Raw genomic sequence first — 106,371 nt, 5'->3', positions numbered from 1 at the left:
GGTTATTAAGATGGAAGCAAGGTCAAACCTGTAAGTGGTGCACAACTGACACATTGACACACTTAATAGTCTCAGAGTTAGGTAGGTTTTTGTTTTGTTTTGTTTTCAGAATTCAGTGTGTATCAGCTTTGTTTTTCAGTGATTCTCTCAAGCCAAATGGGTTCATGTTTAGTATTACATGAGATTGGATTATTTTCTAAATCCAATCTGGTCCTCTCTAGACAATCTTGTTATCTGGCTTTTGCTATCTTTCCTTTGACTGATATTCTCCAACATAAAGTCTTCTGCATTGAATTATTCTAAAGAATTCCCTTTCTTCCCTTTTACAATACCTGCAGGAATTGATGTACTCTTACATTCTGTCTTCAGAATACATCTTCACAGATTTGTTCCTAATTAGACTTTCTGTTAGAATTGAATTAAGTCTATTCACTTAATTTGAGAAGAACTGACATCTTCATAATTTTTCCTCTTTTCATTCAGAACCATGGTAAACCTCTCCATTATTTCAAGTCTAATTTTATTCCACTCGGATATGAGTCTGTATAGTTCTGTAGTTTCCTTTATATAGATTCTGCATATTTCTTATTAGTGTTATTCCTACCTGCTTCATGGTTTTTTGTTGTTGTTGCTATTGTGAATGGAACCTTTTTTTTTTTTCCATTCAAAAGCGAACCCGTAGAGCGATAGGATCTCTACCACCGCTCTCAGCTGTGAGACTCTATGGTTCCTTGGCTATATAGGAACATTCAGCTCGCCCCAACATTATCCGAACCGGAAGGAAGGTGGCAACCGAGAGTCGCCAAGCAAAGGGCCGCTCTATCTTGCCTTTGTTCTCCTCTCGGTGGCTACTGCGCAGGCGTAATCGCCCCGGTACCGTCCCCACCTTCCCGGTCGCGGGCGCAGCTCGGTAGCGCCGGCGCACTGGCGCGCTCCGTTTACACGCTCCGGGGCCTGTAGGCGCCGCGAGTTCCGGCTGTCGCCGTCGCCGCCGCAGCTCCTGGAGGTCGGTTGCGACGCGTAACGACGCCGGGACGAGCGCTGCGCCTTCTTCTCCGATATGTACCCGAATTGGGGCCGGTATGGCGGGAGCAGCCACTATCCGCCGCCGCCGGTCCCGCCGCCACCGCCGGTGGCGCTTCCTGAGGCCTCGCCGGGGCCCGGGTACTCGAGCTCGACGACTCCCGCGGCCCCCTCCTCTTCTGGCTTCATGAGCTTCCGCGAGCAGCACCTGGCGCAGCTCCAGCAGCTGCAGCAGATGCACCAGAAGCAAATGCAGTGCGTGCTCCAGCCCCATCACCTTCCTCCGCCCCCCCTGCCGCCCCCGCCGGTGATGCCGGGGGGCGGCTACGGGGACTGGCAGCCCCCGCCGCCGCCGATGCCCCCGCCACCTGGGCCGGCTCTCAGCTATCAGAAGCAGCAGCAGTACAAACACCAGATGCTCCACCACCAACGAGACGGGCCTCCTGGTTTGGTTCCCATGGAGCTGGATTCTCCCCCTGAATCTCCCCCAGTACCGCCAGGGTCTTACATGCCCCCGTCTCAATCTTACATGCCTCCACCTCAGCCACCACCCTCGTACTACCCCCCGGCCTCGTCTCAGCCCTACCTGCCTCCCGCTCAGCCGTCCCCTTCTCAGTCCCCACCTTCCCAGTCCTACCTGGCGCCCACCCCATCTTATTCTTCCTCTTCCTCCTCCTCGCAGTCCTATTTGAGCCATTCCCAGTCCTACTTGCCCTCTTCTCAGACATCTCCTTCCCGCCCCTCCCAAGGCCATTCTAAATCCCAGCTGCTAGCTCCGCCACCGCCGTCCGCCCCTTCTGGGAATAAGACAACTGTCCAGCAAGAGCCTTTGGAGAGCGGGTCCAAGAACAAGAGTGCTGAACAGCAGCAAGCTGCCCCTGAGCCAGATCCCTCTACGATGACTCCACAGGTAAGAAAACATCTGCCCAAGCTGCGTCTCTCACCTATAGGGCCCTAAGTGAGCAGGCCTGGGGGCTTTACCCAGTGCTTAGCCTAATTCCAACACACGATAACTGGCTAATTTACACTCCAGAGTATTCCATAAAAGTCAAAGGTCTGACATCCCAGCTTTTCAATTAGCTAAATGTGGATTATTAAAAGAACAGTGTTTGAAGATATTTCTAGACACCAGAGTGATGGGGTGGCTCAAGAGTTACTTCTCAGATATATTCCTTGGTTTCCTTTGATCATGCTTCTAGATTTTATTGCTGTTGCAAAGGGCTTTTTTGTTGTTTAATTGTAACTTAAACTAAAATTCTATTTTAGAGGCAGCATAAAAAAGAAGCTTCTCAAAGGGCTGACACCTGAAATGCATATGAATCTTATGACCAGTTAGTTTCTTTAAAAGAAAATTAAGGGCCACTGATAGCTGTCAGCTTCCTGAATTAAGAAGTCTGAGCAAATGAAGGGTGGAAATCTTGTTCTAATCAGGAACATCCTAATTATGTTTATAGATATATATGCAATACCTAGGGAAGTCTACATATTTGACCTTTTTGGGAATCTGTTGGTCATTTAAGGAACTGACCCATACATCCTGTTCTCACATCACTTAAAGATAGTTTTGAGACATGACCAATTTGCTGCATTGCATTGTTGTTACCATTTACTCCACAGTAACAGCCTTGGAATTCGGCCAAGTTTAAAAAAAATGGTGGTGACATCTCTTCATTCATGAGAGAGCCAATCTTCTAAACTTCTCTTGCAAGTGATGCTTCCCTGTCAAAGATTGATAGGGTAGCAATAATAAATGAATTCCTGTCTTCAGAAAGAAGATAAAATTAAAGTGGAAGAAATAATTTGTTTTGGTTTCTTAAAATAGGCACTTTTAGCAATTAGTAATCTACCTAGATTCCCTCATGAAAAAAGAGAATCTTTTAATCTACAAGCTCAGATTTACATATAAAGATTTCCAAAAGATATTATTCTAATTTTACAGTGGTTTGGCATTAGAAATTAAGAAGAGAAACAGGTTGTTTTATTTTGGTTTTTTTGCATCTTTATTGGAGTATAATTGCTTTACAATGGTGTGCTAGTTTCTGCTTTATAACAAAGTGAATCAGTTATACATATACATATGTTCCCATATCTCTTCCCTCTTGCGTCTCCCTCCCTCCCACCCTCCCTATCCCACTCCTCTAGGTGGTCACAAAGCACCAAGCTGAAAACAGGTTGTTTTAAGTAAGCAAGATGTGGTGCTTGGCACATCATCAGGAGAAAACACTTGAGATGCTGGGGTAAAACAGTAGAATGAGAGATTCTGTTAGCTTACACCAAATTAGTACTATCCCATCAGGTTATTTCTCCAGATTCCTCCATTATAATAGAGATGGAATTTTTGCCCCCTTTACCACCCCACTCTGAGATTTCCAGTGCTTTTGTTGTCCAGCACTCTCAGAGTTAGTCCAAGCCAAAATATGACATTTATATCCTCATCTCTCCTGGACTTTTTCTGGCCTCTTAGACAAATGAATTGTTTTTTGGTAGTGGGGGATGGGGGGCGGGAATCAGACCGGTCCTTAATATGAATATTTAGCACGAACAGTGTTTTTGTTTTTCTGCCTTTGTACCCTTGTCTATAGTGAACTTCTTTTAGTGCTTTGACTATTCAGTGCCTCAAATTCTTTGATGAGAGCTGTAAAGAAAGTGGTGGAAGATGAGATTTGAGAGGTGGGAATGGGCCACCTCTCAGGGTGGCCCTCAAGAAGGCCCTTGCTAAGCCTTTTTAGGTTTTTTTTTACCTCTCTCTAGAATTCATCCCAACTTCCTCAACCCTCTCTCCCCCCTTACAGTTGTATTGCTTTCGAGGCACATCTCAAATATCAGCGTCTCTATGAAGCCGTGCTTCAGCTTACCTGTGTGGTTTGGTTCTGTTCTTCAAATCTTAAGTCCCTTGCAGACGGGGACTGCCTCACTTACCTTTTTATCCCCTGTAGCACCTAGGCCAGTGTCTTGCCAATTTGTCAGCTCTCCACAAAGTTTTGTTGAATAAGATACAAGCGTTGTCGTGTTCTAGACTTAGGATACTTTGGTGTATTAGGTGGTAAACATTTTCTTCATGCCAGTGCCAGTCTCGGACAATTAACCCTTCTTTGTTGATTCATATTTTATTTTTGGAATATTTCATTAAAAATTTTTTTATGGTGAAAGATTTTAAATGCACAAAAGTAGAGAAAATGGTATGATTCTCCCCGTATAACCATCACTCAGATTCAACAGCTATCAAGAATTTGCCATGTATGCTTCACCTAGGCCTTTACTGTTGTTCTTTTTGTTTGTTTGTTTGTTTTGTTTTGTTTTGTTTTTTGTGGTACGCGGGCCTCTCACTGTTGTGGCTTCTACCGTTGCGCAGCACAGGCTCCGGACGCGCAGGCTCAGCGGCCATGGCTCGCGGGCCCAGCTGCTCCACGGCATGTGGGATCTTCCCGGACCGGGGCACGAACCCGTGTCCCCTGCATCGGCAGGCGGACTCTCAACCATTGCGCCACCAGGGAAGCCCCTTTACTGTTGTTCTTGCTGAAATATTTTTAAATGAATCTTAGATCTCACATCATTTCCTTCCTACATTCTTAGACATTTTTTTTTAAAGGACTTTTTCTAAGGTAAACACGTTATAACACCTAACAAAATTAACAAGTTTCTATCATCTAATACCAGATCTGTTCAGATTTCCCCTATTGTCTCATCATACTAATAAAAATAATTCCTTGATATTATCCATGTTAAAATTCCCCCATGGACTTAATAAAGTTTTGATGGTTTGTTCAAATTGGGGTTCAATATAAACATTTTGGGGCAGAATAATTCTGTTTTGCGGCTGTCTTGTGCATTGTAGGATGTTTAGCAGCAACTCTGGCCTCTACCTGCTAGATACCAGTAGCAGCCCCCAGTTGTGACTACCAAAAATGTTTCCAGATATTGCCAAATATCCCCTGTGGGGCAAAATCACTCTCACTTGAGAATCCCTGATTTAGGTCAGTCTCTCCTATTCTGTTTCTCTACCCTTGCCATTGAGCTTGTTGAAAAATCTGTGTTAGTTATCCTGTAGAATGTCCCACGTCCTGGATTTGTCTGCTGTCTCGCTGGTGTCATTTGACTTGTTCCTCTCTCTCCCATGTTTTTTTTTGTAAACTGGGCATTAACTGTGCAACCTTCTTAGATTTAAGTTCACCTTTCTTTTGGCAAGTGTACTTCGTAACCTAGGTAGTGCTGTGTACTTCATTTGCATCCCATCGGGAGTCACTCAATGCCTGGTTGTCCCATAGTTAGCGGTGCCAAGATTGATCAAGGGGGGGTGACTGGTTTCTCTGCTGTAAAGCTTCCCATCAGTCTTGCATCTAATATATCATCTAGTGGTTCATCCGTTGATGGTCTTTGCTTGAGTAAATTATTTTGTTGTTAGAGGTTGCAATATGGTGATTTTTTTTTCTGCTGTTTCTTCTATATTTACCATAAGGAATTCTGTAAAGAAAAACTTTCACTCATGAACTAGGGCTGTTTGATTGGACATACAGTTAGCATAGAAAAGACAGGATAAGTGCTTGATATTCTTCGATTTAATTTCTAGTTTTCAGAGTAAAGTGATGATATAATGGAATGTGTCTTTTTTGAAGAATTAACTCTTCTGTGTGTTTTAAAGGACTGGCTAGTTAAAATGCATACTGGTCTTTTTTTTAATGAACTGTGATTTATTCTTTTTTTTTTTTTTTTTTTGCGGTACGCGGGCCTCTCACTGTTGTGGCCTCTCCCGTTGCGGAGCACAGGCTCCGGACGCGCAGGCTCAGCGGCCATGGCTCACGGGCCCAGCCGCTCCGCGGCATGTGGGATCTTCCCGGATCGGGGCACGAACCCGTGTTCCCTGCATCGGCAGGCGGACTCTCAACCACTGCGCCACCAGGGAAGCCCCAATTCTTTTATTCTTAAAACTTATTTAGGTAAAGCTGTTGACTTTGATTAGAGTTTTTAGTCACTATCTAATACTTAAATATATATTGAGTAACAACTGTGTGCCAAGAACTGTGCTTAGTACTGGAGATGAAATGGTGAACAAAATAGACAAGGTACCTGCCCTCATTCACTTGTTCCAATGCGGGGAAAAGACATTTAAAAAGTAATTGAAGACGTGTAAGGTGCTGTGGAATTATAAAATAGAAAATATCACTAGACCATTCCATAAGGATTAGGAAAAGGTGAGCTTTTTTAAGCTCACCATTATATTCACAGGGCCTTGCTCAGGGTCTAGCACATAGTAGGTGAAGAATAAATATTTTTCAAATGATTGAATATAGCTGGGAGCTCTAACCTAATTGAAGAGACCTCCCTTTGCAAGTAATATTTAAATGAAACCTGAAGAATGGGTAGGAAATAACCAGATACGAGTTCAAAGAATTAAGTTCAGTAGGGCTTACTGAAGGTACAAACCAGGCCAGGGAGGATCTATGAAGACTTTATCCTAAGAGCAGTAGGAAGCCATTGAAGGATTTTATATAGGCAAATGTGACAGATTGGCTTGTTTGAAAGTTCACACTGCTTTGGGGAGAGTGGAATCGAAAGGAGCAAGAGTGATTTAAAGAGAATAGTGAATAGAGTGATCCAGGCAAGAGTTAGTGGTGGCTTGGCCTTGGATAGTGATGGAGGAGATGGAGAGAAGTGGAAAGACTGGAGAAATATTTTGGTGCTAGAATCCAGTTGGAGATTGAGTAGTAGTGGAGAGGGAGGCATCAAGGACGATTCCTGGGTTTCTGGGATAGGAAACTGGGTGGATGGTGGTTCCATATACTAATAACCTACAGGAGGGGGAAGAACAGGTCTGGGGAGGAAGGGAAAATGATGAGTTAAGTTTTAGACTTACTGAGTTTAAGATCCTTGAGACATAAGATTCTAAATGGAGATGTCCAGTTCGAAGTTAGATACAGGTCTGGAGTCTAGAAGTGAGATCTGGGAGACATAGACTTGTGAGTCATCAGCATAAAAATGGTATTTGAAGGCACAGAAATAGATGAGGTCTCCTGAGGAGTGTGTGTAGAGTAAGAATAAAGTTTAAAGGACATTGAGCCTAGCCCTGCAGAACCACAGTACCTAAGGGAACCAATGGGAAGAAAGGCCAAATAGGTAGATGGAAAATCAGGACAGTGCAGTGCCACAGAAGTGAAGGGAAGACTGTTTCTAGGAGGAGGGTGTAGTCAGCTGTGTTACTGCTGAGAGGTCAAGCAAGATGAAGACTGTGAGTTATCTTGTGCATTTACTGACATGTAGATTATTGTTGACCTTGGCAGGAGCAGTTTCATAGTGACTGAAGCCATATTGCATTGATTTGAGGAGTGATGGAAGGTGAGGAAATGGGGATGGTGAGTATAGACAACTCTTTTAAGAAGTTTGACTGAAGGAGAGAGAGAGAGAGTATGTGGGCAGGAGCTGGAGGAAGAGGCGCAGTAAAGGAGTTTTTTTTTTTTAAGATGGGACCTTAATTCCTGGAATAGAGTGTGAACTTCAAAAATGTTGAAAATAAATATATTTTAAATAAATTAAAAAAATGGAAATCCATTTCATTATTTTACCAAGTCCCCCCTCCCCTTCCCACTTGCTTTAGGATATGACATTGAACATTTAATGTTACAGGCATTTATCCTAATCAACCTGGACAGGAAAGGCAACCTTTCAAAATTAATCTTTAAAGCATCACACATATAGACGCATGTGTTCATTCAGTCATTCATCCATTCATTCATTCATCCTCTCTCTCTCTCTCCCTGTCCCTCCTTCTTTATATTTCCCTACTTGGAGAATCTTTTAGTACCTAGTTCCTTACTGTACTGGTAGCAAGTGGTCAGTAAATACTCGCTGAATTAATTAGCATCTTTTTTGGTATTTATGACAGATACATCCTTACTTTTTAACTCTATTCAATCTCTCTCTTTTTTTTTTTTTTGTGGTACACGGGCCTCTCACCGTTGTGGCCTCTCCCGTTGCGGAGCACAGGCTCCGGACGTGCAGGCTCAGTGGCCATGGCTCACGGGCCCAGCCGCTCCGCGGCATGTGGGATCCTCCCGGACCGGGGCACGAACCCGTGTCTCCTGCATTGGCAGGCGGACTCTCAACCACTGTGCCACCAGGGAAGCCCTATTCAATCTCTTTTTGAGTGTGACATTTACTGTGATTTTCCTCTACCTATGAACTAACATCCCATGTGAGATGGAGTTGTCTGATATAACGGGACATTCAGAAGAACTGGCTACTATTTCAACTTCATTAGCAAGTCCAGGCAGGTTTTATTCCTTTTTAAAATAGAGATAAAGCAACCTTCTCTGGGGTCACTGAGGACATTTCTGAATGATTTCATCATTATTCATTTGCAGAGCTTTAAAAATGTGCCAAAGCCTCGTCCTAGGATTGAACTAGATCTGGTTTCTGCTTATTGGGTTCATATTAAATAGAAATTGATCTACAGTGCAGACTGTTAGTAAATCAACAAGTACCTGAGCTCCTAACAAGGTTCTTAACCTTAGACTAGGTCTAAGACAAAGATAGAAAGCACAAGAATAAGGTGGGTATAAATTGATAAGGAATCTAGACCTGAATAATCTTCCTGTCTATAGCCACTGGCTTCTAGTTTATGAAAGATAGTTTGCATCTTTGTATGTTTTGGTGATGCTTTCAAAGTAACTTAAAAAAAAAGGAAACTTTTAACTTCTACTTGAAAGAGTTTATTAATGTTTTAAAGCTAAAAAACAAGCCTGTTGCTGTTTTCAGTATTTTCATGCAATAATGGAAGAAAGTTGAAAATGTTCTAATACCACATAATTGTTGACTATCATGAACAGTGTGTTGGTTTTTTTTCTTTTTTTTTCGTGTTGAATAGTAAAAGTAATTATATTTCAGGAACTGATGATTATGTGTATGATAATAAAAACGAGAAAAACCCAGTCATGACCCAAACTTCAGGATGGAGTTAGTGAGATGGAATTTACTCTTCCAAAGGGATGTAGCAAGTTTCAGGTCATAGAAATTAGTAGCCTAGAAGGGAAGTCTTTAGCTGATCAGCAACTATTTATTGACACTCTACTGTGTGTTCCAGCACTATGCTTAAGCACCAGACAGGATATGAGAAAAGCATGAAACACCTCTCTCCCAAGACAGTTACTTTCTGCAAATGAGAAAACAGATAACAAGACAGTATGTTTCATGAGAAAAGAGTATCATGTATATTTGTATGTGGAAAATTGGAGAGGATGTACAGTAAAATAGTAACAATATAGGAAATCCTGGTTATCCAGAGGCAATGAATCTCAGTGAATGCAAGTAAAATGAATCCATTTAACACAAGGACCAAAAGTTTATTGTAAAAAGTAAAAAATTTAATTTGGGACACAATCTTGAAAAATAAAGCTCAAAAATCATAAAGAACAGCTGAGTCTTAGCGTTTATAAAGAATAAAGTGTAGATTAGGTTTCTGTACTATAATTTTTGTGACAAAATTGTGTGACAACACTATATTATCATCATTTATTTCATTTTTAAATATGTTGAAAAAATATTTTAGGGATTTATACATTTTTCCAAGGGCTGTTTTTCAACATTTGATATTCATGTCATTCTCTTTTGCAGTTCCTATTATAAAAATTATTTTTGGTTGTTAACTGGTAGTACTTCTGCTAGATCCTGCATCTTTATAATTGTAGTAGAAGTGTATGCTATTGTTTTTGTTTATATGCTGTTGTTAATTATAGAAGTATATAGGGCAGTTCATCAGTGAATATTTTAGTGTTATGACAACTTTTTTTTCCTTGTGCCACCTTGTAACCATGGGGAATTATATAGTGAACACTGGGATAATGAAGATCCTGTAGTTACTTCTGAGTGGTGAGATTTTTTTAAAATTGATTTTAATTATTGCTTATTTGTAGTCGAGTCTCTTTATTTGAGGTATTTATATTTTATAAAGTTGTCGAGAACACTGAATTAGTGAATACTGAATGATTGCTCCTGAGGGAAGTGCAGGGTTAGGTTCCTGTGGGCCTTCGGTCACATTTTCTTCAACCAATCAATACATAACCTTGTTTTATATGTGTTTCTGTTTAAAAACAAATTATTTAATGTATATTGTTGATTCATTAACATTGAACTCACAGCCAACAGCACTATAACACATGCCTGAAAGAAGCTTATCCAACACAAGTATTTTCTTCTTAAGGCACATCATAGCGTTCTCGCACTTAGGAATACTAGACAGCACTTCAGCACAATGCTTGGGGCCATTTTAAACAGCAAAATCTTCAACCAAAAAGTACAGAAATGTGAAAAATGTGGCCCTAAATAGACCTTGAAAAGAACACTTATTTACAATATAAGAGCTAAACAAAAAGGCAGAGCATGGCCGTGTTCTGCCTCAGACAGGAACGTGCAAGTCAGATAACTAATTTTTTGCCCATCTACGCGTGTCCACAAATCACTGTGAAAGTTCTCTGAGTGTTGATTTTGGAGTTAGAAATAAATTTTAGCAAGTTGGCAAATTCACAAATACAGAATCCATGAATAATCAGGATAGGCTGTATCTTCTAATTTTTTTCCACATTAAACTTATTACTGTGGTAATTTTTAGAAAGTGGAAGCACAAAATAAGCTTCCAGAAAATCAAATTACAGTATAACTTGGAAGACAAAGTGAAACTTTTAAAATAAATAGAAAGCATTCTAAAACACAATGTATTTTCATTTATGTATATATACCTGGGTATGGCAAGATTAATGATACAGCAGGTGTTTAAAAGAGGGAAGGATACTGCAGAAGAGAAGACAGAGAGAAGAGGTAGGACTGTTTATTATATTCATTAATCACGAGACCCCCGTGGATAAAACTGAACCAACTAAAGGCAAGTTAAAAACAATAGCTATGAATACTGAAAAGATTTACTCTGATCTTTTATCAGAAAGACTACTCTCACCTCCAAAAGCATGTTTTTTTAATGAGAATAGAGAAGTATGTTGAATTAACATGTATGGTTTAATTTAAATATATAAATTTGGGGGAGGAATTGAAAGATCATGTTTATTTATTTGCCTTTCTCAGTTCAGGTTTGCCTTTTCTTATATATAAATACATGAACACAGACGCAAGTGTAGCTCCCTGTCAAAACCAAGTTGCAGATATACAGGGTTGTCAATTAAAATTCTTTTTTTAAAAAATTTTTAAATTTAATTTAATTTATTTTTTTATACTGCAGGTTCTTACTAGTCATCCATTTTATACACATCAGTGTATACATGTCAATCCCAATCTCCCAATTCATCACACCACCACCACCACCCCCGCCACTTTCCCCCCTTGGTGTACATACGTTTGTTCTCTACATCTGTGTCTCTGTTTCTGCCCTGCAAACCGGTTCATCTGTACCATTTTTCTAGGTTCCACATATATGCGTTAATATAAGATATTTGTTTTTCTCTTTCTGACTTAAAAATGGTTTCTGTTGTAGGAACAGCAGCAGTACTGGTATCGACAGCACCTGCTTAGTTTGCAGCAGAGGACAAAAGTGCATTTGCCGGGACACAAAAAAGGTCCTGTTGTAGCAAAGGATGCAGCTGAGCCAGTAAAGGAAGAAGTTACTGTACCTGCCACCAGCCAAGTACCAGAACCCCCTCCATCGGAGGAGCCCCCATTACCACCCCCTAATGAGGACGTACCACCTCCTCTCCCACCTGAGGAACCCCAGGTAACCATGAAGTTAATTACTTGGTATTTATTAAGTTGTTCCGTTTTTTTCTGATTCATATATATATGTACTTTTGTTATATATAAATGGATATATATTTTCATGTTTTTTTTTTAAGTGCATGTAAAATTTCATTTGTGGAATAGTCAGATGTGTGCCATATCGGGTTTAGAAAAGGCATTTTTTCATCGTTTAAGTGAGAGTGAAGAATTAGACACTCTTCTGAATTGAGTGTCTCTAAGCACTAAAGGGATGCAAGGGTGGGTGTTTTCATATTGGCAGCACAGGGCAATAATTAAGAGATTGAGCTTTTATTGTCAAACTGCCCGGGCTGTAGTCCAGGCATTGCTACTTGCTGGTGGTGACTCTGAGCAAGTTAGTTAACCATTCTATGCTTCAATTTCCTCATCTACAAAATGGGCATATTCAAATAGTAGCTTTCTTATTGAGCTATTAAAGCATTAAATGTGATACTCCTTGTTGCTTAGCATACTGACTGGCACATGGAAAGTTCTCACGTTGGTCCAAAGGTCATTGTTCTCCCAAGAGCCTTATATGGAAACATTAATGAAACATGATGATTATACTGTAGGCAGCTGGTGAAAAGTGACTAAGGTGAAAAAAGAGATTTCTCATATAGTGAAAAGGATAGTAACTGTGGATTGACTTTCTGCTGGGGAAATGGTTATCCTATTTAGGAACAGTGAGGTGATTATTCTCGTAAAGACTGTGAGATTTATAAATTCCTTTGTATTAGTATCCATGATCACAGTATAGATAGAACTAGGTATTTTATCTAGGATAGAATAGCTTTTCTCACAGTTGCAGGGATTCTGGACTTTATAACACAATACTATTACAACATAATACTTTATAAAGTATTCAGGTTTCTTATTAATTTGGTTGCTGTTTATGACTTAGAAAAAGAAAAAAACTGTACCCTCTCTTTTATCTTTAGTCTGAGGACCCAGAAGAAGACGCCAGGTTAAAACAGTTGCAGGCTGCAGCAGCACACTGGCAGCAGCACCAGCAGCATCGAGTTGGCTTCCAGTATCAGGGAATAATGCAGAAGCACACTCAGTTACAGCAGATCCTACAACAGTACCAGCAGATTATACAGCATCCACCACATATACAGGTGAGTGCTTCCTCAGTTGCCACATGGGAAATTGCCCCAGGATGTTAAAGGGATTTGTTTCTCGTGAAAGAGATTTAAGTATGAAGAAGGAAAGCTATCAGATGTTTCGCCTGGAGTGCCCAAGTAGTTATTTGTCACATTACTGGGGGCTTGGAAATGTGGTATTGTGAAAATGCTCTTGGGGAAGGGCAGGTATAGTGGAATCTTCTGATCATGTTAACCCAGGCAGATGTTAGAGTACCGTTGCTAAGGGATTTAAGAACCAGGGCTTCTTACAGACTCACAGACATAGAAACAAACTTATGGTTATCAAAGGGGAAAGCAGGGGGAGGGATAAATTAGGAGTTTGGGGTTAACAGATACACACTACTATATATAAAATAGATAAACAACAAGGACTTAACTGTATAGCACAGGGAGCTATATTCACTCTCTTATAATAACCTATAATGGAAAAGAATCTGAAAAAGAATGTGTGTGTGTGTGTGTGTGTGTGTGTGTATATATATATATGTGGTTTTTGTTTTTTTTTTTTGCTGTACACCTGAAACTAACACAATATTGTAAATCAACTATACTTCAATTTAAAAAAAAAAAAAGGAATTCCCTGGTGGTCCAGTGGTTAGGACTCTGTGCTTTCACTGCTGAGGGCGCGGGGGTTCAATCCCTGGTCGGGGAACTAAGGTCCTGTAAGCCGCGCAGAGTGGCCAAAAAAAAAAAGAAGAAGAACCAGGGCTTCTTATGTCACTTCAAGGTAACCTGTGTTTTTGCCTGAAAAGCACTGCAGTAACAAGCAGAAATCCACCAGCAAGATCAAAGCAACCACCACAAAAAACCTAAGCAAATGCACCACAAAAGATGAAGTGACTTAGATACTTGTTTGTCTTGTATCTGTGAGGTATAAACTTATGTCTATATGTCTATAACAGATCATTTTCAATAGTAATATTTAAAATTACTGAGACAGCTATTTGCTTTAGTGTTTGGTAGATTTTTTCCAACTCAGTGATAACATATAAATAAGTCAAAGGGAGAAAGGCGAATGATCATCATGGAAAGGATTTAACAAGCTTATCCTTAGCCTCCCAAAGTCTTGTGTTCTAATTTCCTAAGGCTGCAAATGCCCTTGGTTCATTAATATTTTAACTTATGATTAATTTTCTTATATGAATGTCTTGAAATAATTTTTATCCCTTTATTTGTAGACCATGTCTGTAGATATGCAGATGCGGCATTATGAGATGCAGCAGCAGCAGTTTCAACATCTCTACCAAGAATGGGAGCGAGAGTTCCAGCTGTGGGAGGAACAGCTTCATTCCTATCCTCACAAAGATCAGCTTCAGGAGTATGAGAAGCAATGGAAAACATGGCAGGGACATATGAAAGCCACTCAGACCTATCTCCAGGAGAAAGTCACTTCATTTCAGAACATGAAGAACCAGTATATGGGGAACATGTCCATGCCGCCACCTTTTGTCCCATATTCTCAGATGCCTCCACCTCTACCAACAATGCCTCCTCCGGTATTGCCTCCATCATTGCCACCACCAGTGATGCCCCCTGCCCTGCCTACTTCAGTGCCACCACCTGGCATGCCCCCACCTGTGATGCCACCTTCTCTACCAACCTCTGTGCCCCCACCTGTGATGCCTCCATCTCTCTCTTCTGCAGGGCCACCACCAGTTCTGCCCCCGCCTTCCCTCTCTTCTGCAGGGCCGCCACCAGTTCTTCCCCCACCGTCTCTCTCTTCAACAGCGCCTCCACCTGTTATGCCCCTCCCACCATTATCTTCAGCCACACCTCCTCCAGGAATACCTCCCCCTGGAGTTCCACAAGGGATACCTCCTCAGTTAACAACAGCCCCAGTTCCACCAGCCTCCAGTTCTCAGAACTCACAAGTTCCAGAGAAACCTAGACCAGCACTGCTTCCCACTCCTGTGTCTTTTGGTTCAGCCCCACCCTCAACTTACCATCCTCCATTGCAATCAGCCATTGGCCCATCTGAACAAGTGAATTCTAAAGCTCCACTGAGCAAGTCTGCTCTGCCGTACAGTTCATTCTCATCTGAGCAAGGACTTGGGGAGTCTTCAGCTGCTCCGTCTCAGCCAATCACTGCAGTCAAGGACATGCCAGGGAGGTCAGGTGGATTGCTTCCAGATCCTCCTAGAAGCAGTTACTTGGAAGGTCCAAGAGGCCCAAGGTAGGTCTGCCTTTTTTTTGGGAGTGGGTGGGGAGTGGGGGTGTGGTGGTTTTGCTGCTTTGCTGATACAGGCTGAGTAGGCTTTTATGTTCTCTTTGTACTTTTATATACATTCCTGGTTTACAGTTAATAATGTTAGTGTTGTTCACTTATTAGACATGACATAATGAAATCTAGAAATGGCAACATGCCCTCCTTTCTTTGATGTCATTGCTTTTATCCTGTATGTAGCGATTTTAGTCCAGGATGAATGTAGTGGTTTAGAGTAATGCTTATCAATTCCTTAGCTTCAGAAGCAATTTTTATTAAATTTATTGATCTTTTTTGCTTTTTGTTTATGTAACAAATAACTGGATTGGTAACTTTCTGTGACATGATATGCCAGCTGTTGGAGATAAAAATGAATAAGCATCTAGTGAAATAAGGTGATGGAATTTAGTGTAAGCGTAAATAGGACTTTTATTTTATCCATTTGTTCAGCAAATATTTGTTAATATTTGTGCCTCCAGCAGTGAATGTAACATAACAGACACAATCCCTGCCCCCATGGAACTTTTATCCTTTATATTTTCCTCAGTTTAGGAGATGTTTTTCTTTTGTTTGAACCACATTTTTTAGAAAAGGACACAAAACATTTACTAGTAGTTTCTAAATTTTTTCTTTTACCTTTTAAAAGGTGTTAAATTTATTTTTCCAAGTTCGTAAAAATATTTTTTCCCCAAGTTGGCCTAAATGGTAATTTTCTTATAGAAAAACATTTTCAATCAGATTTTTTTCCAATTGGAAATTGTACTGGAAATACTCCTTATACAAAATTTAGACAGGACAGGAAAGTATTGAAAAAATGTAAAAGTCACCTAATTCTACTAACTGGAGGTAATGATTTTTAAACATATGTCATAAAAAATTGAAGCAGGGCTTCCCTGGTGGTGCAGTGGTTGATAGTCCACCTGCCGATGCAGGGGACATGGGTTCGTGCCCCGGTCCGGGAGGATCCCACATGCCGCGGAGCGGCTAGGTCCGTGAGCCATGGCCGCTGAGCCTGCGTGTCCAGAGCCTGTGCTCCGCAACGGGAGAGGCCACAACAGTGAGAGGCCTGTGTACCGCAAAAAAAAAAAAAAAAAAAATGGAAGCATACTAAGTGTATTATTTTGTAACTTGGTTTTTCCACTTGTCAGCATTGGTTAGTTTTCCATCTCAGTGTTGATGGATCTACATCCTCATTTTAAATTTTAACCTAATTTCAATATTTGAAAACAAAATATATTTTTTATTTGTTCTCCAAGTTTATATTCAGAAAACAGAACTCCATCCAAAAATGAAAGCTAATTAAAGGCAATTAACGTGAATTCCGCTGAGTACCAGAAGCCTTGTCGGAAGCTTTACATACATTATCCCATGGAGTCTTCTCCACAACCTGTGAACTTGGCAGTTTCATACCCTACATTTACCCTTTACAAACTGGGGCTGAGAGGATTGGATAACTTGCTCAGGATCATGTAGGTGGGAGAGTAGAGCCTAAGTCCACATAGTGGGAGCTGAGTCCAGAGGGTCCCCAGAGCAAGAGCACTAGTTAAGCACTGTGTTTAATGCCGTGGTTCAGTGATGTTCATCCTGTCAGTGATTACAAGTGCATTTGTAGTCCTGATTTATTTGGCATGTGTTTCATCTTGATTTGAATTCCTACTTATCTCCTGGATTGAGTATTACCTTTTAGATATGGTAACTGATTTGCTATATGAGAAGTACGTTCTTATAACCTCATAAAACATAGATTTCCTGCTCCCTTTTTTCTGTCATAATAATGTATCCTCTCTTTTGCCTACCAGATCTTGACTTTGTAAATTTAGGACCTACTTTAACTTTTTTTCTTTTGCCTCAGGGTACAGTTAATAATTTCAGTGCTAGGAGGATCTTAGCAGTTACCTAGTGCAACTTGCCCTCTATATAGCAACTCACCTTTGTGTTGCATTTTGTCATCCTAGGTCTTGCACATATTATCTCATTTATTCCTCTCAGTGATCTCATGAAGTAAATGGATAAAGGGAGCTGAGATTTGGAGAGGTTATAAATAAATTGCCCCGGATGACACGGCAAATAAATGGTTGAGGTGGGGTTAGAATCCAGGGCCTTCTGACCCACTCTTAAGTCCACTGTGCTTCCTGTGACAAGCAGCTGATGAGCTCTGCTTGAGCGTTGGCACTGTGATAAGGAACACTGCCCCACGAGGTGCTGACAGTTTTACAGAAATTGTATTTCTTACATTGAACATAAATGTGTTGCCTTGACTTCTCCCTGTTGATTCTAGATCTGCCTGTGTGGTGCAACACATAGTGATTTACCCTGTCCCTCTTCTACAGTGTATCCTGCCATTGTTTAAAGACCATCCTCTTGTCTCCCTCCACCCACCTTAACCATTCTGCTGTGCCATCACATAAACTGAAGTTCTCTTCATATTAACATCGGTGCTAGCTTTGTCCTGCTATATTGTTCACTGTCCTTTTTTTAAAAAAAAATTTATTTATTGATTATTTGGCTGCGCTGGGTCTTAGTTGCAGCACTCAGGATCTTCGTTGTGGCGTGCAGGATCTTTTTAGTTGTGGCATGTGGAATCTAGCTCTCTGACCAGGGATCGAACCTGGGTCCCCTGCATTGGGAGCATGGAGTTTTAACTGCTGGACCACCAGGGAAGTCCCTGTTCACTGTCCTTTGAAGGGCCTTTGGTTTGTCAGTCTCCTTCAGAATGAACACTTACTTCAGATGGAGAAAGACCATAGGCCTATTACTAACTTTGTTATAAAAATGTACTTATATAGCTGAACAAATTGCTTTTTTTTGGGTGGGGGGGTCAGTACTCTCACAGTGTTGACTCATGTTGAGCTTAACATCAATTTGGCCTGCCAGGTCTTTTTCACCTTACTGTTATTAAGCCAGTTCTCTGTCACCCTGAACTTGTACAGTTTTTTGTCTTGTGTTCTTTTTTTTTCTAAGACTTTACATTTCGTCTAGTTAGGTTTGGGCCTGCATTCTAGTCTGCTGAATCTTCACGAATGGAGATTACACTGTTTTTAGATATGAGATATCCCTTCCTGGCTTTTTCCACCTGCAGCTTTGATAAGGATGGCATATTTTGTCCTTGAATTGTATCCTGCTCACATTTCTACCTTGGTTTTTTTTTTTCCTACCTTGTTTTAAAAACCTTTCCCTGATCTAGCTGTGTCATTGCCATTTCTATTACCCTTCTACTTCTTTTGTTCACTTAGCCCATGTAAAGTATAGTTTGTGACCGTTGCCCAGGCATGGTTGTTTTTTTTTTTTTTTTTTAACCTTTGTTACGTGGGAGAAAAAGAGATCAGTGGGAAGCCGGTCAGTGAGTAAAAGAGACTGAGGTAGGAATAATCCACACTATTAAGAAAACTTGTGAATTTCCTTTATTAGTTGAATTCAGCGTTTGCTATATATATAACATACGGTAAGCCACTCTAGTTTGTGTGTGTGTGTGTGTGTGTGTGTGTGTGTGTGTCTCTTAAACAAAGCTGGGTAGAAAAACAAGAACTGAGAATACGGTTAACTGATTTACCAATTACGCACTGTTAAATAAAGTACTGGAAATTACTTTGAGTTTTTTGAAAAATCCAGATTTAGGCTGCTTTCTAAAAACTGAAGGTTTTCAAAAAGTCAAGTGACATAAATGCATCATATGTAAGTAGCACACCACATTGTTGAGCATCTGGGGCAGCTTTTTGAAACTGTTTATATGTGTATGTGTCATTGGATTCATCAAGTCTTGTAGAAGACTACCACAGCTCCAATAAACTGTCATGTTAGTAGATGTTGGTTTCCAAGAATCTTTTATTTTCAATAATAAAACTTACTTATTGAAGAGGAACATACAGAGATGTGCACAATCATAAGTGTACAGCTTAGTAAATTTTCACAGATACACCTGTGTTACCACGACTCAGATTAAGAAACAAATTAACAGTGTCTGAGAAGTGCCACTCATGCCCCTTCCCATTTTTCCTCATCCCAAAGATAGCCACTATTCCAACTTTTTACACAAGAGATTAGTTTTGCCTATTTTTGAACTTTATATAAATGGACTCATGCTGTATGTACTCTTGAGTCTGGCTTCTTTCACTTAACATTATATTATTGTGAGATTCAGCCATGTGTGTAGCTGTAGTTTGTTTCATTCTCATTTCTTTACAGTATTTTATTGTATGAATATACCACAATCTGTTTATCCATTCTAATATTGATGGTCATTTAAGTTTTTGGTGGTTATTATGAAAAACACCGCTTTGTGTCTTTGGTGCTATATATGTCCCTTTAGGGGTGTGTGTGTGTGTGTGTGTGTGTGTGTGTGTGTGTGTGTGTGTGTTTGTATTTAATTTTGTTTAGATATATGCCAAGGATGGGAATTGCTTGGTCATAAGAGTACGAATATGTTCTGCTTTGATAGATATTGTCAAACAGTTTTCCAAAGTGGTTGTGTCAGTTTACACTCTCACCACCAGTGTTTCTGTATTCCATTTTTTTTGTATCCTCATTAGTACTTGGTGTTATTAAACTTTAAAATTTTAGCAATCTTGGTGTATGTCTAGTGGTATTGTAATATGGCTTTAATTTATATTTCCCTGATGACGAATGAGATTGACTTCCATTCCATTTGATTTTCGTTCAGTTGGATTGCCTCTTTTATGAAATGCTGATTCAAGTCTTTTCCCTGTTTTACTGTTGGGTTATGTTTTTTTCTTATTGGTTTGTAGGAGTCCTTTATATATACTAGATATCAGTTCATATGTCTAGATTGTCTTGACTATTTCTCACTCTGCAGCACATTTTGCATTCTTACCCTTCAGTATACTAAAAAAGTAGTCTTCACTTTACCATCTAGATGGTGCATTGGAACCTTTTTAAAAAATATTTATTTAGGGGCTTCCCTGGTGGCGCAGCGGTTGAGAGTCCACCTGCCGATGCAGGGGACACGGGTTTGTGACCCGGTCCGGGAGGATTCCACATGCCGCGGAGCGGCTGGGCCCGTGAGCCATGGCCGCTGAGCCTGTGCATCCGGAGCCTGTGCTCCGCAACGGGAGAGGCCACAGCAGTGAGAGGCCCGTGTACCGCAAAAAAAACAAAAAAAGACAAATCTATATATTTATTTATTTATTTATTTATTTACATTTTGGCTGCACCGGGTTTTACTTGCAGCATGCACAATCTTTAGTTGGAGCATGCTGACTGTTAGTTGCGGCATGCAGGCTTCTTAGTTGCAGTTGTGGACTCTTAGTTACGGCATGCGAACTCTTAATTGCGGCATGCATGCGGGATCTAGTTTCCCAACTCAGGATTGAACCCAGGCCCCTTGCATTGGGAACGTGGAGTCTTACCCACTGGACCACCAGGGAAGTCCTGGAACCTTTTTATTTTTTTAATTTAAAAGTAATTTTACAAATAATTTACAGAATTAAGAATAAAGGCATAATAAAAACAACTTACTAGAAATTTTAATTAAATTTTTTTAATTAATTTAATTTTGTCTGCGTTGGGTCTTCGTTGCTGCGCGCAGGTTTTCTCTAGTTGTGGCGAGTGGGGGCTACTCTTCATTGAGTTGCGCGGGCTTCTCATTGCAGTGGCTTCTCTTGTTGAGGAGCATGGGCTCTAGGTGTGTGGGCTTCAGTAGTTGTGGCACGCATGCTCAGTAGTTGTGGCTTGCGGGCTGTAGAGCGCAGGCTCAGTAGTTGTGACACACGGGCTTAGTTGCTCCGCGGCATGTGGGATCTTCCTGGACCAGGGCTCAAACCCATGTCCCCTGCATTGGCAGGAGGATTCTTAACCACTGCGCCACCAGGGAAGCCCCTAAAAATTTTAAAAGAGGGCTTCCGTGGTGACGCAGTGGTTGAGAGTCCGCCTGCCGATCCAGGGGCCGCAGGTTCGTGCCCCGGTCTGGGAAGATACCACATGCCGCGGAGTGGCTGGGCCCGTGATCCATGGCCGCTGAGCCTGCGCGTCCGGAGCCTGTGCTCCGCAGCGAGAGAGACCACAACAGTGAGAGGCCCGCGTACCGCAAAAAAAAAAAAAAAAAAAAAAAAATTTAAAAGAATAAAACTCTTTGCATCAAGTAAATTTTGACACACAAACATTATAGAAGATGAAATAATTCTGTCACATATTCTTTTAGCAAAGCAGAATGGTCCAGGTTCTTGCCAAAAATATATGATGAAGTCTTCCCTGTTTAATAACTAACTGGATGACGATACCACATTTCCTTTCTGTCCTTAGAAATATATTGTTCACTCATCCTATCTTGAGTTTGAGAGTATTCATCTAGGATATTGTCATCCGAGGACTCATAGAAATTTTGCTTGTATGATTAATTTCACATCATTATTAGGACCTAGAGCGTAGCTGTCTCTGCATTTATCTTTTGATTCATTTAATAATTTTTTTTCTTTTGCGGTATGCGGGCCTCTCACTGTTGTGGCCCCTCCCGTTGCGGAGCACAGGCTCCGGATGCACAGGCTCAGTGGCCATGGCTCACGGGCCCAGCCGCTCCGCGGCACGTGGGATCTTCCCGGACCGGGGCACGAACCCGTGTCCCCTGCATTGGCAGGCGGAGTCTCAACCACTGCGCCACCAGGGAAGCCCTAATAATTTTTTTTTAATAAATTTATTTCATTTATTTTATTTTTGGCTGTGTTGGGTCTTCGTTGCTGTGTGCAGGCTTTCTCTAGTCGTGGAGAGTGGGGGCTACTCTTCATTGCAGTGCGCGGGCTTATTGTGGTGGCTTCTCTTGTTATGGAGCATGGGCTTTAGGCACGCGGGCTTCAGTAGTTGTGGCTCGTGGGCTCTAGAGTGTGGGCTCAGTAGTAGTGGCGCACGGGTTTAGTTGCTCCGCAGCATGTGGGATCTTCCCGGACCAGGGCTTGAACCTGTGTTCCCTGCCTTGGTGGGTGGATTCTTAACCACTGCGCCACCAGGGAAGGCCCATCTAATAATTTTGACACAACTTTCTCTGTCACTTTTCTTTGTCAGGAAATGAAAATTTCTGAATTCTCACTTGTGCTCAATGAACCCTAAATGCAAGCTGCAGTATTTTGGGCAATGCAAGGAGGGGTGACAGCTTATTTTACAATTCCATCATTCTTTTGTTGTCTTCGTATTTTGATCTTTAGCATAGTTGGGAATAATTGATAAGGAATGATGAGTAATAATGAATTCTTGGATAAGAAGATAACATAATGTTTCAATATATAGGAAGAAGATCCCATAATGTATCTTAGGTTTATGAAAGAAGTCAGTGGACCTATATGGTAATTGCAAGATAATGTAAACTTCATTCTGTTTTTCAAAAAGTAAATTTTCTCTTTGTTCTTAGGAAAGCCTGTAGGAAAAAAAAAAGTCATGAAATATCAATCCTTACAAATAGAACTGTTTTTAAAAAACTGAAAAACTATAATTGAATCCAGTGAACCCAAATGAACCCCAAGGGTTAATGGTATCTTTTTTTTTTTTGCGGTACGCGGTTGTGGCCTCTCACGGTTGTGGCCTCCCATTGCGGAGCACAGGCTCTGGACGCACAGGCTCAGCAGCCATGGCTCACGGACCTAGCCACTCCACGGCATGTGGGATCTTCCCGGACCGGGGCATGAACCCGTGTCCCCTGCATTTGCAGGCAGACTCTAAACCACTGCACCACCAGGGAAGCCCAATGGTATCTTTTGATTAATAGAAATTCTTGATTTTTTTAATTTAGTAGTCTAACTTATTGATCTTTTCTTTATGGTTAGTGCCTTTTCATGTGCTGTTTAAGAAATCTTTGCTTACTCCAAGCCCATAAATACATTATTGTATTTGTTTTCTTTTATTGTTTTACCTTTCTATTTTAAAATCAACAATCCATATAGAATTGATTTTTTTGTTAATGTATAGTATGAGGTAGGGTAAAGTTCATTGTTTTCTATATGGCTATAAAGTTGACCCCAGTACCATTTATTGAAAAGGTCATCCTTTTCTTACTACTTTAGTGTCTCCATCATAACTCAAGTGACTATATATGTGGATATGTCTGTGGATTCTATTACTTTGGTTTATTTGTCTATCCTTGCACCAGTGTCAAATAGTTTTTTTTTTCTTTTTTTTTTAAATTAATTAATTTTATTTATTTTTGCCGTGTTGGGTCTTCGTTTCTGTGCGAGGGCTTTCTCTAGTTGTGTCAAGTAGGGGCCACTCTTCATCTTGGTGCGCGGGCCTCTCTTGTTGTGGAGCACAGGCTCCAGATGCACAGGCTCAGTAGTTGTGGCTCATGGGCCTAGTTGCTCCGCGGCATGTGGGATCCTCCCAGACCAGGGCTCAAACCCGTGTCCCCTGCATTAGCAGGCAGATTCTCAACCACTGCGCCACCAGGGAAGCCCGTCAAATAGTTTTAATTACTGTAGCTTCATAATAAATCTTGATATCTCTTAGTGTAAGTCCTCCAATTCTGTGTTTCTAGATCAGGGATTTTCTGTGAAGGCTGAATTGTAAATACTTTTAGGCTTTGTGGGCCATGTTTGGTCTCTGTCAAATATTTTTCTTTCTTCCTTTTTTTCTTTCTTTCTTTTTTTAACCTATAAAAATATTTTAAAAATCAGTCTTAACTGGGTTTGGCCCTGGGCCGTAGTTTGCTGACCCCTGATCTAGATTGTCTTGACCATTCTTGGTCCTTTCTGTTTCCCATATAATGCTTAGAAGCAGCTTGTCAGTTTTCAAAAATACGCTGGAATTTTGCTGAACATTGCATAGACTCTATTGACCATGTTGAGGAAGAACTGACATTTTAATAATATCAAGGCTTCTGAACAGTTATACCTATTTTTGATTAGTTTTAGGATTGGAATTGTGACCTCTTCCATTCTGTAGCTGTCTTACTAGGTTTAACAAGGGACTACGAACACCATAATTTTTCTTAATGCTTCCATTTGCCATGGCTTTTCCTGTTTATAGTGATTATTTCTCTTTGGAATTTTGATTTTAGGATCTTGGTTATACATATTAGAAAATGGCATTATTTCACATGAAAACTAAAAGGGCAGGAATTTGATTCCAGAATTTAAAATCTTGTAATTACCGTGGTCTACTTATGTGAATGTGTTTATATATTGTGATAATCAGACATTATCTTGTTTAAGGGTATTTGTATTTCTGCATCCCTCTTAAGTTTTTGTACCCAATTTGGAGTATATTTTTTGTATCAAGTTTTGAAATTTTTATACCTAGTTCTAATGGTTTCATACCTAGTTTTAGGGGTTTTATTTTTTAGAAGTTTATGAAATACCTAACTGTACAAGCAAAAATTTTCAAAATATTTAAACACCAGATGTTTGTCTTTTTTTCTTTTCATCTAACCAATGTACAATGCATGTGTTTTTGTGTGATTGTATTTAGTGGATGTATACTACGTTTGTACTTTATTTCCAGTACATTTTTATATGTTAAAAAGGTCATAGTAGTTCATTCTGTTGATGTAAAGATGGCTTATTTTCGTACATATGTTTAATATGAGTATCTCTTAATATATTTATTCCAAAGGCCTAAAAGCTCTTTACTTTTATAAATCAATAATAGTCTGACATTTTTAATATCCTTGAACTTTGAAAAATTTGAAGTGCAGTATTGATAACTAATTTCCATTTATATGTAGTGTTGAAAGTATATTTCAATTGGTTTAACATATTCTGACTCCCCAAATAAAAATAAAATGATGACCCTTGGCTCCTGGTCAACAATTAAATCTAAAAGCAAAGCACCCTACCTTTTCATAAACACTGCATATTATATATGCAGGCATGAGGCTTACAGAAGTGAGTTCATTACGTTTTACAACTTTTCCGCCATGTTCACTTCTTCTATATCTTTACACCTTTTAGTGCCTTCTGCTTCCTTTATCCTTTCCTCTGGCCTTTGCCTATGCTCTTTTCCTTGTTTGGAATCCCCTTTCTGTCATTTTTTGCTTTATCAATTCCTACTTTTCCTGCCCTGGGGATGGCACTTCTGTAATTATGTGTCGAGATCTTTCAGTGAGTCAGACATTGGGGATACTTAAGTGAGCAAGACCAACATGCCCCATATTTATCAAATTCTGTTCTAACTGTTGATTTACTTGTTTCATTCTTCTTATGGAGTGTGAACTCCTTGAGGTTAGGTATCAGTTTATTTCCAGCACTAACACAGTACACGACAATTAGTAGGTGTTCAATAAATGTTGCTTACGCCAGAATGTCTTAGTTATGGGTAAAATTCTCAAGGCATTCACAGTTTAGTTAAAAAGCAGTTCATTCATATTCAGAATTTGATTATAACACTAGCTAACATGTTGAAAAGTGTTCTTATACTGAATTGTGTATTATATATAGTCTTCTCTTATCACTTATATGAACTAATAATTGCTGAATTCAGTACAAAACAGATGACTTTACATATCTTTAATGACCTAAGGTGTTATTTCAGACACTTTGAATTAATAAATGTAACTTCAAGAAAAGGAACCAAATCATCACAAAACCTGAAATGGCATACTTTTCCTTCATAAATATGTGGTCTTTATCTTTAGCATTGCAACGTACCTTTTTTTTGGGGGGGGGGGGCTGCATCACGCAGCTTGTGGGATCTTAGTTCCCTGAACAGGGATCGAAGTGGAAGCTCGGAGTCCTAACCGGGAGTTCCCTGTGACATGGTTTTGACAAGCACCTGGTCAGCTCCTTTCCTCTTTGTCCAACAGTAGCTGTGTCAAGCCTTCACTATTTTGCATAGACCATCTGTGCTAATGCTGCTTTCTCTGTCTTAGCAAACATTATTATTTCTCTTTGTATCTTTCATTTAGCTTCCTGCTTCACAGAGATAATCAAGGCTTTCAGGCCCAATGAAACTCATTTCCCAGCCTTACCATTACTTAAGTTGCCATCTTAATCTTTCTTGTACTCTCAGAAGAAGCCCTTTTCCTGGTTAGGGCTAACACTCTCTGTGTGTCTTTTAAAGAAATACATTTTACATTTTTATCAAAGTGATACACACACATAGTTTTTTAAAAATCAAGAGAAACAACCACCCACTGCCCCAAACCACCCTAGATGTATTTCCTAATGACATCTTTTAATTCTTTAGCTGTTTTCTTTTGGTAGTTACCTTCATATCACTAAATAATGTGTTGCTACTTTCTTGACTTACACATGTATACTTACACATTAGATACTACATGTTTACTTCCTATTCTGATAGATAAAGGTTTAGTTCTTATACTGTTCTCTAACTCCATCTGCCCAATATATTTATTTCATTCAGTAAATAATGTTCATAGAGGTAAGCAGTGTACTGTGATTACATTTCCTTTAGCATAATAACTTTTTTAGAATTTCCAGTTGCCTTTCTTCTTGCAACATCTTTTTTAAAAAAATATTTTATTTATTTATTCGGCTGCATTGGGTCTTAGTTGTGGCACGTGGGATCTTTTTGTTGCAGTGCATGGGCTCTTAGTTGTGGCACACAGGCTTCTCTAGTTGTGGCACACAGACTTCTCTCTAGCTGTGGCATGCGGGCTCTCTAGTTGTGATGCGTGGGCTCCGTAGTTGTGGCACGCGGGCTTAACCCCTGGACCACCAGGTAAGTCCCTCTTCTTGCAACATCTTTAAAATAATCCTCCAACTCCAGACTCAAAAGCAACATCTCTTTTTCTCTTGAGATCTCTCCCCCAGATTCATGCATTCTCTTGCTTTTGCCTGGGCTGGTTGGCTGGTTTGCTGCTTTCAAGATCTGTCATATGGCTGTTACTCCAGCATTTCCCTTGACTCTCCTTCTAGATTGGATTCACTGTTTACTGAATCTCATGGCTTCCGGTTTGTGGTTTAGTGCCTCCTTTTCCTGAAGTGCATGCTCAACTAAGAAATTGTGGGTTGGAGTTTCCTGAGCCCTTGCATGCCTGAAAATATTTTAATCTAACCTCACACTTGATTAGTAATTTGGATATATAATTTGAGGTTGAATATATTTTTATTATAATTTATGTAAACTAAAAAACAAAAGAAAACAAAAAGTTTACCCATTTTTCCCACCTCTACACCCTGCCTCTGGCAACCATCAGTCTGTTCTCCATATCTATGAGCTTGGTTTTTTATTTAATTAAAATTTTTTTAAGATTCCAAATATAAGAGAGATCATATAGTATGTCTTCCTCTGACTTAATTCACTTAGCATAATGCTCTGCAGGTCCATTTATATTGTTGCAAACGAAAAGATTTCATTCTTTTTTGTGGCTGAATAATATTCCATTGAATGTATATACCACATCTTCGTTATCCATTCATCCATCAACAACATAGGTTGTTTCCATACCTCGGCTATTGTAAATAATGCTGCAGTGAACACGGGGTGGGGGGGAGGTGCATATATCTTTTTGAGTTAGTTTTTTCATTTTCTTCCAATAAATACCCAGAAGTGGAATTGTTGGGTCATATGATAGTTCTATGTTTAATATTTTGAAGAGCCTTCATACTGTTTTCCATAGTGGGCTTCACCAGTTTACATTCCCACCAGTGGTACACAAGGGTTCCCTTTTCTCTGTATCCTTGCCAACACTTGTTATTTCTAGTCTTTTTGATAATAGCCTTTCTAACAAATGTAAAGTGCTATCTCATTGTGGTTTTGATTTGCATTTCCCTGATGATTAGTGATGTAGGGCATCTTTTCATGATGTCTTCTTTGGAGAGACATCTCTGTATCTTCTTTGGAAAAATGTCATTTGTCTGTTGGAAAAGTATCTATGATCTTTTGCTCATTTTAAAATCATATTGTTTCTTTTTTTGCTGTTGAGTTGTATGAGTTCTTTATGTATTTTGGAATTAGCCCCTTATCAGATACATGATTTGCAAATATTTTCTCCCATTCAGTAGGCTGCCTTTTCATTTTATTGATGGTTTGCTTTGCTGTGCAGAAGCTTTTTAGTTTGATGTAGTCCCACTTTATTTTTGCTTTTGTTGTTTTGCTTTTTTTTTTTAAGTAAGCTTTTTTAAAAGCTTTTATTTACTTTATTTATTTTTGGCTGCATTGGGTCTTCACTCCTGCACTCAGGCTTTTCTCTAGTTGTGGCGACCGGGGTCTACTGTTCGTTGAGTTGCGCGGGCTTCTCATTGTGGTGGCTTGTTGCATAGCACGGGCTCTAGGTGCTTGAGCTTCAGTAGTTGTGGCACACGGGCTCAGTAGTTATGGCTTGCAGGCTCAGTAGTTGTGACGTGTGGGCTTAGTTGCTCCGCGGCATGTGGGATCTTCCCAGACCAGGGCTCAAACCCGTGTTCCCTGCATTGGCAGGCAGATTGTTAACCACTGCACCACCAGGGAAGTCCCTGTTGCTTTGCTTTTGATGTCAGAATCAAAAAGTCATTGCCGATGGGGCTCCCACTCTTCTTTTCATTTGGGAGACATTTCTCAAATATATTGTGATCTCTGGTTGTCCATTTATGTTTAAGAGTGGGAGACACTGAAGCTGATTGGGAGCTCTGTGTATATGTGGGGGGCTAACCAATTGTCAGACTTTGCTTTAAGTGATAGGGCAAAAAACTGCTAACTCTACGGGACCCTCAAATTCAGGCATTTAGAGACATTCAAGACCAGAGAAAGGCTGATCAGTGGTTCTGAATATAGATTTTAATTTACATAATTTTAGCCCCAAGTCTTACTTGTCTTTCCCCAGCATCCCTGGATTCTGAGAATCCTGATCCTCTCTGGGTTTCTGTGGGCAGGCCAGCCCCATTTTGATTGTAGCCTTCTCTGCTACCAGCACTCTAAACTGCGGCTTCTTCCTGTTCCATATGTTACCACTCATGTTTGTTCTTTGTCTTCCAGAATTTAAAAACAAAATCCTCATCTACTGGTAGCCCCTTCTCTCTGTTTATAGTGAGTTTATGTATTTTTATTTTTATTTATTTATTTTTTAAATGTTATTTATTTATTTATTTCTGCATTGGGTCTTCGTTGCTGCACGTGGGCTTTCTCTAGTTGTCGCGAGCGGGGGCTACTCTTCGTTGCAGTGCTCAGGCTTCTTATTGCGGTGGCTTCTCTTGTTGCGGAGCACCAGCTCTAGGCACGCAGGCTTCAGTAGTTGTGGCTCTTTGGCTCTAGAGCGCAGGCTCAGTAGTTGTGGCGCACGGGCCTAGTCGCTCCACAGCATGAGTTTATGTATTTTTTAATTTCTTGCGACGACTATATAGTGTCAACTTGGCTGGGCTGAAGTACATTTTCCAGCCGTGTTTCTTTCTTTCTTCTATGTTTCTTATTAGGGTGGGTCACAGGGGAGATTTTTGTGTCTAACATGAAACATTTATCCCTGGTCAACCAGAAATTTTCTAACCCTTTCCCCAGAAAAGATTATAAAGCCCCTTTTTTGTCTTTGGGGAAATCGTCATTCTCCCTAGCTGGTTTACATCCCCTCTTTGATATTCTGTAACTTAAATTCTGAGATATAAAGCTATCTAGTACTAATACATCTTATGTTAGATGATAAGGAAGAAAAATCAATCAAAAATATTTGACTAATAAATATATATTTAAACATTTAATATCAAACGTTAAGGAAGAAATATTCATAACTATCACAGCCCGTATTTCAGCAACTGGTCATGTAATTACAGTTGGTATTTATAACTTGCCTTTTTCCTCTACTTAATCCATATTCCCTTTAGTCTCAGTGAGCACCGCAGCTGGTCTTGGTTCCTTGTCTGGTGGAGTGACCCAGACCTTCATTTTTGAAAGGTCTGAGCTATTCTCAACCCTGCCTGAATTGAGTTATTTTAGTTTTCTGTTGACTTTAATCACAGGACATGGAAGTACTAAGGGGTGTCCTAGAGGATCTCCTCCATTCCAGACATACTCCTCACCCTCACTGTGTAGAAATAACCCAATTTCCCCTTGAACGACAGGATTAATCCCCCCAGCCAGTACAGTAACTCCCTTTTTTGCTTGTTGATTCAGAACCCAAAGTGGCCAGATGGCAGTCTGAACTGGAGTTTAATAGAATCATTGTTGTGTCCCCTGATAGAAGCATTCTCCCTTTGAAACTAAGACTTCTAGATCACCAAAGACTGATGTCACAGGGATGGGAAGTTAATATTTTGCTGAAACTGAATTTATTACTCTCATTTATTTCCCTAACAAATGAAAGAAAAACCCTTCTATTTCTCATTAGAGGCATGAAAGGCATCACCATCACCGAAGCCAAAAACCTTGGAACCATCCTAAATTTTTCCTTTTCCATTATTTTAATCCCACCTGTTAGAAAATTTATCAGCTTTACTTTCCTTCACATCTCTCTTTTATCTCCTCCTTTACATCCTCATATCAATCACTGCCTTAGAACAGACTTCACCTTCACTTACTCAAATTGTAGAGACAATCTACAATTAGCTTTTCCCACTTATCCATTTACTACTTTTCTGCTAGAGAAATCTTTTAAAAATCACGTCATATTTAGTGGCTCTACGTGCTTAAGGTAATTTCCAACTCCTTACCCAGCTGAATTAATTCATCTGTTGTAACAGAGATCCAAAGTCACATGGCTTTAACAAGTTAGAAGTTTATTCTCTCTCGGGACTTATATGGTGGCTCTACAGTGTTAAGAATCCAGGTTCCTTCTGATTTGTTACTTTACCATCTCTTAGTATGTTGGCCTTATCTACGTGGTTCAGGATGCCTCACCACCATGTCAGAGCCAGCATGAAAAAGAAAATGGTGAAGAGAAGGATGTGTTCTTCCCTTTAAGTTTACAACCTGGAAGGATGTGTAAATCATTTTCACTCTCAGCTCATTGGCCAGAACATGGCTAAACGTTCCAGCTGCAAGAGAGTTTGGGAAAAGGAGTTTTTAGTCTGGCTATCCTTATGTCTAGCTAATAATGGAGAGGCTCAATTACTGTAGAAAAAGGGGGAATGAATATTGGAGGTGTACCAGTAGTCCATGCCACTGAGGTATACGAGGTCTTCTGGAGATTGACCCTTGCCTGCCTCTTTACCTTATCTCTTAGTGTGCTGCTTTTCCACTCCTTCTCCTTTCCTAGGTGTCCTAGATTTTGTTTCCTTTTTCTTTCAGCCATGCTAAACTGTTTGCCAAACATGCTATGCTGGTATGTGTTTCTCTGCCTTTCCTCAAAATGCTTCCTTAGCCTGAGATGTCCTTGCCACCCACTGCCATCATCTCCAATACTCTCTGTTAACCTGATCTCTGAGAATTTGTTTTTCAAGAGTTAACTTAAGCATCTTCTATGATATAAAGCCTTTATTGGAGAGCACCACCTTCACCCTGGTAGAACTAACCATTCTCTCCTCTGTTGCCCTTACTATATGCAGATAGACTTTAGTCATTGTACCTTTTGGCAGTTATTTACACTTAGATTCTTTCTTTTCCATTGTAAACCCTTTGAGGGTAAAGAAGACATTTTATTCATGTATCCCTTGGATGTAGCATAGTGCCTGACAGAGGATACACACTAAATATTTACCAAATATGCAAGTGGGTCCATAGCAAAAATATCTCTGTCCAGATTTTTAAATGTCAGGGCATGCTCTTAAGACATAGCTGGCTGCTGTTTTCTCAACTTTTTGCCAATTAGTCAAGATGATAATGTTAGCTCCAACAATATCTGTAATCATCCTATATTATCTTGTTAATTGTTTCATATTTAGTTTTCAGTTATAATTTAACTCTAAAAGTACTTTCAGAATTAGCTACGGGACTTTTTTTTCTGTTTGAAATGAGTGGCCTTTTCTGTCTACTAAGGCGCAATATTTATAATTGCTTTTTAACAATTCAGTGTATCAGTGACTTGCTGCAGGAGATTTGTCCTGAGACCTTCTGAGCTCTGCCACCTTAACATACTGGTTCTAAGATATAGATATCTCAGGGTTTGTTTAATGACTAAGAGTCATTTTTGTAAACAGATACTAAGGCAAGAGTGCCTTAAATATTTTTACATGGAGAATTTTTTTTTTCTGCTTTACTGTCTTGAGTAATATCTTTTGTTTTACTTGTAGATTTGATGGTCCTCGAAGATTTGAGGATTTAGGGTCAAGGTGTGAAGGACCGAGACCCAAAGGGCCTCGTTTTGAAGGAAATCGCCCCGATGGGCCAAGACCCAGATATGAAGGTCACCCAACAGAGGGCGCTAAAAGCAAATGGGGAATGATTCCCCGGGGGCCAGCATCTCAGTTCTATATTACCCCCAATACATCCCTCAGTCCTCGACAGAGTGGACCACAGTGGAAAGGCCCCAAACCAGCTTTTGGACAGCAACATCAGCAGCAACCTAAGTCACAAGCAGAACCAGGAAACAAAGAACCATTAGCAGACACCAGTAGTAACCAGCAGAAGAATTTTAAAATGCAATCAGCTGCATTTTCCATTGCTGCAGATGTAAAGGATGCCAAGGCGGCTCAGTCAAATGAGAATCTAAGCGACTCTCAACAAGAGCCACCTAAAAGCGAAGTCTCGGAAGGGCCCATAGAGCCTTCTAATTGGGACCAGAATTCTCAAAGTATGGAGACTCAAATGGACAAAGCCCAAGCTGTTACTCAGCCTGTACCCCTTGCAAATAAACCTGTACCTTCTCAATCTACTTTTCCCTCAAAAACAGGGGGGATGGAGGGAGGAACAGCAGTAGCAACATCATCATCACTAACTGCCGATAATGATTTTAAACCTTTGGGTATTGGTCTTCCCCATTCAGAAAACAACCAAGATAAAGGGCTGCCTCGGCCAGATAACAGAGATAATAGGTTAGAAGGCAATCGAGGCAGCAGCTCATCTTACAGAGGTCCTGGGCAAAGCAGAATGGAAGACACACGGGATAAAGGACTAGTAAATAGAGGTCGAGGCCAGCCAATCAGCCGTGGCCCAGGGCTGGTCAAGCAAGAAGACTTTCGTGATAAAATGATGGGTAGAAGAGAAGACAGTCGAGAGAAGATGAGTAGAGGAGAAGGCAGCCGGGACAGAGGGTTGGTGAGGCCAGGAAGCAGTCGGGAGAAAATGCCAGGTGGTCTGCAAGGCAGCCAGGAGAGGGGTAGAGCTGGCAGCCGAGAAAGGGGACCACCTCGGAGGGCTGGCAGTCAGGAGAGAGGACCCCCTCGAAGACCTGGGAGTAGAGAGAGAGTACCACCCCGAAGAGCCGGGAGCAGGGAGACGGGACCACCTCGAGGGCCTGGCAGTCGGGAAAGGGGTCTGGGAAGACCAGAGTTTGGTCGTGACAGAGGTCCATTTAGACCAGAACCAGGAGATGGTGGGGAAAAAATGTATTCGTATCACCGAGATGAGCCTCCTAGGACAACGTGGAACCATGGAGAAGAGAGAGGGCATGAAGAGTTCCCATTAGATGGTAGAAATGCTCCAGTGGAACGAGAAAGACTTGATGATTGGGATAGAGAGAGATACTGGAGAGAATGTGAACATGACTATCAAGATGATACACTAGATTCCTATAACAGAGAGGACAGGTTTCCGGCACCATCTCGATCTCACGATGGAGATAGACGAGGCCCTTGGTGGGATGATTGGGAGAGAGATCAGGATATGGATGAGGACTACAACAGGGAGATGGACAGGGACTTGGACAGGGATGTGGATCGGATTGGAAGACCTATGGATATGTATGATAGAAATTTGGATAATGAGTGGGACAGAGATTATGGGAGACCACTGGATGAACAAGAATCACAGTTCCGTGAACGAGATATTCCATCTCTTCCACCTTTACCACCCCTCCCACCTCTTCCACCTGTGGATAGATATCGGGATGATAGATGGAGAGAAGAAAGAAATCGAGACCATGGGTATGATCGAGATTTCCGTGATAGGGGTGAGTTGAGGATCCGAGAGTACCCAGAAAGAGGAGATACGTGGCGGGAAAAGCGAGATTATATTCCTGACAGAATGGACTGGGAAAGAGAACGATTGTCAGACAGATGGTACCCATCTGATGTGGATAGACATTCCCCCATGGCGGAACATATGCCCTCCTCACATCATTCTTCTGAAATGATGGGGTCGGATGCAAACTTAGACTCTGACCAAGGCCTTGGAGGGGTAATGGTTCTCAGTCAGAGGCAGCATGAAATCATTTTGAAAGCTGCACAAGAACTGAAAATGCTTCGGTAAGTTAACTACTTAAGATCATTTCTTTTAGTCAAAACCGCATTCAGATTGCTCTTTTTAAAATGATGTGTTATATTTGAATGGAATCATTTTTTTTCAAGTTCTTATTACCACATGATTTTAATTTTAATTTCTAGTCACTGAGTGCTGTTTTAGGGTAGGATGGATATTTAGGAACTGTATTAATTATAAACGTATGTCCTGAAATATGAAAATTTGATAGCCATTCTTGACTTTTGTAGCTATGTTGCCGACGTGCCATGCCTGTGATTGTTTCAAGTTCAAACTTCAACTTTCCAGTGCTCTGGATTTCACAGAGCTCATACGTAAAATCCCCTTTTTCCCCTGAGGCAGTTTGCTCTTTGGTATTAGATCTGATAGACTTCATATTCACTAATCTTTGGTATAACTTTGGAAAGCGCTGGAAGGATTTATATTTTTCTCTGTTGAAGCTAAGAATGGTTTACCTGGAAGCAGCCTCAGATTGATCTAACTATTGATTCTTTCTTTTTGGGATGTTTTATCTTTCATTATAACTAGAAGCAGGTATCTCTACTTGAGGATGTTACTTGTTTCTACATAATCAAATATTTTCTTTGTGAGATGGAGAATAGAATTTGGATTTCTTGATTTACAATCACCCAACTATCTATAGGTATCTACATAATGCTTCCCATTAGTGGCAGTAATAATAAAAGCTAACATTTATTGCACACTTACTATGTACCAGGAACTGTACTAAGTGCTTTGTATGTATTAATTCATGTAATCCTTATACCAACTATATCCTGAGATGAGAATTTAGGAGTCACTGACAGATTGCAATGCGAAATTACTTTTTGAGTAATTTCTTAGGAATTAGCAGTGTTTTGTGAAAATAAATTAATGGTTAGTTGTTTGTTTGTTTGTTTTTTAATGGTTAGTTTTTGATATATTCCAATGTATTGGTTTTTTTTCATTTTTCAATTCTGGTCTACATTTGTGGATTATGCTGATTGAAATTATAACTGAAGCTTTATGACTAAAAAAGTATAATGAGGAAAAATACCTGTAAGTAAAGATGAAAGATCAGGTGCCTCAGGAAACAAAACAGATTTCTGTGGTCTATAGAAGATACACTCTTAAGAGATTTGACTTTTCCAGATTACTCCTGAAGAAAGTAGTAAATGTGGAAAGTATGCTATAGAACATTTAGCTATTCTCTGTTCACTTTTAAATTATGGACACCTTTAATTTAACACCTACTGTGTGCTGGCACTGTGCTGATAATTTAGCATGTATTATCTCAATCCTCCTGTCTCAAATCCCTATCTCAAAGGCCTGCAAAGATAAGCAGTAGTATTCCCACTTCACCAAAGACACTAAGGCTCAGAGAGTACCACTTGGCTACCGGAATTGGTAAACCTAGAATTTGAACCCAGTCTCTAAAATCTATGTTGTTTATGGAGAACACCAAGCTGATTGGTGTTACTAAGCTGCCAAGGTTTCTTTCCTTTCCTTTTTGAAATCTCCTTTTCACCCGTTATTGCTTTGTATAGAAATGCTGGATACAAGGTGCCTCATCATCCTTTTTTTAAAGCTCTTTCTAGGCCACATAATAAAACAAAATATATGAAGTGATGGGTAAGAGTGGTCATAGTTGAATACAAGTCAGTCACGTTGTATTGGGAAAGTCATAGTATGATTTTCATGAGGCAGAAAATAATCTTTTTTTATACTTGACCCTTACTTTGTGTCCATTTGGGTCATTACACTTTACAAAATGGTAGGGAGAAAATTGGAAAAGGTCTGAAGAGGTTGTGGTAGATGTTGTATGTGTTTACTGTTGGCATTGTAAGGAAAAGTGAAGGGAATTTGACCAGTGATTTAAAGAAAAACTGGAAGAGTTAACATAATTACTCTTTAGGAGTATGAAGTGTTGTTTTTAAAGGTTTAGACTGACAACTGTTCTCACTGTATGCAGCAGGGGCTGTAAACTAAAATGCCCACAAGAACCAGACAGGTAACTAAAACGAGTGAAAGCGGGCCAGTGTAACTCTGCTGGGTTTGGTGAGGACTGTGGCAAACTGCTTCATCTAAAGCGGTCAGCCACTACTCCACTGAGCTGATTGTTGGCATGTGGGAATGTAGGCCCAGTGTCTGCAGATCTCTTTAAAATTTGAATTTATATGGAAAAATATATTATTTTGCTTTGTAAGTAATGGCAGCTAGCTCAGATTTTAAAACTAATATGGAAGCTAAATTTCAAAAAACCTTTTTATATATTCATATATATCCAAATACATTGATATTTGGCCCATGGCCACCATTTTGCAACCTCTTATCTAAAGACTATTGAACAAAAAAAATAGCAAGAGAGATTTTTGTTGGATGAAAGAAAAACATGACAAGTAGGTGAGATATTAAAATAGACTAAAGAGGCAGGTTCTAGAATCGGTCCTTGAAGATGTTCAATAATTTATCATTATTTTATAGGTCGTAGATGACTGATCAGTTAGCTCATAAAGGCAAGAGAGTATTACCCTGGAGATGTTTTATGGGCACTGTAGAGGGTTTGAAAAAAGGTTTTAGTTTCCTTTTTTGTTCTTCAATATTAATTATAGTTATTTAGGAATGGAGAACACATGCCTTATGTACAATGGCAATTTTATTTGTTTACAGAGAACAGAAAGAACAGCTTCAAAAGATGAAAGACTATGGATCTGAGCCACAGATGCCTGACCATCTACCACCCCAGGATTCGAGATTGCAGAATACATCTTCAAGACCTGGAATGTATCCGGTATGGAAAAATATGTGCCCAGAAAATGAAATGGTTCTTACTTTGTATGTTTCTATGTCATCTGATTTTTTTTTTTTTGTATTACAATAAGTATAAATTTCCTCTATAAAAAATGTAAATTTTGGAAAAGTAAAAAGCTAATGGTAATGGACCTTTGAAAATATTATGAGTATGGTCAAAAGTGTGACAGAAATGCTTTTTCCCCCAGGGTTTGATAAGTACACCAAGTACACCTGAACTATATATATGGCTTTGTGTTCACAAAATTGTAGAATTTTCCTGGTAATCCTTTTTGTTCAAATAGTCCTGTTTTCCATTTGGACAGTGTAGGGACTCCCTGTGAGCCCTGCTCATGTGAGCTTCGTAGTCTCCCTGCCTCTTCAGGCTACTAGCCTTTAGCTAGGGAAGGGGTTGAACATCATGCCCCAGTTCAGGCAGTGAAGCTACGTTAAAGACTTGTGTGATTAAGCTCTCCCCTTGTTGTTGCTGTTGTCGTTTTACCTTTAAGCCAGTGATGGGCTTTAAAAACGTTATCATGCAAATATAAGTGAGAGAGAGAAAAAAACACTGCTGAACCATTTCATCAGATTAACTCTTCATTTCTCAATGTTCCCTTCCATCCTAATCTAACACACAACACTCGGATGTAATTGTTGATGTCAGCAACCACCATGATGTTGACTCCCCAGATCATATCTCTTGGCCTGTGTATGCATCCATCTGCCTACAGGGTTTCTCTCTGGGTGTGTCTCCTGCCAAACTCAACATATTTAAAATGGAGCTCATTACCATCCTCCATGAAAACTTGTTCTTTCTCCTCATTATCACCTAGTCACCTGAACTTGAAACCTGAAGCCAGCCCTAACTCTTTTCTCTGTTCTAACCTTCTGTGTTCAGTCATTCTGTTGATTAATTTTACTATCTTTTTAATATTGTTCAAGTATTCTATCCTCCACTTCCCTACAACCTCAGTTCTAGCCTTTGTCAGTTCTTGCCTAGATTATTTCAGAAACATCCTAATTCATCTCTCTCCATCTCATTCGCCTCTGATCCATTCTTCATTCTGCTTCCAGAGTGATTATTTTTAAAATATTTTTTGAATCAAATTTTGAGTTATAATTTACATATGTTTTAAGCCCACAGTTTGAGTTTCGACAAATGTATACCAAAAGATAAAAAAAATTTCCATTGCCCCCAAAAGTTCTCTCATGCCACTTTGTAGTTAGGACTACCCTACACTCTACTTTAGGCAGCACTGATGTGACTACTGGCCAAAATAGACATTTTATGTCTTTTTCTTTTTTTTTTTTTTTTTTTGCCTGCATTGGGTCTTCGTTGCTGTGCACGGGCTTTTTCTAGTTGTGGCGAGTGGGGGCTACTCTTCGTTGCGGTGCACGGGCTTCTCACTGCGGTGGCTTCTCCTGTTGCGGAACACAGGCTGTAGTCATGCAGGCTTCAGTAGTTGCAGCACGTGGGCTCAGTAGTTGCGGTACGTGGGCTTCAGTAGTTGTGACATGTGGGCTCAGTAGCTGTGGCGTCGGGTCCTAGGGCACATGGGCCCTAGGGCACAGGCTCAGTAGTTGTGGCTCATGGACTTAGTTGCTCCGTGGCATGTGGGATCTTCCCAGACCAGGGGTTGAACCCACGTCCCCTGCATTGGCAGGTGGATTTTTAACCACTGCACCACCAGGGAAGTCTCCAAAATGGACATTTTAAAACATAAATCTTACCATGTTGTACCTTGGCTTTAGAACGCTTCAGTATTCTTGTGTTCATTTCAGGATAAAATCTAGATTCTTTTGCCTGGCCTTTTATGTTCTTCCTGAGCTGGCCCAAGCTCTGCTTACCATTACTTGCTACTCCCTCTCTTTACTTTCCCTCCACATGGAGCTTCTGACAACTCTATGAGTGTGACTGGCTCTTACTTCATGCCTTTGCATATGCATGTTGTTCTCTAAACCTAGAGTTTCTTTTTTTTTCTCTTCCTATCCTCTCCTCCAACTAGTTAATTGTTTATTTTTTAGAACTCATCTCTGTATCTTCTCTTCCACTTGTGTAAGACAATTGCCCTTGCATGTACGCCTGTAACATCTTATGGGCCTCTGTCAGAACCCTTATCATACTGTATTTGGATTGTCTGTCTTCTTGTCTGTCTTGCCTTCTGTCTTGTCTTGCCTCCTCTCTTATCTTGCCTGTCCTTCATAAGGATAGGAACTACATCTTTTATCTTTGACTCTCTTAGCAAATAGTAGAAGCTGTAGATTATAGATCCATATTTCTGCTTTATTCACTTGATAAATCAATCATAAACATTTTAACATATTGCTACAAGCTTTATATTTTTGATGCACAATTTATTAAAACTATTCCATTTAACAAAGTTAAACCTTTGTTTCTAATCTTTTATTAATACAATGTTAATAAATGTCTTTGTATCAAATTCTTATTTTTTTTTAGTTTTAATATTTTTTATTGAAGTATAGTTGGTTTACAATGTTGTGTTAATTTCTGCTGTACAGCAAAGTGATTCAGTTATACATATATACACATTTTGAATATTCTTTTCCATTGTGGTTTATCCCAGGATATTGAATGCAGTTCTTTGTGCTATATAGTAGGACCTTGTTGTTTACCCATTCTATAGATAAAAGCTTACATCTGCATTCTTTATTTTCTACAAACCACTACCCATTATGCTTCAAATTCTTGTTTTAGATAACTTCTTAAAAGTACTTTTAAAGTCCTATAGTGGTATACTTTAGTTAAAGAACGAGGACATTTTTAATGATTCCTATAATATAGCCAACAGCTCTCTAAAATAGTTATATAACAACTATACTATAGCCTTGCAAGCATCAGCTACTTAATATTTTTGGAAGATATAATATTTTAATAAAATGTTTTAAAATGTTTGGTAGTGGGGCTTCCCTGGTGGTCCAGTGGTTAAGACTCTGCACTCCCAATGCAGGGGGCCCAGGTTTGATCCTTGGTTAGGGAACTAGATCCCTCATGCTGCAACTAAAGATCCCGCACACAGCAACGAAGATCCTGCGTGCCGCAACTAAGACCTGGTGCGGCCAAATAAATATTAAAAAAAATAATAAAATGTTTGGTAGTTTTGATAATTAGTGAACATGAATATTTTCTGATAATTGTTAATTACATTTCTTATAAAAATTCTATTTTATCTATTTGACTCTTAAGGTTTTTCTTACTAATTTATGTTATCCTTAGTATGGTACAGATATTAATCCTTTCTCATGTAAATACTGTAGGAGGTGTTCTGTTTTTCACAAATGTATATATTGCTTTCACTATGTAATATGAAGAAAACACTTTTTATTTGTAGACACAGTCCAGAATTCTTATGACATTTAAAGCATGTCTGATTAGCTGTGCTCCAGATGCAGTAGCTTTGTCATGTATGGGCATTCCCTTAATAAAGTTTAAAGTGCCATAACCTACAGTTTACCTTACATCATTTACCTAATAGTCATTTGTCTTTAACTCCAGCCTATAGTGGCCTCTTGTTAAATAATATTTCTTACGTATTAGCCACAATGTAATTTTGTTACTGAAAAAGTTTAACACGCAGCCTGTGTATAAATAAATATATAAGTAATGTGTATTGTTGGCTTTCCAAGGTCTAAAGCAGCTGTCAATTTGTCTGTCAATAGAACAAACCAGAAACATAGAACTAAGAGAAATGGGTAAAGAGTGTTCGAATCAGAGATTAAAATTATCTCTGATTGCAAAGATTAAAATAAAATTTAACGATTGGGTTTCAGTATTAAGTAAATAGAACCTATCTGCCAAGAGATTCTACTGTTTCCTTAATATACATTCCTGTTGACATTTGGTGGCTGTCAGAGAGATTACTAAATGTCCCATTTGGTTTCTTTGTTTTGTTGTTTCCCGGTTCTGATGTTGTGTGTTGGTACCAGCCTTGCCACAAACTACTATTGTCAGTCAGACAATTAGGTAGAAGTGAGGGAGCTAGCTAGAGTTTGTTTCTCTCACTGGAAATTCACTATTTTTGTGGAAGAGATAGGTTACCATAGTGGGGAGATAGTTTATAGCAGAGATTCTTAACCAGGTGGTGAACATCAGAATTACAGAAGTTTTGTTTATTTTAAACTAATGCCAGAACCTCACTCACAGAAATTCAGTAGGTTTGAGGTGGGCCTGGGATACTTGTTTCAAATTGGCTAGCACCCTAATTTTTCTGGAAGGAGAAGAAAAAGAGGGTGGTTCATTGCAGGTTCATTGCAGGGAAGAGGAGGTGATAGTGTTGAGGGCTTTTTTTTTTTTTCCTTTTTTAAACCAACCTAATTGAGGTATAATTTACATAATCTAATTTGCCCATTTTCAGTTTGTAATTCAGTGATTTTTAGTAAATTTACTGAGTTGTCCAACCATCACCATAATCCAGTTGTAGAACATTTTCATCACCCCAGTAAGATCCCTTGTGCCAATTTGCAGTTAATCCTCATTCCTACCCAAGTCCCAGGCAACAGCTAATCTACTTTCTGTCCCTATAGATTTGCCTTTTTGGGCATTTAATTTAAGTGGAATCATACAATATGTGGTCTTTTGTGTCTGGCTTCTTTCACTTAGCATAATATTTTCAAGGTTCATCCATGTTATAGCGTGAATCAGTACTTCATTTCTTTTTATTGCTAAGTAACAATCTATTGTATGGCTATACCATATTTTGTTTGTCCATTCACCAGTTGATGGACACTTGGGTTATCGAATAATGCTGTTGCGAATATTTGTGTGCAGGTCTTTGGGGGGGCATGTTTTTCTTGGTTAGAGACCTAGGAATGGAACTGCTGAATTATTTGGTAAATTGAGGTTTAACTTTTTGACAAATTGTTAGACCATTTCCCAAAGTGGAAATTTTACATTCTTACTAGCAGTCTAAGAGTCTTTGTGTTTCTCTACATCCTTGCCATCATTTGTTATTGTCTATTTTATCAATTATAGCCATTCTACTGGATATGAAATGGTACCTCATTGTGGTTTTAATTTTCATTTCCCTCATGACTAATGATGTCGAGTATATTTTCATGGGCTTATTGGCTATTCATATATCTTCTTCGGAAAAATATATGCAAATCTTTTGCCCATATTTTTTTGACTATTTGTCTTATAAGAGATTTTTATATTCTGAATACAAGTCCATTATCAGATAGGTGATATGCACATATTTTCTCCCTAATGGTGTATTTTAAAGTACAAAAAGTTTTGAATTTTGAGTAAGTTCAATATATCAAATTTTTCTTCTGTGGATTGAGAACCAGATTTTAATTTCTACTGATATGTGAAAACATGATGGTATGCTCATTCGTTAAGCCATTTACTCTGTTCTCCAGCCTCCAGGATCCTATAGACCACCCCCTCCTATGGGTAAACCACCAGGTTCAATTGTAAGACCCTCTGCTCCACCAGCAAGATCATCTGTTCCTGTGACCAGGCCGCCTATCCCAATACCGCCACCGCCACCCCCTCCTCCTCCGCCGCCACCTCCTCCTCCAGTGATAAAGCCACAGACTTCAGCTATGGAACAAGAACGCTGGGATGAAGATTCTTTCTATGGCCTCTGGGATACAAATGATGAACAAGGACTGAATTCGGAATTTAAACCTGAAGCTGCAACGATTCCATCTGCTCCAGTGTTACCACCCCCACCTGTTCACCCTTCCATCCCTCCTCCTGGCCCGGTGCCTATGGGTATGCCACCAATGTCCAAACCACCACCAGTGCAGCAGACTGTCGATTATGGCCATGGCCGAGGTGAGTGAAAGTGGCAAATTTGTATTTGGGATTCTAAAGGAATTGTTAGCTTCAGCTTTGGCTTCCTTAAGCTTCACTCTTACAGTGTTTTTATCCCTGATTTTGTTTACCAGACATATCCACTAATAAAGTTGAGCAGATACCCTATGGAGAAAGAATAACTCTGCGTCCAGATCCACTACCTGAAAGATCAACTTTTGAAACAGGTAGGAGTCCCAGAGAGATCAGTATTTTTAAACCTTTTAGGACCCAATTATTATATGATTTCCCTTTTGGTAAGGTTATCTGGGCCTCCCTTTTTTTTTTTTTAAATTTATTTATTTATTTTTGGCTGCATTGTGTCTTCATTGCTGTGTGTGGGCTTTCTCTAGTTGTGGCGAACAGGGGCTACTCTTCGTTGTGGTGCGCGGGCTTCTTACTGCATTGGCTTCTCTTGTTGCGGAGCACAGGCTCTAGTCACACGGGCTTCAGTAGCTGTGGCACGCAGGCTCAGTAGTTGTAGCTCATGAGCTCTAGAGCACAGGCTCAGTAGTTGTGGTGCACAGGCTTAGTTGCTGTGCGGCATGTGGGATCATCCCGGACCAGGGCTCGAACCCGTGTCCCCTGCATTGGTGGGGAGATTCTTAACCACTGTGCCACCAGGGAATTCCCAGAAATAAAGTTTTAATGGAACATAGACACACTCCCATTAGCTATTGTTTACAGCTGCTTTTATGCTGACAAACCAGAGCTGGGGTAGTTGCGACAAAGACTGTATGTCCTATAAAACATTTACCGTCTGTCCCTTTACAGAAAAAGTTTGCTAATCCCTGTTCTAGACACTGGGAATTCAACAAGAGAAAAAAGTTTCTGTGCTTGTGAAATTACATTCTAATGGGAAAACAAACAAAAAGAATAAATGAACAAGATCGTTTCAGACCTTTGAATGTATTATAAAGACAATGAAACATTTGATGTGATGGATAGTGAAGGTGGTTAATTTAGACAGAGTGGTCAGAGGAGGCCCCTATGACAGTGAAGCTGAGAGCTGAATGACAAGGAGTCAACCATGAAGCATCTGCAAACCGACGGTCCCAGTCAGAGGGAACAGCAGGTGGTAGGTCTCAGGAACGGGAAAGTGTGGTTGCATCACAAAGAGATGGGGAAGGTAGTAGGAGGTGAGATCAGAGAGGGAACCAGGGTTAGGCAGGGGCCAGCTCACAGAAGGCCTCTTAGCATGTGGGCCTCCCTTTAATATAGCTAAAAGATTTATTTACAAGTTGAATTTAGGGCAACAGTTTATGCTAGTTCTAAATTTAGATTTGTACATTTCTGCTTTTATTTCAGAAAAAAGGGATATAGTTCTTATTTTATATTGTTTTTATAGAGCATGTAGGCCAACGAGATCGTTATGATAGAGACAGAGATCGTGAGCCTTATTTTGATCGTCAAAGTAATGTCATGGCAGATCATCGAGATTTCAAAAGGGATCGGGAGACACATAGAGATCGAGACCGGGATCGGGGTGTTATTGACTATGACCGGGATCGATTTGACAGAGAACGCCGACCTCGAGATGATAGGTATGCTATGAGCAATATCTTTGCCAGGTGTGCAACTTACCATATACTTAAGTTCAGCAAATGTCAGTGTAGTTAAAGGAACTTTAGTAAATGATGTATTTTTCTCATGCATGTGTGTGTAATCTGGAGAGGGAAGAGTACCAGTTTTCAGGAAACTAGGTGGTTGAGTTTTGTGAGCTTGAATTCCAGAGAGTTAAATGGGAGCTGGAGATAGCCAGAAAGGAAAGGAAAGAGTATTGTTGACAAAGTTGTAGTCATTGCTTAATTAATAGGCAAACAATTTATTTTTGCAATTTGTGAGTTCTGTGGATGTGTGTATGCACGGCAGATCTAAATGGGAAAGCAAAATGAAAATATAAGTATTGACTATGTATAATAAGTACCCATAGAAAAAATTGGGCAGATAATGGTGTTGCATTATAAGAGACCTCCATATGTTTTTCATTTACCAAAGCACTTCCTGTTAAACCTTCTAGGACTCAGTCATATCGAGACAAAAAAGACCATTCCTCATCCAGAAGAGGGGGATTTGATAGGCCATCCTATGATCGGAAGTCTGACCGACCAGCCTATGAAGGACCGTCCATGTTTGGAGGTAGATTAGTGCCTTGTTAACTATAAAGATGCTGAGAACTGAAAGCAACGTGAGATGCTTTCCATTGTAGTTATGGATTTAAACTTTCAGAGTAAAATACACTCACAGATTTCTCAGAGGTGACAACGTTATCACCAAAAATAGCCATGTAATTGATGAAATAAAATGTAAATTGCTTTTTTTACATTTTTAAAGAAATTTTGGAAGCTAGAAACAAAATCGCTTATAATCCCACCACCTACCATACTACAACTATTGTAATTTTGTATATTTCCTGTCATTCTCTCTTCACACACATTTTAATGAAGTTGTAATCAAAGTATAAATACAGTTTCTTTGTTGTGCTTGTTCCCATTGATATTGTGTACTATATACATTTTTCCATACATAAACCTATTATATTAATGGCTCTATGATAGTCCATCAAGTGGATGAGATATATGACTCTTATTTTTGGACATTTAGGTTGCTTTTAGTTTTTCACTGTTCTAAATTACACTTAAACTAGAAATTCACACCTACTTATACAAACAAGCTTTCCTAAGCTGATGACTTGTTCTCAATATTGTAAAGCAGAAGTTACATACAGACGGACTATAAATCACACTCAGGACTATTCAGGAGTACATGTTACTCTTCTGTGTTCTGTTAACTTTTTTCCTAAGTTTAATACAAACAAGGATGAATTCAGTATTTTTCAGAACATTCTTTTTGCCTGAAATCATACCTAAATCTTCTCATTTTCTTGATTTCAATAAATTTACATTATCTTAAACTATCTCTAATTAAGGATAAAAGTAGCCCCCGAATCACCATAAGTTATATTACCTTAGGAGGAGTGGAGAGAGTTAAAATTTTAAATAATTACTGTATAAATAGTAATTTGTTCAACTGCTGGAATCCTAGGAGAACGAAGAACTTACCCAGAGGAGCGAATGCCCCTGCCAGCTCCTTCACTAAGCCACCAGCCACCTCCAGCTCCGCGGGTTGAGAAGAAACCTGAATCTAAGAATGTGGATGATATTTTGAAACCACCTGGCCGAGAGAGCAGACCTGAGAGAGTAAGTCCTACGTAAATGACTAGCTTTCTTGCAAATTAGAAGCTGATAAGAAATCTTTTTAGTATCCTGAACAGAATTTCTGTACTTTTCAGTTACGTAGTATTTTTTTTAATTTTTAAGAAAATTTTATTTTATTTTATTAAAGTATAGTTGATTTGCAATGTTGTGTTAATTTCTACTATATAGCAAAGTGATTCAGCTACACAGATATATACATTCTTTTTCATTTTGGTTTAATCACAGGATATTGAATATATATAGTTCCCTGTGCTATACAGTAGGACCTTGTTGTTTATCCATTCTGTATATAATAATTTGCATGTGCTAATCCCAAACTCCCAGTCCATCCCCCCCCACCCTCCCCCTTGGCAACCACAAATCTGTTCTCTGTGTCTGTGAGTCTGTTTCTGTGTCGTAGTTAAGTTCATTTGTGCCATACTTTAGATTCCACATATAAGTGATATCATGGTATTTGTCTTTCTCTTTCTGACTTACTTCACTTAGTGTGATAATCTCTAGGTCCATCCATGTTGCTGCAAATGGCATTATTTCATTCTTTTTATGGCTGAGTAGTATTCCATTGTGTATATGTACCACATCTTCTTTATCCATTCATCTGTTGATGGACATTTAGGTTGTTTCCACTTGTGACATAGTATTAATATCAGATTAAAGGCATCTCCAAAAAATCATAAAATCTCATAAACTGCCTACCCTATAGAATCTAAGAAATTAGAGCTTAATTGCTTGACAGAAAAAAATGTTGAAAATTTTAGAAAATAATTCATAAGAACTCAATTAATTGCAATTTGTAGAAGGGAAAAGAGGATTTGGTTTTATGGTATGTGGAACTAAAAGAGGGAGAATTAGGAGACTTGATTAGTTTAGACCTATTTTCCTCCATATGTATACATTCTTAAATTTATCTTATATTGCAAAATAATTAGATTCCATTTAAATAAAATGGTTCCGTTTAAATAAAACGGGAGATTTCCATTAGAAGTTTGACTCTGTATATGTATGTATGTCACTGTTTTAAAGTCTGTTTCATCTATTATTAGTATAGTTACTCCAGCTTTCCTGTGGCTGTTGATATATCATTTTCCATCCTTTTAATTTCAATCTATTTGTGTCTTTCAGTAACACAAATAAAGTATGTTTCCTATAGACAGCATATAGTTGGATCATGTTTTTTTATGTGGTCTGATAATTTTTGCTTTTTAATTGGATTGTTTAAATCCATTCATGTGTAATGTTATTATTGATATAGATGGCTTAGGTTCCCTGGTGGTCTAGTGGTTGGGATTCTGTGCTTTGACTGCTGTGGCCCGAGTTCAATCCCTTGTCGGGGAACTGAGATCCCGGAAGCCACACTGTGCTGCCAAAAAAAAAAAAAGGAAGATATAGATGGCTTAATTCCATTCTTGGATTGTTCAGTTGTATTGAAATACAATTGATTTTTTCATATTGATTGTATATCCTTCAACATTGCTGAACTCATGTATTGGTTCAATAGATTTCTCGTGGATTCCTTAGGGTTTTTCCTATCTATAAGATCATGTAACCTGCAGATGGAGATGGTGTTACTTCTTACTTTACAATGTGTATGCCTTTTTTCTTTTTTTTTGCCTCATTGCTCTGGCTAGACCTCCAGTACAGTGTTGAATAGATGTGGTGAGAGTGGACATCCTTGTTTTATTCCTGATCTTAGAAAGAAAACTTTCAGTCTTTCACCATTAAGTACTATGTTAGTTGTGGGTTTTCATTAGATGTCCTTTATCAAGTTCAGGAGGTTCCCTTCCATTCCTAGTTTGTTGAATGTTTTTTTTTTTTTTTTCTGCGGTACGTGGGCCTCTCACCATTGTGGCCTCTCCCGTTGCGGAGCACAGGCTCTGGACGCGCAGGCTCAGCGGCCATGGCGCACGGGCCCAGTCGCTCCGCGGCATGTGGGATCCTCCAGACCGGGGCACGAACCCGCGTCCCCTGCATCGGCAGGCGGACTCTCAACCATTGCGCCACCAGGGAAGCCCCTGTTGAATGTTTTTATCATGAAAGGATGTTGGATTTTGTTAAATGCTTTTTCTGCGTTGAGATTTTTTTGTTTTTTATTGTATTGATACAATGTATTACATTAACTTATTTTCAGATATTAATTTGAATCTCTGGGGTAAACCCTACTTGGTCATGTTGTGTACTTCTTTTTATATGTTGCTAGATTCAATATGGTAGTATTTTGTTGAAAATTTTTGTATCCATAATCCTAAGAGATATCTGTAATTTTCTTGTGATGTCTTTGTCTGGTTTGGTATCAGATTATATGCTTGATTTGAAATGCTGGCCTCATAAAATAAGTTGGGAATTGTTCCTTCCTCTTCTGTTTTTTGGACGAGTTTGTGAAGAGTTGGTATTCTTCTTTGAAGGTTTGTTAGGATTCGGTGAAGAAGCCATCTGGGCCTGGGCTTTTCTTTTTTGGCAGTTTTTTGACTACTAATTAAATCTCTTCACTTGTCATAGGTCTATTCAGGTTATCTATTTCTTCTTGAGTCAGTTTCAGTAGGCTGTGTCTTTCTAGGAATTTGTCCATTTCATTTATCTAATTTGTTGGTATACAGTTGTTCATAGTATTCCTTTATAACCCTTTTAAAATTTCTGTAACGTTGGCAGTCATGTCCCCCCTTTTTTTCTGATTCTAGTAATTCGAATTTTCTCTCTTTTTTCTTAGTCTAGCTAAAGGTTTGTCAATTTTGTTGCTCTTTTCAAAGAGCTAGCTTTTGGTTCCATTGATTTTTCTTTGTTTTTCGGTTCTCTATTTTATTAACTTCTGGTCTAATATTACTATTTCCTTCCTTCTGCTTGCTTTCGGTTTAGTTTGTTCTTCCACTGTCTTATGTTGTGTCTTCATTTTTGTTTATCTCAAAGTATTTTCTGATTTTTCTTTTGACTTCTTCTTTGACCCACTGGTTATTTAGGAGTATGGTGTTTACTTTCTACATACTTGTGAATTTCCCAAATTTTTAATTTTACTCCATTGTGGTCAGAGACATGCTTTGTATTATTCCTATGCTCTCAAATGTATTAAGGTTTGTTTCATGGCCTATCATATGGTCTGTCCTGGAGAATGATAGGTCATTGTTAACTCTAAGATCTCACTGTGAAATAAAATCTTCCCTGGGTGATTTTGTTTTTTTCGTTGTGTTTCAGATTGTTGTTATAATGAGAGGATTGCCTGGCAGTGGAAAGACACATGTTGCGAAACTTATTCGAGTGAGTATGGGAAAGTGAAAGAATCGGTTGCTTTTGTTAGCCACTTGCCTTCTTAGCAAGTTATATGATATTGATACAGCTATTTCCCATTTGATCCATTCTAGTTGGCCCATCTGGTAGATGCTATATCATAAATTTTGATCTGTGTAGGCAGATACTTTGCCCCTGCTTGATTTGAAACTACAAGAAGATTGCATGGTATTTAGCCACAGGAAAAACTTTGTGCACATTTATTAACTTATTCCGTAAATTCTCTTTAACTTTCTTGGATATATGATTCTCAGGATAAGGAGGTAGAATTTGGAGGACCTGCACCCAGAGTTCTAAGCCTGGATGATTACTTCATCGCTGAAGTGGAAAAAGAAGAAAAAGATCCAGATTCTGGAAAGAAAGTGAAAAAAAAGGTATGGTATATTCCTCTCAGATTACATCCTGATTCATAAATAGCATTGAAAGGAAAACATGTTCAGAGAGAAATGTGGTTTTTTTGAACACAAACTTTAGTACTCAGGTATGAAGGAAAGACTAGAAAGTTGTCTGTATCCAAATGCTAACGAGGGAAGAGATTTAAGATGATTCTTTGCTTTTGCTAACTCCATGTCTCTTTGGGGGGATCTTAGGTAATGGAATATGAATATGAAGCTGAGATGGAGGAAACCTACCGCACCAGCATGTTCAAAACTTTCAAAAAGACTCTGGATGATGGCTTTTTCCCCTTCATCATCCTGGATGCCATCAATGACAGAGTTAGACATTTTGACCAGTTTTGGAGTGCAGCAAAAACCAAGGGATTTGAGGTATAGATTTAAAAGAACTTTAGAGTACTTTATGTTATCATGTAAGTGCTGCATTTGTTTGCCTAATCATTATTCATTCTTTCTTAGGTGTATTTGGCTGAAATGAGTGCAGATAACCAGACTTGTAGCAAGAGGAATATTCATGGAAGAAAGCTTAAAGAAATAAATAAGGTGATTTTTTTGAAGCACAGAGGGCATAATATTCTAAACTTCATTTTGCCTGTTTCATCACTGTTGTCTGGAAATTCTTATTTATCCCCTTTACTTTCAAAATATATTTTCTACCTGCTTCAGTAAATGTTTCTTACCCTTTGTATCTAAGGGTACGAGGTGTCCTAGCTCTTCCTGGAACTAGCCTGTTAGACTTCACAGTATTAGTTAAATTTGTCTTGGATATTCTCTTGGTCTTTCTTTGAGTAGTTTCCAGAGATAACGTGACCTCCTGAATCTCTCAATTAGATGGCCGATCACTGGGAAACGGCGCCTCGTCATATGATGCGTCTGGACATTCGTTCTTTGCTGCAAGATGCTGCTATTGAAGAGGTGAGCGTCCTTCGGCTCAAAAGCAGTGCAAAAGCGACCCCTTTTTCCGCCTTTTTTTTTTTTTTTTTTTTTGCGGTACGCGGGCCTCTCACTGTTGTGGCCTCTCCCGTTGCGGAGCACAGGCTCCGGACGCGCAGGCTCAGTGGCCATGGCTCACGGGCCCAGCCGCTCCGCGGCATGTGGGATCTTCCCGGACCGGGGCACGAACCCGTGTCCCCTTCATCGGCAGGCGGACTCTCAACTACTGCGCCACCAGGGAAGCCCCCTTTCCGCCTTTTTTTATTTTGAAAAAAATTTAAATGACAGAAAATGGCACGTATAGTATTGCGTTGGCCAGAATGTTCGTTTGGGTTTTTCCATAATGGAAAACCCTAACAAACGTTCTGGGCAACCCAATATAAGAACACCTGCATGACTTTCATTGAGATCCACCAGTTGTTAATATTTTGTCTCATTTTTCTCTATTTAGATTTCTTCTTCCTCTTCTTGTTACTACTGCTACTGCTACTAGTACTACTACTATTCCTCTTACTGTGGAACCATTTGAGAGTTAAAAAGCAGACCTCATAAACCCTTTAGCCCTAAATATTTCAGTAGATATCTCCCAAGAACAAGGGCATTCTCTTACAAAACTAGAAGACTCAATTATCAAATATAAGAAATTTAACATTGATAAGATACTATATTAGGTAATATAAATTTCCTGAATTCTTTCATATACAGTCCATATTCATATTTCACCAGTTGTTCCCATACTGTGCTTTATAAGAATTTCTTAAAATCCAGGATCCAGTCCTTTAATACAAAAAATGGTTTCTCAGCTATGTCATTGTCATGAAAGACAAAAAATTTTTGAAGAGTATAGGCCACTTAGCTGTTTTGTAGAATGCCCCTCAATTTGGGTTTGTCATGATTAGCTTTAGGTTAAACATTAGCAGGAATGCTACATAAGTGACATTGTGTTCTCACTGCATCATATCAGGGGTCATATGATGTCGTCTTATTTCATTATTGGTGATTTAAGTGTTGATCACTTGGTTCAGGTGATATCCTTCAAATTTTTCTGCATTTTTCTCTTTCTAATAAGTAATCTGTAGGGAGATACTTTGATACTGTTAATATCCTGTTCTCCGACAGATTTTCACAGATTGCGAATTCTTGTCTAAATCAATTACTAGTTTGAAATAAATAAATCTTTATTATGGAAAAGGAGAGATTTTTCTCTTTTAATCAGTTATATACTTGTTTCATTTGACCTCTTCCTGTGAATGAGAGTTATCTGTACTCAATGTTGTCACTGTATTTTTATGTGTTTTTACCTCCCATGCCACTCCTCATCCCATTTCCTCTGGCTTCTGCCCCAGCCATTCTCTAGAGACTCTCTCACCAAAGATTTCCATGGCAATGGACAATTCTCACTTCTCTTGCTTAATTTTGCAGCCACATATGACATGGTTGACCATGTCCACCTTCTTGAAACCATTTTTCTCTTGGCTTCTGTGAGTCTACCTTCTCCTGGTTTTCCTCTTGCATCTCTGGCCATCCCTTTTCAGTCTCCTTTGCTGGCTTCTCTTGCTACCCAGTCCTTAAATGCTGGAGTTCTTTAGGGCTCTATCCTAGGCTCTATATTCAATCTGCACATTCTGTATCGATAATCAGGCTTTTTGGTACCTTGGATTGCCACTTCTATGCCCTTAATATTAAATTGTAAAGGCTGGAATGAATTTCATCAATATCTTAACAGTAATTATATCTGTGTGGAGGGGTTGTGGGTGATTTTTATAATTCTACCATTATTTTCCAAATTCTCTACCAAAAAATATGTATTATCTTAGTACACCTCAGACTCAACCTATTCAATATGTAATTCATCCAAACCTGTTCCTCTTCTCACATTCTCTATTTTAGTAATTAGATCCATCAGTCCACTTGGTTGCTGAAAACCTGACTCTCTACTCTCCATTATCTTTGACTTTACTTTCCCCTTGTACCAGTGTTTGATTCTACCCCTCCACCATGCAGTCAGTCTACAAGTTTTGTCAGTTTTACCTTATAAATACTTCTCTGATTTATCTACTCTCTATTTGTATTGCTACTATTCTGGGCCAAGCTATTATCATCTGACTTTTCACTATACCCTTTCTTACATTTTGAAATTTGAATCATACCTGTTTTACTTGATTGAAAAAATACTTGCTAAAGGTTTTAAAAAGAAATCCTAGTAATCCATTGTCATTCAAAACAGATAACCATCAATTTAGATCATTATACTCAACTTCATAGAGAATTACAAAGATGAATATCCCAGGAAAATGAAAAGCAGGAATATCATCTTGTCTGTCAGTTCTGTTTCAAAGTTTAGGGTGTTAGAAATTACTTAGCATGTAACAGCAAGTCTGTGTGTCTTGCTCTGGGCAACTGTGCGCATTTCATATCTCAGTGAGTGACTCAACATTTTCCTAGATGTTAACTCAGGCTTTTTGTGTGTGATTATTGCGGTATTGTAGGTGGAGATGGAAGATTTTGATGCAAATATTGAAGAACAGAAGGATGAAAAGAAAGATGCAGAGGAAGAGGAAAGCGAACTGGTAGGAGACAGAACAACCACTTTGAACAAAGTGTCTCTTTATTAAAATTCTTAAGGGTTTAAATTCAGCTCTGTGATCAGATGACTATTGTTGATATTGCACCTTAATGGTAAAAGTTCCCATAATCATCTTCAAGGAGACTTTTGGATACTTTTTGTTTTTCCCCTGACCAAAGGAAAAGAACCCTCTACTGTGTTGTTACAAGAAAATTTTTAGTATGCTAAGAAACTTACCCTTGTACTCACTCATCTATTTGTGGGTGGCTCTAGGGGAATACACTTTTTAAGAAAATCGATTACATTTGAAAGGGTATTCTTACATTCCAGCAGATACGTGGTACAGCCTACCCAATGTATGCATAATTGTCTCTTCTTCGCTATAAGAGCTCAAAATTGATTTTCTATAAACTGAGGCAGAAGAACTTATTGAATGAGGAGGCAGAGGGTTGCCACTGACTGCTGGATTTGTTCTTCCGCATTTTATCCTATTAAGTGATGGGGAAAATGATTTGACTGTGTAGGCAATGCATTTTGCTTAGGCTGATTAAAGGCTTACGTAGTGCGAATTCAAAGATCCCGTGTACCTACTGTAAATGCTTTTGATCACACCTCTGTAGTGATGTCTGCCTTTACCCTGTCATTCAAGAATATGCGACCTATAGACTTACGTTATTTTCAGTGTTTGCTAATGGGGTACAGAGATTAGCAGTGCCTTGGAATAGTGTTGCTTTTTAAATTCAAAATATTATTTGTTTTATTTAATACTTCAGCCCTTGCTAAAGCTGCTTTTCATATTCTTCTGAAAATGTGCAAAGCGAGAACCCTGATTCCTAACCCCTAGAGAATACATTCTCTCTAAGGAGTGGTCCCATCAACCCATGTGTGTTATAGAGGACTCTGAATAGAAACTGTGTGTTTGCATAGAGATGGTGTCAACCTCTACATTCCTAGATTTCATATGTGGATTAAAAAATAAGCTTTAAAGTTAATGGCATTTGAGTCTCCTATGTTTTTTTTTCTTTAAACAAAGTATTTTTATTAATTAGGTTGTATTTTGACATACATGATCTAAGACGTAGGCAGAAAATTCACTTAAAGGTCCACGCTGTCCTGGAATATGGCTAATGACCAGTTTAGCTACTTGCAGCGTGTGTACTAGCAATTGATCATGTGAGAAGTCTCTAATGTTAGCTTTCTGAAGCTCTGTCTTCCTTTTGTGGAGATTTCAGTTCAGCATATGGTTCATAACATCTGACTTGCTTAGGTGTAGGTCAAAACTTGGAACTTTTAATTGAATGTACTATTATTTTTAAAAGTGAAACACACTGTAATACTATATTTTTTCATCAGAAACATGGCAATGAAGCCTCAGAACTCTACCCTGCTGAACTATCTCTTTTATTTCCAAGTCGCCTAATATTTCAAACAGTGAGAAAATGATTTTAAGTTTTAAGGAAGAAAAAGATGGTTCCAGCAGGGGGAAATTAATGTACTCATTTTGCTTATCTTTATGTTATAAACCTTCTCTTAACCTTTTTTCAAAATGCAGAATCGAGATCTTCTACTATTGGGTTCTATTCCAAGAGTAAAAGATTCTTGGAGAATTGACCCTTGGAAGGGGTTAAGAGCAAGTCCTGTGTCATTCAGACCATTTTAATGGAACTTTCACTGAACTTTACATTTTCTACTCTGTACTGATTACTATAGCTGGGTGAAATCCAAACTTTTCTTGGTTAAGAGACTCCTTTGGGGGGATCATTGGTATGATATTTTGTCTTCTTTAGTGCTTCAGTGAACCTCATAGATCTGACTCAGAATTTATAAATATATTATTCTAGTGATGTTTAAGGTTTTCAGATGAGTTTTTGAGATACAACTGTACAAATTCCATCAGTACTAAACTTTTAGCACCATCATTTCAGCCTTTGTCTTGGTTTGTTCTAAACATGTATTTGGAAAGGATGGTATAATTTATAATCTGAAATACTGCCTAATTAGTTGAAATTGAATTATTAGTCTGGCTTAAAGACTAGAAATGTATAAAACGTGTAGATTTCCTGGAAGAATGATGATACTCTAGTACACTCTTACACAGAAGCTATTGTCATGAAATGTTCAACATACTTTCCAACTTTACCTGTGTGTCAGTCTATTCTATGAACTTGAACATTCCCAATAGTAGAAAGATATATGGATTCTTAAAAGAAGATGCTGACACCTTTGATGAATCTGTCCTATATAATAAGTCCTAACCTAATATTAAAGTTCTGTATGTTAAGACCTAATAGAGAACAGAGTCCAAATGAAGGAAAGGGGGAATCAGTGAATTATGTGGAAAAAGCATACACTTGCTAGGTGAATAAACTGAAAGGCTTACTACATAGCTAAATAGGTACACTGTGAAATTTGAAAATCTTATGTAGGACTTCGTTTGAAATAAACCACCCAGTTATTTTATTAAATAAGATATAAGTTACCTGTGGAGATTTCTGGGTTTTCATATAATAGAAAGATGTAATTTTTTAAAAGACATCAGAAATAATAATCTAGTTTCCAACTGATGAAAAAGTAATGCTCTGAAATTGATTCAGTAAAATTAGTCTTTGTAAGATCTAACTGGTAAATGGATTGAGTCATTTTAAAATGAAGTTGAACTTCATAATTGTGTTCAGTGATACCAAGTTCTCTCCCTTCTTTTGAGTATCTAAAAGTACACTGGAATATAAAGTAACTGTCTTGAAGAACACTCTTTGGACCTCATGGCTACTATCACTTGATAATAGCAGTTGTATTTAGAAAATAACCTAGCTAGTATTATAAATTCTCTGCTACTCTGAATGATGTTAATTGAGCACAGTAACTACCATACATTCTTACCGCATTGGCTATATAGCTGTTGTTCAGACTACAGTTGTGTGTCCTGAACTGTAGTTGCCGCCAAGCGCCTTCATGATACCACTCTGAAGTGACTGTTCTGAAATCTGGGCAGTGAAGTTTGGTGAATTTGGTAATTCAGTTTCTTCAAAGATAATGAGACTGTGTTTTCCCTCAGGATATATTTATAAATAGTGAGTGGAAACTGAATCCATTCCCAGTTTTAATGCTTTTCCAATTCAAAAGTGATGTGCATGTATGTGTCTCTTTCTAACCCTTCGAGCTTCTCTCTGTGTACGATTTAGGGTTACATTCCGAAAAGCAAATGGGAGATGGACACATCTGAGGCAAAGCTAGGTGGGTATTTCCTTTTTCCTGTTTTTATATGTGATACCTGATGGTAATGGTCATAGATCTTTCTGCTATAAGAAGAACAAATTTCCCAAAGTTTCTGCTTAAATGAAGATTTTTGGCCTACCTTACATCCTCAGTCTATTTTGTTGGCTTTCATTTATGTCTTGTGACAGAGTGAAAGAAGAGTATTTTAAAAGAACTACCTTCGGTACCACTTAAAGTTTTTAAAGTAAATGGAAATATGTGATAAATTTAGTAATAAAGCACTGTCACTTCTAAAATCCATTCATTTATATTAATCAGAAATGTTGGTGTAGGTGAGGTTTCTACTTTTTTAAAAAAATATTTAACTGCAGTCCAAAGTTGAACCTGATTATGAATACTTTGGGTAATAGTGGTAGTAATAATAATAAATACTGAAGTTTAAAAATTAATTAAAAGGCAGTTATTTTCCTTGTATAATAAATTAGAGTTTCCGAGTTGGGGAGGTAGATATATAATTCAGGTCTTTGAGGAGCCCGCTTTGTAAGATTCCGTTTAAATTTTCCTCCAGCTTGTCTTTAGTGCCAGATTACAAGGTAGACTGGTGAAAATTATTGTCTAAATCAAAAATTGGAGTTGCTTAACATGGGGTTCTTTGTCAAGCAGAAAATCATACATATCCAATGGATTTTACCCCAATATTTCACGATAATGTTGCAGAACAATTTTTTTTTACCTCACCTAAAGAGAACCATTTAACATGTTGATTAAGATGTATTAGTAAATAATTTAAGATAATGGTATAAGATTTTTTGAAAAGATGGACCTTACTAATATATGAAGTATGACTGTTGGTCTCTGCATTTCTCCTTCTGGAATTATACTGGAACTCCAAAGCTGAAGTAACCATAGAAATATATCTTAAATTTATAGAACAAATTTGAGTCATTTAGCTACTTCACTGTTTGGGGCATATTATCTGTGTTTCTGACATCAGAGGGATGCACTTTACACACAATTGCATAGTCTATGCTTTTTATTTTGCCCAGCTGATCATGTGAGCCATTGATGACGACCAGGTCCTATGTGAAAAGATAATTCCGTAAACTGTAGTATTACCATATTGTTGCGATAGGTGCTTTGTTGCAAAGTCTAGGATTTTTTTCTAGTGTATGGCATGTGAAAATGATAATGTGGTTTCTGACATATTCTTGCATTCGTCCTCCCTCTGTGGGAAATCTTAATAATAAACCATCTCCTTCCCTAAACTTTTAAAGTATTCATAAGTGTTTAAATGCAATTAAATATGTAGGAAAATAACAATCACAAGTTACTTTTTTAATAATAATGCTTTAGATATGTTTATTTTAAGATTAGATTAAATCTGAAGTTCTGTACTTATAGAATAACCTATAAGACTATAAGATCATTTCCCTATTTTCTGGTTCTCTAAGTAGTGATTATCTTTTGAGGCAAAGAGAAATGGTAATTAAAGAGACATGGGGATTGTAAAATATTTTAGCTAAGCATATAATCTTTAGAGGCCTTATGTAATATATTATGTAGGATAATGCTTTTTTTTTTAACCCGAGCTAGTCCACTTTCTATTTTCCTTTCTAATTTCTAAAGAGAAAGGAAAATGGAATTTAGTTATGATGATTATTCAAGATAATATGACATTAATCTTGGTATCAATTTCTGGAAAAAATTCTGGCCTACCTACTATTTGCTTCTCAGAAAATACATTTTATATAAATTCAGTCCATTTTAAAGGCAGAATGTTAGACAGTGATCCAGAAATAGAACGGTTAAATAAACCATTTCAATTAAAGGCACTGAAGATCTAGTAATGAATCTAGGAAATAAATTCTTACATGTTTGCAGTTGGGTTTTTGTTTGTGACAGTGATGTTTCGTACAATGACTTGCCTCTTGCACCACTGTGTTATCTTGAGAGCTATATCATCTTTAGAGAAAGGCAGATGGAGTGTGAGCATTCCTGAAAGTGCTTGCTTCTTTGAGATTGGCCCATGGAGCCAATTGAGAAAAAGAAGAAGAGCCTGAAACATGAGGCTCTTCATTTGAGAATTAGCCTGTTTATGTTGCCTTCCTTATCATAGCAAATTCAGTAGATTTGATTAGCAGGTACAATTTATTTTTCTGAGTATTTTACCAACATTTCTTAAATTACTCTTGGTAACATGATTATGCTGGGTGGAAACATACTAAGCTTTAGCAGTGTCATACATTGAGCTAGACAAGCTGAATCTATAACTGAGGAGTTTTGATTTACAAATGAGTCTGCCAGTGAGAAAATACTTAACCTATAATCTTTCAAAGAGCTGTTAAATCTCATTGTAGAGTCTTGATCTGTGTTCATTAAGTACAGTATACAGTTCAGCCTATGTGTGAGTGTTAAATTGGAAGTGGTGTAATTTTAGAAAAATTCAGAACTGGCCTGAGCTGCATCTGGCATGGGTGTCATGGAGTTGTTGAAGACTGCCTGTGGCCCACCTTCAGTAGCACCTGAATGGCTCCTTTCCAGCTGGGACACAGGCACCCTAATGCAAGGAGGGTGGGTGTTACATGCCACATCAAATGCTGGGATTCAGCATTCAAGCTACTTAAATTCCACTGACATGATTTTGGTTTCTCAAACTGAAAAACCAAAAGAATATTTGAGACTGTTGTCATCCTAATTTAGGCTTCTTCATATCGAGTACTGTTGCTTTTCTCATCTCAGTGTCATTGTCTCTGCTTATGAGTTATTGTGTACTGGCCTTCTACATGTCAGGCGGTTTCATCTCTTCACAGTTGGAATGCAATTATTATTTGTACAGGCACGTAACCCTTGTGTGTTCACTGTGATCAAATTTTCAGAAATATCATTTATGTTTAGAAAATATATAGATATATCTAAAATTTTTTTTCTGTTGTGCTGTAACAATAATATATACTGTTTTGAAGATGTGGTAAAATTCTGTGACCTGCCAAGTTGGATATTTATACTTTCGTCTTCATCTTAAAACTTCACCTTTTGAAATTCAAACCTCTGAAAATCATTAGTATGAGTGTGTTGGACACCAGTCGTCTTCTGTAACTAACAAATACCCCAGATTCCTCTTCCTTCACCTTATGCCATACATCTGTGTGTTTGGGTTTCCAGGATGCCATGTGGAAGAGGTATGAACCTTTCTTCAGCCCCAAGAAGGAAACTTTAAACATGTTGTGCACAATAAAATTTCAAATTAAACATTACAAACAAGGGTGTTCAGACTAGAAATACATGCTCTTCTGAACTTCCATGTTGCAAATATGGGACTCCTGGTGTGTAACTCCTGTCATACACCCAGTGTATGAGGAAAAGTTCTTGCAGTTTTCTCACTGCCCTTCTGTATTGCTGCCTGGCCATGTTCTATTCTTAGAGTTGAAATATGAAATTTTCCTTTGAAGTATGTTAATGTGGAAGTTGATCTTATTAAGTTTGGAAATCCTTTGAGGTTTATTCAATAAGTGTATTGGAGCTGCTTACTCTTCTGCTAATACTGTACACTGTTGAACTAAGAACAGTTTTACTGTTTGTGGGACTTTGTTGGTTTTCTAATACCATATTCTATGTCCCTGTGCAATCAAGGTGTCACTTCTTTAAGATCTTGTATAATATGGCCTGTCATATACATGTAGGTTAGAGCCATTTGGTACAGCATGTGATTTACAGAGGAGATTAGAAGACTGTTCCTGTTGAACTCAATCCGTGTTAAAATTTTTCAGAAGTGATGTGATAAAAATTTCTTGGGTTTTGTAAAGTGTTGTAGTTTGCCTTGCTGATATTTCAATAATATTGCTTTTATGGGGGAGGAACGTAGGAAATAAAAGCTTTGCCAAGTATGCAAAATCTTCCTGGTTTTTGAGGCCTGTATGGTACGCACAGTTAGTTGTGTGTATAACTTTTACATTTGAAGCATAAACTCACCTTCCCTCCTGCTTCCATTGTACTTTTCATGTCAAGTTCTCTCCACCTTGATGCCTAAAAGGTTTCTATTATATATACACTCTGCACCCTTTATGGACTTAAATGAAATGTGGTTATTGTGTGTTTCTGAAGTGTTTAGGTTTTCCTTTATTGACCTACTTAATAATAGTGTGTTTATATCTACAGATGATCCAAAAATTTAGTGCTTCAGTGTAGTGCATATATATATATATATTATATATATATATATTATATATATGTATATGTATAACTCATAATATTTCACATGTAGAATTCAAAATCAGAATTAATAACCAATAGAAAAACCCACACATTTTCATCGTGTGTTCTTGAAGACACCTAAACTCATATCTAATAATTTCTGAATCAGCGATCCCTGTTCATTTAATTGATTACAGTTTGGGGCTTTTGGAAAGCCTCTCAGATTGAGGATTCAGAAAGAAAATTCAGATCCAGCCACTTTGGCTGACTAGCCCTTAGCCTCAGGATGGTCAACAGCACTTCACAGTATAACCAAAGAAAGTGGTGATTTGTATAATCAACTTACTCATAAACATTCTCATGACGAATCGTCTCACAGTGGTCAAAATCCCAAGAAACTGTTCATCTAAAACCTTTCTGAACGTTAGCTTGGCTCATTAAGTTCTTGTACTACCTGCTTTTCATATAATACGATACACACATGACTGCACATCTAATGGGTGGTGTTAATATTGTGTTAAAGGAAAAAAAGAATGGAAGAAATTGCTCTTAGAAAAACCCAATGTTGCATTTTCATCAGAACATGAGAGCTGAAGTGTTGTGATTTTAGGTGGGGTGGGAGGATAAGGAGGCCAGGAAACAAGTGCCTTCTCTTGTTCTGCCCATATTTGTTACTTAAACCAACATAGTAATGTAAAGGCTGCCAGTATGAACACCAGATAAACAATGGAAATTGCACAGAACTCGATATTATCTCAGCCAAGAAGATAGTTTGGATCTACAAGTGATGCTGCTCTCACAAATGCGGATGTGCCCTCTGACAGTGTTCCAGCCTTCTTTTCCCTTGTTTTTGTGTCGTGTGCCAGCTCACACTCTTCCTTAATGCTGCGGCTCTGTGTTTGTCCCTCAGACAAGTTGGATGGCTTGAGAACTGGTACTAAAAGGAAACGTGACTGGGAGGCTATTGCCAGCAGAATGGAGGATTATCTTCAGCTCCCTGATGATTATGACACTCGTGCTTCTGAGCCTGGGAAGAAGAGGGTAAGAGACTGTCAACAACTACCAACAGATAAAGGGCCCGTTTAGGCATCTGGTTTTAGAAAGTTATAGTCAGATAATCATATGAATGCTGTTTTTTTAGAGTGGTTTGGTTTATACTGTATCATATTACACATTAAAAAAAAAGAGTCCTTACAAATGATCAGATCAAAATGTACAAGTAACTTAAAAAATGGAGAACAGAACCTCACGTGGCTAGCATGTTGTCCACTTAAAGGAGTTTGGAATGGCTGCTTGTGCCATTTTGTCACGGGGCAAAAGAGCCAGGTGCAAAGTAGAGTATTAAAGAGGATCTATGGGACTTCTTAATGGATTAGATGTAGAGGGTCCAGGATGGATGAAATCAAAGGTGACTCTTCAGGGTTCTGGCCATAAGCATTCCATGTATGTGGTGCCATTTACTGAGTTAGTGAAAAGTAGGGGAGATGGAAGCTTGGGAGTGAAAAATCAGAAGTTCAGGGAGGTACCAATTAAATTAGAAGTGATAATAGGACTCAGGTCTGCAAAATTTAGAAGTTCAGATAGAGGTAAATGTTTTAAGAAGTAAAAAAATACTCCATTGTTAAATGATACAGGGAAGACAAGTAAATTGAGAAAAGAGAAATAGCCATTGGATTTGGCAACATGGAGATCGTTGATGTTTGATCAAAAAAAGTCAAGCTTTCTTAGAGAGTTGAAGGACAGAAGCCAGTTTGGAGCAGATGGTAGAAGAATAGGAAATGAGGAAGTGCAGAACAGCAAATGTAGATAACTTTCTGAAGAAGCTTTGCTATGATAGGGAGCAGAGTAATGAAGCCAGGATGTTGGATAAGTCTTCCACATAGATGTCAAATTCAATAAAAGTGATAATTGTATATATCCTTTAAAACAAAATAAAGTAAGAGGGATCATATTACATATGATTTGCATAAACCTTTTCCAGCTAGTCTGTCTTAATCTTTCTATTTGAGTATATACAAACCTACAGTTCTTCTTATTTTATTTTATTTTATTTTTGTCTGTGCCACGCAGCTTACAAGATCTTAGTTTCCTGACCAGGGATTGAACCCCGGTCCTCGGCAGTGAAAGCACAGAGTCCTAACTACTGGACTGCCAGGGAATTCCCTACCGTTCTTTTTAAATGCCTGCCTAGTGTGCCATTGTTTGGCTGAATAATCAGTTATTTATCCAGTCCCTTATCAGTGGATGCTTATGCTGTTTTCATTTTATTGCTAATATAATACTCTGGTGAAAGTCATATGCATACATCTTGGCATCTTTTTGACAGTATATCTCTAGGGAATATTTTTAGTCTTAAAGCTGCAAGCTCATAGAATATCATTTATCATTCTGACAGATATTGTGAGATTGTTTTCCAAAAAGGTTGCACCTATTTATACACCCACATGTAAGGAAATGCCTGTTTTTCCACACTTGCACCAGCAGTGCTGTTATTGAACTTTTTAACTTTTGACAATCTAATCGGTGAAAAAAAAAGGTACCTCATTTTTCATTTCTCTAAGTAAGAATGAAGTTAATAATAATTTCATCATCATTACACATCATTTCTTTTTTATGAATTCTCTTAGTAATTCAATATTAAAAGGATATTTATTAAGAGAATAAAAATGCCAGTAAAACTTCATTACAGTGGATACCATTACAAAGGACTCCAGGTTTCAAAGCTCTTTCAAATACTGCAGACAGTCCCTAGACCTGCCCTTGTCTGTGTCTTGAGACCTGGTTAGTGGCCTTCTGTATGTGCCCAGCTCCATGCAGGGACTACTTGTCTTGATACCTCTTATTCCAGTTTTAAGGTTGGGGCAACAGAAAAGTAGAAACAGCTCTTCCTTGGGCATAATAATTTGGTGTAACAGTGAATAATTCCAAATGAGAAATATTTTTCTCTAGTTCATTTTTAGTCAGGTAACTGTTACTCTCTTCAGTCAGGAGTATGTGATCCCATGTAATTTACTTCGTAAGCTGGGTGGACAAAAAGCATGAGCGGTTCACATCCTAATTCTTGTGGCTCCTCTTTTCACTCTCCTCCTTGCCTCTCACCTCATTTCAAATAGCTTTTTTTTTCTTGAGGAGATAGTAATTTTTTTTTAACATTTTTATTGGAGTATAATTGCTTTACAATGGTGTTAGTTTCTACTTTATATCAAAGTGAATCGGCTTCAAATAGTTTTTAACACTCAAACCACTTACCAAAATCAACATCAGAGCACAAGGAAATCCTACAGGTAGCCAGGAATGCAGGACTCATTACTCATTCCTTTCCTGGGTCTCTCTCTTTTTTTTTTTTTTTTTTTTTTTTTTTTTTGCGGTACGCGGGCCTCTCACTGTTGTGGCCTCTCCCGTTGCGGAGCACAGGCTCCGGACGCGCAGGCTCAGTGGCCATGGCTCACGGGCCCAGCCGCTCCGCGGCATGTGGGATCCTCCTGGACCGGGGCACGAACCCGTGTCCCCTGCATCGGCAGGTGGACTCTCAACCACTGCACCACCAGTGAAGCCCTCCTGGGGTCTCTTGATTTCTAGAATTCAGCTTTTTATAAATATTGGGCAGGTTTCTGGGATTAATTTACACTGTAACACAAAGGTAGTTCTGTAGAGTTGATATTAGAATTTTACCAAAATGGCTAGGTTTTAAAATATAATTTATTTTTTTAAATTTCCACTTGCTTAGTTGGGTATAAAATGGACTTTAATTTGTGTTTCTTTGATAACTGTGGAAAAGTGAACATTTCTCTTGTTTGCTGAACTCATACATTTCAGAAATATTTTTGGTGACAACGGATAAAATATATGTATCTGAAACTTTTGCGTATTGGTCAAGAGTTTTCTTTATTATAACTTTTTTTTCTTTTTACAGTTAAGATAAATGGCAAAAAATTGAGATTGTAAATCTCAGTAAAAGTACCTCTAGGAAGATTAGGAGGGACACTGACATTTAAGAAGCTATTTCTAGTTGAAAGTCATTATTTTGCTCCATATATTTTTAGTGTTTTGGGTAATTATTCATTCCTTCTACAGCGTTGTATGTCTGTGTGTCAGGTCTGTGCAATTGGAGGCCACTTAAGGAGTGGACCTCCACTGGAGGAGCCTGACATGTAAATAAATAATGTTGATATAGCATCAGTTTTAAAGACTTAGAATTTAAACTACAGATTTAAAAATTAGCTGTTAGTTTACTCAGGGCAAGATTGATTAGTGTTTAACTCTGTGCTAAGGAAGTACTGTGGACTGGTTACCGTTTCTTTGTTCAGTGGCCACAATCCATCTGTCCATCCATCCACCCATCCATTCTTCATTCCCCTTAACCATAGTCATCTTTTGCTAAAATGTATACCCTTGATCCCAGGGAGAGCTGAGAGAGGGGTGCATGAATCTGTCAAAATAAATACATCAGCATTAATGGGCAGAAGGCCCAGAGATCTTGGTACACAGAAGCCCACACTGTTTATTAAAATAGCTTTTTACTGAGGCCCATGAAAGAAATTGAGTCATAGGTTTTCTACCCACAAAAAATCTACTTTAAAAAGAGTCAGGTGTTATCAGTTTTCCCCCACAGCTGTTACTGTGTATCTTATCTTTGGCTAACTGGTTGCTAAAAACAGTGGTGGTGGTGGAGGAGAAGAAGCCTAGTCATTTGATGACCATTCCTATAAATGATAATAGGGAGGGTCAGTGTACCTCTAAGAGCAATTACACATTTCCAGGTGCAGCATGGTTGAGCATGCTCCGGTTCCCTTTCCTTGTCACAGATCACAATCACAATAAATCACAAGCCATATTTAAAATACAGTCTCTGCAGACTTTGGTACTAGGTATTGCAAACCACAGTTTCATAGTCTCTTTTAAGTATTTCATGTTTTAGAGGATATATCTGCTTATATTTTTTAAATTACTACTATAACATGTAAGAATCCATATTTTAAAAATATCAGAATACCAATAGAAAATATCCCTGATCTATATATTTGTAGTTATAATCTTGCCATAAATGGTATCAACTGAGTCTGTCTCTTGGTCTCTTCATCTCATAAATGAAAGTAATCATACCAGCTCCCTGTTTTCTAAGGATAAATTTCAAAAAAATTTATTATGTGGAGATAAATAAAACTTAGTCTTTTGGGACTTCCCTGGTGGCGCAGTGGTTAAGAATCCGCCTGCCAATGCAGGGGACATGGTTTCGATCCCTGGTCTGGGAAGATCCCACATGCCGGAGCAACTAAGCCTGTGAGCCACAACTACTGAGCCCAGGCGCTGAGACGACTGAAGCCCGGGTGCCTAGAGCCCGTGCTCCGCAACAAGAGAAGCCACTGTAATGAGAAGCCCACGTGCTGCAACGAAGAGTAGCCTCCGCTCGCCGCAACTAGAGAAAGCCCGCGCGTAGCAACGAAGACCCAATGCAGCCAAAAATAAATAAGTTTTTAAAAAAAGAAAAAAACAACAACTCAGTCTTTGATCTAGGGTGTATATGGTCTGTTAGGGAAGAGAGATCTGTAAGTGGATAATTGCAATATAGTATGGAAGTTCAAAACTAGACATGTCAAAATCCAGAAGTAACTCCCGGGAAGCAACGATTAATTATTTGATTGGCAAAGGACAAGAGGGATAAAGCAAGGGTTGATGACTAGACTCATGCCGGGTGGACCAGGTTAGAACAAAGACGTTTCAGGAAGAGAGACTAGTTTGTGCAGCCTTACGGAGATGAGAAATGGCCCAGTGTGCTTTGAGAGCTGGAAGTAATTTTGTGTTGCTGTATAAAGTGCCGTAGGTACTGCCCAGAGATGCTGCAGGAGAATAGACAGGGCCAGATGCAGAGGGACCTGTGTGCTTGGATTTTATTCTGTAGGTAGGGCACAGATTTAAAGCTGTGTGTTATTTTAGGACGATTCCTCTGGCAGAGTGGATCGGAGGGAGTGCGAATGAAGATAGGAAGACTAGGTAGAGGTTAGTGCTTTTCCTTAGGTAAAAAATGAGGCCAGTGAACTGAAAAGGAGTGACAGGAGGGGGAAGGGGATAGGACTGAACCGAGGGCTGAACTGTTCAGGAGCTGGAGTGGTTAGGACTTGGTGATTGACTAGAGAGTTTTCTTTCTGTAACTTAAGGTATATGGCTTTCTTCAATTCTCCACAGTTAACTTCTAAGTTTTTAACCTCCTGGCTTTAAATTAGTTATCCTACCCATTAGACTATTCAGAAAGCTAAGAGGCTCTTTGCGTACTTATTTTTTCTAAAGCCCAGCCTAATGCTGTGTTCTTTTTAGGTGAGATGGGCAGACCTGGAAGAAAAGAAGGATGCAGATAGGAAAAGGGCCATAGGTTTTGTGGTCGGACAGACTGATTGGGAGAAGATCACAGATGAAAGTGGTCACCTGGCTGAAAAAGCCCTCAATCGAACCAAATATATATGAGACTTAGTTTTTGAATGGAGTCATTACTCCTCTAAGGTAAGGGTACACAGTCATATAAATAGCCTACTGTTTGTTGTTTTGAAGAGTTTGAGATAAAGAAGACAGCATGCTTTGCTAAAAATGCTTCTCTTCTTGTATTGTTTTCTGGTTCTAAAAGAGTAAGTATGTGCTAGTTGCCGGCATTTGCAATACAGGGTATTAGAAAAGGAAGCAATTTTCTGCAACCTGGCTTACTTATAAAAATATAAGACTTAAGAAAAGCTTGGATTCTATAGATTTGGTAAGGAGTGGAGTGATGAGAGAGACTAAGGTCTGCTGAATTTTCTGTCTGTTCCTTCCTGCTGTGACAGCCTTTTCTTTTCTTTCCAGGTGGTTCGCTTTGAGGTGGTCTGAAGCCAACGCCTCATGGAGCTTCGTTGTGTGTCACCTTGCTTCCACATTTCAGTTTTTGTTTTGTTTCTACTGCTTTAGTTTTTTAAAGTTCTCCAGTGTCCCCAAGAGGTATTAGGATCTTGCTCTACCCAAGCAAGACATTAATTTTTCTTTTTAACTACTTTGGGGAGGGAGGGATTGATAGCTTAACTGCCGAAGCCAGGTGGAGATCTGCCGGAGGACTCCAACAGACAACGTTTCCTCCACTGTACAGTGTCGCAGACTATCTCTATCATCATTGCTTTGTGGCTGTTTTTGTTTTTTTACTGTATGTAACTGGTAGTTGATTGTACTAGGATTAAAAAAAATAAACTTTCATGATAAAGCCAATGAGATTCATGGGCTGTACAGCATGAGCCCCTTTCTCTTGTTTTCTTAATTTTATTGCTTTTTTAATATGGTGTGTTCTAATTACATGCTAATTGAACATCCCAAAACCTCTTTTCCATTCAATATTATGTAGCTCAATGATTCCATAATTCATGTTGTAAACACAAGGCTCAGTGATGTTCACAACATTTACCTTTGTTTTATAGCTGATTTCTTTCTCTATCTTGGTGTCTTGAAGACTAGTAGAGACAATTTCAAATATTCCTCAGTTCCCTGGAGCACATCTGTTCTGTATCATGATGTTTTATTGTTTTCTTTATTTTTTGGATCCTTTCTCTGCTCCTCCCTCTTTTCTTTCCTTCCTCTTCTTACTTTCTCCCTTCACGTTCTGTTATGTTTTGATTTTTCCCTGATCTGGCTTTGACTCCTGGTAGACAAAACTGATGTACTCCATGAAGCCTGGGAGCTTGTTGCCTCACTGCTAACCTTGAATTGTTGATTTTTTAAGTCAAGATTGCAGGGCAGGAGTATGGCGATGCAGAGTGCTCTGGTAGGCAGCCTTTAAGCCCGTCAAGTTTTCAGGTTCTTACCAGATTGTTCATGATTGGGAAGCATGGCCTTCTGCATAGAATTTCCTCTCTTGTGAATGGTACCAGGTGGAGCCTAGACACATACAGAGCTAAAACCCAGATATCGTTCCTGTTTAAAAACAGAAAAGGAGCTCTTTTCCCTTTTTCATTCTGCAAAGAAAAAAAAAGTTATTTCCAGCATGAGAGAAGACAGAGAAGAGACTTCTTTCTCAAACATCAGTCCCACTATGTAATTTAACTCAGTAAGCTGTAAATTTGTTTACAAAAGGCTTGAATATTTTGAAACGTTTACTTTTGGGCTACAAATAAAAACCTTTTAGTTTTATGACCTACATGAAATACTGTGTGAATAGAGATAATATTTATTATTTATTATAATATTTATTACCATTCAAATAGTATCATTTTTTGGGTTCAAGAGCTTGAAATTATAGTGCTGAAGACTAACGGGAAATTCTGATGACTCTGTACCTTTTTAATCTTTGCTGCAATTCTGAATGTTTACATGTAAGAGGCTTTATGTTATTAACAAGTCAATCCTGAATGTATAATTTGCTACATTAAGTAACTTCTGGTGATTGTAGTGTTTAACAAGCTACTTTGATTGCTTATTTGCCGACAAGACATTTCTATGTAGTGATCTTTCTCAGCCGCCTCTCCTATGTTGAATTAAGGTACATCACAAGATAGTCAATAGAATTATCATTTATACAAAGACCAACTTACTAATTACTGAATCTACCAAATGTCCGTTCTCATCAAAAAACAAAATTTCCAGCATGTGTTCTTTAGTTCAGGAGGTATATATGTTCTTAGAGAGAGTGTTTTACTTCAGTTTTCTTAACCTTTTTATGTTCTGACTGACAATATTCAGAATGCCAGTGAAATGAGAAGTGTTGATCACCCACGAATCCCTTTAACTCTGTCATGCTTTTGCCTTGCAGCCATGGCTTTGTGTCTGCGATCTTATGCCAAGAGGGGGGAGGGGAAAATGAACAGGGTCAGAAATAGCCTCTGCTGATTTTTAGAAGATACAGATTAACATGACCTTAGGCGATGAACATAGAATGTTGCCTACTTGGTATAACACATAACCTCGATGAGAGGAGATTAATGAAAAAAAGATCAGGCACCAAAAAGAAAGTAATAGTCAGTTGATATTTGACTTTGCTGTTAAGAAATTCTTAAATTTACATTATTGCTAGAAGCAGAATAGAAGAAAAAGATCAGGAATATCTTGGAGAAATTTGGTGTGGTTAGAAATTGCCTTGATAACACAAATACTTTGATGTCCTTGGAATACAGAGGACCAAATTTGGGTTGCATTTATTTGGTAGCATTTTACTGTTATTTATTAACATTGTTTTCCTTATCTCAGAAAGCTGCTTGGTACGTGTTTTTTAATTTTTATTTTAAACATAATTAAGTTTAAAATCTTTTGTGGTATCTGTGTCTTAATACAAAATAGTCCGATGTTGGGGAAAGTTCCAGTTATCTTTAATGTTTCAGATCTTTTAAACTAAATGTAAAACCTCTCACTTCAGCAATTCAACTCTACTTATAAACTCCTGTGCAAGTAATGTGGTAGATGAGATGCAGAAATTTTTCTATTTGGTAATCAATTTATTCAGGGTTAAGCTGGCATATTCAAAATATGTTGTGACTGATACAGAGATCAAAAGCCATTAATAATACACGGTAGTCTGCTTGTTGACACTTATTTGATTCACATAATTTTCCAGAAGTTCAAATTTGATTAAGATATCAATAGTTAATTCAGAATTTTTTTGGGGTAAAGATAAAATCTTAAATTTTCTGGTTGGATTCATGTCTTGTGAAAGAATTTGATTGTTGATTGTACAGATCAGAGTAAGTACCATCTCATCTGGAGACCAACTATTAAATTCTGAATTGGATTGTCTAAAAATTTATTACTTTGGAGGCACCTCAGCTTTTTGTTTAGTGTTTTATCTTACTAACTACACAAGGTGCAGGTATTTTGGTAACAATAGACGTCTAGAGCCAGCTCACTGCTAGCACTGTAAAAGCAGCAGGTTGTCAGCTACAAAGAGACCATACAGCCGTTTCAGATGGATTTTAAGAGTTCAGAGTTACCAAAACTGAGATGCATTTTACTAGGCTATAGAAGAATGATTCCTCATTTCTAGTATTGACAGACCCTAATACAGGTTCAGGTTCCTTTCTTAGAACCTATGTGACGTTAATCAGATTATTTACCCTATCTGAGCTCCAGTTTCCTCATCTATAAAATAAAAATAACAAAACTCAGCTGTTAAAGGTTTCTGTGAGGAGTAAATTGAGATAATGCTTGTAAAGCTGCTTGGCACAGTATCAAGCTCAAAAATTGGTAGCTGGCATCATCATTATTTTTTGACTTGTTCTCATATAAGCTTTTAAAATTAAAAATTTTCACTTGGCTTGAAGATAATTGTCACCTTTTATAGTCAGCTACTATAACTGAGCTAGGCCATATGAAATAGTGCAGTGAGTGTAGGTTGGAAGAGTAATAATTTAGAAGCATTTTCAGGTAGCCAGTGAAACTGATCTTCAGAACTAGTATGGAGGCTTAAGAGAATCACTTAGGTACAAAGGCTCATTAATAAGTACCCAGGAGGGGATGAGTAGTAATGGAAAGCTATTGCCAGACCACATGTATGAACAAAGGCACTGAAGCATTGATTTGCCTTGTCATATATTCAAAAAGAAAATAGTAATTTTTATGAATAAGTAATACATTCATATGGTATGAAATTCAGAAGGTTCAAGAGTATGTATAGTAACATCGCCTCCCTTCCATCCAAGTCCTCAGCCTCCTACTATCCCATCTGTAGAGGCAACCAGTGTTGACTGTTTCTTTTGTGTCCTTTCAGAAAAATTCTGTGGATAAGCATTAACATTTTTGTTTCAGTTTACCCAAATGGTAGAGTGCTACACACACTACTATGGTGTTTTTTGTTTTTTGCTTTGTAGTATGTCTTAGAGGTCATTCTGGTCATATAGAACATTCCCATTCTCATTCCCCCACCCCTACTCCCCTCTCCCTCTTCTCCCCCGCTTCTCTTTCCTCCTCTTTAGTTTTCCAAAGGTACCTTCTTATTGTAAGAAGCTTTACTGATAATTTCTAGAAATTGATCTGTATTTCTGTTCTTTTGATGGCATGGAATATATACTGTGTGGGACTGTTTCTGTACAGTTTTATCACGTGTGTAGGTTTGCGTATCCACCCCCATCTTCCTCCGCCTCCCACCGCCCCATCTCTAACCCTAGGCAACCACTAATCTGTTCTCCATCTCTGTAATTTTATCATTTAAAGAATGTTATATAAATGAAGTCATATAGTATGTAACCTTTGGGGACTGGTGTTTTGGCTTTTTTCACTTGGTGTCATTCCCTTGACATTTATCCAAGTTGGTATGTGTATCAATAGTTTGTTCCCTTTTTATTCCCCAATAGCATTCCATCCCATCCTCTTTTATAGCTGTAGAATGTTTTATTTTATGTCTTTACCATAATTTAACTTACCAGGTCTCTGTTGATGGGTATTTAGGCTGTCTTTTGCTGTTATAAATTGTGACTTTCATATATTGTCATCATTCTGCCACTTCTATCCTTGCCTAATTTCTAGCAATGAAGGAACATTACTAATGGCATCCTTTATATAGACATCCTCAGAGGGTGACAGGTGCTTAAGAGCCAACACGACACATCACAGCGGTGAACTGTCAAGGGAGATGACAAATGAAATGAAAAAGGCAAATCTTGTTTCCTGGAAAGTCCTGCATGATAGAATTCTGACAGAGTAAAGAACCGTGGTGTGTCTTAGAGAGCTAGAGTGGCCAGACTGATGGTTCATGGTCCACACGTGACTAAGAGTTAAGACCTTAGTCCACTGTCCTCCTCTGTACCTAGGTATTTATGCTTTTGCACCTCAGTGACTGATCTGATCTCAGGCTCTATTGCTTTCACATCAGACTGTAGTCAAGGAGCATCCTCGTGACTGAGGCTGAGCTTCTGCAGTTATGGACAGCCCTCGGCCTGCTAGCAGGAATCTGCATTTGTGATCCTACGAAGAACCTGTAGACTTAATGGTTTATTATGTAGGGAAAAACTTGACTTTGAATCTTCTACTTAAGAAGCTTGAATTTTTTACCAAATATTGATATTCTTGTTTTTTGACAATATTGATCTAGATTATAGATCCCTTTCCTTCGATATTTGAAGAATTGAAATAATTTCTTCCACCATGACTTGAAATCCCACTCTCAAATCTATTGTTTCTGATAGTGAGTTCCTATTTCTTGACTAGGCATGTCTAATTTTTTTTTTCTTTTACAGCATCTAGCTCAGTGCATGGCTCATATATCTGTAGAGTGAATAAATAGAGGGGATGCCTCCTATGTGTATGGCAGTGGTCACTCAGAGTCGGACAGGTGACACATGTGTGAGGCAGAGGGTGGAGACTGTGGCAAACTGGAAAACAAGGTAGGTCCTGTTAAAGGGGAGGCGGCACCTGCTCAACCACAGCAGACTGTGGCCATCTGGGGATTTGGATCTTGTGTCGCCAGATTTTCTGGGGTTTCAAGAGAAGTGAGAAAACTGGATTTTTATGTGAGATCTTCAATATTTCAGCACCAGGAACTTTTTTGTTTGGTTTGTTTGGTCTTTTTGTGAATGCTTCAGCGCACACAGGCTGCCTGTCATTTCACACTTGAAGGCTGCGAATTGAAATTCTTGATATTAGGCAAGAGGTTGAAGAGACCATAGAGCTCATTCCTGTTGAGTCCCTTCATTTCACAGGTGAAGTTTCTGAGGCTGAAAGAAGAGAAATGACTTGCTCACTTACCTGATGGCAGAACAAGGCTAAACCTTGGTTTTCCAAGTCTGTAACCTGGCACTTTCTTTTTCCTTAACTACAACACCCCCTTTATGAGGCCCTCATAAGTTCTAGGGTGGCATATCCTCCGGTGTTGAGTATGTTGTGTGTGCATGTGCACAGGTGTGTGTTTACTAAATTCTGTGGTCCTGGAACAATGTGACTCATTTGATCACCTCTGAAACTATCTTGACCTCTCAAGAAGCAAAGAGTAACTATACACATGGGCTCTCATTTATTACTTATTAGATTGGTTGACATTTCTGTTTAATCACAGAAGCTTAAAACTTTGACAAGAGGGCTTCCCTGGTGGCGCAGTGGTTGAGAGTCCGCCTGCCGATGCAGGGGACAGGGGTTTGTGCCCCGGTCCGGGAAGATCCCACATGCCGCGGAGCGGCTAGGCCCGTGAGCCATGGCCACTGAGCCTGTGCTCCGCAATGGGAGAGGCCAAAACAGTGAGAGGCCCGCGTATCACCAAAAAAAAAAATTGACAAGAGTATTGAATCGATTATTGTACAAGAGCAGTGGGGTTTTCTCTAGAAAACCACTCATGCATCTATGCTTATAGAAGCAGCTAGCTTATCTACCTTATGCAGAAGCTTATATCTGAGCTATAAGCTGAGATAGCTTATAGGAGTAATTTTGTTTTCTGTAATTTATTATTTCTTATGCAGTGTAACCAGCCTATTTGCTTTGGCTCCAATGACAAGTGTTATTCCTACTTCACTTGGAACTTCCCTAATACCCACTTTATTAAAGACAAACGCATCAACTTAGCAGTGAAGTCTGTCAATAACATGATCCCAACTACTACAGCTTTCTCTTCTACCTTTCTTACGATATGTACACTATACTGCAGGTACGCTGTGTGACTTACTGTTCCCGCAACACTCCCTAAAATTTCTTGGTTTACTGCCTCCTTTTTATCTTATCCTTTAGAAATTGTAACTATCTTAATTTGCCTTTCTAGGAGAGTAACTTATATACCTCTCTATTCCTTCTTCCCCATCCCTTCCCACTCCCAAATGCAAGCTCCTAGAGAGTAAGAACTGTTTTGTTCATCTTCATCCTTGTAATACTGAATATGCAGTACCTGTTACGTATAGTTGGCGCTCAGCAAGCATATTTATTTATTTATTTATGCTTTCCTTTTTTGTGTTTTTTTTCAACAAGCATATTTAGAATTGATGGCATGGTATATTTAAATGTGAAGTTAATTCACATAGGTAAAAATGTATGTAATTTACAGAACTCCAATTTTTGTTTGCTTCTTCACTGCCTCTGTATCTTTTGGTTGGTGGCATATCCATAAATGTTATATAAATCAGGCATTAGAAATTCAAATGCCTAATATGGACAGGAAGATATCATAAGTGAGAGAATTGGCCAGTAGTTTCACAATGGCATGTTAAGTTATATTATTTCAGCAGAAACATACTTTTTTGCAATTGGACGTGTAGAAATATTCTTCATTCTCATAGAAAAATATCCTCTTTTCCATTTTTCTTAAAACATCTGACACTCTGTATCTTTAGCTTTTCCACTTTTGGTAGAAATGTAAGTACAGGTATTAATTTTATTCCTGACTCTCCTGTGAGAAAAACAGCAGTGGAAACAGAATGATATTGGCAACTGACTCTCAGCCTCAGTACTGGGGAGGCAGTAAGGCATGGTGGGGACTGGGATGTTGCAGAGCGCTTGCCCTATCTCAGTGAGACAGTTCTTCTCCAGCCAGTGGTTGCCATGAAGCAAGGTAGACCCAGTGTTACCAGATGAAGATAAAGTAGAAATCTGGATTTTTGTTTGAAATAGTCTTCTCAAAAATACCATGGGGACAATACAGTAGAGAGAAAACAAATCACATCTGAAAGTCACATATTTCAGCCATCATTTTGGGACTTCTGACATATACCATAAGGGATGGTGAATCTTGAAAGACAGTTATTGCAAAGAAGAGATTCTATAGGAAAGGAAACATCAGGTTATATCACATAGATGGTATAAAAATATTTTGACCAGCACCTTTTAACTGATGTCTTGGAGTGAGCAATTCTGTTTTCATTGAGCCAGATGGTAATACATACATAATGTACTGATGCTGAATTTGCAGTGGGTTGATTTTTGTCCATTGCTTGCTTTGACATGGAAGCATGTGTATTGCCCCCCTCCTTGGCTAACATCCTTCCAGTGCTTCCATTTATCAAGATGCAGGTAAGCACCTTATGTGTGCACAATTAAATAGTGGGCACACACCTGCCCCACAGAAAGAAGACAGCAAGAATTCCCTTTGGTTAAGTGGAACAGCTAAGCAGCCATACCTGGATGCAAATTTGACCAGAATGTTCTCTTAACTCTCCATTGCTTTCTACTATTTCCTCTGGGGGAAGAGGATGCGTGTCATTCGGCTTCTTTGTTGGCACCTATCAGTGTCAAGGTGGGTATACTTTTGATATGTTTGATTTCTTAAAGTATGTTTTGGGGCATTATCTTTTTCAAATTCATTTCAGCCATAAAATATGAACTCATTATTTTAAAAAACATATGACATATAATACTAAAACCCCCCATTGAGCAACAAACACCTTAAAGTCTTAGAGGTAGTTACTGTTATCATTTTGGAGTGTGGCTTTCCAAACCATTTTCTGCGCGTTTGTATACATATACATGTATCTGTAAGGATATAGTTTTATTGTTTTTTTCCATGAGTGATATTCTTTACACGTTGTTTTGCAGACCCACTGTGTCATATACATGTACACATATACATAGGTGTATGTGTATATTCTATTATAGGTATATAACATAGATTATATTCCCTTATTTGTGATAATTTTTCACTGTCATAACAATGTTGCATTGAACATCCTTGTAAATGCCCCTTTTGGGGTATATCTTCAAATCTTCCAGGGAAAATACAGAACTAAATTACTGGGCCACAGGGAAACAATTTTTTATGTCCTCCTAATAATTATCTATCCATGTGTTTTAGAGAGAGTCCGAACTTAATGTCCAGGGTTTCAAAAGAAATGCTTTTTTCTGGTATTTTAGAATTCTAGTTTTCTATGCTGCTGTCATTTGAATTCTGCCTTTTCAGTTAATTTGGAATTGATATGGGTAAGCAAAATAGGTTCTGAGTTCTAGCCATGGTTCAAAATTAATGTTTTTGGATGATGTGTTACAGTGGTGGGGAAATTAAATTTTCAATTGAGAAGATAGTCTCCCTTAATCATGAAGGTCTTTTTTCCAAGTCTTTCTCTGCTCCCTTTGGAATTATAACAGCTGAATCCACAGGAACCATGAAAATATTTTCTCACATCACACATTTTTTAAAATACTAGTTTGAATAATCCTGGAAAGTGTAGGTTTTGATACTGTGTCCTTTTCTGGAAAAAAAGTATATATATATTGTTTTAGTGAAGGTCAGTTTTCTTAAGAGAATCTAGTTCATTTATTTAGGTATTAAAACTTTTATTAAAAGAATATTCCTGGGCTTCCCTGGTGGCGCAGTGGTTGAGAGTCCGCCTGCCGATGCAGGGGACACGGGTTCGTGCCCAGGTCCGGGAAGATCCCACATGCCGCGGAGCGGCTGGGCCCGTGAGCCATGGCCGCTGAGCCTGCGCGTCCGGAGCCTGTGCTCCGCAACGGGAGAGGCCACAACAGTTAGAGGACCAGGTACCGCAAAAAAAAAAAAGAATATTCCTTACACAAATGACTAATGTTGAAAATGAAAGAAGATGTCACTACAGATTCCATGGAAATTAAAAGGATAACAAAGGAATACTATGAACAACTCTTTGACCACGAATTGGATAACCTAGATGAAACAGACCAATTACTTGAAAGGTACAATCAGCCAAAACTCACACAAGAAGAAATAGACAATTTAAATAGGCCTATTTCTATTAAATAAATCAATAATTATTAACCTTTCAAAGCAGGAAACACCAGGCCCAGATGGGTTCACTGGGAATTCTATCAAACACTTAAGAAAGAAATTATACCGACTCCTTATGATCTATTCCAGAAGATAGAAACAGAGGAAATACTTCCTAACATACTATGACGCCAGCATTATCTTAATATCAAAACCACGACATTACAAGAAAACTACAGACTACAGATTTCTCTCATGAAACGCAGAAATCATCAACAAAATATTAGCAAATCAGGGCTTCCCTGGTGGCGCAGTGGTTGAGAGTCTGCCTGCCGATGCAGGGGACGTGGGTTCGTGCCCCGGTCTGGGAGGATCCCACATACCGCGGAGCGGCTGGGCCCGTGAGCCATGGCCGCTGAGCCTGCGTGTACGGAGCCTGTGCTCTGCAACAGGAGAGGCCACAACAGTGAGAGGCCCGTGTACTGCAAAAAAAAAAAAAAAAAATCAAATCCAGTCATGTAGAAAAAGAATTATATATCACGACCAAGTGGGAAATATACCAGGTATGCAAGGCTGGTTCAACATTCAAAAATCTGTTAATATGATCCATCATATCAGCAGACCAAAGAAGAAAAACCACATCATATCAATAGATGTAGAAGAAGTGTTTAACAGAATCCAACCTATTCATGGTAAAACTCTCAGTTAACTAGGGATATAGGGGAACTTCCTTAACTTGATATAGAATATCTATGAAAACCCTACTGCTAACATACTTCATCATACTTAATGGTGAGAGACTTGAAGCTTTCCCCCTAAGATCAGGAACAAGGCAAGGATGTCCCCTCAGACCAGTGCTTTTCAACATTGTATCAGATGTCCTAGTTAATGCAGTAAGACAAAGGAAACAAAATTATATGGATTGGGAAGGAAGAAATAAAGCTGTTCGCAGAAGATGTGGTTGTCTATGTAGAAAATCTGAAAGAATCAACAAACTCCTGGAACTAAGGAGCAATTATAGCAAGGTTGCATGATACACAAGATTAATTGATAAAAGTCAGTTGCTTTCCTATGTACCAGCAATAAACAAGTGGAATTTGAAATTTAAAACAATACCATTTACATTATCACCCCCCAAAATCAAGTACTTAGGTATAAATCTAACAAAGCATGTACAAGATCTGTATGAGGAAAAAGTACAAAACTCTGATGCAAGAAATTAAATACAGATATTCCATGTTCATGGATAGGAAGACTCAATATCGTCAAGATGTCAGTTCTTCCCAAATTGATCTATAGATTCAATGTAATCCCAATCAAAATTCAGCAAAATTTTTTGTGGGTGTCAACAAACTGATTCTAAAGTTTATATGGAGAGGCAAAAGACCTGGAATAGCTAACACAATATTGAAGAACAGGATTGAAGGACTGGTACTACTTACTTGAATTTGGACTTCAAGACTTACTACACAGCTACAGTAATCAAGACAGTGTGGTATTTGTGAAAGAACAGACAAAAATAATTAAATGGAATAGAATTGAGAGCCCAAAATAGATGCACATGAATATAATCAACTGATCTTTGACAAAGGATCAAAGGCAATATAATGGAGCAAAGATAGTATTTTCAACAGATGGTACTGGAACAACTGGACATTGACATGCAAATAAGTGAATCTAGATGCAGACTTACACCCTTCACAAAAATTAACTCCAAGTGGATCACAGACCTAAATGTAAAACACAAAACCATAAAACTCCTAGAAGGGAACATAGGAGAAAATCTAGATGATCTTGGCATAACCCAGGAAAGCAAGAATTGATAAGTTGGACTTCATTCAAATTCAAATTTCTGCTCTGCTAAAGATACATTCAAGAGAATAAAAATACAGGCCACAGGCTGGGAGAAAATATTTGCAAAGCACATATCTGATAAAGGACTATTATCCAAAATCAAAAAGAAGTCTTAAAGCTCAACAATAAGAAAACAACCCAATTTAAAAATGGGCCATAGACCTTGACACCTCACCAAAGAAGGTATACAGATGATAAGCATATGAAAAGTTGCTTCACATCATATGTCTTTAGGGAAATGCAAATTAAAACAATGAGGTACAACTACACACCTGTTATAATGGCCAAAATCGAGAACGTGGACAGTGTCAAATGTTGGTGAGGATGTGGAGCAACAGGAACTCTCATTCATTGCTGGTAGTAATACAAAATTGTGCAGCTACTTTGGAAGACAGTTTGGCAGTTTCTTACAAAAGTAGACGTGTTCTTATCATACAGTCTAGCAGTCACACTCCTTGGTGTTTACCCAAAGGAGCTGAAAACTATGGGCACACAATAACCTGCACATGGATGTTTACAGCAGCTCTATTCTATAATTGTCAAAATTTGGAAGCAACCAAGATATCCTTCAGTAGGTGAGGGGATAAATAAACTGTGGTACATCCAGACAATAGAATATTATTCAGCGCTAAAAAGAATTGAACTATCAAGCCATCAAAAGACATGGAGGAAACTTAAATGCATATTACTAAATGAAAGAAGCCAGTCTAAAATGCTACATGAGTCCAACTATATGACATTCTGGAAAAGGCAAAACTATGGAGACAGTAAAGATTAGTGTGATTGCTAGGGGTTAATGGAAAAGGAGGGATTTTTAGGGCAGTGAAACTATTTTGTATGATACAGTAATGGTGGATACATGTCATTATACACTTGTTCAAACCCATAGGATGTACAACACCGAGAGAACTCTAATGAAGACTATGGACTTTGCGTGATGCCGATATATCAATGTAGATTCATCATTTGTAATGTACCACTCTGGTGGGGATGTTGATAATGGAGAAGGCTGTGCTTAAATGGAGGCAGGGAGTATATATGGGAAATCTCTGTACCTTCTGCTCCATTTTGCTGTGAACTCAAAATGGCTCTAAAAAATAAAGTGTGTTTTTAAAAATATATATATAGAAGGACAGAGACAGAGAGGGAGGGGGAGAGAGAGGAAAAGAGAGGATCTCCTGTTTTTCATATGAGCCTTCTGCTTTCATTAGATATGAACCTGAGCGTGTCAGTAGGGCCTCTACAAGGCATTCCCAAAGTTTTATGGTCAGGGAAGGGTATTGACAGTGGAGGCCCTAATCCAAGAATTGATATGTTTCAAGTTGAATAATTGCTTATTATTTCATGAGCACGAAAGCATATGATTACTCTTTTCTTTATGCATGTTTGGAAGAGTGATGAAATATGAAAAGTGTTCCATGTGAAGAGTTGTGTGCTAAAGCAGTAGTTATCAAACTTTGCATGTAAGAATTATCTAGGGATCTGTTAAAACTCCCAAAGTTCAGGCTACACCTCATAGCAATTAAATCAGAATCTAGAGGTGGGACTCAGACACTGGTAATTTTTAAAGTCCACTGGGTAGTTCCAATGTGTAGCCAAGTTTGCGAACTGGTAGGCTAAAGGAGATTTTAAATTTTATTTTATCTCCGTCTGAAGGTAGGTTCATTGATCACAATTTCCAAAGGCCCTGGTCTGTCAGTAACTTTGCAAGTGTGGAAGAAATTGGAGGTGTAGGAAGGCTGTTTGTTAATAGGAAACTCCTAAAGTGAAAAATAAAATCCACCTAGCCTGAAAGAGTTAGTGTTAGTTTCCAAAGGTCCTTGATAGCCAAGGAACAGCTTAGGCACAGGAAGAATCTGGCTTATTGGGAGCAAATAAAGCCAAGATTTAAAACGTCTTTTAATCTAAAACACATATGTGCCCCTGGGCCTGAAAACAAGCCAAGACATTCACAGTTGTGGTGAAGATTCCTAACAATACAAAGAAATGAATTGCTGTACAATGTTACTTCAACTTGGAAGTTTCGAGGGGAAATGTGATTTGTGGGGAGGTTGTAGATAGATGAGGAGTGTGGTGAGCACGCAGGACAGGTTGTTTTTCCATGACTTCTTTCTGATCCCAAAGAGCAGAACTAGCTGATAGTTCGATTATCTGTGTACTCAGAACAGAACAAGACCAAACAGACCCTAACAGAATGAAAATTGTGTCCTTATAGAAGCACTCCAGTCTGTGCTGGTGGGGGCCTTTATATGCTTCTTCCTTAGAGTACATCTCTCCTTCAGTAGAATCCTTTCTTAAAGATTCTGATTCTATGTGGGTTATGTTTTTTTCTTTAACTTTTTATTTTGAAATAATTATAGATTCATGGGAAGTTTTTAAAAAAATGTACAGGGAAGTCCTCATGCATCCTTCTCCCAGCCTCCCCTATGTTAGCATCTTACATAAGAATCAAGAAATTAGCATTGGTATACTCCACAGAGCTTGTTCAAATTTCACCAGTTTTACAAGCACTCAAGTGTGTGTGTGTGTGTAATTCTATGCCGTTTTATCACGTGTGGCTTTGTGTAACCACTACCATAATCATGATACAGTACTTCACATGGGATTTTGAAGAACTGTTAAAAGATATGGAATGAGTCACTTTGCTCGTAGTCCCATCCCCAACTTGAGTTCAGGACTTTGTATTGCTGGGAGGTGCCACATAGCTTTTGCAACCTCAAGTGGCTTTTGGTCTTTTTTTCATGGGATCATCGATACAAGTGTGTTTCTCAGTAACTATGCTTTGAAAAGGTAAATTGTGGTCACTTTATTTAAAGGAAGTGAACTGTTAAGTATATACCCCAAAGCCGAAAAATCTGTTATTGATCTTCATTTTGGGGGCAAATTCACCAGTTCTGGTACAACAGCAATGGACTCAATGCTTGGGAGTTCTTTTTCTGCCAAGTTTTAGAACATTTGAGATTTGCTCAATAAATAGTGCATCTTTCTAGTTCCTGAAACAGTGAGAAGACTGTCCATCTGCCAGAGAAATGCCCTGATACATTTGAAGTGAATAGCCATGATTCTATAGTAAAGAAGTGAAAACTGTCACTTAATAGCATATTCTCAGCATTGTCAACATATTAAACTCTGCCTCACTCAAGAGACAAAGGATACATTATCATAACTACCATTCACATGGTATGAGGATTTTAATTATCTTTGCATCTAGTATAGCAAAACTAAGGTGTTTAGGAATGTAAGTCCAGTGATTTTAAGCTTTCTGTTCCCAGGATTTGCTGACAAATCTACAGTCTAGCAAAAACTGTTCATATGTGTGTTCTGTTCTAATACCTGCACCCCATTCTCTTCTCTAGAAACTCTTACTTCTGACACTATTTTTGGCAAGAGTTCCATAGGAGAGGAGTTCTGGAGTTTGTTCTGGTTGGTCCAGAGTCAGTAAGCTCAGCCCTGATGAAGTAAGGGGATATATGATGAGGAATAAAGTATCTAAACACCAAGATAGTAATCTTGAATAAAAGCAGCTTTGGGGTATTTATAAAGAATATATTCTACCAAATGTCATTGTGTATGTTTTTGTTAGGGATTCATAGAGTGAGAATTCAGCAAAGCATCAAATTGATAATCCTATTGTCTCATAAATCTTGATTTGAAAAAGTCAGTTTATTTAGAAACAGTAGCCAAAAAAACATTTAGAGTCTTAAATATTCTGAAAAAGGTAATCACCGACCCATATTCATGAAAGAGCAGAGGAAGAAAATAATCAACTTTAATGACTATTAAATGAAAAAGAACCAGAAAAGAGGTCAGGTTATTTTCAATAAGAAAGCAAGCTTTTCTTTGTGGAAATGTAAATAGATTTTAAAGATTAAGAGAGGAAAATCAGGGTTGTGTCAGTACATGCTACCCCTACCCACCCACCCACCCAATCAAGAAAACAATGAAACAGCCTCTTTAACAAGTGGAACAACTACAAAGATGTTTTGAATAAATGGCAGAAGTTAATTCAGAAGATACTCAAGCCAAAAACAGTCTATCCAATGGGTACTGATACAGCCTCAAAAAGCAGTTGCTGAAGACAGCAAGTTGAATAATTTTAGAAATACTACATCAGTCACAAAGCTTATAATTAAAAGGGTGTCAAAAAGGCAATGTATTGGCCTACAGAAAAGCAGGTTGTTGTCTTAGCAACCAACTAGCAAATAGCAATAATAGCTATGTCATGTGTCAGGTAAACAGCACATCAACATAGGATTGTTATAAAGAGTGAGGGAAGCATATAGAGTTTATGGCACATGGCTTTTTTTTTAGGCTGGGTTTTGTTTACCTCTCAGAAAACGTTAACATACCACTTTAAAGCTAAGTTTTTTGCTATCTTTACAGATACTAGTACATGTTACTACATGGTTATAGTAAAAATGAAATTCAGAATATGTTTTATATCAGTAATGTCACACACATCAGTGCCGTTCTTAAATAATTCTCCTTCACTGTTAGGAGTACAAGTTCATGATTTTGCTAACAGTTTATGACTGCTGAGTAATAATGTAGCTAATAATATTTACTAAGCACCTACTGTACGCTAGGAGTGTGCTGAGAATTTCATGTATGATTTTACCTAAAACTTAGATCAGTACTATGAGGTAGGTACTATTTTATTATCTCTGTTTTACAAATGGAAAAGCTGAGGCCAAGGGAATAAGTAACTTGCAGAGATCAGGGCTGGTAGGTACTTGAGCCAGAATGACAAGACACTCCGGAACTCATGCACCTAACCACAGAACTCTACTTAGGAAAGGTATTGGTTGAGGGGGAAAGTGAAGGTGGGGGGTGGGCAGCAGATCAGATAGCTGAGGATAAAGTGGGGGAAAGGGAAGGAGAGAGATGACATTCTTGCTTGAGGTACTCAGTGCTTGCTTACTTTTCAGACTTAGTTAAGGAGAAGCAGTTGTCAAGGAGATAAGGAGTCTGAGCCCCAGAAATCAGTAAATATGGGGAGAAAAAGGGTTTTCTAAGGAAAGACTCTAGGACCTGACGTTTGTTTGAGGGGTGATGCTGGAGAATTGGGAAATGGCAAAACAAGAGTTTGTCAGTGTGAAGGGTAAGATTGTTAGAAACAAATGACCCCGAGAGACCCTTGGTGAAAGAGAAGGCAGACTCCTCAGTGTGAGTAGATGGACATGTGAAACTGGTGGGGTTTGGAGTGGGTGTTCCTATACTGTTTTCATTGTCTGTACCTGCCCTCAACGTTTCATCAGACATTCCCTTCTTCGTCTGGGGCCTAGCATCTGATTTTCTAAAAGAATATGATTGAGCATTCAACTCCTGGACACTTGGTTATACTCTTTAGGTTTATATAGTCTGAAAGAGCTTCTTCTGGTCTATAGAAATTGTCTACCCCTGAAAAATACCCTTTTCAAGAAATATCTTTTTCCATGGGTGAGCACTTAGTACACAGTTTTAAGTGTAGGTACCACGATTTACCTCAGAGATACAGCATGCATTATTAATGCTCTCAAATATGTAACCAGAGCTCAGTCTTTACAGTGTGTGTTGTATATACTTAAATCTGACCAAGAATATACTTTCATGAGAAGTATTGTATTTGCCATATTGTCACAAGCATTAGCCTGACAGAACTATAACTTCAGCTCTCCCCCTCATCACTTTATCTCATTATCTTTTCTGATTTTCTCAGTCCTGAGAAAATGATCTTACATTGTGTGAAATACAAATACACAGGTATTATGTGAAATAACAAATTACCTAATAGAGTTTGTGTAAAAAATCAATGGATTTTTAAACGTTCTGTTTTGTTTTGAATGCATGCATCATCAAACTATGTTTGATCTGCTTTACAGAGCAAAGGTTCAAAACTATAAAAGAAAAAAGATAGAATCTAATATTATGAACATTTACACTTTGCTGTACACCAGAAACTACCACAACATCAACTGTACTTCACTTAAAAAAAAAAAAAAAGGGCTTCCCTGGTGGCACAGTGGTTGAGGGTCCGCCTGCCGATGCAGGGGACGCGGGTTTGTGCCCCGGTCCGGGAGGATCCCACATGTCGCGGAGCGGCTGGGCCCGTGAGCCATGGCCGCTGAGCCTGCGCGTCCGGAGCCTGTGCTCCGCAACCGGAGAGGCCACAACAGTGAGAGGCCCGTGTACCGCCAATAAATAAATAAATAAATAAATAAATAAATATGAACATTTAGAATATATACTTCATCCAGGAAACTGGTTACCAAAACTTAAGCCAATTTTATAAAGATTTTAAAAGAAATATTTTCTTAAAGGCACACGTAAAATTATGTTATGGAAGCCTTATTTTAAATTATTCTTTCTGAGGATTCTATATTACATCATTGAAAACAAAGACAATTTTTAAAAGTGGACCTGTGTACCTCCCTGGGTCTGGGGTGTAGAACTTTATTAAAGAGTGCTGTGCTATCGCTGCCAGGTATGCCCTTCCTCTGATGGAAAGAAAATGGCTCGGGTACCCCCTTATATACCTAGGAGATGCCTTTCGCCTCTTCACCGTATGAATCCGGTCTGGAGCTGTGTATACTGTATACAACCATGTTTGAAATAAAGGGTCCTAATGAACATTTTTCTGCATGGAATGCCAGTTAACTGCCTGCTTTCAATTGATCATTGGATATTAAGTCCTTAGTAGTACCATCATCTTAAACCACAGTCCAGCCCCTGCTGTCCAACAAAGAAGGATTGGACAATTATGCAGTATTTGACCAGACACTGAGCATGTCTAATTTGGGTATATCCACATAACACCTTGATGGAAAGAATAAGCAGACCTTTGGCAATATTATGACTGCTAAAAGAACACAATAACCATCTCAGCTTATGCTCGAATGTGTTCCCACCATACTTGGTAGAGACAGAAAAATATAGTAAACTAGAATTCTTCTGTTGGCAGAGCATATATATTTATGCATTCTTGTGTGTTTAGCTCAGTGGTTAGAGAACACTTCCTGGAAAGACTGCAGTACCCAAATGTTTTCAATTTGAGCTTGTACATTTCGTCTAATTGGTCCCAGGGACAAGGTTCACTGCCCTGGAGGTGGCTTGGCTCAGTGTTTAAAACTAATGAATTTCAGGTTTGGGACAGAAAGTGGCTGTTCATATTGGACAATCATGTGAACTTGGAATTGTTTCCCATGAATGTCTTAAATAACTATGTAATGTCACTCTGGACAGCAGGTTCTTTTGTCCCCAAACACAGATGCCTGATTGCCCTTGCTCAGGATACTCAGTGCCTGCTTGCTTTTAAAACTGAGGTTTGGCGGAGTCCTTCATTTCTGTGAAGAGAACATTGTGGGAGAAAATAGGGCAAAGATCATCTGAGTGCAGTTGGATGTGATGAAGGACACTCACAAATAGCCTTAAAGCAGCCCAAAAAGACTGGCTTGGGCTGAGTATGTTTGTTTTGTTTTTCCTCTTAGCTATTTGGAGTAAGAGAAAATTCAAAAGAAAGTCGTCTTTCCTACCTTTTTATGTTGATACATCTAGCAATAATTTAGGGATTTCATCTTATCTGATCCAGCTGACCTGAAAAGTCAAGGAAGTGGAGTAGTTAAATGTGGAAACTTGTTTTGCACAGAGGGAAAAGAAGTAAACTAACGAAGTCACAGACACCCCTTAATCAGAGCATAGAGCTCAAGCTCTGTGACGCCTATCCTGGCCTGCGCACCTTTGGCATCCTTTCAAAGACTTGACTCTGACTAGCTGGGAAGCTAGATACAGTTACTCAGCTTTGCAGATGTCTTGCCTGTATGCTCAGAGCAAGTCACAATTTGTGTTGGAGCAGTAGGTGAAAGGAATGTTGATTTCATGAATTCCTTTATCTGTGAAAGATTGACCATGGGCTGTAATGTCCTTATGGAGCAGGAGAATTTCCATTGCTGTGTGATGCTGTATTTGTCCCACTTAAGCCATCCACGGTCTGTGCAAAGCCTCGCATCTGGGCTTCATTCCTCCTTCCTCTTTTAAGCAGGGTAGGCCAGATGAGCCCCTAAGGCCCTTCTAGCTCTTTCGTGGTCTGAAGTTCAGTTTCTTCTGCACATGGGAAGTTGGGGCATTAATTGCATTGGTCCCCTAGAGACTGTGTGGGTTATTCAGCTGATAAACTCTTCCAGCAGATAAATGTGAATGTACAGCAACACTCAGGTCCTGCAGAAAGTTTGTGTCGGCTTTGCTGGAGCGATCGGTGGACATCCGGGTGATGAAGCACTCCTAAGTGCCAGGCAGGGGTTGTCAGAAGCTAGTGCCGCATCAGTGCTGGATGCTCACCAGGGATGGTGGCCTGTGTGAGAGCATGGGCGGCAGCATGAGGTGGTCCACATGCAGCCTGGCATCAGAAGGCCATGGGTTCCTCCACACTCCTGACTGCCCCTACCAACCCAAATGCCCTAGCCTCATAGCCTTTGGCGACTTATCTTACAGTTCTAAAACTTCTGTTTGGTTGTTTTAAAAATGTTTCAGGGTAAAAAGCTTAAAGGTAATGTATTTGAAAGTGTCTTTCAAATAAGTGGAGCTTGATAAATAGGTAACTCAAAACAGCAATTTATAAAAACCCCAAATAAGATAGCCTTATCTGAAAGATGAAGGGGGAAAAAAATAACATTTGTGTAGTGAGAAACATTTCACGGAGCACTTTAGGACATGTCTTTTTATCCATACAACCTCATGTTACAGATGCAGAGACACCTGCAAGTTCCCAGGGTCATGATACCTGGAAACAGTGGTGTGGAGATACTTCTGGTTCCAAACTGTTGTGTTCCTTTTACAATATTTTATAGTTAATGTTAAACCTCTGGTAATTCTGGAAAAGGAAATAAATGATCAAAAATGGTTATGGTACCTATTTGAGGGGTTTCTCCTTATGCTCTTTTTATATGACTACAGCTGTACTGACTGCCATTTAAGATAAACCCAGGAAACCCAGGCCAGTTGCCCCTCACTTTGTGGGACCTTAATTCCGAAACAGCTCCTGGGGATAGCTGGAAGATTTGAATATCTCTGGGATGTCACTGTCCAGTTTCGAAATAATTTTGTAAATGGGTTTCTTCCAGGAAGGATCTGAGTCTTTGCCTGCGGAGACAGCCCTGAAGAACTCCTGTAATGTCAAGCTGGCGATTTCCAAGAAGCAATCTGGGACCTGCACTCCCAAAGAGACCCACAAGGAAGAAAAGACGTGAGGCTGTGAAGCACTGGCACCATACAGACCTCACTGCCTGATGCTGCCTGTTCCTAGGGTTGTGGGCTGATCAGAGCATCCCTGCTCTACGGGCCCCTGACTTTTGTGGAATCTCTTCCTCCCTCATCAAATACGTACCTTAAAATGATGGTACTGATGAGACAGCCCTGGGAGAAAGCGTATTAGGGACACTCCCTTTGTAGGAGTAGCTGATTCCACTAATGAGTGGCGTTTTTAGTAAGTGGGAAACTGACTCTGATTGAAGTTAAATCTGTGGTTCAGAAGAGGTTTTTCGTATTCTTTTCCTTAGTGCCTCATGTGGAAAAACTGCCCCCAAGCTTACAACTGTTGTACCTCATTCTGCCATCTTTTGGGACTGGGTTCGAAGGACTTGGAATCATTCCTGCTCCCAGAGCCAACCAGGAGGCTTGCGGGGGTGTGGGGGGCCTCAAGAAGATGTTCCAGGACCTCACCCAGACTGGCACCATTAATGATGGGACATCCTACAGGGCCTCCAGATCCAGCCTGGCCTGGGGCTTGCCACCACTGCGTGCCAGATGACACCCGCACGTGGAAAGACGTGGCAGCGCTGCCTCCCATCCACATGCCTTGACCCCCGCGAGCCTCACAAAGGAGGCGTGGTCCATTTTCCCCACAGGTAGGCTTAGGTTTCCGAACATATTCTGATGGAGCATCTAACCAGTGGATGCCAGCAGTTCTTCTCTTTTTTGGAGGTGTCAATACACTGCTTTGCGATCACAGTCAAGTGAGAAATGCGAGAAGAGGGAAGTGTAGTCAGTGACCAGACACACCCAGCACCTGCAGAACAAGATGCCAGCCTAACTGAGCTGTCAGCCACACACAAGGAAGATTACGAGTTCTCACCAGCGACACTTAGGCCACCTGCTCACCCTTTACTGATGCTTTACCTCTACGGTGCCACCAGCGTGCCTTCACAGAGATCCCCAAAGGCCTGAGAAGCTTGAGGATTGTTTATTATTTCCAGAAAGGATTTGAGGTGACTTGCCATGGGAGACCCACAGATAAAACTGTTCAAGGGAGAATGAAGATAAGAACCAAATGATTGAAAGAACAGAGACTGTTGTAAAGAAAACCTAGGCCAAGACTAGGCGCTGCAGCTGAGCCCTGCATTCAGTCCTGGGCCTCCTGGCGCTAAGGTGAGAAGGTCGACAGGCTGTGTAACTCGGTCATTACAGAGTATTGTCTAAAATGGCATAACAGCTGACCTCTGGCCAAGTTTATGAATAAAGACTGGCTGTACATTCAGTTTGCAGCATCCATCAGTTGCCTAAGAGAAGATGTGCAGGCTGTAATCTTTGTGGATGGTACAGAGATTGGCCCCAGGCTGCCCTGCTCTCAGTGATGTGAGGACAGACACGGAAGGGGATCTTTTCTAAAACTCCAATCACAAAGGGAAGGCACTCATCAGTCCTCCTGGGACCCAAGCACATGATCTTACCTCAAAGTCGTTTCCCTTGTTATAGTGCATATTGAGAGCTCGAAAAAGCTCCGAGTTGCGGAGAACCACCAGCATTTTGGGATTTGTGACACCATCTGAAATTGCTTGCCGGGCAAATTTCTCCATCTGGATATAATAAAACTCACGGAAGTTGCTGAACCACTTGATCATCTGGGAGGTAATGCAGCGGTTGAACTGTACAAACAACAGGGTCCATGAACTCAGATGTTTGCCGTGAGGTGCTCGGTCAGAACTGTCAGCTTCCAGTTCAACACAGGGGTTAACAAGAATGGCTTCAAGCAACACTAAAAAGGGCTTTCTTTAAAAAAGAAGCCACAGCTGTTTTCTAAGCCTATACAGTTATACACAGAAAAATCTGAATTAGGCCATAATGCCCATTAGAAAATGTATTTTATACCCTAGATTTATAAAGGTTTTTCACTCTTGAAGTGTGACTTTGGGAGGGTCCAGGGTCAAGACTAGTGTGGTCCCAGCTTCTGCTGCACCCAGGTAGACTGCATGGCAGCCCCAGAGCCCTCTGCCAGGTAAAGAGCCAAGGAAAGGGGTAAAGGTGTAGATCAGAGAGCCATTTACTGGCAACTCGGAGTTGCGGAATGAATCAGAATGAGAGCTTGGTGCAGGGATCAACCGAGCAATTGGATATGAGGGAAAGAGCTCAAAAACAGCAAAGGGATGATATACATACAAAGTATTAACAGCCCCTAACCCAATACCCAGGGTGAAGGAGGCCCTCAGAAACTTTATGGAAACAGGCAAGGCCTGGTTCCAACCACCAGACCTTGATTTTTCTTATTGTCACATTGATCTGTATGCACCTTCCGTCGATTTTGAAACACAGCAGTTTGAATGTAAAGTTGACAGGGACAGTGTCCAACTCTTGATACACTCTTTCTTTATTTCATAGCGTCCCCAGCAAAGACAGAACACTAGGCCAAAGACGCCATTTCCTAGTGGTTCTTTCTAACCCTGCCTCTCTCCCCATATGTTTCTGGGTATACCTACAGTTCAAAAGCTTAAATTCAGACACCCAACTTTCCTACCCTCAAAGTTACCTCTGATGATTCAGGCAGTTTCTCAGCCCAGACCAAAAATGCCACCAATTCCATCCACAACATGAAGGGGAGCTAAAGTGCACATATGATGACCTAGGACTTGCCTCACATGGGAAAAACCCGCTGCCACTTGGGAGTTTTGCAGAGGCTGAAACTGAGTTGAAGGAGTTTACCTGAACATCAGGAAAATAAGCCTTCAGGAGGTTGGAACTGGGATAGCGTGTGAAGAAAAACATTAGTTTGGCCTTCTTCAAGTGACCAGGGTTGAGGCCCTCCTGGATTTATCCCAGGGTCAAGGAAAACTAATACCAGTTTATCAAATAATTTTGTCAAATTATCCAAATAGTAAATTGCCCTGTTCCTTATGGTTTCTATTTTATTTTTTTTCTGGTTGAATGATGTATTTGCTCTGTTTTTCTGCCTCTAGCAAGTATGATCAGATAAGCTTTTTCTTTCCAGATGCTGAATACCATATATGTACAGTAAAGTTGCAGAATTTATAAAGCATTTTGATGTGTAAAAGTTCTATGGCACATGTGATATCAAATACAGTTTGTTGTACTGTGTGTGTGATTTCACAATACGATGGGAAGAGATGGCAACTCTCTCCCAGATAAACCATTTCAAAACCTCAGGTAGAGATTTACTTCTCTCTGCCTCAGTTTCCTCATCTGTAAAATGAGAGGAGTCGACTAGATGGTCCCCATTCTGGCTCTCATCATTGCCTTTGCAGTGTTGACGCCAACGAGCATCTAACCAGACTGAGTACCAGATCACAGTTAACTTTGGCTCAAGAAGCTTGAATTGCTGGGCTGCAACTGCTCTCCATTTGCCTGGCAGAATTTTCCCTCATCCTTCCCATCTCAAATCAGATGTTCCCTCTGCTGTGAAACCTTTTCTTGCCAAATTAGGCCTTCCTTACCCTGGGCTACCAACACTCTTTGTATAAACCTTTTTTTGTAACAATGACACTATTGGAATTTTATTGCATGTTTGTCTCCCCATTTAGACTGTTAGCTCCTTGAGAGCAGAGACCTTATCCTTTCATCTTTGTATTCCACGTGCCTAGCCCGGTGCTAGGAACATAGTAGGTGCTCAATAAATGTTTGTTGGATGAAGGAATGAGGGAGTGATTAAATGGTCAACTTTAATCCATACACAAATATGGCAATTCTATTCCAACTCATTCCTCACTCTGGGAACAGATTCCTTCCCCTTTAATAAGAGTAGGGAGCTGTGGTGTGAAAACTAGCACCAGGGTGAGAGGAAAATAAAAGATTCTTACACAAGAACACTTAGCATTCCCAGGAACAATCCTAGGGCTGAGTGCAAGCATACAGAGTTACCCTGGAGCTCAGGCCTGAGCTGTAGCCTGAGGACAATAAAGACTTCTCAGTAGGATATGTCAGTTTACCTGAAGGAAACCAAGCAACTGATTATAATTATAGCTGGCCAGTCACCCAGGCTGCTGTCCAGGAGGCCCCTGCTCCCTGCCTCATTGGCCCTACTTCTTATCCTTCATAAATGCTGTGGACAGAATCCTGGATTGAGTCCAAAGACCCAGTTTCAGATACAGATTTTGCCACCAAGACCCTGTGTGACCTTGGGCAAGCCACTTATGTTCTCTGGGCCTCATTTCTAAACTGTGGAGTGTAGTGGTTGAAGCTTGTGCTTAGCAGTCAGATGCTGGGTTTGAATCCTGTCTCTGCATGTGTCTTTGACTTTGGGCAAGTTATTTTGCTTCTCTGTCTCTACCTCCCTGATACTGATCTAGAGTGGATGATTGAGGAGGGTAAGATAACACAGGCCCACAATCCGTTATCTGAAACTCTGGGCCAAACGGAGGCCAGACTTCAGAATCCCTGTTATTTTATAAAGGTAATACGGTGCATGTATGATGTGTTGGTTAACACCCACAGCAGGGTCTGTGGCAGGAGTCTGATCCGTTTAATATTCCCACAGCAAAATCAATGACTAATTATGCTAAGTGAGATAGTCTATAAATAGCCTCCTATCAGTGCAGGTCAGGTTTTGCAACCAAGTGAGTTCCCATCAACCTTAGGGGAAAGAAATAGAGATTTTCAGAGCGTTTTGTGTCTCAGAATTGTGGCTAAGGGGGCGAGCAGGGAAACTGCGAGTCGCAGTGCCCGCCGCAGAGAAGGTGTGCAGTAAATCGTCCTTGTCTCATCATCATGCCTGCTCTACCTGTTTCACAGGGGTATCATGTGAATGTGCAGGTCCTTGAGAGCAAGAACCTTATCCATTCAACTTTGTATTCCACGTGCCACGTGAAGAACTTGCTATTCGGTGGCTTTCATGGCCCAGAGGAATAAATCTCTAATGCTGGATTGAGGGAATAATTGGGGCCAGGATGCTGCCTGGGGGCCCCCAATCATTCCAAAGGTAGCCAAGTACCTGACCCGGGTGCCCCCCGAAACCTCCTGAAGCTCTTGGAGCCCAATCCGCATGTCATGAGGCAGGGCCAGGCACACCCCTGTGTGTGTATTTCTCAGGGCCAGGTGCCCCTCACAGGGGAAGGACAGCAGAGAATCTTTGGGGACTGAGCCCTTGAGGTTCTTCCACCACCTGACTTTGACAGAGAGTCTTAACCAGTAGCCTCTTATCAAAGGCCCGACAGATAGCTTTCCTCACAGAGGGCTATCACCTGACGAGAAATTCTGCCCATGTTGATATCTCTATGCCTACTGGTGGCTGGTGAGGTGCTCACTGCCTGCCAGGAAAGCAGCCAGCGGTGCCAGAGCTTCGGGAGTGTTTCTAACACCTGTGACCAGCAGGGGGTGCTCATAGCATTTAGGACACAAGGGCGGGCCTGGCGTGGTAGTGAGCTGGCCCCATCCCATCCTGCGTCCTCACCACTGCTTGCCAGGTAGAGGGCACGACTGTTCTCACCTGCTTGTGTGACTCCACAGGCACAAGGAGATTCGACTTAAGGCTGTCCCTGAGAAGCAGCAGCGTGAGCTTGGCTCCCTAAAAAAGCAACATCCAAAATATGTTCTCAGGAACTTGAGTCCTACAGATGCCTGTTGGGAAAGGGTCCTTTGGTCACATGAGTTTGGGGCTGCATACATTCTCCCCTTAGAGCTTTTCATTGGACTTAAGCATGGCTCTGAGAAGTCCCGCAGTAATGGAACTAACCCAGTGTTTATTTACCCAAGCTACTTTTTCTCCTACTTCAACAACTGTTAACATCCTGAGGGAGAGTTACTCTGAAGAAAAAACTGTTTAAGAGTGGGGTCTGCCTAAGGGTTGCAAAGATGATGCAATAAGATTCAGACCCTTGGGATTTCTCTGGTGGTGCAGTGGTTGAGAATCCGCCTGCCAATGCAGGGGACACGGGTTCGAGCCCTGGTCCGGGACGATCCCACATGCCGCGGAGCAACTAAGCCTGTGAGCCACAACTACTGAGCCTGCGCTCTAGAGCCTGCGAGCCACAACTACTGAGCCTGAGTGCCACAACTACTGAAGCCCACGCACCTAGAGCCCGTGCTCCGCAACAAGAGAAGCCACCGCAATGAGAAGCTCGCGCACCACAACGAAGAGTAGCCCCTGCTCACCGCAACTAGAGAAAGCCCGCGCGCAGCAACAAAGACCCAACGCAGCCAAAAATACATAAATAAATAAAAATTAAAAAAAAAAAAAAGATTCGGACCCTCTCAGACCAGCCTGGGCCCCGCAGGCTTCCCCATGGGGGCCTCCTCTTCCTCCACATGTGTGCAGCCCTATGCTCTCTCCTCAGCTGCAGCTTAGAAGCTAGTCCTTAAACCGAAATCTTCTTACCCCTTTCAGCTCACCCCTCAGGTCTAGTCCCTGCAGAAAACTTCCCCTTTCCCATCTGCTCCAGAAGTTTCTGGTCCCTCGTCTCTTCCCCGTGAATTATCTGGTCAGAGCAGGCCTTTTGCCTGTAGAGCCAAGAGGCTCCAGGAGCCATGCCTCAGGTGAGGCCATTCCTTTGACCCGCTGTGCCAAGGTCTATGGGCAGCTGACAACCAAATGGTGGGGGTTTTCCTTCCACAGGGTATTTTGGGAGCCAATTTGGGTTTAAAAACAGACAAAACCCTTTCAGACCCAAAGGACTCAGTCAGCAGTGGTAGAATCTGATGTGTCACAGAGGAAGGTGACGGACCCCTCCAAGCATCCTTAAATCCCAGGCTGTGGTCACCACTTTCTCAGGAGCCTAACACATACGAGCCACAGGGGAGGGAGGCCCAGAAGCAACGTTAAGAAGACCACCGGGAAAGAAGAGCTGTTCCCTGCGCTGGGTACTTATTTGTCCCCCCCTCCCCTCATCGTCCAGACTTCCTGTCTCTCTGGGCTGTGACAAGGAGAACTTCGATTACTAGTAAAGGATATGTAAAGGGCTGAAGAGAAAGGAAGTGCGTCCGTGACGGCCTGCAGGCCACCTTGCTCCATTTTCACTGAGGGAACGAGGGGCAGTCTTTCCAAACAGGTGGACTTGAAGAGCCAGGGGCACTGTTGCTGGCTCAAAGCCAGTGGTCGCAGTTTGGCAGCTCGCCAAGGTTGCAGGGCCGCCTCTGAGGAGGGGTGGCTCTGGGGAGATGAGTCCTGCGGAAGATTGCCCCTCCAGTGGCCACTGGGCCTATGGCCCAGTAGCTGGTTGAGAATCTGATCTTCCTGGATGTGGGCAGGCACAGTCAAGGGACAGTTTGCTGGGGGACCCTGACAGGGTTTGGGGATCATTCTCGGAGAGACAGGGTACCTGGGAGAATCTAGAGACTTGGCCAGAGATAAGTTTCCCAGTGGAGCCCCTGTCTGTGGCTGGGCCCTCCTGGGCAAGGCAGCCAGAGGAAGGGGATCTTTACAGGCACCTCCCTCAGGAGGCGAGGGCTCGCTTCTACCATCTGGCACCAGTCCCGGGAAGCTTCTGCCCAGGTGAGTCAGGTGGCCTGATGGATCCAAGAGCACCTTCTGTAATACTGAGTCCACAGCCTGGGATATGGCCCCCGTCAATTCTTTCTTCAGAATCTCCAGCAAAGCTCGCGCTCCAGAAGGAAGGAGCCTGGGTTCCTCAGACTGGTGTTTGACCTCAGACACTCTGTGCTTCTCCACCCTGGAGAGGTCCCCACTGGAACCCTGGCGGTGGTCACTGTGCACAGCCCAGGACCTAGACCCAGAGCCATCCCTCTGCTTTACACTCAGAGGGTCCTTCCCTGTCTCTGAGCCTCCCGGGCCCTGAGCTGGGGCCTTGGGCTCGGCAGCCTGCAGGATGTGCTCCTGCAGGTGTTTTAGCTGTTGCTTCAGCAGGTGAAGCTGTTCTCTCACCCGAGGGCCCCCCTTCCTGCTTCCCCGGTCCCCGGCAGGGCCTGGCTTCAGGGGGCCTTGCTGCACGGGAAGATTCTGCTTCCTCTTCCGCTCCCGGGCCTTCTCTGGGCAGCACGGGCTGTCCCTGGCTGGGGCATTGCCTGGCACCGGAGGGTTAGGGGAGAGGCACATGCCTCGGACGATGGTCTCTACTCTGGCTCTCTTTGCCTGGATGTGCTCATCCCAAAACCAGTCAGGGTCAGCGAGGCTGGAGCTGGGGACCTGGCTCCAGGGAAATGGGGAGTCTCTGCCCTGTTCTCTGGGGGACGGGCTTCTTCCATCTTTGGTACGAGGTTCTGCCAGGTATAAGCAGTCCCGGGATGGTTGAGAAAGCAAGCTGAAGTTTGGATTCATCCCTTGGCTCCACAGAGGCTGTTAGTCAGGGTTCCGTGAGAGAATTCCTCCCCCTCAGGTCCTCAGCTGGAGGTGCACCTACAGTGAGCTGGGGGCTTCTCTTCACTAAGAGGAAGGATTCAGACTCTACGATGCCGGGGCTTACCCACCTCCTGGTCAGACTCTGAAATTAGAGACAGGAGAAAACAGTACGTGTGACTTTGAGCGGTGCCTTTCAAACTTGTACTTGCAAACAAATCACCTTGGAATCTTGTTAAAATGCAGATTCTGAGTCTGCAGGTCTGGAGTGGGGCAGAGATTCTGCATCCCTAACCAGCTCCCAGGTGATGCCGTTGGTCCAGACCACACTTTGAAGAGATTCTGAAGAGCAATTCTCCAAGAAGGTTCTTCTCCTGCCAGGGCATAACAATAAAATAATCTGTAATGATAATGATAATGGCAGCTAACTGCATAACTGGCATTGGGCCAAGAACTTTACATCCATTACCTAATTTATTTCTCATAACAGCTCTGTGGGAATGTTGTCAGTCCTATTTTACAGATAAGGAAACAGGCTCAGAGGAGTTAAGAAGTTACCTCCCTAAGGTCATACAGCTAGTAAGTGTCAGGCTGGAGTCAGAACAATATTTGTCTTGATTCAGAGTGAGTATCTGCAACAGAATCACCCTGGGCGCTTGTTAAAACAAGCAAATTCAGTAGGCCTGCCAGTCCTAATTAATCAGAATCTCTTGGTGCTGGGGCAGGGCACCTGCCTTTAAAACAAGCAAACTAAATTTGGAGAAGCCGCTGTTTGACCGCTATGCTATCTTGCTCCTGGAAGTGTCAGGTTATGCATCTACCTTTCAACGTTTCACAGCTACTTTTTAAGCATCTACTATACATCAGGCCTTCTGGGCACTTGGAGAGTCGGTGGTGAACAAGACAGCAGAGTCTTGCTCTCACAGAGCTGGGCGTGTAACGGGAAGAGAGAATAAATAAGTACATTTTCAGGTCGTGCTAACTGCTATGAAGAAAAAGCACAATAAGGGACTGGAAATTGGGATGAAGGTATGGGGAGAAGGAGAGAGCTATGTTAGAAAAGACTGAGTAAAGCTGTTTTATTCCCATGAGTACCAAAGTACACTGCACTTGAACCAGGAGGCTTCCGGTAGCAGGTATAAGGCACTTTGAGTTTACGAAACATTCGTTCATGTAACGTCATTGCATCTCACACCAACCTTGAGAGTCAGTGTAATTCTCCCATTTTATAGATGAGGAAACTGAGGCTCAGTGAGGCTGAGCGGCTCTCAGTTACAAGATTCCAAGTCTTCTGTTGCAGCCACACTTCAGCTCCCTCCCTGAAGATGAAAAGACCTGCATAAGAGACCGACTTCTCTGCCTGTTAAAAAGTTTCATCCTTTCCTAGAAAAGGTAAGTGAATTTCTTTTTTCTCTACAAATTTTCACTGTCGATTGCTGCTCTAGTCCAAATGATGGCGGGAGAGAGCTTGCTTTCTTCTTCCCACTTTCATCCTGAAGCTTACTTGGAATTCTCTGCTCCAGGAAATCTCAGCTCTTCTGCATCCAGTGGGTTCTAGTCAGTAGACTTGACCACAGCCTCCACCTGGAGCCGGCAGGTGACTGGCAGCCGCACAACACAAGCTTTCTATGAGCAACGTCATACCAAGTGCCAGGGCAGAGGGTGGGAGGTGGTGGCATCTGCCGTGCCGTCATCGGGGAAGCGCCACTGAAAGAAGGCTAGGTTCTCAGCTCAGAGTAATTAGAAGATTCTGGCTTTGAGTAAGGAATACATTTGTAAATTACTAAAAAAGAAATGTGACTCACCAAATTAATATAAATTAAAGAATTTGTTATCACCAAGTTTTACCAACAGTTTGGATGGTTTACCACCTCTTGGAGAGAGAAACATTTAACTTCCTGTGACCATTTGGCAATGAATATATATTATTTGTATCATATGAAAAAATTATTTTAAAATCATATCATCTAATAAGCGTAACTGGGTCATTGAGCATGCCTTAGCTGCTTTCTAACTAATAATGATCACTACACAGGAAGAATTGCTATTTTAACCAAGAGGAACTATACAACAATAGTATAAACCATGTATATTTTCAGTTAAGTAGCTTCCAAAAAGAAGAGGGGTTTGGTTATAGTTATTCTAACTACTTAGTGAATATTTCCTAAACTCAACATTTTCAAACCCAAACTCTAGAGCTGCCCCTCTGCCTTACCTCTCTGCTACCTATCTTATTGTTCAAGCCAGAAGCTGGAGAGTCTCTTTGACCCCTGCCCACCTCCTTATCCTCAACATTGATTTGGTCACCATGGCTGGTAAATTTTTGGGCAAAAATGTCTCTGAACTACATTCTGCCATGCTTTTCCCATTACGTTTTCCCGATTCCACGTCTCATAACTTTTCACCTGGACAATTCCAGCACCTCATGACTGGTCCCCATCCTCTAGCCTCTCCTTACTCTGGTCCTTCTTCTACATTCATTCATTTATTCATTCAACAAACATGGATTGAGTGCTGACAACAGACAAAATCCTCTGCCCATGTGAAGCTAACATCCATGCAAAGGGAGGCAGATGTAAAAACATACTAAGTAATGGAAAGCCATTATATAGGGCCTTGTTGGTCATTTGTAAAAACGTTGGGCTTTACTCTGAGACAAACGAAGACCCATTGGAAGGTTATGAGCAATGTGACCTGACTTAGTTTTAAAAGGCTCATTCTCTACTGGGTGGGGAATAAACTAGGGGGTGGGGAGCAAGGGTTGAAACAGGGAGACTACTTAGGAGGCTCTTGCGATAATCTAGATGATACTAATCCAGATGAGATGGCTTGGACCAGGGTGGCAGTAATGGAAGTGGGAACTTGTGTCAGATCTTGGATATATGTTGAAGTTGGAGCCAATGGGATTTACTAGCAGATGAGATGTGAGGCTCAAGAGAAAAAGAAGTATTACTGATGATGACACTGAAGTGTCTGGCCTGGAAGGATGGAGTTGCATGAACTGAGCTGGGGAGGGCTGCAGAAGGAGCGGGCTTGGGGAGGAATACCAGGAACCCAGTTTTGGACATGATAAATTTGAGGTAATTATTAGACATCTAAATGAGGGTGTTGAGAAAGCAGTCGGATAACTAAGCCTCAGGTTCAGTGGGGAGATCTGGGCTAAAATTGAGAGTTGCTGGTGTGTAGATGGGTGAACTCATCAAGGAGTCAATGTAGATAGAGAGGGGGCTGAGGTCTGAGTCCTAGGACTTAACAGCATGAAGAGGCTGGGGCAAGAGGGGACCCAAACAGGAAACACAAGGACCAATCAGTCCTAGGAAGAAATCTAGTCTAGTCTAGGAGTGTGTGAGGTCCTGGGAGCCAAGTGAAGAAAGTGTTTCTAGGAGTGGGGAGAGGTCAAGTCACATAAGGATTGTGAATTGACCGTTCAAGTTAGTAATTCCAGATGTTAATCAGAGTCATTTGGGATCTTGATCAGAGCAGTTTCGGTGGAGTGGAGGTGGGGGAAGCCTGGTTGGATTGAATTTTAGGGAGAGGACAAGAAGGGGAATTGGTGACATTAACCATGACAACTTTTTCAAGGTGTTTTGTAAAGAAGAGAGAAATGGGACAGTAGCTGGAAGGAGAAGTGGGTCAAGAGAGGGTTTCTCAAAGGAACCCTCCCACACTTTTGGTGGGAATGCAAACCAGTGCAGCCAATGTGGAGAACAGAATGGAGGTTCCTAAAAAACTAAAAATAGAGCTACCGTATGATCCAGGAATCCCACTCCTGCACATATGTCAGGAGAAAACTCTAATTCAAAAAGATACATGTTGGGAATTCCCTGGAAGTCTAGTGGTTAGGCCTCCATGTTTCCACTGCAGGGGGCATGGGTTCGATCCCTGGTCAGGGAACTAAGATCCCGCATGCCGGGTGGAAAAGAATAAAAAAATAGATACGTGCACCCCAGTGTTCATAGCAGTACTATTTACAATAGCCAAGACGTGGAAGCAACCCGAATGTCCATCAACAGATGAATGGATAAAGAAGATGTGGTATATAGAGACAGTGGACTACGAATCAGCCATAAAAAAAAATGAAATAATGCCATTTTCAGCAACATGGATGGACCTAGAGATGATCATACTAAGTGAAGTAAGTCAGACAAAGACGAATGTCATACGATATCACTTATATGTGGAATCTAAAAAAAGTGATACAAATGAACTTATTTACAAAACAGAAGTAGACCCACAGACATAGAAAACAAATTTATGATTACCAAAGGGGAGATGGGGGGGAGGGATAAATTAGGAGTTTGGAATTAACATATACACACTACTATATATGAAGCAGATAACAGATAAACAAAGGACCTCCTGTATAGCACAGGGAACTATATTCAATATCTTATAATGGAAAAGAACCTGAAAAAGAGTATATATGTATAACTGTACACCCGAAACTAATACAACATTGTAAATCAACTATACGTCAATAAAAAATAAATTTAAAAAAAAGAGAGGGCTTCCCTGGTGGCGCAGTGGTTGAGAGTCCGCCTGCCGATGCAGGGGACACGGGTTCGTGCCCCGGTCCGGGAAGATCCCACATGCCGCAGAGCGGCTGGGCCCGTGAGCCATGGCCGCTGAGCCTGTGCATCCGGAGCCTGTGCTCCACAATGGGAGAGGCCACAACAGTGAGAGGCCCACGTACCGCAAAAAAAAAAAAAAAAAAAAGAGAGAGAGAGAGAGGATTTCTCAAGACAGGAGGAATAACAGGATATTTGCAGGCTAATAGCAATGATGTTGTAGAAAGATAGTATTTGTTAATATAGGCAAGAGGGGGAGAATTTCTGGAGCCTTGTCCTTGGGTAGGAAGGAGGGGGTGTGATGTGGTGCACACGAGGAGGGCTGATTTTAGAGAGGAGAACCCTCAGTTTATCGGTGGTGGCAGTAGAAAGGCAGGTATGTGGGCAGGTGCTGGCATGTGGGTAGATGCGGTGATGGGAGCTGGGGGAAGTCCCTTTTGATTGTTTCAGTTTTCTCAGCAACATTGTCATTGGCATGAATTTTCTGAACTGTAGGTCTGCTTATGCCCATCCATGGAATCAAAGCCTTTGCTAACTTCCCATCAACCATAAGGTTCAGATGTTTCAGCTCCTCATAACATGGTCTTATTCTAACTCCTCTGGAGCCACTACCCTCAACAGTTACCTGCATTGAGTGGTTAAGAATCTGCCTGCCAATGCAGGGGACGCGGGTTTGATCTCTGGTCCAGGAAGAACCCACATGCCGCGGAGCAACTAAGCCCGTGTGCCACAACTACCGAGCCTGCGCTCTAGAGCCCACGAGCCACAACTATGGAGCCCGCATGCCACAACTACTGAAGCCCAGGCGCCTAGAGCCCGTGCTCCTCAACAAGAGAAGCTACCACAATGAGAAGCCCACGTGCCGCAACGAAGAGTAGCCCCCGCTCGCCACAACTAGAGAAAGCCCGCACGCAGCAACGAAGACCCAATGCAGCCATAAATAAATAAATAAACAAACAAACAATAATAATTTGTAAAAAAAAGAAAACAAAAAACAGTTACCTGCATTGCACTGTCCTGGGTTGTGTTTCCTGAGCTCACCAAACCCCTTCATGCCTCTGGGTCTTTGCACCTACTCTTCCCTCCACCTGGAAGGCCCTTCTCCTGCTTTTCCACCGGAGAAACCTCTACTCCTCTTTCAAAATCCAACTGAAATATCAGCTCCTTTCTGAAGCTATCAGTGCATCTCCCCTTCAGACTCTGAGCTCCCGCCTTGTGTCCCCAAGTAGTGCCTGACCATGAATTGTCACCAGATTTGTGGTGACTCAGTTAAATAAATTATTCTCTCAGCGCTTTAGACTGACTTTTGTCTCCTCATTAGAGGTACATTATTTCAGATCTCTCTAGCACCTAGCACAGAGCCTTGTGCATGAAACAAAATCAACACAGACAGAATGAGAGACAGACAGACAGACAGATAGATAGAAGAGCATAGAACCACCAACTGCCAAATCTCCCTTGTGGGTTATTGAAGGTATTGTTGCCAGTGTTCCGTGTAGTCTTTGTGCCCCGGAAGGCACAACTGCTGGAGTAAAAGACAGGACTCAGTGTGTTCAATGAAGCAAAAATCAGCAAGAATGCCTTGAGGTCAGAAACTGCAAGTCCAGCCAGACTCTGCTGTGGTTGGGTGCCCAGAGACGTTTACGCCCATCTCTGTAGGACAATCATGGAAACTCTGCATCTGGGCAGCTGAGAAACAGGAAACCTCTGTGCTGGGGCCAGCCTGCTGCCCAGAGCCCTTGATCTGGGTGTGGCCTGAAGCAACAATGCTTTCTGTCTGAAAATTAACTAGCAGCACTCTCACATTCACTGATCGAAGTAGCCATTGTCACAACCCTTTAAAAATAGGTTTACTGACTTTCTTAGATTATGAAAGTAATACAGAATCATTTTACCCCAAATATAGAAATGTATTAATAGGAGAAGAAAGACACTTATAATACTTCCTCCTAGAAAAAAAATCACAGCTAACATTTTGGTGTTCATCATTTTTTCCAATGTTTTTCTCTGTGTACAGATAAATTTCCATAATTACTTTCATTAAAAAACCAACAGTGGAATCATAAATGCATAGTTCTATAGCTTCCAATTTTTTTGCCTCTTTCGTGTCAATGAATATTAATCTACAGCAGCACTGTGAAAGCCAGTTAGTCCACTGTATGGATGTACCATAACTTATTTAATAAATTCCCTTTCTAGGGACAGTTAGTTCATTCTTATGTTTTCACCATTATAGCCGTAGCATGGACCTTGGAGTCTGACTGCCTAGATTTTTTTTTTTAATTATTTAATTAATTTTTGGCTGCATTGGGTCTTCGTTGCTGCCCGTGAGCTTTTCTCTAGTTTGTCGAGCAGGGGCTACTCTTCGTTGTGGTGTGCGGGCTTCTCATTGCAGTGGCTTCTGTTGTCGTGGAGCACGGGCTCTAGGCACGTGGGCTCAGTAGTTGTGGCTTGCGGGCTCTAGAGCACAGGCTCAGTAGTTGTGGCGCACGGGCTTAGTTGCTCCGCGGCATGTGGGATCTTCCTGAAATAGGGCTTGAACCCAGGTCCCCTGCATTGGCAGGTGTATTCTTAACCACTGCGCCACGAGGAAAGCCCCTGACTGCCTAGATTTGAATCCCTAGAGCCACTTACTAGCTTTGTGACCTCTCTGCACTGAGCCTTCCTGTCAAAAAAATGGGAATAACCATAGTACCTACTGTTATCATAGGGGTGTTGTGAGGATCCAATGAGTTAACATATGTCACATTTTTAGAGCAGCTCCTGGCACATAGTAAATTGCTGATGTGTTAGCTATTGTTATTATGAGTAGTATTGGGTTGAACACTCCTATCCTTGGCAACTTATCCTATTATTTTCTTATGTTACACTTCTAGAAGTGGAAATTCTGGGTCCAAAACTAGGCATATGTCAAACTTTCATACTTGTCACACAGCTGCCCTCCAGTTTACATCCAACTGATCGGGAGTAAAGATGAGGGTCTGAAGGAGAATTTTCAATTTTGACTGTATATTTCTGCATTAATTGAATTTTCATAAGAAAGTACTCATGCATTACTTGTATATACACTTTTAAATAGCCAGTTTGCTCTCTTACCAACATATCTTTAAAAGAACACATATCGTCTCATCCTCAGCAACACTGACCATGTCAGTCTTTTGTCAGAGTCAGTCTTTTAAATCTTTGCCGATATGATGGGTGAAAATGTTATCTCATCATTTGTATTTCTTGCTCATTTTTCATATATTTTGGGAGAAATAGTTATGTTGTGTATATTACAAAACTTGAACATGTTTATATCATTTGAGTCAATGACTCTACATCTACGAAGTAAAATCAAGATGCTATTAAAAAATAAAATACGTTGTTTTTGGGCTTCCCTGGTGGTGCAGTGGTTGAGAGTCCGCCTGCCGATGCAGGGGGCACGGGTTCGTGCCCCAGTCCGGGAAGATCCCACATGCCGCTGAGCGGCTGGGCCCGTGAGCCATGGCTGCTGAGCCTGCGCGTCCGGAGCCTGTGCTCCACAGTGGGGGAGGCCACAACAGTGAGAGGCCCGCATACAGCAAAATAAATAAATAAAATAAAATAAAATACATTTTTAAAAATTAAAAAAAGAAAATGAGGGCTTCTCTGGTGGTGCAGTGGTTAAGAATCCGCCTGCCAATGCAGGGGACACGGTTTCGAGCCCTGGTCCGGGAAGATCCCATATGCCACGGAGCAACTAAGCCCATGCGCCACAATTGCTGAGCCTGTGATCTAGAGCCCGCGAGACACAGCTACTGAAGCCTGTGCACCTGGAACCCATGTTTCGCAACGGGAGAAGCCACCGCAATGAGAAGCCTGTGCACCGCAGCGAAGAGTAGACCCCGCTAGCTGCAACTAGAAAAAGCCCACGCACAGCAACGAAGACCCAATGCAGCCAAAAATAAATTTTTAAATTTTTAAAAATAAAAATTAAAAAAATTTTTTTAATGATCTGATACCCACAGATTTATATCAAGAATGATTATCTTAATATTATTTAGAAGACTAGAGAGTGGTTAAACAAATTATAAAGTATGATATCATCTATGTGATGCTATACTATGCAGCCATTTAAAAAATCATGTTTGAGAAGAGTTTGTCAAACATTATTTTATAGTAAGTAGAGAGGAGAGAAATATCACATATTAAAAATACAAAGAAGAAAAGGATGAAAAAGAAATACATTAAAATGTTAGCAATAGTTCTTTATGGGTGATAGAACCATAGGTAATTTTTTTCTCTATTTCTTCTTTTTACTTTTCTGTATTTTCCATAGTGGGTGTGTTCTCACTCTCGTAATTAAAAAAAAAAAGGCATCCTTTGCCTTGGATAATTTAATAAAACTTGCATTTATAGGGTAGCCTACGCATGTTTGGAGTCAGAATATGTATGGGAAATCTCTGTACTTTCTGCTTAATTTTGCCATGAACCTAAAACTGTTCTAAAAAATAAAGTCTATTAAAACAAACAAACAAAACTGGCATTTTTCTCTTATTGACTCTTTCCCAGACATACATTTCTGGGCACCAGACAGAAGGAACCTCACTGGAGAAGAAAATTCAGCTACAAACACAAGCACAGAACACAGGGCTTATAGTTAACTCCAAAGGTATGTAGGATTTTATAGCTAGAAAGTGTAAAATGAGGGCGAGGTTGAATTTCAAGTAAATAATAGACATAAGAAAGAAGCTGTGTGTCATCTCTTTTCAGCTGAAGTATTTGAAACCATGGGTACGAGCTGAAAGGACAGCCCAACTTCACAGATCACCTCCTGACATGAGAGCCTTTCTCCCTGCGAGTCTGTGCCCTTCCATGGGATCTTCCTTGAGATCTCCCAAAAGCTCTGCCCAAGAGGGCAAAGGGGAAGAGCTGCCCACAGGGCCAGCTGGGGTGAGACTAGCAGCTCACAGGCTGTGTTTCCCCTTCTGTGGTGTGTCCACATTTAGGGAACGGCAAACACTTCTGACAAACTCCAGCAGGGCCACTAAGAACCAATCAATAAAACAAGGTGGGCTTATGAGGAGTCCTTAGATAAGAGGCACCATGTGAAGCCCAAGAGATGCTAGGTCATTCTCATCCCTATGACTGACGCTCAGACCAGATTTATATGAGGTTTATTGTTACTTCCTTGATAATGTTCCTGCAAGGTTTTTGTTGGGAAATTTTAGTGTTTATCTTTGCAGGATTTTGTTCATTCACTTCCTAGACTCAGCTGGATTCCGATTGGACCA

At 40.0% G+C, this 106,371-nt stretch overlaps 2 protein-coding genes across 4 annotated transcripts; one reads left to right on the top strand and one right to left on the bottom strand.

Moving 5' to 3' along the window:
- The first annotated feature begins 975 nt into the window (after positions 1–975).
- YLPM1 (YLP motif containing 1) lies at positions 976–67,833 on the top strand. 3 transcript variants are annotated; one of them, XM_082839803.1, is made up of 21 exons: positions 976–1,933; positions 11,495–11,731; positions 12,690–12,869; positions 14,075–15,069; positions 32,124–34,235; positions 36,898–37,018; positions 42,397–42,817; positions 42,931–43,023; positions 44,265–44,379; positions 44,856–44,974; positions 45,881–46,035; positions 49,237–49,299; positions 49,584–49,703; positions 49,920–50,096; positions 50,184–50,267; positions 50,556–50,639; positions 53,147–53,227; positions 56,406–56,457; positions 61,541–61,671; positions 66,943–67,125; positions 67,459–67,833. In XM_082839803.1, the coding sequence occupies exons 1-20, from the start codon at positions 1,061–1,063 to the stop codon at positions 67,087–67,089; spliced, it is 6,360 nt and encodes a 2,119-aa protein (XP_082695929.1). In that variant the 5' UTR covers positions 976–1,060; the 3' UTR covers positions 67,090–67,125; positions 67,459–67,833. The 3 variants fall into 3 exon arrangements, with proteins under 3 accessions (XP_082695929.1, XP_082695928.1, XP_082695930.1); XM_082839802.1 differs by having other exon boundaries at positions 44,184–44,379; XM_082839804.1 differs by lacking the exon at positions 66,943–67,125 and having other exon boundaries at positions 44,184–44,379.
- Positions 67,834–88,058: 20,225 nt separating this feature from the next.
- PROX2 (prospero homeobox 2) lies at positions 88,059–96,530 on the bottom strand (the record flags this gene model as incomplete). The annotated part of the gene is made up of 4 exons (XM_082849718.1): positions 88,059–88,244; positions 89,764–89,958; positions 91,010–91,111; positions 95,208–96,530. The coding sequence occupies 4 exons, from the start codon at positions 96,528–96,530 to the stop codon at positions 88,059–88,061; spliced, it is 1,806 nt and encodes a 601-aa protein (XP_082705844.1).
- Positions 96,531–106,371: the final 9,841 nt, after the last annotated feature.

This window comes from Leucopleurus acutus (assembly GCF_964270905.1).
Source record: "Leucopleurus acutus genome assembly, chromosome: 1".
Taxonomy (NCBI): Eukaryota; Metazoa; Chordata; class Mammalia; order Artiodactyla; family Delphinidae; genus Leucopleurus; species Leucopleurus acutus.
The sequence above is the reverse complement of the archived record's forward strand: the minus strand, read 5'-3'. Positions and strand labels throughout refer to the sequence as shown.

Coding starts and splice junctions, on each gene's coding strand:
- YLPM1 (XM_082839802.1), top strand. CDS start 1,061: ATGTACCCGAATTGGGGCCGGTATGGCGGGAGCAGCCACTATCCGCCG. Junction 44,380..44,855: donor CGCCGACCTCGAGATGATAG/GTATGCTATGAG, acceptor TAAACCTTCTAG/GACTCAGTCATATCGAGACA. Junction 56,458..61,540: donor CACATCTGAGGCAAAGCTAG/GTGGGTATTTCC, acceptor TTTGTCCCTCAG/ACAAGTTGGATGGCTTGAGA.